This window comes from Ornithorhynchus anatinus, chromosome 1 (assembly GCF_004115215.2).
Source record: "Ornithorhynchus anatinus isolate Pmale09 chromosome 1, mOrnAna1.pri.v4, whole genome shotgun sequence".
NCBI classification, from domain to species: Eukaryota; Metazoa; Chordata; class Mammalia; order Monotremata; family Ornithorhynchidae; genus Ornithorhynchus; species Ornithorhynchus anatinus.
This window is the reverse complement of record NC_041728.1, coordinates 33820301-33927690: the sequence shown is the minus strand read 5'-3', so window position 1 is coordinate 33927690 and position 107390 is coordinate 33820301. Positions and strand designations below refer to the sequence as shown.

Genomic DNA, 107390 nt, shown 5'->3' with positions numbered 1-107390 from the left:
ACCTCATCTATAAAATGGGATTAAGACCGTAAACCCTCTGTGGGACAGGGATCGTGTCCAACTCAATTACTTGTATCTACCTCAGCGCTTAGTACAGTGACTGGCACACAGTAGGTGCTTAACAAAGATCACAATCATCACAATTATAATTTTTTTAAAAAGGAGCAGGAGAAAGAACTGAAGGGAAGGTAGGGAGTCTCTTGGTTTTCACATCTGATGGTTTCAATTACACCAGCAAGGTAGTTGGTGAGATCATCGGGTTTTGTTTTTCTTTTAATGGTACGTGTTATGCACTTACTATGTGCCGGGCACTATGCTAACCACTGGGGTAGATACAAGGTTGGATACAATCCACGTCCCACGTGGGGCTGACAGTCTTAATCTCCCTTTTACTGGTGAGGAAACTGGGGCACAGAAAAGTGAAGTGACTTACCTGAGATCACCCAGCAGATAAGTGGCAGAGCCGGGATTAGAACCCAGGTCCTTCTGACTCCCAGGCCCATGTCCTCTCCACTAGGCAGCACTGCTTTGAATGCCCTCGAGGGAGAGTGAGCTTGTTTAATTCTCATATGTATCTTTCCTAGTACCGAGCCCATACTCTGAACACAGCCAGCCCTTAGTAAGTACTATCGGTTCTACTAATTTTTTCTAAGTGAGCATTCAATAGATGCTATTGATTGATTCAGGGGGAGTTTTTAAAATCATATTTATTTAGTGTGTACTATCATCAATTGGTATTTATTGAGTGCTTACTGCGTAAAGAGCACTGTACTCAGTGCTAGGGAGAATACAATACAACAGAATCAGTAGACACGTCCCTTGCCCGTAACAAGCTCACAGTCAAAGATTAAAGTCAATCTGGTGGGACGCGGTCCCTGTCCAACATGGGGCTCACTGTCCAAGTAGGAGGGAGAACGGCTATTGAACTCCCATTTTACAGATGAGGGAGGGAGCCGAGGCCCAGAGAAGCCAAGCGACTTGCCCGAGGTCACAGAGCAGACAGGTGGTGGGACGGGGCTCAGCACATAGTAAGCACACGATAGCCACCAGTGCGTTGAAGTGGATAGAGGGTGGGCCCGGCAGTCAGAAGGTTGTGGGTTCTAATCCCCGCTCCGCCGCTTGTCTGCCGTATGTGTGACCTTGGAGAAATCACTTCACTTCTCTGGGCCTCCGGGCCCTTGGCTGTCAAATAGGGATGGAGACGGGGAGCGGGGGCTGCGTCCAACCCGATTTGCCGGGATCCGCCCCAGCGCTTAGTACAGTGCCCGGGGCCTAGTAAAAATAAAAATAAATAAATGTTGGTATTTGTTAAGCGCTTAGTATGTGCAGAGCACTGTTCTAAGTGCTGGGGTAGATACAGGGGAATGAAGTTGTCCCACATGAGGCTCACAGTCTTCATCCCCATTTTGCAGTTGAGGTCACTGGGGCACAGAGAAGTGAAGTGACTTGCTCACAGTCACACAGCTGACAAGTGGCAGAGCGGGGATTTGAACCCATGACCACTTAACCAATGCCCCAACTCTGATCGAAGCGGCATGAGCCCAGGGTTGGGAGTCAGAGGGGGTAGGTCTCAGAGGGGGTAGGTTCGATTCCAGCGCTCCGCTGCTGGTGGGCTGGGTGACTTTGGGTGGGTCCCTCCAGTCCTCTGGGCCTCAGCGACCTCATCCGTCGAATGGGGAGGAAGGCCGGGGGCCCCGCATGGGACCGACCGCCCCACGGCCTTGGGTCTCTCCGGGGGCTTAGGGCACGGAGTGAGCGCTGAGCAAATGCCTTTCTCATGCCGACGGCCCGCTGCTGCCGGCCCGGTGCTGTCCCGGCTGGGCCCGCCCCTGCCTGCCTGACAGCCTGACTGACAGCCTGCCTGACAGCCTGACTGCCTGCCTGCCTGACAGCCTGTCTGACTGCCTGCCTGACAGCCTGTCTGACTGCCTGCCTGACTGCCTGCCTGACAGCCTGTCTGACAGACTGACTGACTGACTGACTGACTGTCTGTCTGCCTGACTGACAGACTGACTGACAGACTGACTGACAAGACTGCCTGTCTGACTGCCTGCCTGACTGCCTGATTTCCTGCCTGACTGACAGCCTGTCTGTCTGTCTGTCTGCCTGACAGCCTGTCTGACAGACTGCCTGCCTGCCTGCCTGACAGCCTGCCTGCCTGACTGACAGCCTGTCTGACAGACTGACTGCCTGCCTGACAGACTGACTGACTGACAACCTTACTGACAAGACTGCCTGCCTGACTGCCTGCCTGATTGCCTGCCTGACAGCCTGTCTGTCTGACTGACAGACTGACTGACTGACTGACTGCCTGCCTGCCTGCCTGCCTAACAGCCAGCCAGCCAGCCCACCAGCCCGCCTGGCTGGCTGGCTGGCTGGCTGGCTGGCTGGCTGGCTGGCTGGCAGCTCCGCCCCGTGGCCGCCCCCGCGTCCCGAGCGTGCGCCGCGTCGGAAGGACGTTGCGTCGGGCTCGAGTTGCCGGGCGGGCCGTTTTCGGGGCCGGAGCGGAGCGGAGCGGAGCGACCGAGGCTGGCGGAAGTCCCTCGGGCTCCGCGCCGGGCCGGGCCGGGCCGGGAGGGAGGTGGGAGCAGCGCCATGCCGCCGGCCGGGCTGCTGCGGGCGCTGCGCCGCAACAAGACGCTGCGCTACGGGCTGCCCATGATGGTGAGTGACGGGCACGGCCGGCCGGGGCCACAGCCGGGGGGGCGGACCTACCGCCCTCGGCCTTCGCCGGCTGTCGCACCCGGTACTGAGCGCTGGGCTGGGTACCGGCCGATCGGGTCCGACGCGGTCCTTGTCCCCTATGGGGCTCACAGCTCCAACGCCGTTTTTACAGATAATAATGCTGGTATTCGTTAAGCGCTTACGACTTGCGGAGCCCGTCTAAGCGCAGGGATAGATACAGGGTCATCAGGTGGTCCCACGGGAGGCTCACAGTCTTCATCCCCATTTTTACAGATGAGGGAACTGAGGCCCGGAGAAGTGAAGTGACTTGCCCACGGTCACGCAGCCGACAAGGGAAGGAGGCCCAGAGAAGGGAAGTGACTTGCCCGAGGTCACACAGGGGGCAAGTGGCGGAGCCGGGAGTAGATCCCGGGCTGGGGCGGGGGAGGCAGAAGTTGAAACAAACTGCAGATCACTGAGCGCCTACTATGTGCAAAGCGCTGTTCTGAGCACTTGGGAGAGGACCATGCAAGGGAATTAGGAGACCCGTCCCCGCCCATAAGGAGCTGACCCCCCAGCCGACATCATAATAATAATATTGGTATTTGTTAAGTGCTTACTACGTGCAGAGCACTGTTCTAAGCGCTGGGGCAGATACAGGGTAATCAGGCTGTCCCACGTGAGGCTCCCAGTCTTCAACCCCATTTTACAGATGAGGGAACTGAGGCATGGAAAAGTCACACAGCTGACAAGCGGCAGAGCCGGGATTCAAACCCATGACCTCTGACTCCCAAGCCCGGGCTCTTTCCGCTGAACCACCCGATAATCTTTTTTATGATTCTTTTCATAAGCTTCAGTTACCGGGCTGGAGTCACAGCTGAACTAATGGGGTAATAACGAAGACCCAGGTGTGGAATGCTCGATTTCTTGAACGCCAGCATAATGTGCCCCCTTTCCTTGGCTCCCATTGACTGGCTTATTCCAGCTCCTTCATTTGGACTTTTATGAACTAGTGCCGGAATAGGCCAACAGGGGCTAGTTGTTCTTCCTGTGAGGGGTGTGAAGCTGGCCAGATCAAATCCTGCAGGTAAATTTCCAAGGCACGGGGAGAAAGTTGGGGAATAAAAATAGAAGCCAAAGGCTTTGGCAGAATTCGAGCTCTTGCCTTTGTTTCCTTGAGAAGCCCCTTGGGAGAAATAGGTCTGGTGGAATGTCGTGGTCCCAAGAGAGAGCCCCGGTGTCATGGTGTAGTGGTTAGAACACGGTCCTGGGAGTCAGAAGGACCTGGGTTCTGATCCTTGCCCCCCGACTTGTCTGCTGGTTGACCTTGGGCAAGTCATTTTACTTCTCTGGGCCTCACTCCCCTCATCTGAAAATGGAGATTGAGACAGCGAGCCCTATGTGGGACAGGGACTGTGTCCAACCCAATTTGCTTATTTCCAACCCTGCGCCTGGTACCGTGTCTGGCACATGGTAAACACTTAACAAATACCACAATTACTAAATAATGCCAAACGTGGCCTCGTGGATAGAGCATGGGCCTGGGAGTTAGTCAGAGGGACCTGGGTTCTAACTCCGGTTCCGCCACTTGTCCGCTGGGGACTTTAGGCAAGTTACTTCACTTCTCTGGGCCTCGTTTCTCCACCTAACGCCCGAGAATCTGGGTCCGTGACATGCACCAGAAGGATTCGAAGGACTTCAAAAGGCAAGGTTGGATCAGACCGATTGAAAAGTCTTGTTAATGTTTTTCACCTGTGACTGCTAGTTCACAAGCTGTGTGGCCTGGTGGATAGACCACGGGCCTGGGAGTCACAGGACCTGGGTTGTAATCCCAGCTCTGCCAGTTGCCTTCCGTGTGACCTTGGGCAAGTAATTTCACTTCTCTGGGCCTCAGTTTCCTCATCTCTAAAATGAGGATTCAGTGCCTGTCCTTCTTCTTACTTAGATTGCGAGCTCCATGTGAGACAGGGATTATGTCCAACCTGATTAACTTTGTATCTACCCCTGTGCTTAGAACAGTGCATGCCTCATAGTAAGCACTTAACATATATAATAACAATAACAATAATAATAAAAATTAAAAAGAGCCCTGATTCGTAGAAAGCACTTAACAAATGCCATAATAATAATAATAAAGTGCCCTGATTTGTAATAAGCACTTAACAAATTCCATACTACTAATAATATTGTGCTCTGATTCATAGTAAGCACTTAAATACAATAATAATAATAGTAATAATAATAAAGTGCCCTGCTTTGTAGTAAGCACTTACAAAATACAATAATGATGACGATGATGATAATAATAAATGCCCCCTTTGGCAATCTCTGCTCATGGGCCAAGGCATGATTTCCTGCCTTTTGATTCCAATCACAACCAAGAATGTGGCAAAGTGGCCAAAATGTACTCCACCTAATCTGATAAGTTCATGCAAATAAATCGATGGTGATGTCATGCTCAAAAATTGAAATGTGGGCACAGCGGTGGAGGCTGCTGTGAGTCCCTTGACTGGTAATAGAACCAGGAGACTAAAAAAACCCTTGGAAGGATGTCCGGCCCTAGTCCAGTAGTCTGCCTTCACGGAAGGCAAGTGTTCAAATCGTACAAGCCGGTGTTTTGGGAAAGATCTGGAAGCCTGGAGATTTCCAGACCTCCTTCCTTGCACCACATCAGTGTTTTATCCCCGTTAGAATCAGGAAGTTCTCCCTTTCATCGCACCGTTGGACTTCTTCCTCATAAGAACCTCCTCATGCCTGAAAAAAGTGACTTACCCAAGGTCACACAGGCGACAAGTGGCAGAGGTGGGATTGGAACCCAAGTCTTCTGACTCCTAGGCCTGCGCTTTTTCCATTAGGTCCCACTCCTTTAAAGCCCTCCAGAGAATCCAAGGAGCCAGGATTAGAACCCAGGTCCTTCTGACTCACAGTGTTCTATCCGCTAGGCCATGCTACCTGTTTTCTCTCCTACTTAGACTGTGAGGCCCATGTGGGACAAGGATTGCGTCTGACTTATATTGCTCCAGCGCTTGGAATGTTGTCTGGCACATAGTAAGCACTTAAGAAACACCATTTTAAAAACAAAAGAAGACCAAAAACTCTAAAAAGTTGGAGAGCTGTAGGATTCCTGAAAGGGGAGATGATGGTTTTGAGTACTATCCCTTCTCCGCTTAAATTCCTTCTCTCTCCCAAATTCCCTTGTGCTTCCCTCTATCAGGGTGCCTTCTCTCCTTCTGACTCCCACCTTTTCTCTCTCCCTGGTTATCCCCTCTGAGCAGATGGGAAGTTAGAAGGCTCAAGGAAGACTGAGTTCATTTTTCTCAATCACCCGTGTGTATTTGTTAAGAAGAATCCCTAACTATGACAATGGTATCTAATGGTTCTTGTTAAGCGCTTACTGTGCGCTTAACAAATGTTCTTGGAGAAGCAGCTGTAGCTTAGTAGATCGAGCACAGGTTTGGGAGTCAGTCAGACGGTCGTGGGTTCTAATCCCGGCTCTGCCCCATGTCTGCTGTGTCACCTTGGGCAAGTCACTTCCCTTCTCTGGGCCTGAGTTACCTCATCTGGAAAATGGAGATTAAGAATGTGAGCCCCACGTGGGACAGGGACAGTGTCTAACCTGACCAACTTGTATCTACCCCAGTGCTTAGAACAGGGTGGGCACATAATAAGCCCTTAACAAGTACCATAATTATTATTATTAAGCACCAGGGACAGTACTAAGTGCCGGGGTAGTCGGTCACAGCCCCGTCTCATGTAAGGCTCAGTCATAAATTCCCATTTTACAGCTCAGGGAACTGAGGCCAAATGAAGTGACTTGCCCAAGGTCACACAGCAGGCAAGTGGCATAGCCGAGATTAGAACCTAGGTGCTCTGTCTCACAGGCCCACCTTTCCATTATGGGGTTTCTTTTAGAAACAGAGGTTAATAATTCACCTTTTCACTTTGGGGTTACTTTTAGAAACAGAGGTTAATAATTCACCTTTTCACTTTGGGGTTACTTTTAGAAACAGAGGCTGGTTTGGATGCCTTAGTCGATCTATTCCTTGTGTTCTTAGTCCCTTTTCTTCCTCTTCCTTCCCAGAATCATTTCCCCAGATTCCTTCTGAGTGTAAGTGAATCTGTTAAATATAGACCGCAAGCCCGCTGTGGGCAGAAATGGTCTCTCTTTACTACTGTATTGTACTTTCCAAGTGCTTAGTAGAGTGCTGTGCACCCAATAAGTGCTCAATACATACAACTGAATGAATGAACTCCACAGGTGAATTTGTTGGGGCTCTGAAACGTGCAGAAAGGGAAGAGATGTTTTTGGTTACAAAAGAAAATGCAGCAGAGACTGAGAGATGGAAAAATATAACCCAGCCTAAACCTGGGTTTTCTGGTAGCGAGTTATAAAATGATGTGTACCAAGCAACGCCCCCCTCTCAGAATCACACTTTCCCACGGCTTCTTCCCCTCTGCCTTCAAACATGCCCGCATTTTTCCCATCCTAAAAAAACCCCTCTGTTGACCCCACTCCCCCCTCCGGTTATCGCCCCATCCCCCTCCTACCCTTCCTTTTCAAACTCCTGGAGCGAGTCATCTACACCGCTGTCTCAAATTCCTCTCCTCCGAATCTCTCCCGGACCCCCTCCAATCTAGCTTCTGTCCCCTCCACTCCACAGAAACTGCCCTCTCTAAGGTCACCAGTGACCTCCTTCTTGTGAAATCCAATTGCTCCTACTCTATCCTAATCCTCCTCGGCCTCTCAGCTGCCTTTGACACTGTGGACCATCCCCTTCCCCTCTACACCTTATCTCACCTTGGCTTCACGGCTTCTGTCCTCTCCTGGTTCTCCTCTTATCTTTCTGGCCATTCATTCTCGCTCTCCTTCACGGGCTCCTCCCCCTCCCGTCCACTAACTGTAGGGGTTCCTCAAGGGTCAGTTCTTGGTCCCCTTCTGTCTCCATCTACACTCACTCCTCTGGTGAACTCATTCGCTCCCGTGGCTTCAACGATCTTCTCTACGGGGATGATACCCAAATCGACAACTCCCCTGTTCTCTCTGCCTCCCTCCAGGCTCACATCTCCTCCTGCCTCCAGGACATCTCCATCTGGATGTCCGCCTGCTCCCTAAAACTCAACAGGTCCAAGACTGAGCTCCTTATCTTCCCTCTCAAACTCTGTCCTCTCCCTGACTTTCCCGTCACTGTGGATGGCACGACCAGTCTTTCCATCTCACAAGCCCACAACGTTGGTGTCATCCTTGACTCTGCTCTCTCATTCACCCCACACATCCAATGTGTCCCCAAAACCTGCCGGTCTCCCCTTCACAATGTCGTCAAGATCCGCCCTTTCCTACAAGCTCTCCTAATATCCTGACTGGATTATTGCATCAGTCTCCTCTCTCATCTCCCATCCTCCTGTCTCTCCCTGCTCCAGTCTATACTTCACTCCGCTGCCCTGATTATCTTTCTACAGAAACAGTCTGGGCATGTCACTCCCCTCCTCAAAAACCTCCAGTGGTTGCCTATCCACCTTCGTATGAAGAAAAAACTCCTCACTCTTGGCTTCAAAGTGGGAAGCAGCGTGGCTCAGTGGAAAGAGCTTGGGTTTCGGAGTCAGAGGTCATGGGTTCGACTCCTGGCTCTGCCACTTGTCAGCTCTGTGACTGTGGGCAAGTCACTTAACTTCTCTGTGCCTGTTACCTCATCTGTAAAATGGGGATTAACTGTGAGCCTCACGTGGGACAACCTGATGACCCTGTATCTCCCCCAGCGTTTAGAACAGTGCTCTGCATATAGTAAGCGCTTAACAAATACCAACATTATTATTATTATCATTATTATTATTATTATTCAAAGCTCTCCATCCCCTTGCCTCCTCCTCCAGCCCAGCCCACACACTCTGCTCCTCTGCTGCTCACCTCCTCACTGGGCCTCGTTCGCTCCTGTCCCGCCGTCGACCCCTGGCTCATGTCCTCCTGCTGTCCTGGAATGCCCTACTTCTTCACATCCCCCCAACTAACTCTCTTCCCCTCTTCAAAACCCTCCTGTGAACCTCCCTCCTCCAGGAGGCCTTCCCAGACTGAGCACTCCCTTTCCCTCTGCCCCTTGTCCCCTCCCCATTCCCCCCACTCCCTCCCTTGACTCTACTCCCTTCCCCTCCCCACAGCACTTGTGTCTATTTGGATATATTTGGATTTGTCTGTCTGTCTCCCCCGATTAGACTGGGAGCGTGTCATTGGGCAGGGATTGTCTCTATCTATTGCCGAATTGTACATTCCAAGCACTTAATACGGTGCTCTGCACATAGTAAGCGCTCAATAAATACTATTGAATGAATATTATTTATTACTCTATTTTATTAATGATGTATATATACCTATCATTCTATTTCTCCATTTTGATGGTATTAATGCCTGACTACTTGTTTTGTTTTGTTGTCTGTCTCCCCCTTTTAGATTCTGAGCCCATTGTTGGACAGGGATTTCCTCTATCTGTTGCCGAATTGTACATTTCAAGTGCTTAGTACAGTGCTCTGCACAAGTAAGCACTCAATAAATATGATTGAATGAATGAATGAATAAATAGGAGAGAGAACAGGTATCGAATCTCCATTTAACATTTGAGGTGAAGTGACAGTGTGGCAGAATCAGAATTAGAACTCAGGTCCTCTGACTCCCAGGCATGGTCTCCTTCCACTAGGCCTTGCTACTTGTGAAATCGCAATCACAAGTGAAAAATGTGGACAAGACTTTTAGTTCAGACTCAGACCCACCCTTCTCTTTTCATGTCCTATGAAATCTTCCAGTGCATATCCCGGATGCAGATTCTCAGACATTAGGCAGAGAAATCCCCAGTTGGATTCTGCTATTCCAATGGAATTTTTTTTCTTTTTCCTAAATATTTCAGGTACTCATTGTCGGAGGTTCCTTTGGGCTCCGGGAATTTTCTCAAATCCGATACGATGCCGTGAAATGTAAGGTAAGAGCGGTTTTCTCAGCTGGAAGACAACAGTATTTGAGGAAGAATGGTATTGTCAATCTTATCTGTGTCTGCATGGGTCAAAACAAATACCCGATTCTTTGAAAACAATCCCAGAATCATGTGTTCTTTCACAGTGTCATAGGCAGTAGCCCTGATTCAGTATGATAAAATAATAAGAATAATAAGAAGCAGCAGCAGAGAACATGGGCCTGGGAGTCAGAAGGCTCTAAGTTCTAATTCTGGCTCTGCCACCTGTCTGCTGTGTGACCTTGGACAAGTCATTTCACTACTCTGGTCTTCATTTACCCCATCTGTAATATCGGTATTAAGACTGTGAGTTCCTGCGGGATAGGGACTGTTTCTCACCTGACAAACTTGTATCTCCCCTAGTGCTTCAGTCAGTGCCTGGCACATAGAAAGTGCTGAACAAATACCATTAAAAATAATAATAAAAATAATTGTGGTATTTGCTAAACGCTTACTCTCTGCCAAGCACTGTCCTAAGCCCTGGGATCTATACAAGGCCATCAATTCACACACAGTCCGTGTTTCACAGCCTAAAGGGGAGAAGAACTGATATTGAGTCTCTGTTGCACCGATGAAGAAATAATAATTATGGTACTCATTAGGCCTTTACTATGTGCCAAACACTGTTCTAAGTGCTGGGGTAGATATAAGTTAATCAGGTTGGACACAGTCCACAGAAGAGAATAAATTTCAGGCAGGTTCATAAGTGTTGCGTGGGGCTGGGATCGGGGATGAATAAAGGGAGCAAGTCAGGGTGATGGAGAAGGGAGTGGAAAAATAGGAAAAGGCTAAGTTTTGACATTTAATTCTAGAGATTATTTAATAAAGAGATTCTTCTTTTGAATTGCCTCTTAATAGAATGACCATAATGTCCCCAAGTATTTAATTTGCAGTAAATTCCAAATTCATTCCTAGTTGAATGTGTTATAATTTTGGTTTCATTTACGTTTTTGTTGAGTGGGCTCACAAAAGTGTTTCTGAATTGGCTTTTTAGGAGCCTTTCTTAGACCTGGCCAGAGTTCATTCATTCATTCATTCTTTCAATCATATTTATAGAGTGCTTACTGTGTGCGGAGCACTGTACCAAGCATTTGGGAGAGTACAATAGAACAATAAGCAGACACATTCCCTGTCCACAACGAATTTACAGTCTAGAGAGGGAGACAGGCACTAATAGAAATAAATAAATGACAGATATGGACGGGGTTGGTGGGGGAATGAATGAAGGGAGCAAGTCAGGGCGACACAGAAGGGAATTAAGGGGGAGAGGTAGAAAAGGCAGTGTGGTGGTCAGGGGTCTGTAGAATTAGTTCTCATAATCTGTTGGAAAGCTGAAGCTGATAGAGCAATTCTATTGAGGGATTCTGTTAATTGCACTAGCACCATCAAATCAATCAATCAATGTATTAAGCACCTACTGTGTGCAGAACCCTATATTAAGCACTTGGGAGGGTACAATCAGAGTTGATAGACACTTTCCCTGTCCACTATGAGCTCACAGTCTAGCGGGAAAGACAGACATTAATATAAGTAAATCAATTATGGATATGTGCTGTAGGGCTGAGGGAGGGGTGACTAAAGGGAGCAGATCAGGGCAACGCAGAAGGAAGTTGGAGAAGAGGAAATGAAGGCTTAGGGAAGGCCTCTCAGGAGATGGGCCTTCAATAAGTCTTCAAAGGTGGGGAAAGCGATTGTCTGTCGGAAATGAAGAGGGAGGGCGTTCCAGGCCAGAGGCGGGGCGTGGGTGAGAGGTCGGTGGCGAGATAGAGAAGCAAGCGTGGCTCAGTGGAAAGAGCCCAGGCTTGGGAGTCAGAGGTCATGGGTTTGAATCCCGGCTCCGCCGCTTGTCAGCTGTGTGACTGTGGGCAAGTCACTTCACTTCTCTGTGCCTCAGTTACCTCATCTGTAAAATGGGGATTAAGACTGTGAGCCTGGTGTGGGACAACCTGATTACCCTGTATCTATCCCAGCACTTAGAACAGTGCTCTGCACATAGTAAGCACTTAACAAATACCAACATTATTATTATTATTGTTATAGATGAGATTGAGGCACAGTGAGAAAATTAGCATGAGAGGAGTGAAGCGTGTGGGCTGGATTTGTAGTAGGAGAGTAGTGAGGTGAGGTAGGAGGGGGTAAGGGGATTGAGTGCTTTAAAGCTGATGGTAAGGAGTTTCTTTTTGAAACTGAGATGGATGGGCAACCATTGGAAGTTCTTGACGGGGGTGTCACGAGCCTCTGGTTCGTACCAACCAGGACCTTCCTGGACCAGGGAAGCCTCAGAGACCCCTAGTAAAGTCAAACCACACCTCTGATCACCGAGGTTACTGTAGAAAGTTTTTTTACTTAGTTTTACCAAGGTGCAAGGGAGTGATACATACACACTCTCACTCACTCCACTCCACCAAGGGTTCAATACCAGTCTGCTGGTCAAAGGAGCCCATTCTGCCGATGTTTCTTCTTGCTGCTTCCAAGGCCTGCTGCCTTCCGCTGCTCTTCAGAGCTGCTCTCCTGCTCTAGGTGCTTTCCTCTGCATGCTGTAGTCCTGCTTCATCTTCTTTTTGCGTGCCCTCAACATGTTTCCTGTGCCAGTCTTCTGTGTGTGCTTCTCTGCATGCCTCTTTGCGATTCCAAACAACCGCCTTTTGTCTTTGTTAGGCGTCGCAGCTGTGGCTTTCCATGGCTGTCATTGATTGGTAGAGCATGGAGAGAAAGCCACCCCTCCCTCCGTCCTCCAGTAATCACCTGTCTCAGGTAGAGCCCATCGGTGCCTTCCCCAGTCTCTCCCTTCTTGTCCTTCGCGTGATCTCAAACGGTCACTAATAAAGCAGGTTGTCATGGGCTCACCACAGGGGGAAACATAGACTGAACACTTCTGTGGAAAAATGGTCCAGGAAGCAGAATGAAGTGTGGACTGGAGTGGAGAGAGACAGGAGGATGGGAGGTCAGCAAGGGGACCGATAGAGTGATCCAGGTGGAAGAGGATAAGTGCTTGAATTAACGAGGTAGTCTTTTGTATGGAGACGAAAGGGTGGATTTTATTCATTCATTCAATCAATCATATGTATTCATTCATTCACTCGTATTTATTGAGCACTTACTGTATGGAGAGCACTGTACTAAGAGCTTGGGAAAGTACAATACGGCAATAAACAGTGACACTCGCTGCCCACAACGAGCTCACAGTCTAGAAGGGGATAGACAGGCATCAATACAAATAAACAGACTTCAATACAAATAAATAAAATTACAGATATATACAAAAGTTCTGTGGGGGGGGGGGTGGAGAGCAAAGGGAGCGAGTCAAGGCGATGCAGAAGGGAGTGGGACATGAGGAAAAGTGGGGCTTAGTCTGGGAAGGCCTCTTGGAGGAGATGTGCCTTTAATAAGGCCTAGAAGTCGGGGAGAGTAATTGCCCGGTGGACTTGAGGAGGGAGGGCATTCCAGGTCAGAGGCAGGACGTGGGCCAGGAGTCGGTGGCGAGATAGGCGAAATTGAGGCCCAATGAAGAGGTTAGCAGCGGCAGAGGAACGGAGTGTGTAGGCTGGGCTGTAGAAGGAGAGAAGCGAGGTGAGGTAGGAGGGGGCAAGGTGATGGAGTGTTTTAAAGCCAATGGTGAGAAGTTTTTGTTTGATATGAATGTTGCGAAGGTGGAACCGACAGGATTTAGTGATAGATTGAATATGTGGGTTGAATGAGAGAGATGAGTCAGGGATAAAGCCAAGGATACAGGCTTGTGAGACAGGAAGGATGGTGGTGCTGTCTACAGGGATGGGAAAATCTGGGAGGACAGGGTTTGGGTGGGAAGATAAGGGGTTCTGTTTTGAACATGTTACATCTGGGTGTCGGCAGGATATCCAAGTAGAGATGTCTCGAAGTCAGGAGGAAATGTGAGACTGCAGAGAGGGAGAGAGATCAGGGCTGGATATGGAAGTTTGGGAATCATCCACGTAGAGGTGGGAGTTGAAGCCATGGGAGAGAATGAGTTTTCCAAGGGAGTGGGTATAGATGGAGAATAGAAGGGGACGCAGAACTGAACCTTGAGCGACTCCCACAGCCAGGGAGTCCCTAGCTGCAGAGGTGGAACCTGTGATGCACTTACTATTCCTGATTTCCTACTTCTGGAAACCCAGTTATTGTAAAATCCCACCCATCTCCTCCAAAAGGCCTTCGCTTAGCCCACATTCCCCCTCCCCACCGTTTCCTCTCTGGCTCCTGAGCACTTGTCTGAATACCTCGTAAGCACTTTGATACTCACTTCAGGCTCCAGCACTTATATACTATATATCTTATATAGGTATATGGACCTTATGCCTTATAGGAATACTTTATATAGAGCAGAGAGAGAGGGGAAAAAGAAAGAAAGAGAAAGAAGGGGAGGGAGAGGCCTGCAGGAAGGCAGTATGGCATAGTAGATAGAGCACGGGCCTGGGAGTCCGAAGGTCATGGGTTCTAATTTCGGGTCCTCCACTTGTCTGCTATGTGACCTTGGGCAAGTCACTTCACTTCAAGGTGCTTCGGGTCCCTCAACTGTCAAATGGGGGTTGAGACTGTGAGCCCCACATGGGACAGGGACTGCGTCCAACCCGATTTGCTTGTATCCGCCCCGGCACTTAGTAGATTGCCTAAGCACTTAGTAGATTGCCTAGCATATGATAATAATCATAATGGTGATGATGGTATTTAAGTGCTTACTATGTGCCAAACACTGTTCTAAGTGCTGGATAGTAAGTATTTAACAAATACCACAATTACTATATACTTATATAGGCTCTTTACCTGATACTCTCCTATTTCCCCTCTCTGTAATTGATTTGAATGTCTGTCTTACCCTGAAGTCTTTAAGCTGCCTGTGAGCAGGGATTATGTCTACCAACTCTTTTGTATTGTACTTTCCCAAGTGCTTACTTCAGTGCACACAGTAAACGGTGGATAAATGCCACTGGCTGAAAATTAGCCAGGCGTGTATGTCTCCCCCAGTACAAAGCAAGTGGATAATGAATGTTAGTAGTAATTCATTATTTTAATTTGTTCCCCGAGAACTCTCGTAGAATTTGTGAGTCTGGAGAGTAAAGAAAGGTGCATAACTTACCTTCTCTGGGCCTCGGTTTCTTCATCTGTAAAGTGGGGATTTAATGCCTTTTCTGCCTCCTACTGAAACTGGGAGGTCCATGTAGGCCAGGGACTGTCTGACCTGATTTTCTTGAATGTACCCCTTCGCTTAGTACAGGGCTAAGCATGTAGTAAGCACTCAACAAATATCACAGTTGTTATTATTCTACAACAAAATCAACCAATCGATGGTATTTATTGAGCGCTTACTATGTGCAGAACGGGTAACAGAGTGGGCAGGCACATTCCCTGTCCACAGCGATCTTACAGTCTAGATGAGGAGGCAGACATGAATAGAAATAATTTATAACAAGTGCTTTACAGATAAGTACACAATCGCTGTGGGGTTGGTAATGGGGTGAATACCAAATGTCCGAGGGTCAGAGATCCAAGTGCGTAGGCGATGCCGAAGGGAGAGGGAGCCGGGGAAAAGAGGGTTTAATCCGGGAAGGCCTCTTGGAGGAGATGTGACTTTAGTAATGCTTTGAAAGTTGGGAGGATGATGGTCTGGTGTATATTGAGGGAGAGGGGGTTCCAGGGCGGGGGAAGGACGTGAGAAGAGGGTTGGCGGCGAGATAGAAGTAGCTTCTCACTGTTGGTCTTATTGTTCATTCAGTCGTATTTATCGAGCACTTACTGTGTGCAGAGCACTGTACTAAGCGGTTGGAAAGTACAGTTTGGCAACAAATAAAGATGTAGCGTGGTGTAGTGGATAGAGCAGGGGCCTGGGAATCAGAAGGTCATGGCTTCCGATCCCATCTCTGCCACTTGTCTGCTGTGTGTCCTTGGGCGAGACACTTTACTTCTCTGGGCCACGGTTCCCTCATCTGAAAAATGGGGATTAAGACCGGGAGTCCCACGTGGGACACGGACCGTGGCCAGCCCGATTTGCTTGAATCCATCCCAGTGCCAAAATACAGTGCCTGGCACATAGTAAGTGCTTAACAAATATCGTGATTAATTATTATCATCAAGGCCTTCCTGTAGCACAGCTGAGTGAGAGCGTGTTCCCCACAGGGCCACTAGGGGGCAGTGCAGATGGCAAATAATAATAATAATAATAATGTTGGTATTTGTTAAGCGCTTACTATGTGCAGAACACTGTTCTAAGCGCTGGGGTAGACACAGGGGAATCAGGTTGTCCCACGTGGGGCTCACAGTCTTCATGCTTATTTTACAGATGAGGTAACTGAGGCACAGAGAAGTTAAGTGACTTGCCCATAGTCACACAGCTGACAGGAGGCAGAGCTGGGATTCGAACTCATGAGCTCTGACTCCAAAGCCCAGGCTCTTTCCACTGCAACAATGTTGGTATTTGTTACTGAATGAACTGGGCCCAGTGAGTTTTTGTTTTTTTTTTTTTTTTTTACAATTCCACCTCTGCTCCCAAGTGGGTTTCCCCACAACACATTTTGGATTGAGCACGGGGGTAGGATTGGGAAGTGTTTTCCCAACCCCACGTATCCGGTACAGCGCGTGAGGCTGCTAGAAGGACTGGTCGTGGGCCTGCCCTCTGTGTCGGACCCTGGGCAGGTGACCTCTGGACATTCCAAGCTCTTAGTACAGTGCTCTGCACATAGTAAGCGCTCAATAAATACTACTGAATGAATGAATTCCATATTGGCCCCACCCCCAAACCCCCCAACACTCTTGTAGGCTTTAAATTATATACTGTAAATTATTTATATTAACGTCTGTCTCCCCTCTAGACTGGAAGCTCATTAAGGACAGGGAACGTGTCCGCTAATTCTCTTGTGCTCTCCCAAGTGCTTAGTACAGTGCTCTACACATAAGTAGTACTCAAATACCATTGATTGAAGTTCTTAGTACAGTGCTCTGCACATAGTAAACATTTAATAAATACCATTGATTGATGATGATGATGGTATGTCTTAAGCGCTTACTATGTGCCAAGCACCATTCTAAGCACTGGGATAGTTACACGGTAATCAGGTTGTCCCACATGGTATCGCAGTCTTAATCCCAATTTTACAGATGAGGTAACAGAGGCACAGGGAAGTGAAGTGACTTGCCCAAAGTCACACAGCTGATAAGTGGTAGAACCGGGTTTAGAACCGTGAGATTCCTTGGGACGCAGCCTGGCCTGGTGGAAAGAGCATGGATCGGAAAGACAGAGGACCTGGGTTCTCATCCTGACTCTGCCCCAGCTTCCTGTGTGACCATGGACAAGTTACTGGCCTGGGCCTTGGTGTCCTCATCTGTCAAATGGGGATAAAATGCCTGGTCTCCCTCCTTCTTAGACTGTGAGCCCTGTGTGGGTCGGGGACTGTGTCTGACCTGATTATCTTGTCTCTACCTCTGTGCTTGACATAGTCCTTCACAAATAGTAAGCGTTTACAAATACCATTATTGTTATTACTATTATTATTCTCTGAGAATGCAGTACTGGTGCTATAGGAGAACTGACTCTATTTCCCTCCTAAGAATGGCATGGGGGAAAACATTAAGTACTGTTTATCTTAACACTTTTCTTTGTGAGTACAGGTATAAATGAGTTCTGCTTAATGCAGGCTTTTGCAAGAGCACAACTCCTGGGTATGGGAAACTGTGTGCCTACCCAAAAATCAACAATTAAACTAGTGAATTAAATTACAAATTGAGGACTGTAAGCATGAATTCTAAGACTTTGAATTATAAAAGTGAGCTATATATTCAGAATTCACAATTTACCCCAAAATTTGAATTTGGCTTTGGGAAAATTTGTCTTCCTTGTGATTCTTCACGATTCCCCATCTCCCCCAAATGTCCCACAAGGAATTGGTGAAGCAGAGAGGCCTAGTGGGAAGAACACAGGAGTGGGAGTCAAAAGACTTGGAAGACTTGGGTTCTGATCCTGGCTCTGTCATTTGCCTGACTTAGGACCTTGGGCAGGTTACTTGACTTCTCAGTGCCTTAGTTTCCTCAAATGTAAAATGGAGGTAAAATACCTGTTCTTCTTCCTCTTTAGTGTATAAGCTCTACGTGGGACAGGGACTGTGTCTGACCTAATTGAAGGACATCTCCTCCAAGAGGCCTTCCCTAAGTCCTCCTTTCCTCTTCTCTCATTCCCTTCTGCCGTCACCTTGACTCGCTCCCTTTATTCACCACCCCCTCCCAGCACCACAACACTTATGTCCATATCCTTAATTTATATCTTATAATTAATAGACATTTCTATGAATATCTCTCTCCCCCTCTAGGCTGTAATCTCATTGTGGGAAGATAATGTGTCTGCTGTTATATTGTTATATTGTCCTCTCCCAAGTGCTTAGTACAGTGCTCTGCACACAGTAAGTGCTCAATAAATACGACTAATTCTATTCAAGCAATATCTGGGGGAATCATATATTATCTAGTGAATGTGACATGGGTTTAGAGCTTTAAAAAAAAATCAAAGCAATTTCTAGCCTCCAGTCTTTTTATTTTCTTCTTCATTAGGGCTAAACTCAAACCCTGAGGAAATTTAATTTAAAAAATGTTATATTTCAGATATTTCCATTATTGTATTTTGATGTTTTTCATTCAAATACTCTTAGTGAGAGCATTTTCAACATACAGGTGGCTGTCTTCAGCTCATCCAGTTCTCTGATCTATTGAGATCATTAGGGATTATTTTCAAGCCAGAAACTACCTAGCGATAGTGGATAGAGAAGCAGTGTGGTCTAGTAGATAGAGCCCGGACCTGGGAAAAAGAAGGACTTGGGTTCTAATCCTGGCTCAGCCACTTGTCTGCTGTGTGACCTTGGTCAAGTCACTTCACTTCTCTGTATCTGTTTCCTCATCTATAAATTGGGTATGAAGATTATGAGCCCCACGTGGGACAGGGACCTTGTCCAACCCAGTTTACTTATATCCCACCCCAGTGCTTAGTACAGTGCCTGGCACATGGTAAGTGCTTAACAAATACCATTATTATTGTTATTATCTGTCAGTAAATAACCCTATAGAACATTGTGTAACTTGTCAGAACGAAGGTCCAATAATTGGAAGCTTTTCTGGGGGTAGAATAATAAGCATGGTATTTATTTAGTGACTATTATGTACCAGGCACTGTACTAAACACTGGGGTAGATTCAAGATAGGTCAGACCGGACATGAGTCCCACATGGGGCTTACAGTTTAAATGAGAGAGAGAACAAGTACTGAATCCCCATCTTACAGATGAGGAAACTGAGGCCCAGAGAAGCAGCGTGGCTCAGTGGAAAAGAGCATGGGCTTCGGAGTCAGAGGTCATGAGTTCGACTCCCGGCTCTGCCACTCGTCAGCTGTGTGACTGTGGGCAAGTCACTTAACTTCTCTGTGCCTCAGTTACCTCATCTGTAAAATGGGGATTAACTGTGAGCCTAACGTGGGGCAACCTGATTACCCTGTATCTCCCCCAGCGCTTAGAACAGTGCTCTGCACATAGCGCTTAACAAATACCAACATTATTATTATTATTATTATTAATTTAAGTGACTTGCCCAAGATCACACAGAAGGTAAGTGATTGAGCTGGGATTGGAATCCAGGACCTCTGACTCCCATAACGTTAACTATGGTATTCAACAAGTGCCGACTTTAGCCCTCTCCTATGAATCAGTGTCTTATCGTAGCAAGAGAGTTTGAGTATGCCAGTGAAGCTTAGAGCTTGGACATTGAGAGAGAGAGTCTCTCCAGGGTTACTCCTAATGGAAAAATTAAGCCGAAATGTCAGACAAAGTTGATTCGCCTGAGCTGGGCATCAGTGGTCTGGGAAAGAGTCAAAGGCGGATGATCAAGCGATCAAAATGTTGATCAAAGACCAAGGCAGAAACTTAAGTGTTTTTTACAGCGCTGAAGAAGACAGTGGTAAACCGCTTCCATAATTTTTTTTTTTTACCAAGAAAACTACAGATAATAATACCAAAATGACTACAAGCTAATGGCAGAAGATAGGACGTTCTGGAGAAAATACTCCGTAGAGTCGCTATGGATCGGAAACAATTCAATGGCATTTGATGACGATGATGATGATTACTAGAGCTAAGCACTAGGTTAGATATAAGTTATGTTCATCTCAGGGCACACACTCCATCTTGTCCCCCATTGTTCAGATGAGGACACCGAGGCCCAGAGAGGTTATGTGCCCCACCCGAGAGCATACAGTAGGTTGGCAGTAGAGTCGGGATTTGGATCCAGGCCTCCTGACTCCCAGCCCTTAGGTCAAAACTCATTTTTCTCTCACCCCCTTCACCGAGCCCAAGCTCACCAGGGTCTTCAAGGATCTCCTTTCCTTTCCAAGTCTAATAGACTCCTCTCTCCCTAATCCTTCTCGACTTCGCAGCTGCCTTTCGCGCCGTTGAGCACGTCCTCCCCTCCGGGCACACTCTACCGCCCTGGGACACTCGCGCAGTGCTCTGCTAGCAATGAACACGAGAACTGGATCCAGCCGGCAGCACTGGGAGGGAACGGTCTCAGGGTCCTCCCCGGGTCCAGTAGATTAGGGCTGTGACCTAAACCTCTGGTTCAGGGCTTATCTCTGACCGTGGGGGCCAGAAAGGACTAGGGGGAAGGGGAAGCTCTTCAGCACCAGGAATGGCACCAAAGACCCTCTAGACTGTCAGCTTGTCATGGGCAGGGAATATGTCTGTTCCATTGACTTCTCCTAAGCGCTTAGTACAGCGCTCTGCCCGCAGTGAGCGCTCAATAAATACCACTGACTGACCCGTGAGGGCTGTCGACTGCCGACTCCCTGGCCCGTGCTCTATCCACTAGGCTACGCTTCTACTCATGAATAATAAATCCGTAATAATGCTAATAAATGCTCTTATTACTACTACTAAAAAAATCCTCCAATAATAATAATGTTGGTATTTGTTAAGCGCTTACTATGTGCAGAGCACTGTTCTCAGCACTGGGATAGATACAGGGTAATCAGGTTGTCCCACGTGAGGCTCACAGTCTTAATCCCCATTTTACAGATGAGTTAACTGAGGCCCAGAGAAGTTGTGACTTGCCCACAGTCACACAGCTGACTAGTGGCAGAGCCGGGATTCGAACTCATGACCTCTGACTCCCAAGCCCGGGCTCTTTCCACTGAGCCATGGAACTGATCTCCTCTTCCCCGGCCAGGTCATCCCCCAATCACCCTTTCTGGTGTATTTATTCCACTTCAGTGTTCATGTGTTGATGCTTTTTTTTGGGCTTTCTTTAGTCGTTACCAGTTGTAGCCTTGTTTTCCTGCTTGTTTCTGGGGTTCATCTAGGCATCGTGTCAGCTTGTTTACCCGTAGATTGTAAGCTCCTTGAGGGGAGGGGCTGGATGGCTCAGTGGAAAGAGCGTGGGCTTTGGAGTCAGGGCTCATGAGTTCGAATCCCAGCTCTGCCACTTGTCGGCTGTGTGACTGTGGGCAAGTCACTTAACTTCTCTGGGCCTCAGTTCCCTCATCTGTAAAATGGGGATGAAGACTGTGAGCCCCACGTGGAACAACCTGATTCCCCTATGTCTACCCCAGCGCTTAGAACAGTGCTCGGCACATAGTAAGCGCTTAACAAATACCAACATTATTATTATTATTATTATTCTAGTGTACGTTCCCAGGGGCTAGGAAGGGCTCTGTCTAAAGGAGGTGCTGGGGAAATGCAATGAGGGGTGGGGGGCTAAGGTTCCTCAAAGAAAATAAACAGGCCACTTAGCAGCCCCCCTCCCGCCTGTGACACATAAAGAGCAAATGGCGACCTTTTCAGACACCCTCAAAGAACTAGACCCCCCTCTAAACTGTAAACTCATTGTGGGCAGGGAATGTGTCCATTTATTACTATATTGGACTTTCCCAAGCATTTAGTAAAGTGCTCTGCACACAGTAAGTGCTCAGTAAATACAACTGAATGCATGAATGAATGAAAGGGAATGCCCAGGTCTGGGCCATCTCCCAGAAGATTGCCCCTTTCCTGGATCAGTAATTGGGACCGGGTCCGGACCGGGAAAAGGTCCTAATAATAGTTGTATTTGTTAAACAACTATTCAAGCCCTGTTCCAAGTTAATCAGGTTAGAAAGAGTTCCTGTGGGCAGGCGGGAAAGGTCCTGTGGTCTGGCCAGGGCTATTCTATCTGCCTTCCATCAGTCAATCAATCCGTGGTATTTATTGAGCGCGTACCATGTTCAGAGCATTGGACTCATGGAGGAGTACAGTCCAACAGAGTTAGCAGGCACATTCCCTACCCATAACGAACCAACAGTCTAAGGACCTTGGCTTGGACCAGCTGGAGTGACCAGCCGGGGTCTGAGAGAATGCCTCTGGAGCTGTTCTATCACTCAAAGACTGATCTGCCCCTCCTCCCCACCTGCTTTCGCTGTAGACTAAGTTCGCCCTCCTGCCCAGACTGTAAGCTCGTCGTGGGAAAGGGATATTCATTCATTCATTTAATCATTCAGTTGTTTTTATTAAGCACTTTTGGTGTGCAGAGCACTGTATTAAGCACTTGGGAGAGTACAAAACAACAATAAACAAACCAGGTTCCTGCCCACACAAGCTGAGTCTAGAGGGTCTTTTATATTCTTATACTGTACTCTCTCAAGTGCTTAGTACAGTGCTTTGCACACAGTGCTCAGTAAATACGATTGAATGAACGAATGCTCTGCACACAGCAAGCACTCAATAAATACCATTGGTTGATTGAGTGATTGGATCTTCTGCTGGATGAGGATGGGAGGGAAAGAGACCAAACCGAAAAGCTTTCAGACAGAAGGCTGGGCATTTGAACCTAACTTATTCAAATGTTAGAGGGATAAAAGAACCACTTTGAATAATAATAATTGTGGCATTTTTTAAAGTGATATTTAAGTCCTTACTATGTGTCAGACACTACTAAGCACTGGGGTAGATGTAAGTTATTCAAGTTGGATACAGTCGCTGTCCACACATGCGCTTAATCCCCATTTTACAGATGAAGTACCTGAGGCACAGAGATGTTAAGTGACTTGCCCAAGGTCACCCAACAGGCAAGTGGCAGAGCTGGGTTTAGAACCCAGGTCCTCTGACTTCTGGGCCTTGGGCTCTTTCCACGTAGGCTATGCTGCTTCCCATAGATTCTAAGCTCCTTGAGGGCAGGGAAGGTGTCTTCCAACTCTACTGATTTGTACTCTCCCAAGTGTTTAGCACACAGTAAAGCCTTAATAAATACCATTGATTGATTGATTTGATTCACTGGGGATGGCAGAGAATACCTTGCAATCTCAGGGCATTCTAGCCAGGAAATACTCCTTAGAAGTAGAATTAAAGACTAGAGTGTATGTGTTTCAGAAAGCATCTGATGTGTTTGGGGGGAGAAAGTCCTGGAATATTCAAAGGCAGGGCAGTCCCTAGTCAGGAGAATCCCTCATTCACATCCTGCCTCTGGCTTGGAACTCCCTTCCCCTTCATTTTTTCTACCTTCAGGGCCTTCTTAAAATCCCATCTTCTCCAAGAGGCCTTCCCTGACCAAGCCCTCACTTCCCCATTCACCCTCCCCTCTCTGTTGCCTGTGAATTTGGGTATGTATCCCAGGAGCCCTTTGATACTCACCCTACCCCAAGCCCCTCAGCACTTAGGTGTATATAATAGTAATTGAGGTATTTGTTAAGTGCTTACTCTGTGCCAGGCACTGTACTTAGTGCTGGGATAGATACAAGCCAATCAGCTTGAACACATTCCCTGTCCCACATGGGGCCCCCAGCCTTAATCCTCATTTTACGGGCAAGGGAACCGAGGCCCAGAAAAGTGAAGTGACTTGCCTAAGGTCACACAGCAGACAAGAGGCAGAGCCTGAATTTAGAACCCAGGTCCTTTTGATTCCCAACCCCACACTCTACACAATAGGCCTAGCTGCTTCCCTTTGTATTTGAGTGCTTAGTACCTTCCCACTGGGTTTTGGTTAAACACCTCTCCCTCCACCCCCCTGCCTGTAGCCATCAGCAGCTGGTTCATTTAGTATTTACATTTTGTATTGTCTAAATGTAAAAACTGAGACTAGCTAGCTGTCCTGTGACTTTGATCAGGTTGTTTGGAGAACCAGGAAATTAAAAAAAAAAAATCAAGGTATCTTGATCCTCATTCCAGAATGTGTTCCTTAGGATAGTCAGCATTTTACACTCATTTTAGAAAAACAATTCCTCAAAATGGGAAATCCAGTGTCTTTAATATCACATCTATTTTTCATTTTGCACCCGATTATCTCTAAAAATAGTAATAATGATAATTTTGGTACCTGTTAAGTGCTTACTCTGTGCCAGCCACTGTGCAGACACAAATTAATCAGGTTGGACACAGTCCCTGTCCCACATGGAGCTCACAGTCTGAGTAGGATCTAATCCCCACTTTACAGATGGGGTAACTGAGGCACAGAGAAGTTAAGCGACTTGCCCAAGCTACAAGCTAATCAGGTTAGACAGAGTCCATGTCCCTTGTGGGGCTCACAGTCTTCACCCTCATTTTACAGATGAGGAAACTGAGGTCCAGAGACGTAAAGTGACTTTTGACCACGGTCATACAGTGGACATGTGGTGGACATGTGGCAGAGCCAGGCTTAGAACCCAGGTCCTCTGACTCCCAGGTCTGGGCTCTGTCTGCTAGGAAGCTAGACCACGCTGCTTCTCTTTGAAGGACACCCTGGTCTCCAGTGAAAACAGTTTATGGAAATGCCGTACCCAAATTCACTGCCAAGGACCTGGGGAAGAAGTTTGATATTGTATAAATGTAAGTGCTCTGCACACAGTAAGCGCTCAATAAGTACGATTGAATGAACGAATGAATACTGTAATGTAGCTTCCTCCCAAAGGCCATTCGCAGGAGCAGTACTGGGGTGTATACCTAAAATCTTTGAGCAGAAACTACCCATGTGGTTTTCATAAATTCTCTTTTTTGAGGAAGAAAAGGGAGAAAGTTTTGAAGCTGTGAATTATATAATTATATTATTTTTCTTAGCACTCACTGTAAGGGTAGAGAAGCAGTGTGGCGTAGTTGATAGAGCATGGGCCGGCAGTCAGAAGGAGCTGGGTTCTACTCCTGGACCTGCCACTTGTCTGCTGTGTGAGCTTGGGCAAGTTGCTTCATTCTCTGGGCCTCAGTTACCTCGTCTGTAGAATGGGATTAAGAGTGGGAGCCCCATGTGGAACAGGGAGCATGTCCAACCTGATTAGCTTGAATCTACCCCCGCACTTAGAACAGTGCCTGGCATATAGTAAGCGCCTAACAAATACCATAGAAAAAGGTTTTGGTTTAAATCCTGCTTTTCAGACTATGTAAGAGGTTTGAAAATAGGATAGGGATAGAATATTTAGGAAGTTCTACAAGGGCACCTTAATGAGTACATTTTGTTCTCTCATAACAAGGTGTTTTCATTGTCTTCTCTCCAGGACTGTAGATTTCTGTCTGTAGACTGTAAGCTCATTATGGGCAGGGAATGTGCCTGTTAATTCTTTTGTATTGTACTCTCCCAAGTGCTTAGTACAGTGTTCAATAAATACCATTGATGGATTGATTGATTAAAGAAGGGGGCTCACAAACGTGACCTAATTAATGGTTAGAACACGGGCCTGGGGGTCAGAAGGACCTGGATTCTGATCCCTACACCGCCACTTGTCTGCTCTGAGATCTTGGACAAGTCACTTCACTTTTGTGTGACTTTGGGCAAGTCAGTTCACTTCTCTGTGCCTCAGTTGTCTCAACTGTACAATGGAGATGAAGACTGTGAACCCCATGTGGGACTGTGTCCAACCTAATTAGCTTGTATCTACCCCAGCGCTTAATGCAGGGCCTGGCACATAGAAAGTGCTTAATAAATACCAGTAAATTAAAAAAGTGGCATATTGATTATGGTCTGAATTTTGAACTCAGAGTTTAAGCAAGAAGCTTAAATCCAACACTGGTGGGGTAAACCCCAAATACTTGGCATGCAAAAGGCTTGTGAAGAGAACAGAAAGAGCCCCGTCTTTTCCTTGACACTTTCTGAAGGAGTAAAGCCCCGTCTACTGACTCCTGCCAAGATTTTAGATTGGTAACTGAGAATTTTCTCCTCATAAGTTAATCAGTAGGTGGTATTTATTAAGTGAGCACTTACTACGTGCAGAGCATACTAAGCGCTTGGGAGAGTATAACAGAGTTGATAGACACGTTCCCTGCCTACAACAAGCTTACTTCCAGAGCACTGTACTAAGCGCTTGGGAGAGTATAATACAGCAGAGTTGGTAGACACGTTCCCTGCCCACAACGAGTTTACATTCTAGAGGGGGAGATTCTCTTTGGTGCTTTTATTGCTGAAGCACATTACGTTAGTTATTTTAATTTTCTCCCCATAATACTCCTGCCAGGTCAGGGGCAGGTATTATAGGTAGAAGAATGGATTTCTCCTAGACAGAGAAAGGATTTGAAATTTACTTCCATGCTTTTGTTAATATGCTAAGTCCTTGTACAACGTAACAGTAGTGCAGTTATTACTGTTAACTTAGTTATTTGTCCCAAGGAAATGGTCTGTTGACCTTTCAGGCCTGTGTCTAATCAGGGCTATACATTTATGTTTTTCTTGTATCCTGTCTGAGTTACAGGTTCAGTATCCCGGTGCTTGTCTTCTAAGAACTGAGGAACAAGCGTAGTAAATTTCAACAAAAGGTCCTCGACTTGAATGAAAACAGCATCTGCAGCTAAACGAGGAAGTTTAAAAATTACAGGTCCCCCTAATCCCTTGGCTCAAGGCACATGGGGCAGCTGGCTTTGGTGAGAATTCTCCCATTCTTACTGAGTACATGGCACCATCTAGGCGTGCTTGCCCTGTAATAAGGTATTCCTGGCTGACAGCAATAAGATTCAGTGTATTAATAACACTAACAACAACCGTGGTGTGTGTTAAGTGTGTAATATGAGCCAAGCATGGAACTAAACGTTGGGTTAGATACAGAATAGGCCAGTCACGGTCCCTGTCCCACATGGGGCCAACTATTGAATGCCATCAGGGAAGCGGCATGGCCTAGTGGAAAGATCCCAGGCCTGGGAGTTAGAGGATCTGGGTCCTAATCTCGGTTCTGCCCGTTGTCTGCTGGGTGACCATGGCAGGTTACTTCACCTCTCTGGGCCTTGGTTTCCTCATCTGTAAAGTGGGGATTAAATTCTACTCCCTCCTACTTGGACTGTGAGCCCCATGTGGCAAAAGGGCAGTGTCCAACCTGATTAACTTGAACCTACCTCAGTGCTTAGTACAGTGCTTGGCACAAAGCAAATGTTTAACAAATATGACAGTAGTAATAATGATAGCCACCCCCAATTTGCAGAAGCGAAAAACAGAGGCACAGACAAGTTAATTGACTTGCCCATGGTCACACAGCAGGCAAGGGGCTGAGCTAGGATTAGAAACCAGAACCTCTGACTCCCACACCCCTACTCTTTCCACTAGGCGAAGCTGGAGTTTTTCAACTCTGTTTCGTACTTCCTTTTCTTTTGGTGCATCATTATGGTGTACCAAGGTAACAGAATTCAGAGATAACATTAAGTCCTGTGCAACAGATGAAAATTTTTGTATGTAGGTTTTCTTGAGTGTAAACTGGTAGTCATCTTGATTATTTTCAGGTCCATTTTCGGGCTATAATCTTACAAAGCCTGCAAAATAATTTCTGATAATTAGCTACATGTGTGTATGTACATATATACCCTTAAGGCACAGTCTTCAGCAGGCAGTAATTCTAAAGACTATGGCTTAGGGATTTTCCCAATGCTTAGAATCTATTGAGTTGAAAGAGGTTGGTAAGAATACATACATACATACATACATAGAGAAGCAACGTGGCTAAATGAAAAGAGCCCGGGTTTGGGAATCAGAGGTCGTGGGTTCTAATCCCGGCTCTGCCACTTGTCAGCTGTGTGACTTTGGACAAGTCTCTTAACTTCTCTAAGCCTCAGTTACTTCATCTGTAAAATGGGGACTGAGACTGTGAGCCCCCCGTGGGACAAGAAGAAGGAAGAAGTAGGGTTTAATCCCCATTTTACAAATGAGGGAACTGGGGCATAGAGAAGTGAAGTGACTTGCCCAAGATCACATAGAAGGCAAATGGTGGAGCCGGGTTTAGAACCTAGGTTCCTCTTACTCCCAGGCCCGGGCTCTTTCCACAAGACCACCCTGCTTCTCATGTGACCCCACTGTCGGTGGGTAGTGTATAAATACCAATCAGCTTCGTGGGGCAGCCGAGTTTGCTTGGCCTTTACCAGAGCCAGTGTGGGCTCATGGAATGATAATACTAAAAATGATGGCATTTGTTAAGCTCTTACTATGTGTCCAGCACCGTTCCAAGGTCGGGGGTAGATAGAAGTTAATCATATTGGACACAATCCCTGTCCCACATGGGAATCCCAGTCTACATAGGAGAGAAGCAGAGCATTCAGTGTATCTGTGTCCTGACATAAATCACATCTCCCCGGAGTCTTGCATAGACCCCTACCCACCAGGTGATTTAAGGACTCCTCTGTCGTGCCCATAGCTAGAGGGCAGGGATCCCGCCTTCCCACGCACTCAACCAGTCAATGCTATGTATTGAGCGCTTGCTAGGTGCAGAGCACTCTACTGCGTGGTTGGGAGAATACAATACAGCAGATTTAACAGATGTCTTCCCTGCCCGTAACGGGCTAACATTCTAGAGGGAGGTTACTCCATTGACCTCTCCCCAGGACCCAGTATGATTCCCCCCCCCACACACCCAGCTGGCCCTCAAAGAATATCATCGATTCACTGACTGAGTTCATCTCTGGCCCACATTGTCATCTTTTGGAAAGCATATGACAGGTGAAATCTGGAAATCTGAATGTTAAACTGTGTTTTTTTTTCTCTTTAATAGTTGAGTGTTTACTATTTGCCAGGCACTGTACTAACCGCTGGGGTAGCTACAAGATAATCAGGTTGGACACAGTCCTTGTCCCACATTCATTCAGTCGTATATATTGAGAATTTACCGTGTGCAGAGCACTGTAGTAAACGCTTGGAAGAGTATAGTACAGCAATAGACATATTCCCTGCCCACAATGAGCTTACAATCTAGAGGATGAGCTCTAGCCCCTCATGGAGGCACAACCCCCATTTTACAGATGAGGTAACTGAGGCCCAGAGAACTGAAGTGACTTGCCCAAAGACACACAGCAGGTAAGTGGCGGGGCCGGGATGAGAACCCAGGTCCTTCTGACTCTCAGGCCGACCCTGTATCCACCAGGCCACGCTGCTTCTTTCCAGTCTGTCTTCACTTCTCTCACTGGCCTGGCTCAGACAGTCACCCAACCTCTCTGAGACTTCAGTTTCATCATCTCTCAAATAGGTAGGGTAATACATACCTCTCATATGCTCTGGTGCGTTCTTACAAGTCTGTGCCCCAAATTCCGACTTTCTATCTCCAGTCAGTCAGTTAATGGTGTTTATTGAGCACGTACCGTGTGCAGAACACTGTCCTAAATGCTCGGGAGAGTACAGTATGACATCGTCAGTAGGCACCTTCCCTGCCCTCAACAAGCTGACAGTCCAATTCTCCAACTTCCTGTTGCATGTAGGTAAAAACCCATGTTTTAGTTCTCTAAAAATAATAATTATGATATTTGTTAAGCATCCTTATTGTTCTAAGGGAGGAGGTAGATACTAGTTAATCAGGTTGGACACAGTCCCTGTCCCATGTGGGGCTCATACTCGTAATCTCCATTTTACAGATGAGGTAATTGAGGCCCAGAGATGTTAAGTGACTTGCCCAAGGTCACAAAGCAGACATGTGATGGAGCTGGGATTATTTTCCTGAACTTGGTGCAGTTCAGACATAATTTCCCTTGAAGTATATTTCATTTCTGCCAGGGTTTACTATCCTTTATGCGGATTGTATAACACTGAGGAATAACAGAAACTTTACTCTCTGAGCTGGTAGAGATATTCTGAGCAGGTAGAGTTCTCTATAACCTATATGTGTTTATACACACATATTTATAGAGGGTTTTTAAAAAATTTAAAAATAAAGGTTAACAAGTCCAGCTCTTCATAAGACCAATATTACTGTCTACTCTGCAATCTAAAGACTCTTTCAGCATCAAAGCATCACCGTATTTGAATTACATCTTTGCAGAATTAATGAGTTGATAAGAAGACCCCCATTTTGAAGCTGTATGAGCCGTAGAATTTTCAGGAAAAGAAGTGGGGTGGGAGTTGTTTCTATTTGCCTTGTTAGCAGTTGAAGATTTTCCTCTGGACAAGTCAGGGGAGTCAGGAGATTCAGGGTACTCACATTTTCCACTGGGAATCCCAGGGTGCATAGGTTGCATTTCTGTGGGTGACTAAAGGAGAAAATGGTGTTACTTCAGGTGCTTAATAAATAGCCTTGCTTGATTAATGTGTACTTTAACTCATGGTGTAAACTTTCCCTAAAATAAATCCTGATGCAGTATTTTTGGAAAAAATGGATAACTTTGAGATGAAATAGTGCACTTTTTTTTGCAGTAGAAACTTGCAGATATTTTTGAAAAAAGCTTGAAATTAGGGAAAACTTGGCTGTGAAAAGCAGCTTTCTTCATGTCGCATTTCTGCTCGGTATTTTTCATTTAGATCGTCAGCTGTGAATTTGATTAGTGGGTTTTGGAAAATTAAAAGGGGCTCAAACCTGATCCTGAAGTCAGCATTACAATATCCCTTTCCTTTTTTTAAACGGTATTTGTTAAGCATTTACATGTGCCAGGCACTATGCTAAGAACTGAGGTCCCAGAAGTGAAGTGACTTGCCCAAGGTCATAGAGCAGACAAGTGGCAGAGCAGGATTAGAACCCAGGTCCTTGTGGCTCCCAGGCCCACACTCTCCAGCATGCCAGTTCTCTGTCCACGAGAAGCTATCTAGAGAGACTGGGGGAAATGAGCATGAAAGTATTTACAAATAGACTGGTCATAATAAGGAATTGAATGTACAACTAAGCATGTACATCAAAATACTATGGATAAGCATAAATAAGTATATATATGGCCATCATGAATCGCTCAAGGTTCACCAGAGCAAAGCCCGAATGGTAAAATTGGATGATGAGCCAGTGATTCGTGAAATTAGTAGGTTTCACTTTTAGTCGGTGGCTTTTCTAGCCATCACTCCATAGAGTCTGTGAACTTCGATCAAAGCTAATGAGCTGTTTGTAAATAGAGTAGCCACTGTTCCAATTTTGTGGGCTGCCTTGACTAGGAAAGTTGAGATGGTGTCTGTCATTGAGTTGACGTTCCTTTTTCTTTTGAATGCTGAGCCCATCAGAAAGAAAATTCTTTATCTTGGACTATTTTTTCTTGGCTATCAGCAGGGATGATTTCATTTCGTTGGCTGATATACCGCCACCAACGTGACCCATCTAGAGGTTAGAGCTGATACTTTGTGGCTCGTAGAAAGGGAAAAAGGAATATTTGAGATGGGGTCGAGGGACATTGCTTATGCTTCCCGAGTGAGTCTAAATAAGGAAGGGGATGCCTGTGATGAAGAGAAAGGGAAACTAGGTGATGTTAAGAAGGTCTTAGCCGGGGGCTCTTCCCTGCTTGGCTCATGGACGTGATCTCTCCCCTAAGGTTTTGTTGGCTTATGTAAAGTGAAAAATTGTTGATTCGTTTACGGAAAAAGTGAGTGAAAGGGTGGGTGTTCCTGACGACCGTCCCCGACCTGGCTCTTTCCTCTCACGCCTCAGTCCTCAACTCCACCGACCTCCACCTCCCCGACTCACAGACCTCTGAACTCGCTATCTCTGACTGAAACTTCTCACACCCCCACTTCCTGCAAAACTGTCCTCCCTACCCACAGAGATCTCCAGTTTCCAGGCACCCTCACTTATCCCACTCCATTCAGACCCCCCGTCCAACCTCCCCCCAACTCCATGTTTTCCACTGACCTCCCTCAAACGAAAACTAGATCACCTCCAGAGTGCACTTCCTCCCCCCCGGGCTTGTCATGCAGAGCACTCTTGGCAGAAATCCAGGCAACAGGCCAATTTTGACCACTTCAAATTCACCCCCACCTGCTCGAGCTCGATTCTCACTTCTGCTCAGCAACGGTCCTTCTCTCCTCCCTCATCAACTCCCATGCCCGTTGACTCTACCCAGCCCCAAACCTCACCCCTCTCTCACCCTGATGACTTTGCCAACTACTTTGTTGGCAGAATTGGTGCAGTCAGATGTGGTTTCCCTCAACTCCTCAGATCTCTCCCACACCATCTCGAAAACTCTCTATTCCTTCTTGGTGGTCCCCCTCTAAACTCTAAACTTGTGGACAGGAAATGTGTCTGTTGTATTATTCTATTGGACTCTCCCAAGTGCTAAATAGAGAGTTCTGTTCCCAGTAAGCTCTCAATAAATACTGTCGACTTATTGGTCCCTCATCTTCTTTCAAAAATCTTCCCCTTCCACCTGCACCTCAGACCCCATCCCATCTCTCCTTCTGAAAACACCTGCATCCGCCATTCTTCCCTCTCTGACCACCGTCTTCAACCGTTCACTCACCGTTGGCTCCTTCTCCTCTGCCTTCAAATATGCCCATGTGTCTCATCCTAAAAGAAATCCCAATCTATGCCTTTGTACCATCCATCTCTACATTGCCCCATCACTCTCCACCTCCCAATCCTACGCAAATTCCTCAAACGGCATATAAACTGGCTGCCTCCACTTCCTCTCCTCCAACCCCCTCCTTGAACCCCCACAGTCTGACTTCTGTCCCCTCCACTCCACGGAATTTGCCCTCTCTTAGTTCACCAACAGTTGACGTTCTTTCCAAATACGGTGGTCTCTTGTATCTCTCAGCTGCCTTTGCCACTGTGGACTACCCCCTTCTCCCAGAAAAATGCTCCTAAGCCTGTCTTCGCAGATATTGTCCTCTCCTTGTTCTCCTTCTATACCTCCCTGGCCACCCCTCAACTTCTTTGATAGGCTCCTCCTCTGCCTCCCATCCCCTCACTATTCGTGGCTCTCAAGGTTTAATTCTCAGTCCCCTTCTCTTTTCCATCTACACTCCCTCATGCAGCTTATCTGCTCCCATCACTTTGCCAGTTTTATGCCGATGACTCCCAAACCGACCTGCTTCCTTCCCCTTAATCACACATTGTCTCCTTTCTCGAATGATCGAGTGATTGATTGGTTTCTGCCCCATTGACACAAGCCAGGTAGGGAGTGAGGTCCCAGGATGACATGGCCCCATCTCCATTCTACATAACTCGCTCTGCTGCCCCAATCATTTTTCTGAAATGCTCTGCACACGCCTCCCTGCTTCCTCAGAACCTCCAGGGTTCTCCCTGGACAAGGACACACAGCAGACAAGTGGTAGAGTCGGGAGTAGAACCCATGACTTTCTGATTCCCAGGCCCATGCTTCATCCACTTCGCCATGCTGCTTCTCGCTTATCTAAGGCCCATGTCCTCCGAGAGGCCTTCCCTGACTAGGCCATCATTTCCTCTTCTCCCACTCTCTCCTGCATCGCCCTTGCACTTGGATTTGCCCCCTTTATTCACCCCTCCCTCAGCCCCACATTATTGAGATTAACACCTGTCTCCCCCTCCAGACTGTAAGCTTGTGTTGGGCAGGGAACGTGTCTACTAACTCTTATATTGTACTGTTCCAAGTGCTTAGTACACTCCTCTGCACCCAGTAAGTGCTCAATAAATATGAGTGATTGATTGACGCCTTCCTAGACTAATCTCCCATCTCCCCAATGTAGATGCCTTGCACCTCTCCCCGGCCCCAACTGCAACTTCAGCACTTCCGCTTAAGGTTCTCATGCCTTCTCATATTCAGTCTATTACTTTTGCCCACCTGTAATTTATTGTAATCAACAAATCAGTGGTATTATTGAGTGCTTACTGCATGCAGAGCACTGTAGTAAGTGCTTTGGACAATATAATACAGCAAAGTTGGTAGACACTCCCTGCCCACAGTTTAGAAGGACCTTCTGTCTGTCCTAGTATCTGTCTCCCCCACGGGATCTCCTCAAGGACAGGGATTGTGTCTACTAATTCCACTCTAGGGAGAAGTAGCGAAGCTTAGTGGAAAGACCATGGGCTTGGGAGTCCGAGAATGTGGGTTCTTATCCCTGCTCCACCACTTGTCTGCTGTGTGATCTTGGGCAGGCCACTTATCTTCTCTGAGCTTCAGTTACCTCATCTGTAAAAATGGGGATTAAGACTGTGAGCCCCACGTGGGACAACTTGATTAGTCTGTATCTACCCCAGCCTTTAGAACAGTGCTTGACACAGAATAAGCGCTTAACAAATACCATCATTATTATTTTTATTACTTCTATATTCTCCCAAGTGCTTATCAGTACAGTGCTCTGCATGCAGTAAGCACTCAATAAATACCATGGATTGATTAACTGAGATTGTCGGCAGTGGACTGGACAAAGCAGTCTTTGGTTCTACTTCTTTGTAAGCTGCCTGGACTTTTAAAATGTTTAAAGTGTGAAAAGCAAACATGCCATCGCTGTGTCACTTAGATCATAGTTTTTAATCTGTTGTTCCAGGAGAAGCCTGATTCTTTGAAATCATTTTTGTCTTGTTGCTGAGAAAAGTGTTTTCTTGAAAATCTATCAGGCTTATTTCATTCATTAGTATTTATTGAGCACTTACTATGTGCAGAGCACTGTACTAAGTGCTTGGATAGAGAAAATCCCTGCCCAGTAACTGGCTCACAATCTAAACAGGGGAGACAGACAGCAAAACCAAACAGAACAAAACGAAACAAGCAGTCTAGCGCAAACATCATCAAGATAAATAGAATCATAGAGGTATACCCATCATTAACAAAATAAATAGGGTAATAAATAATATATACAAATATGCACAGTGCTGAGGGGAGGGGAAGGGGGAAGAGCAGAGGGCGGAGCTGGGGGGAGGGGAAGGGAGAAAGAGCAGAGGGAAAGGGGGGATTCCATCTGGGAAGGCCTCCTGGAGGAGTTGAGCTCTCAGGTTTTGAAGAAGGGAAGAGAGTTAGTTTGGTGGATGTGAGGAGGGAGGGCATTCCAGGACAGCGGTAGGACATGGGCCAGAGGTCGACAGTGGGACAGGTGTGAATGGGGGACCATGAAGAGGTGAGTGGCAGAGGAGTGGAGTGTACGGAGTGGGCAGTAGAAAGAGAGAAGGGAGGTGAGGTAGGAGGGGGCAAGGTTTTGGAGAGCTTTGAACCCAAGAATGAGGAGTTTTTGTTTCGTGTGGAGGTTGATAGGCAACCACTGGAGGTTTTTGAGGAGGGGAGTGACATGCCCAGAGCATTTCTGTAGGAAGATGATCCAGGCAGTGGGATGAAGAATATTCTGGAGGGGGAGGGACAGGAGGAAGGGAGATCAGAGAGGAGGCTAACACAATAATCCAGTCGGGATATTTTGAGAGCTTGTACCAGCGCATTTATTGTGCTCATCCTGGTTGCAGAGCCATGTACTCAGTGTTTGGGAAATTATAATGCAACAGAGTTGGTAAATGTGATCCCTGCCCACGAGGAGTTTGCAGTCTACTGGGAAGCAGTGTGACCTAGTGAAAAGAGCTCAGGCCTGGGAGTCAGAGGACCTGGGTTCTAATCCTGAGCTCTGCCACTTGCTTGCTGTGTGACCTAGGGCAAGTTACTTCACTTCTCTGAGGCTCAGTTTCCTCAACTGTAAAAATGGGGATTCAATACCTGCTCTCCCTCTTACTTAGACTATGAGCCCCATGTGGGGCAGGGACTGTGTCCCACCCGATTAACCTGTATCTTCCCCAGTGCTTAGTACAGTGCTTGACACAGAGTAAGTGCTTAAATACCATAAAAACAACAGCAACAATCCAAATACAGGGGGAAAGCAATATAGAGGCCCATCCTCTATGTTGGGGGCTGAATGGTCAGTCATTGGTATTCATTGAGCGCGTACTGGGTGCAGAACACTGTACTAAGTGCTTGGGAGAGTTCAGTATAACAATATTACAGACACATTCCCTCCCACAACAATCTCATAGTCTCGAAGGAGAGATAGGCATTAATCTAGAAAAATAAATTACAGACATGTACATAAGTGCTGTGGGGCTGGGATGGGGAACAAATAAAGGGAGCAAGCCAGAGTGACACAGAAAAGAGTTGAAGAAAAGGAAAAGAAAGCTTAGTCAGAGAAGGCCTCTTTGAGAAGATGTGCCTTCAAAAAGGCTTTGAAGCAGGGGAGAGTAATTGTGTGTCAGATATGAGGAGGGAGGACATTCCAGGTCAGAGGCTGGACATGGGTGAGGGGTTGGTGGCGAGATAGATGATCGAGGCTCAGTGAGAAGATTGGCGTTAGAGAACTGAAGTTATAGAGGAGAGTAGTGAGGTGAGATAGAAGGGGGCAAGGTGGTAGAGTGCTTCAGAGTCAATGGTGAGGAGTTTCTGTTTGAAGTAGAGGTGGATGGACATCCACTGGAGGTTCTTGAAGAGTCAGGAAACATGTCCTGAATGTTTTTGTAGAAAATTGATCCGGGCAGCAGAGTAAAGTGGTGAGTGGAATGGTGAGAATCAGGAGACTGGGAGGTCAGCAAGAAGGCTGATACAGTAATCAAGGTGGGATAGGATAAGTCATTGGGTAAACGTGGAAGCAGTTTGGATGGAGAGGAAGGAGTGAACTTTAGCGATGTTGTGAAGGTGGAACCGAAAGAATTTAGTGATAGATTGAATATGGTGGTTGAATGAGAGAGGGGTCAAAGATAACACCAGGGTTATGGGTTCTTCTTCCCTGGGTGATTTTCGAGTAAGGCAGGAGACCCAGAAATGATTATTCTTTAGGAAAACAGACTGTAGAATCATTGTGGGCAGGGAATGTGTCTACCAATTTTGTTGAATTGTATTCTCCCAGGTGGTTAGTACAGTGCTGTTCACACAGTAAGCGCTCAGAAATTACAATTGATTGCTTGATTGAAAATGGAGGTGTTTCTTTCACATCAAGCTAGAGAAGCAGCATGGCCTAGTAGAAAGAGGACGGGCCTGGGAGTCAGAGGGCTTGGGTTCATTCATTCATTCAGTCATATTTATTGAGGACTTACTCTGTGCAGGCCACTGTACTAAGCATTTGGGAGAGTATAATAGAGAAGCAGCATGGCTCAGTGAAAAGAACACGGGCTTGGGAGTCAGAGGTCATGAGTTCGAATCCTGACTCTGCCACGTGTCTGCTGTGTGACTGTGGGCACGTCACTTAACTTCTCTGTGCCTCAGTGACCTCATCTGTAAAATGGGGTGGGACAACCTGATCACCCTTGTATCTACCCCAGCGCTTAGACCAGTGCTCTGCACATAGTAAGGGCTTAACAAATACCAACATTATTATTATTATAATACAACAATAAACAGTCACATTCCCTGCCCACGACGAGTTTACAGTCCAGAGGAGGGGGAGGCAGACATTAATTTAAATAAATAAATTACAGATATGTACATAAGTGTTGTGAGGCTGGCAGGGAAGAAGAACAAAGGGAACAAGTCAGGGTGACAGAGAAGTGAGTGGGAAAAGAGGAAAGGAGGGCTTAGGGAAGACCTCTTGGAGGAGATGTGCCTTCAGTCAGTCTTTGGGAGGCAGTGGGGAGAGTAATCGTCTGTCAGATTTGAGGAAGGAGGGGGTTCCAGACCAAAGGCTGGATGTGGGCGAAGGGTCGACGGCGAGGTAGATGAGATCGAGGCACAGTGAGAAGGTTGGCATTATAGGAGTGGGTTGGGTTGTAGTAGGAGAGTACCGAGGTGAAGTAGGAGGGGGCAAGGTGATTGAGTGCTTTAAAACCAATGTTTTTGTTTGATGCAGAGATGGATGGGCAACCAATGGAGTTTCTTGAAGAGTGTGGGAATATGTCCTGAACTTTTTGTAGAAAAATGATGCGGGCCGCAGAGTGAAGTGTGGACTGGAGTGGGGAGAGACAGGAGGCTGGGAGGTCGGAGAGGAGGCTGACGCAGTAATCCTGGAGGGATAGGATGAGTGATTGCATTAACGTGGTAGCAGTTTGGATGGAGAGGAAGGGGCAGATTTTAGCGATGTTGTGAAAGTGGGGCCTACAGGATTTACTGATGGATTGAATATGTGGATTGAATGAGAGAGAGGAGTCAAGGATAACGCCAAGGTTATGGGCTTGTGAGACCGAAAGGATGGTGGTACCATCTACAGTGATGGGAAAGTCAGAGGGAGGGTAGGGTTTAGGTGGGAAGATAAGGAGCTCTGTTTTGGACATGGTAAGCTTGAGGTGACGGGAGGACATCCAAGTAGCATTGAAAGGAAGTAGGAAGCGCGAGATTGCTGAGAGGGAGAGAGATCAGAGGTGGAGATGTAAATTTGGGTATCATCCGTATAGAGGTGGTAGCTGAAGTCATGGGAGCGACATGTCTAAAACTGAGCTACATGTGTAAAACTGAGCTCCTTATCTTCCCTCCCAAACCCTGTCCTCTCCCAGACTTCCCCATCACTGTGGAAGACACTACCATCCTTCCTGTCTCACAGGCCCGCAACCTTGTTGTCATCCTTGACTCTGCTCTCTCATTCACCCCACACATCCAATCCGTCACCAAAACCTGACGGTCTCCCCTTCACAACATCACCAAGATCTGCCCTTTCCTCTCCATCCAAACTGCTGTCGTGCTGGTACAAGCTCTCATAATATCCTGACTGGATTAATGTGTCAGCCTTCTCTCTGATCTCCCTTCCTTCTGTCTCTCCACACTCCAGTCTATTCTCCGGATCATCTTCCTACAGAAACGCTGTGGGCATGTCACTCCCCTCCTCAAAAACCTCCAGTGGTTGCCTGTCAACCTTTGCACGAAACAAAAACTCCTCACTCTTGGCTTCAAAGGTCTCTATCCCCTTGCCCCCTCCTACCTCTCCTCCCTTCTCTTTTTCTACTGCCCACTCCGTACACTCCGCTCCTCTGCCGCTCACTTCCTCACGGTCCCCCTGGTGCCTGTCCCGCCGTCGGCCCCTGGCCCATGTCCTACCGCTGTCCTGGAATGCCCTCTCTCCTCACCTCCGCCAAACTACCTCTCTTCCCCTCTTCAAAGCCCTACTGAGAGCTCACCTCCTCCAGGAAGCCTTCCCAGACCGATTCCCCCCTTTTCCTCTGTTCCTCCTCTCCTCCCCTTCCCTCCCTCTCTGCGCTCTGCTCTTCTCCCTTCCCCTCCCTTCAGCACTCTGCTTATTTGTATATATTATTTATTACCCTACTTATTTTGTTAATGAGGTGTATATCTCAATGATTCTATTTATCTTGATGATGTGGTCTTGTTTTGTTCTGTTTTGCTTTGCTGTCTGTCTCCCCCATTTAGACTGTGAGCCCGTCATTGGGCAGGGATTGTCTCTATCTGTTGCTGAATTGTACATTCCAAGCACGTAGTACAGTGCTCTGCACATAGTAAGTGCTCAATAAATACTATTGAATGAATGAGGGAGTTTTCCAAGGGATGATGGAGATGGAGATGGAGTGAAGATGGAGAATAGAAGGGGACCTAGAACTGAAGCTTGAAGGACCCCCTCAGTTGGGGCTGGGAGGAAGAGGAGGAGCCTGCAAAGGAGACTGAGAATGAGTGGTCAGAAAGCTAACCCTCTCCCCTCTCCCCTCACCAACCCTCTCCCCTACTTTTCCATCCTTCCCTGCAGTATCCTCAGAGGTGATCTCCTCCCTCCTCGCAAGTGCCACCCCCTCCACCTGCGCCTCGGACCCCATTCCCTCTCACCTTATTAAAACCATTGCCCCTGCCCTCCTACCTTCCTTAACTTCTATTTTTAACCACTCAATCTCCAAGGGCTCCTTCCCCGCTGCCTTCAAACATGCCCACGTCTCCCCCATCCTAAAAAAACCCGCTCTTGACCCCACTTCCCCCTCCAGTTATCGCCCTATCTCCCTACTACCCTTCCTTTCCAAAATCCTAGAACGAGTCGTCTACAATCGATGCTTAGAATTCCTTAACTCCCATTCTCTCTTAGACCCCCTCCAATCTGGCTTCCATCCCCTCCACTCTACCGAGACTGCTCTCTCTAAGGTCACCCATGACCTCCTTCTTGCCAAATCCAATGGCTCCTACTCCATTCTAATCCTCCTTGACCTCTCTGCTGCCTTTGACACTGTCGACCATCCCCTCCTCCTCCATACCTTATCTCACCTTGGCTTCACGGACTCCGTCCTCTCCTGGTTCTCCTCTTACCTCTCTGGCCGGTCATTCTCGGTCTCCTCACTCTAGGCTTCAAGGCTCTCCATCACCTTGCCCCTTCCTACCTCTCCTCCCTTCTCTCTTTCTACCTCCCACCCCGCACGCTCCGCTCCTCTGCCGCCCACCTCCTCACTGTCCCTCGGTCTTGCCTATCCCGCCGTCGACCTCCCGCTGTCCTGGAATGCCCTCCCTCCTCACCTCCGCCAAACTGATTCTCTTCCCCTCTTCAAAACCCTACTTAAAACTCACCTTCTCCAAGAGGCCTTCCCAGACTGAGCTCCCTTCTCCCTCTACTCCCTCTACCACCCCCCCTTCACCTCTCCGCAGCTAAACCCTCTTTTCCCCCTTTCCATCTGCTCCTCCCCCTCTCCCTTCCCCTCCCCACAGCACCGTACTCGTCCGCTCAACTGTATATATTTCCATTACCCTATTTATTTTGTTAATGAATTGTACATCGCCTTGATTCTATTTAGTTGCCATTGTTTTTACGAGATGTTCTTCCCCTCGACTCTATTTATTGCAATTGTTCTTGTCTGTCCATCTCCCCCGATTAGACTGTAAGCCCGTCAAACGGCAGGGACTGTCTCTATCTGTTGCCGACCTGTTCATCCCAAGCGCTTAATACAGTGCTCTGCCCATAGTAAGCGCTCAATAAATACTATTGAATGAATGAATGAATGAATAAGAGGAAAACCAAGAGAGGACAGGGTCAGTGAAGCCAAGGTTGGATAATGTTTCCAGGAGAGGGGGATGGTCGACAGTGTTGAAGGCTGCTGAGAGGTCGAGGAGGATTAGAATGGGGTAGAGACCGTTGGATTTGGCAAGGATCATTGGTGACCTTTGAGAGCGCCGTTTCTGTGGAGTGAAGGGGATGGAAGCCAGATTGGAGGGGGTCAGGGAGAGAATTGGAGGAGAGCAATTTGAGATAATGGGTGTAGAAGAGGAATTTGGAGAAGAATGGTAGGCGGGACATGGGGTGGTAACTGGAGGAAGCCGTGGAGTCAAGGGAGAGGTTTTTTAGGATAGGGGAGACATGGGGAAGAAGCCATTGGTGAGGGTTCTAATCCCGACTCTGCCAAATGCTTGCTGGGTGACCTTGGGCAAGTCACTTCACTTCTCTGTACCTCAGGTCTCCTGTTCTCCCTCCTACTTAGACTGTGAGCCCCTTGAGGCTTAGACTTAAACCTAAGTCACTTGTACCTCTCTCAGTGCTTGGAACAAATGCTTGACACTTAATAAGTACTCAACAAATACAGTAAAAAAGGCTTCGGGAGAATTTCCACCAAAGTGGCAAAAATGGAGAGATCTGCCTTAAGGAAGTCTGTTACATAACCATTATTCTGAATGGCTGCAGGCTGTGTATTCGTTTATTGGCAGGTAATAATGAAAAAACTTGGAAAAGGTTGGGCGGTGGTGGTATTTGTAGTGTCCTATATCCACACTTTACAAAGTCAAATGAGAACTTGCAGGGATAAATCATTTATGTGGCTCTTCCTCCGTTTGCTTCCAGATTGACCCAGAGTTGGAAGAAAAGCTGAAAAGAAATAAGGTGTCTTTGGAATCCGAATATGAGGTACAGTCTGCTTTTTATTCAACAAGACAGCTTGTCTGGTTCCTAACCATTCTGGCAAATGGCAGGGTGGGTTTAGCCTTTAGCTAAACTTAGACCATCCTCCTCCCTCTGCCTCTGCTCATTTTTCTTCCAAACCAAACCTTTTATTTTGGGGTTACAGCTTTTTGAACAAGCGGGACTTCTTTTTAGAAAGAGCTTCTTTGAGATCTGTTGAGCAAATGCCGAGTAACCAATATATTTTACTCATCTGGTGGTTCCCCAAGCCTATTAAAGAAGAATTAATTCAAGTCTGAGATTCTGCCTCTGTGTGTGTGTGTTTATATAACTGTATATATATAGCTCTGTTCAAAATCTCATCCAAATCTCCCCGGTGTGGGAAAGGAAAAAGCAAATAAAGCAGTTGAATTGAACTAATTGGAAGCAAGTTTTTCACATTCAATATTCCCTCTCTCCCCCTGCTTGTATCCTTAAATGATTTTGCTCTGAGTTATTTCAGACTGTGCTTCGATGTCTTGAGCATGAATGGAAAAACCCAGCCCGAAATCTACAGTGTTCTTACAGTGTGCAAGGCTGTCGACCTTTTGGGAGTCATTTATCCAGGGTGGTTCCCCCCAAAACCCATATCTTTGCTCTGATGTATTCGGTGAGCAGGACCCACAATAAAATGAAAAGGGCATCCTTCTCCTTCTTTAAATCACAAGTGTAAACGCACCCTGAGAATAGCAGCCCTGGTGTGCTCCCAGGAAAGGCAGGGTTTTGTGAGCCCCTGGAATTCGAATGAGCAGGACTTGGGTTCTAATCCTGGTTAGGGAACTTTTCTGCTGTGTGACTTTGGACAAGTCACTTTACTTCTCTGTGCCTCAGTTACCTCATCTGTAAAATGGGGATTAAGACTGTAACCTCTGCCCCCATGTGGGACAGGGACTATATGCAACCTGATGACCTTGTATCTACCCCAGTGCTTAGAACAGTGCTTGGCACGTAGTAAGCGCTTAAGAAATACCATAATAATAATAACTTTGAAGGAACTGTGGGTAGTTACTGCTGCCATCCAATAGAAGCAACATGGCTTGGTGGAAAGAGCCCGGGCTTGGGAGTCAGGTCTTGGGTTCTGATCCTTGCTCCTCCACTTGTCAGCTGTGTGACTTTGGGCAAGTCACTTTACTTTTCTGTGCCTCAGTTACCTCATCTGTAAAATGAGGATTATTCATTCATTCATTCAATAGTATTTATTGAGTGCTTACTATGTGCAGAGCACTGTACTAAGCGCTTGGAATGAACAAGTCGGCAACAGATAGAGACAGTCCCTGCCGTTTGACGGGCTTACAGTCTAATCGGGGGAGACGGACAGACAGGAACAATGGCAATAAATAGAGTCAAGGGGAAGAACATCTCATTGAAGCAATAGCAAATAAATAGAATCAGGGTGATGTACATCTCACCCTGGGGGGATTAAGACTGTGAGCCCCACGTAGGACAACCTAATAACCTTGTATCTACCCCCACCGCTTAGAACAGTGCTGGGCACATAGCACTTAACAAATGCCATCATTATTATTATTATTATTGATGGTCAAGAAGGAATCATCGTCATCATCATCCCATCACAAAGTAATACATTCAAGATTTTTTCTTAATGGTATTTGTTAAGCATTTGTGGTAGATACATGCTAATCAGGTTGGACACAGTCCATGTCCCACGTGCACTCACAGTCTTAATTCTCCTTTCCCAATATCCCAGTGTTATTAATATTGAAAGCCTGTTCAGCACATTTTTAAGAGGAAACACCCCTCCCCTCCCCACCAAAAGATTCCAAAAGGATTTTGGAGGTTACATGTTCAAACCTTGGAGCCATCGAGTCTTAACTTGGAGGAATTTCCATTTCCCCTTTCTGTTATTTATCTTAACATCTCCCTCCTCGCCTAGGGCTGTAGGCGCCTCGTGGGTAGGGATCCTGCCTATCTACTCTATGGGTATTCTACCAAGTGTCGAATACAGTGCTCGGCACACAGTAAGCATCCAATAAAGACTGTAAGCTCCTTGGGAGCACATAACATATCTACCAACTCTGTCGTATTGTAACTCTCCCCAGTACTTAGTACAGTGGGATAGAGCACGGGCCTGGGAATCAGAAGGTAATGGGTTCTAATCATTGCTCCACCACTTGTCTGCTTTGTGGCCTAGGGCAAGTCACTTCACTTCTCTGGGCCTCAGTTCCCTCATCTGTAAAATGGGGATTAAGACTACGAGCCCCAGGCGGGACAGGGACTGTGTCCAACCCGATTTGCTTGTATCCACCCCAGCGTTTAATACAGTGCCCGGCACCTAATAAGCGCTGAACAAATACTACGGCCACAGTTATTGTTCTGTAGATACCGTTGATTGACTGAACAATCGGGTCTGCCTCAGCTTCCCTCTAAATCTGCTGCTGGTATCCACCCCTTGTCAGCGACAAAGAAGAGGAAGCCCTGAAAGCCGATGATCAACAATTATCCTGTGGTCCTAAGTCCATTTTTTTCCCACTGAATCCCTTCCTCTCCCCAGGCCAACCTCCTGGCAGCCATTTGCAGAGACCTGAAGTTGGTATTTGGGAAAGACCAGTAAAAGCCATAAATAGGACTTCTTCCTTGAGGAGGTTATGACCTAAAAATGGAGCTCCCCACACTGAGATGGGTGAACTGGGAAACCACTGAATCCCTTGGAGTCACTGACATGCAACCCCAGGAACCAGTAACATTGCAATTAATTCCCAGGTTCCATCCTTTATTAATGATAATAGTAACAGCAATTATCAGTATTAGTATTATTTCTTTCCTGTGCCTATTTACTTGTTTTGATGTCTACCTACCCCCTTTAAGACTGTAAGCCTCATGTGGGCAGGGATTCTCTCTCTTTATTGCTGAATTGAACTTTCCAAGCACTTAGTACAGTGTTCTGCACACAGTAAGCTTTCAATAAATATGATTGAATGAATGAATGAAAAGCAACATGGGTCTAGTGGCTAGAACCTGGGCCTGAGAGTCAATAGGATCCAGGTTCTAATCTCAGACCTGCCACTTGTCTGCTGGGTGACCTTGGGCAAACCATTTCACTTCTCTGGGTCTCAGTTACCTCATTTTGTAAAATGAGGATTAAAATTTGGAGCCCCGTGTAGAACAGGGACTGTGTCCAACCTGATTAATCTATATCTACCCCAGTGCTTAGAACAGTGCCTGGGACATAGAACAAATACCATTAAAAAAAAACAAAACAACAAGCAAAGTTCTAAGCTCTGAGGTAGATACAACTTAATCTGCTCAAACACAGTTCCTGTCCCACATGAGGCTCACAGTGTAATTAGTAGGAAGACCAGGTATTGAATCCCCATTCTACAGTTGAGGAAACTGAGTCCCAGCAAAGCTAAGTGACTTGCCCAGGGTCACACCAGTAGACGAGTGGCAGAGCAGGGATGATAACCCAGGTGCTCTGACTCCCAGGCCCAGGCTCGTTCCACTAAGCCAGGCTTTTTCCCTTTCCTCCTGTGCTCCTGCCATCTCTTTTCCAGCCCAGGGTGTGCAAGGAATATCCCTTCCAGCTTGGAAGGTTCCCAGTTATCCATGTTGTCCCCAGATGACCTGGACATATGTCTCCACCAGTTGCCTCCAGAGGGACTACTACTATATTTTCTTTCGGTCCACTTTTAAAAGAAACCGAGCCATACTGAATTTTTTAATACTTATTAAAGAATAAAAAATAAAAATCTCATCTATTAACCTACCCAAGTCACCATGAGAGTATTCGCTTTCCTTTAGTTTTGTGAGTATTGTCTGGCTGGCTGTCTGGCTTTGTCTTCCTGTAGGTTTACATATCTATAAAGTGTATATTATGAATTTTTTCTATTAATATCTGTCGCCCCTTCTAGACTGTAAGCCCCTTGTGGGCAGGGAACATATCTGCCAACTCTTGTTGGCCTGTACTCTCCCGAGTGCTTAGTACAGTGCTCTGCACATAGTACACACTTGATGAATAACATTGATAACGACTGATCAGGAACTGCAATTGCCATCTAGTTCCTAGTGTATTGGAGAAGCAGTGTAGTGTAGTGGCAAGAGCACGGGCTTGGGAGTCAGAGGATACGGGTTTTAATCCTAGTTCTGCCACTTGTCTACTGTGTGACCTTGGGCAAGTCACTTAACATCTCTGTGCCTCAGTTACCTCATCTGTAAAATGGGGATTAAAACTATGAGCCCAACGTGGGACAACCTGATTACTTTGTATCTACCCCGGCGTTTAGAACAGTGCTTGGCCCATAGTAAGTACTTAAGAAATACCATTATTATTATTATTATTGCTGATGGTCAGGAAGGAATCATCATCATCATCCCATCACTGTCAGGATTTTTTTTAAATTGGTATTTGTTAAGCACTTGTTCTGTGCCAGGCACTGTACTAAGTGCTGTGGTAGATACATGCTAATCAGGTTGGACACAGTCCATGTCCCACGTGGCACTCACAGTCTTAATCTACCTTTCCCAATATCCCGCAAGCCCTGCCAGCTGTAATAGGCCCTGTGTGAAAATCACCCCAGAAAGGCTCCATCTGGCTAAACAAATCTCAGTGCAACACTCCTGAAGGCCCCCGCAACAGAGGCTGGATAATATGGGTAATGAGCATTTGCTTCTGTCCTCAAATTGGAAAGAATCTGGGCCACACTGGCTTCAGAAAGTGTCTGGAGGAAACAAAATCGTCAGCTTGAGTCACCGTCAGTGGAATGATGGAAGCAACGCGGTCTAGAGCCCGGGCCTGGGAAGCAGAGGACCTGGGTTCTAATCCTGGCTCGGGCACTTTGTGCCGTATGACCGTAGGTAAGTCATTTCACTTCTCTGGGCCTCGGTAACCTCATCCGGAAAATGGGGACTAAGATTGTGAGCCCCACGTGGGACAGGGACTGTGTCCAACCTGATTAGTTTGCATCTACCACAGGTTTAGTTCAGTGCCTGGCACAGTACTAAAAAACAGAAATGTTAAAGGAGAGCCTGTGAACATAAGATGGGTGGCCAGGCCTCTTGGAGAGTCCACGATTACCGGTGGTGGTGTAGCTGCCTGTTCGTGGTTTCAGTGTATTGAATGCTTACTGTGTGCAGGACACTGTACTAAGCGCTCAGGAGAGCACATACAACAGAGTAGGTAGACACATTCCCTACCCAAATCAAGCTTACAATCTAGAGAGAGCTACGGTCTATAGTCTAGAGTTTCCTCCCAACATTTGCTTTTGAAAATGTCAATTGTATTTTTCAATCTGGTATTTATTGAGCACTTAGTGGGGGCAGAGCACTGTGCTCTAGGGAGAGCACAATGCAATGGAGTTGGTAGACACGTTCCCTGCCCACAACAAGCTTACAGTCTAGAGGGCCAGAGAAGCAGCAGAGCTGGCTAGGTGCCAAATCTACTTTAGTGGTTGGATTCCAGGAGGAGCAGAGAATAGCTTCCAAGACAGGATGATGCAAAGAATTTGTGTTCCCTCTTTTTTTCCCTCTCTTAAGATTGACAGTTTTTCCCCCATTTCACTTAAATTCAGCAAGCAGCACAGATTCGGCAGTCTTATTCCTCTCTCCAACTACACTGTGGAATCTCCGTTGGGTAGGTTATTAAAATAAATGATCCCACATCTCCATTTCTCAACAAATTGGGATATTCTGGGATGCTACTTCTCAGCCAGAAAGAGACACTTCTGTATTTGTAGATCCTTGGTGAAAGGTGTCACATGAATGCACAATATTATGAAATAGTAGCCAATTAAGAACCCAAGAAGCGGTCAGCAGTCCCCGGTTTTCAGAAACTCTGGTGTTTCAGAAGGAATGACACCAAATGAAGGAGAGTTCGATCAATCAGTCCATCAGTGAGCGCTTACCATGTGTAGAGCACTGTACTAGGTGCTTGGGAGAGTCCAGTACAACAGAGTTGGCAAACATGCTCCTTGCCCACAAGGAGCTCACAGGGGAAAAAGTGGCAATTGTTCAAAATGATGACCGAAGGTTGCTGGTTTGATTGGTGCTGAGTCTCTGTTCATTCATTCTTTTATTCACTCATATATATTGAGCGCTTACTGTGTGCAGAGCACTGTACTAAGCGCTTGGGAGAGTCCGCTATAGCAGAGTTGGTAGACACATACCCTCCCCATAACAAGCTCTTTTGAATGTCTTCTGAGAATTTTCCTGTCTCTTTGTGTCCTGAGTTGTGCCCTGGGAGGAACCGAATATCAATGTTTCCCACATTTTTCAAGGTCACCCATTCATTTTTTTTTTAATGGTAGTGGTTATGTGCTTACTATGTGCCAGGTTATGTGCTTACTATGTGCCAAGTACTCTTCTAAGCACTGAGGTGGATACAAAGTCGTCAGGTTGGACACAGTCCATGTCCCACATGGGACTCACCATTTTCAATCCCATTTTACAGATGAGGTGATTGAGGCACAGATCAGTGAAGCGACTTGTCCAAGGTGACACAGCAGATAAGCGTCAGAGATGGGATTAGAACTCAGGTCCTTCTGGCTCCCAGGCCCGGGCTCTATCCAGTGTCTTCGTAGACAACCAGAGGGTTTGAACGTCTGTTATTCCGGGTTGATTCATGCACCCCATTTCTCTAATTGATGCTGGATTCACATTAACCTAACTGGGCCTTATCCTTCTTAATACATTCAATGTCCAGAATAAATCAGATAGAATAGGTCTTGAATTTTTTTTTAAAAACATGGGGTTAAAAAAAAAAAGCTATCCAATGTCCTGTTTAAGGGGAAAGTTATTTCAGAGGCACCAATGTGCCGTGATTTCTTTGCTTAGTATAAGTGATCCTACTGCTAAGAGATCTTGATGATGATGGTATTTGTTAAGTGCTTATTATATGTCAAGCACTGTTCTAAGCGCTGGGGTAGATACAAGCTAATCAGGTTGGACACAGTCCCTGTCCCACATGGGGCTCACAGTCTGAATCCCCATTTTACAGATGAGGTAACAGGCCCAGAGAAATGAAGTGACTTGCCCAAGGTCACACAGTAGGCAAGAGGCGGAGCCGGGATTAGAACGCAAGTCCTTCTGACTCTCGGGCCCAGGCTCTATCCATTAATCCATGCTGCTTCTCTAGAACTTAGAACTCTTTAGACCGACTGTAGGGGTACCCCCTGAACCAAGTATGGATTTTATCTCCTCGCACTGAGCAGCCTAAAGTAACCCTGAGCCAAAGAGTTTTTCAAGAAAGCTGATTGTACGGGACAGATCTCTGATCCTTTAGTGTAACATCCTTCCCCTCCCCAAAATACAATTGTGTGGTGTTCGTTGACCAAAAGGAACGTAGATTCCACATGGGGTGTGTGTCCCCATTCTCCAGACCTTTCTGCCACCCAGAATTCCCAGTTCCATTCCAGTTCCATACCAGGACAGGGCTTTGGATTGGCCCTGCCTCCTTTGCTTTACATAAAACTTTAAGTCTTTTGAAGAAATCTCTTTTTCTGCCTTACTCTTTCCTGCTCTGTGAGATGGTTAATAGTAAAGACTCATAGGTGCCTCTTTGGGAATTGGATCAAAGCCTGAAATTCCCTAGATGCCAGGATTGTTATTCCTTGGCATCTGAAAATCCAGTCATTCACTGACTGAGACTGTAAGCTCATTGAGGGACGTGCCTGTCCGCTAACTCTGTTTTATTGTACTCTCCCAAGCGCTTATTACAGTCCTCTGCACACAATAAGTGCTCAATAAATACCAATGATGCTGATAATGAGAGCCAAGACACCTGTTCAGAGTCACACTAACAGTGGAATTCTCAAGAAGGAAGCCTGTGCTCTGTCAGGTAACCCGGTTTGCATCTCACTTTTTCTTTCCAGGTCAGCAGAGAAGGTAAGGAAGAAAGTACAACAACAATAATAATAATGGTATTTAAGTGCTCACTATGTCCTAAGCATTGTTCTAAGCGCCGGGGTAGATCAGTGGAAAGAGCATGGGCTTTGGAGTCAGGGCTCATGATTTCGAATCCCAGCTCTGCCACTTGTCGGCTGTGTGACTGTGGGCAAGTCACTTAACTTCTCTGTGCCTCAGTTCCCTCATCTGTAAAATGGGAGTAAGACTGTGAGCCCCATGTGGGACAACCTGATTCCCCTATGTCTACCCCAGCGCTTAGAACAGTGCTCGGCACATAGTAAGCCCTTAACAAATACCAACATTATTATTATTATTATTATTATTACGAGGTTCTCAGGTTGTCCCATGAGGGGTTCACAGTCTTAATCCCCATTTTCCAGATGAGGTAACTGAGGCCCAGAGAAGTGAAGTGACTTGCCCAAAGTCCCACAGCAGACAAGTGGTGGAGCCAGGATTAGAACCCACGACCTCTGACTCCCATGCCCATGCTCTTTCCGCAAAGCCATGCTGCTTTGTACAACCATATGAAAAATAAAGTCCAAATTAGACAGGTAGGAGCCATCTAGAGAGGGCAGTGTGTTGGACCAGGGAGTGGGTAGGGTGGAATTTTCTCAAGTGACTTGCCCAGGATCTCACACAGGGATTAATAGAGAAGTGTCTCCTTGGGAAGTCTGTTGTGAAGAACCAGCGAGGCTGTCTGGAGAAGTGAGATTCTACCCTTGCCTGTAAAAGATTGCATAATATGTATTTGCCATTGCTAGGTATCCATACCTGATTCTTTTAGGAGCTTATAGTCTATGTTTTTGGCTTTTTGTAATGGTATTTGTTAAGCGCTTACTCTGTGCTGGGCACTGTACTAAGCGCTGGAGTAGATACAAATTAATCAGGTTGGCCACAATCCATGTCCCACATGGGGCTCACATTCTTTATCCCCGTTTTACAGATAAAGTAATGGGCAAGTGAAGTGACTTGCCCAAGGTCACACAGCAACAAAGCTTTTGGGGCCAAAAATGCATTCTTTCTGCTTTCAGTGGTGCCTCTCCTGAAAATGTTTGGGAGAGAGGATGTGAAGGGGTGTGGACTGGTGGAGGGAGGAGGGCATTGTGACACATACTACCTAGGAAAGTAGACTTTAAGCGCATTATGGCAGGGAAGGTGTCTACTAACTCTGTTGTACTGGACTCTCCCAAGTGCTTAGTACAGTACTCTGCACACAGTAAGCGCTCAATAAATACCATTGGTGATTATGCTGGACTGTAAGACTCTGGACTTATTGTGGGCAAGGAATGTCACTGTTTATTTTTGTATTGTACGGTCCCAAGCAGTGCTCTGCACACAGTAAGCACTCAGTAAATACAAATGAATGAATGACGGTGGTGGGTGTCTGAAATATTGAGAAGACAAGAGGAAAAGCTTTGTGAGCCAAACACTTCGAATGTAATCCTCAAAAAGTTGGCTTTTACATTTTCCAGAATTTTCACACACACCAAACGCTGCATTTGGAGGTGTTTCGAGGCCTCTAATGTGTAGATCAACTCAGATTAAATCTGCTCGGTGATACGGAGTAGACATTTCTGCCTTCCCCATTTCTCCTTCACCCTGACATTCTTGTCAGCCTCGACAAAATTGCCGGAGGTTTATGATGCAGTTTTCCCATTCAAGGCATCAGTACTGGTTCTAAGAGAGTTAAAAGTTACAAATTAAAGCGCTGTTTTAAACCCCGGGCCTTTTTCAACATTTTCTTTAGAGATCTTGTTTGAATTCAGCAAGTTTTCATTTTCATCTGAATTAAATCTCCCTGAGGGCTTAATAGCTTAACAGGATTAAAGGAAAATTTAAAACACACGTGTTGAGCCGACAATGTGGCTTATTCAGATATTTTTTAAGAGGCATGTTGAAAACGTTAACAGACACCCTTTAAATCAATCCGTCCTATGTATCAGGCTTACCGTGGGCAGAGCAATGTACTGAGCGCTTGGAAGAGTACAACACAACAGTATAACAGGCACATTCCCCAACCACAATGAGGTTATAGTCTAGAGGAATTGGACATTGTAAAGAATCATAGAGGCTGGCAGGAGATTTGAGATTCTAATCTTGCCTGAAAGGGACTGCATATTTGGAACTGTTGAGGGTCCCTTTGCTCACCGTCCCCACCCAGCCCCGAAATGCTCATGTACGTAGCTGTAATTTATTTATTTATATTAATATGTCTCCCCCTCTAGACTTTAAATTCATTGTGGGTGGAAAATTCATCTATTTAGTATACTTTCCCAAGCGCTTAGTACAGTGCTCTTCACACAGTAAGTGCTCAATAAATGCAATTGATTGATTGATTACAAGGAGGTTGCATAGTTGGAATTGCTCTAAAAATCAGCTGGGGCACAGCTGTGTCACGGAATCATTGCAGATGGCTTAATGCATATCTTATTCATGTATCAATCCTTTGGACTGTAAACTCTTTGGGGGCAGGGATTGTACTCTCCCAAGTGCTTAGTACAGTGCTCTGCATATGGTAAGCGCTCAGTGAGTCCGAGAGATTGATCAACCTAGTAAGCTCTAAATAAATCCCACACAAAGGTCCAGAATGAATCACTTTCCCATTTTTGACCATCTTTTGCCATATTTAACATCATGGAGAAAGTCGGCAGCCAGAAATAAAGTTTAAGTGGAGCAAGAATCCTCACCAGGTTACCTAGTGCTGCCTGCTGTGTGATCTTGGGTGAGTCACTTAACTTTGCTCTGCCTCAGTTTCTCCATCTGTAAAATGGGGATTCTCTCCTACCTAGATCTGTGTGGGACATGGACTGTTCCCGATCTGATTATCTTGTATCTTCTCCAGTGCTTAGCACAGTGCTTAGCATAGAGTCAGTGCTTAACAAATAATCCAATGTTTTGATCATTACCATCATTATTATTTCACATTCTGCCCCTGTAATAGCGATAAACAGACCTTCAGGCTGCTGACCTTTCACCTTTCCCAATCGTCCCTTCTCTCTAGAAGAAATAAGGAACAGGCCAGCCTAGAGACTCCACGTAGTATCAGGTATACAGCCTTGAGCAGGAATCCCCGGGCTTAAGTTTAAGTTCATCTCTAGTCCTGATCCATTTTATGACCTTCAACAGAATGCTTTGCCTGTCCTCCCAAATGTCTCATGAGATGAGGTCTCAGCCATTTCATTCATAAAGGGCATCAGCATTCCTCAGAGAAAAAAGCAAACCCTCCATAAAAACGATCAATTTTTAAGAATTTTCTATAGTACTTTACCTAATTATCTGAGTGGGGTGATCAGGTCCTCACAAACCCACTTATGAGTTTGATGCAGATATGAAGTGAACTTGTCCTCTAGACTGTAAACTTGTTATGGGTAGGGAATGTGTCTGCTAATTCATTTGTAGTGTACTCTCCCAAGTACAGTACTCTGCATATAGCATGCACTCAATAAATTCCATTGATTGATTGATTGGTTGATTGATGAAACGGGTAATGAAATGGGTAATGAAACAACACTGGGAATCTTGGGTTTTCTGGGAGAATGCATAGATTTTCTTTGATTTCCTTTTCAATATTTGAATTGACGTCCCAGTGTCTCCCACTTTTTCATTTTGGGTTTTTTTAATGGTATTAGTTAAGTGCTTACTATGTATCAATCATCATTTTAAGCTCTGGTGTTGATGCAAGGTAATCCAGTGGGACACAGTCCCTGTCCAAGTAGGAGGGAGGACAGGGATTCAATCCCCTTTTACAGATGAGGGAACCGAGGCCTAGAGAAGTGAAATGACTTGCCCAAGTTCTCACGAGAGACAAGCGGCAGAGTCAGGATTAGAACCCAGGTCCTCTGACTCCCAGGCCCGCGCTCTAACCACTAGACCTGATTGACTGCGGGCCATGGTCATGCAAAAGAAAATCCATGTATATGTCCTCTCCAAAGTGAAACCTTTCTGTGTTCTGATCTGTTGGGGAGTTTTTGGTTTTTTTAATGGCATTTCTTAAGCGCTTACTGTGAGCCAGGCACTGTCCTAAGTGCTGGGGTGGATACAAGCTAATCAGGTTGGACATAGATTGAGAGAGTCTCTTACCTCCCCTGTGCAGTCACGGGGAGTGGAAGTGGTCTGAAACGCAATAGTCAGCCGTAGCTGATGACATGGGGAGGGACAGACAAAAGCATGTAAACACGTGGGTGTTGTATGCTTTAGCGTGTGGAGGACTGCCCCTTCTGGTCCAGGTGAGCCAGAAGGCACTGCTGCTTTGGGAGTGCTTACTGTTTTTTTTTTAAAAATTTAATGGTATTTGTTAAGCCCTTATTATGTGCCAGGCACTGTACTAAGCTCTGGGGTAGATACAAACTAATCAGGTGGGACACAGTTCAAGACCCACGTGGGGCTCACAGTCATAATCCCATTTTGCAGGGGAGTTAACTGAGGGCCAGAGAAGTGCCGTGACTAGGCCTAGGTCCCATAGCAGATGAGGGGCGGAGCTGGGATTAGAACCCAGGTCCTTTGGAAGGTCCTGACTCCCAGGCTCGTACCCTAACCACTAGGTCATGCTGCCTACCCAAATGGAAGAATGATAACAGGCTTCACCCCCATTTTATAGATGAGGTAACTGAGACACAGAGAAGCTATATGATTTGCCCATTGGGCTATTACTTTGTGCAGAACACTGAACTAAGCTCTTGGGTGAGTCCAGAACAAGAGAGTTGAGAGGTAGCATGGTCTCGTGGATAGAGCTCAGGCCTAGGAGTCAAAGGACCTGTGTTCTGATTCCTTGCTCTGTGACCTCGGGTGAGTCACCTAACTTTTCTGTGCCTCAACTGTAAAATGGGGTTTAAATCCCTGTTCTCCCTCCTACTTAGACGGTGACCCCAAGAGGGACAGGGATTGTGCCCGGCCTAATTAATTGGCTACCCAGTGGTTGCGCATCCACTTTCTCATTAAGCAGGAACTCCTCACCATTGGCTTTAAAGCACTCCATCAACTTGCCCCCTCCTACCTCACCTCACTGATCTCCTACTACAACCTAGCCTATACACTTTGCTCCTTTTTAAATGGCATTTGTTAATTACTTGTGATGTGCCAGGCACTATTCTAAGTGCTGGGGTAGATACAAGCTAATCAGGTTGGACACAGTCCCTGTCCCACATGGGGCTCACAATCTTAGTCCCTGTTTTGCAGATGAGGTAACTAAGGCCCAGAGAAGTGAAGTGACTAGTCCGTCACGCAGCAGATAAGTGGTGGATCTGGGATTAGAACCTAGGACCTTCTGACTACTATACCTGTGCTCTATTCAGTAGGTCATGCTGCTCTTCTAGTGCCAACTTAGATCTCGTCTATCTTGCCGCCAACCCCTTTCCCTCATCCTCCCCCGAGCCTGGAACTCCCTCCCCCTCCATGTATATGCCAGATAACCACTCTCCAAACCTTCAAAACCTAGTTAAGGTCACATCTCCTCCAAGATGGTCTTCCTTGATTCAACCCTTTCCCCGGCTCCCTCTCCCTTCTGCATCATTTTTGCACTTTGATCTTTGACCTTTGGACATTTGACATTTGCCCTAACCCCACAGCACTTATGTATATATCTTTAAATTATATATTTTAAATTACTTATTCGTATTAGCCTCCGTCTCCCCTGCTAGGCTGTAAGCTCATTATGGGCAGGGAACATGTCCGCTAATTTGTGGCATTGTACTCTCCCAAGCCTTAGTACAGTTCTCTGTGCATAGTAGGCACTCAATAAATACCATTGATTAACTTGTACCTTCCCCAGTGCTTAGAATGATGTTTGACATAGAGTAAGTCCTTAACAAATACCATTAAAAAATGGTATTTTTTGAGTACTTATTGTTCACAGAGCACTGTACTAAGCACTTGGGAAAGTGCAGTGCAGAAGAGTCATTAAGTTCCCTGCCCTCACCGCACCTGGTTTTCCAGAGAAAGCTGCTGTCAAGTGGCCCAGTGAATTGGGGGTGTTTCACCCCAACAGTGTTGTGCTTTTTCTTTTAATGGCATGTAAGTGCTTATTTTGTGCCAGACACTGTCCTAAGTGCTAGAGTAGATACAAGCTAATTAGGCTGGACACAGTCCCTGACCCCCATGGGGCTCACAATCTCCATTTCACAGATGAGGTGACTGAGGCCCAGACTGTGTCTATCCCAATTTGCTTGTATCCACCCCAGCACTTAGTACAGTACCTGGCATTTAGTAAGCACTTAATAAATACCGTAGTTATTATTATTATTATTATTATGTGAAGCCTGCCCAAGGACACACAGCAAACAAGCGACAGAGCTGGGATTAGAACCCAGGTCCTTCTGACTCCCAGACCCAGGCTCTAGCCACCAGGCCACACTGCTTGTGTGGCAGGGAATGTGTCTATCGTTATATCATCCTTTCCCAAAGTGTTTCGAATGGTGCTGTGCACAAAGTCAGTGCTCAATAAATACGATTGGATGAATGAGTCCTGCTGTAGCGAGCCTGGTCCCGACCATTCTGGGCTGGTTGGTTTCAGGGTGCGTCTGTGGGTTGGGGGGCTCAGAGGGGAAGCAGATGGAAAGGTCGGTCTGCCTGAGGGCTGGAGAATGCAGTCGCCTACGTCTTCATTCACCCTCTCTACCAAGTGAAGAGAGCACAGTATAAGGAACGCCAACAGGGTCTGCTTTCTGGGCTCTGCGGCTATGAGGAGAAGCAGCATGGCCCAGTGGATAGATCACGGGCCTGGGAGTCAGAAGGTCATGGGTTCTAATCCCAGCTCTGCCACTTGTGTGCTGTGTGACCTGGGACAAGTCACTTCACTTCTCTGGGCTTCGGTGACCTCATCTGTACAATGGGGATCGAGACTATGAGCCCCACGTGGGAGAGGGACTCTGTCCAGCTCGATTTGCTCGTATCCACCCCAGCTCTTAGTACAGTGCCCGGCATATAGTAAGCGCCTAACAAACACCACAGTTGTTATTATAATTGCTGGAATGGTGCTCGGGATTCACAGGAACCATACCATTTCTGCTCTCTGCTCTGCTGTTCTTCTTTGAAAGGACCAAAGCGATAAGCAGATCTGCCCTTACAAATGCCTGGCTCTGTTGGCAGTCACCCCGATGAACTTCAGATTTGGGGAACTGTGCTCACCAGAGTCAAAATCTTACCATTTCCTCTTTTTTATTCTTTTTTTGAAATATTTGTTAGGCACTTATACATGTCCATTGGAGACAGGTGGATTTGGCCTACCTTGTCACACTGTCAGCAGTCCATTCCTGAAAAATGAACACCAGTGCTGTGTGTGTGTTGTTGTTGTTATGGTATTTGTTAAACACTATGTGCCAGGCACTGGCCTAAGCATCAGGGTAGATACAACTAAATCAGATTGGACACAGTGTCTGTCCCATTGGGGCTCACAGTCTACATCCCCATTTTACAGATGAGGGAACTGAGGCCCAGGGAAGTGAAGTGACCTGACCAAGTTCATGCTGCAGGCAGATTTACCTTCCAAGCTCTTAGTACAGTGCTCTGCACACATTAAGCGCTCAATAAATACGATTGAAAGAATGAATGAAGTGGCAGAACCAGGATTAGAACCTGGGTCTTTCCAACTCCCAGACCCTTGCTCTCTCCTAGGCCACACTGCTTCTCTTAATAAGCGCTTACTGTGTGCCAAGCACTGTTCTAAGTACTGGAATAGATACAAGTTTATCAGATTGGACATAGTCCTTGACCCACATGGGGCTCCCAGTCTTAATCCCCATTTTATGGATGAGGGAACTGAGGCCCAGAGAAGTGAGGTGACTTACCCAAGGTCACACAGCAGACAAATGGCAAAGGCAGGATTAGAACCCAGGTCCTTCCGACTCCCAGGCCCGGGCTCTCTCCACTAGACCATCCTGCACTCCTTCCTGACTCATCTCAGCTTTAGGTCGTCAGTTTCCTTTGACCCTCAAGTCACCCCGAGTCCCATTCTACCCAGGCTCAAAACTGGGCCCAGGACTGGTTGGCTTTGGCATTCTACCTTTCCCTGTGGCAATGAAGTTGGGTGACATCTTGGTTGGTGTAAAGCGCTTTGATTTTCCGAGTGCTCTCACATTACACACCTCACTTTGACTCTACCAACAACCCCGTGAGGTAGGTCATTTAACAGAGGAGGAAACCGAGGTTCAGAGAGGCTAAGTGATTTGCCTGCCGTCACAGAGCAGGCCGGTGGCGGAACTGAGACTTGAACCTGGGTTCTCCGACTTCCAGACGGTTGCCTCCTGCTCCATCGCACTGCCTCTGCTCCACGCAGTATTCACCTCGTGGTACCAAGACTCGTTATGAGAAAGCAGCAGGGCCCTGCTGACAGCCCTGGCACCCTGCTCAGCCAGTGGCCGCGGTGCCGGGAAACAGGTGCCAACGGCTTCAGGTTTGACGCTGATCTGGGAAGACAGTGGGGCAAAAAGAGGACAGGGCCCAGGGCTGGCACGAGGCCGGCTGGGCTGCTGCATTCCCCCCGGCCATCTCTCTCCCTCCTGTGTGGAGGAACGGGGCCCAAACGGCTGCCTCAAAGTCACCATCGGCCTGCCTCCACCTCCGTTTGGCCCAGACCACTGATCTACCGGGATACTGTGGCTGGGGATCTATTGAGCGATCCATCGATCGTATTTATCGAGTGCTTGCTGTTTACAGAGCGCTGTGCTAATCACTTGGAAGAGTACAGTGTAACAGAGTTGGTGGACACGTTCCCTGCCCACAACGAGTCTAAAGGGGGAGAACGGCACTGATAGAAATTTTAAAATGACGGATATGGATGTAAGTGCTGTGGGGCTGAGGGCGGGTGGAAAAAGGGTGTGAATCCAAGAGCAAGGGTGATGCAGAAGTGGAAGAAGAGGAAATGAGGCCATAGTCAGAAAGGCCTCTTGGAGGAGGTGTACTTCTGGTAAGGCTTTGAAGGAGGGGAGAGCGATTGTCTGTCGGCTGGCCCTCCTTCTAGATGTGAGCCCATTTTGGGCAGGGATTGTCTCTGTTGCTGAACTGTTGCTGAATTAGTACAGTGCTTGGCATATAGTAAGCACTCAATAAATACGATTGAATGAGTGAAGAGGGAGGCTGTCTATGGCCAGCGGCAGAAGAGTCCCACTTATAGAAGTGTGGCACACTGATCCTATGCCTCTGTTTTGGTTTCCTCCAGAAAATCAAAGACTCCAGCTTTGACGACTGGAAGAACATCCGAGGCCCCCGGCCGTGGGAAGACCCCAATCTCCTCCAGGGCCGGACTGCAGAAAGTCTGAGGGCCAAGCCAGCCTGACCGTGCTCGCCCGGGCCATCCGCCCTGCCGTCTGAATGCCGCCGATCTCATCTCCCTCTGCCTCATCCCGCGTTGACGGCAGAGGAAAGCCAACCCAAGAGGGACCATCCGGCCGGCCTGACCGAGGGGAATTGTCCCGAAGCCAAGCAGCTTCTAACCCTCTACCAACCAGAAACGGCTTTTTGAGCAAGCAGATTATGCACCTTAATTTTCAATTAAAATCTCTGGGACAGTGATAACAAGGTTTGGTCTCTCTCTTCATTTTCTTTGACCACCACTGGTGCTGCGAAGTGGCGTTGCCTCGTGGAGTCAGAGGTCCTGGGTTGTAGTCTCGGCTCCGCCACTTGTCTACTGGGTGACCTTGGGCAAGTCACTTCATGTCCCTGCGCCTCAGTTTCCTCATCTGGAAAATGGGGATTTAATCCTTGTACCTTCTCCTACTTTGACCATGACCTGATGATCTGATATCTGCCCCAGAGCTTCGTGCAGTGCTTGGCACAGAGTATGGGCCTAACAAATATCACAATAATTTTGATATCGATATTTGTATAGGGTTTTAGAGTAGAGGTGAAACCTGGGTGGTCCCAATCTAATAATAACAATAATATTAATAATGATCATAATGGTAATAATAATACTTAAGCGCTTACTGTGGGCCAAACACTGTTCTAAGCCCTGGAAAAGATACAAGTTAATTAAATTGGACTCAGTCCCTGTCCCACATAGGGTTCACAGTCTTTTTCCTCATTTTCCAGATAAGGTAACTGAGGCCCAGAGAAGGGAAATGACATCCCCAAGGTCACAATGCAGATAAGTGGCAGAGCCAGAATTAGAACCCAGGTCCTTCTGACTCCCAGGCCCATATAATCTGCTTCCCGAAGAGGTGAGCGGGGTTCCAGTTCTGAATAACTGCAGAAAGCAGTGAGGAACAAACCAGGTCTAGGGATGCTGCTTGAAAGAGTTCGCTGGTGGTTCATTCCTCCGGTCTCACTCTATATATGCTAATTGTTCATTTGATCATATTTATCGAGCACCTACTGTGTGCTGAGTACTGTACTAAGTGCGTGGGAAAGTACAGTGCAACAATAAACAGTGACATTTCCTGCCCAAAACAAACTTAGTTGGATGGGGGATACGTTACCAGCATTCTCAAGGTTGTCGGCCGAATTGTAGAATTCATCGATAGGCTGGAATTGTGTCTGCAGATCATTTCTGATATTAGAAATAGATCACAGACACATGAGCCTTCTATGCATCGAGAAGCAGCGTGACCCTAGCGGAAAGAGCACGGGCCTGGGTTCTAATAATAATAATAATGTTGGTATTTGTTAAGCGCTTACTATGTGCCGAGCACTGTTCTAAGCGCTGGGGTAGACACAGGGGAACCAGGTTGTCCCACGTGGGGCTCACAGTCTTAATCCCCATTTTACAGATGAGGGAACTGAGGCACAGAGAAGTTAAGTGACTTGCCCACAGTCACACAGCCGACAAGTGGCAGAGCTGGGATTCGAACTCATGAGCCCTGACTCCAAAGCCCATGCTCTTTCCACTGAGCCACGCTGCTTCTCTTCTAGTCCCAGCTCCGCCACTTGCCTGCCCTGTGACATCGGGATAGTCACTTATCTTGTCTGTGCTTTGGTTTCCTCATCTATATAATAACAGTAATAATAATAATTATGGTATTTGTTGAGCACTTACGATGTTCCGGGCACTGTACTAAGCCCTGGAGAGGATACAGATAAATTGGGTTCAACATAGTCCCTGTCCCATGTGGGGCTCAGACTCAATCCTCATTTTACAGATGAGGTCACTGAGACCCAGAGAAGTGAAGCGACTTGCCCAAGGTCATACAGAAGACAAATGGCAGATGTGGGATTAGAACCCATGATCGTCTGACTCCCAGGCCTGGGCTCTATCCACTAGGCCATACTGCTTTTCTTCTCGGTACTGAGACAGTGATCCCCATGTGGGACAGGGACGGTGTCCAACCTGATGACTTTTTCTATCCCAGCGCTTAATACAGTGCCCGGCACATAGTAAGCACTTAGTATCAGCAGCAGCAGCACCATCATCACCATCATTGTGGTCTTTTTCCCATTTGTAATACAGTTGAGGTTCCCCCCAAATACATTTTTGTTTGAAAAAATGTGGATTTACCTTACACTATCATGGATAATAATATTAATAATTATATTTCTTAAATGCCCACTTGGCTCCAATAATTGTGCTAATGTTACAAATCAGGAAGCTGAGGAACAGAAAAGTTATTCACTCCACCCTCAGCCCCACAGCATTTATGTCTATAACCTGTAATTTATTTATATTAATGTCTGTCTCCCCCTTTAGACTGTAAGCTCCTTGTGGGCAGGGAATATGTCTACCGACTCTGATGTACTCTCCCAAGGGCTTAGTAGAGTGCTCGGCACACAGTAAACACTTGATAAATACCATTGATTGATTGACTGGTTTGTTGAAGTAAGATGCCCAGGCCTACCTAGCAGGCAAGTGGCAAATCTGGGATTTGAACAGTGCTCTCCATACAGTAAGCAACAGTGCTCTCCACACAGTAAGCACTCAATAAATACAATTGAATGAATGAACTCAGGTCTCCTGACTTTCCAGGCCCATGCTCTTTCCATTGGGCCAGAATATGATTGATTAATAAATTAACTGAACAGACAAATATTTTCCAAGGCACTAGTTCCTGTTGCTCCTGTCAGGATCGCACCTGGAGAGTTTCCAGTATTCTACCAGTCTCGACTATGGGAGGGAGAGTCCGGCAGAGGCCTCCCCATTCCATTCCTCGCTTGGCCAGTGGCTAGCGAGTAGAAGGCAATCTGCTACAAGTCAAAACTCCTTCATGCTGGGCAGCAGTGGCATGGGAGAGAGTCAAGGATGGAGACTCAAGTTGACTGCACGGAAGAAGGCAATGGTAAAGCACTGCCATATTTTTCCCAAGAAAACTGTGGATACACTACCTGATTGAATGCCAATGGAGGTGGGACGTTCTGGGACAGATGTGTCCGTGGAGTCGCTATGGGTCAGAGACGACTCAACGGCATAAGACGAGACAAGTCCCTGTTACTGGAATTGCCCACAGGCAGGATCGGGGTCTTGGAGACGTAGAACGATGACCAGAGCGGACTGTATCGTGCATCTGGTGTTGGGGCTCTTGGTGCAGGAGTTGAGGAGGGTGAGGGGAAGGGGGCCAGTGAACAGTGAATAAAGGGGGCGAGTCAGGGTGATGGGGAAGGGAGTGGGAGAAAAGGAAGTGGGCTGGAAAAGTGTGCTTCCAGAGCAGATGCTTATTTTGGACAACTTGTGTTACAAGGAAATTCCCTTTGTCAAATATATTCACCCACACATTCCCTGTTCCTCCCACCTTCCTTTAAAGGAGTTCTGGTACAAAACTTAAAGGGAAGCAGGATGGCCTAGTGGATAGGGCACAGAGCTGGGAGGCAGGAGGAGCTGGGTTGTAATCCCGGCCCTGCCACTCATCTGCTGGGTGACTTTGGGAAGGTCACTTTAAGTCTCTGGGCCTCACTGACCTCACCTGTAAAATGGGGATGAAGACTGCGAGCTCCATCTTGGACATGAACTGTGTCCAACCTCATTATCTTGTGTCTTCCCCAGTGGTAAGTACAGAACTTGGCACGCAGTAAGCGCTCAACAGATACCATTCCAGCGCTTAGTACAGTGCATGGCACCTAGTAAGCACTTAATAAATACCATAATTATAAATTATTATATTGAACAAACTAAAGCACTCAAGCCTTTAACAATAAAATGAAGCACTTCTTCATGCAGTGCTTTCAGACACACCTAATGCCCTAAGCCACCCAGCCTTTAATTTCTTTTTAAATTATGAATGGTTTTAATCAGCGGAGAGCCAACTAGAGATTGCTCCCTGAGAAAAGCAGGAAGAACTGAGAGTTTTAAATGAGAAAAGTCTCCGGGGGTGTTCCTTCTGATGAAAAATAAGTCGAGCATGTATTAGAGAGACGGACAGGGAAAATCCTTGATTTCCTTCCCTAGTGGCGTGGGCATAAAGGCTGTTCCTTTTCTCCAGGCATACATAGGGATCTGGAAAGGGATTATCAATGACAAATTGATGCTAAGCAAGTGCCGGGGGGGCTGAGAGGGCTGCTTTTCCCGCTGTGCAGAGGATTATGGCCTCAAGGCCAGATTTTCAGAGAAATTAGGCTGATGTAGTGGAAAAGAGAGAAGCAGCATGGCCTAGTAGGCAGGGCACAGGCCTGAGAATCAGTGGACCTGTTCATAAACCTGGCTTCGCCCCTAATCTGCTGTGTGACCTTGGGCAAGTCACGTCACTGCTCTGGGCCTCAGTTTTCTCATCTGCAAAATGAGGATCAAGACTGTGAGCCCCACATGGGACAGGGACTGTGTTCAATCTGATGATCTTGTGCCTACCTCAGCGCTTAGAACTGTGCTTGGTACATTCATTCATTCATTCAATCCTATTTATTGAGCGCTTACTATGTGCAGAGCACTGTACTAAGCGCTTGGAAAGTACAATTCGGCAACAGATAGAGACAATCCCTACCCAACAATGGGCTCACAGTCTAAGCACTACTTAACCAATACCACAATAATTGTAATTATCATCATTATTATTATCATTATTATTACTAAGGATTGAACGCTTGTTGTGGGCAGGGACCGTGTCTGCTGATTCTGTTGTATTGGACTCTTCTAAGGACTTAGTACAGTGCTCTGCACATAGTAAGCACTCAATAAATACCATTGGTGGGTGGATTAAAAATGAAAGTGCCTCAGATGCTCATCATTTCTGCTAACAAGAACAGGGCAGTAGGGTCCGGCTAAAAATGATTTGGACCGGTGGCCCAGCTTTTTAAGTATTTGTGAATATTTGTTGGGAGGCTCTGAACCCAGTTTGCAGCTGAGCGTGATGTGGCATGGGAAGAATGTGACTGGATCTTGGACACAGAACTAAAATCTCAGAGGCTCCAGTTTAGAATCTCAGTTCTTAATTTCACTTAAATTCCTGTAACTGCCCACAGGATTTCCGTACATATCTTCTTACGTAAACTCAGGGGTATAGTCCCTTTGCCTTACGGTCCTGTAAACTGTAAGCTCCTTGTGTGCTCAGGGATCGCATCTACTGACTTTGATGTATTAGACTTTCTTAAGTGTACAGTGCTCTGCACACAGTAAGTGCTCAATAAATGCCATTGATGAATCCATCGACTTTTCCTCATCTGTAATTTTAGTGTCCGTTGACCGGTCTAATGAGGATGATAATGATGACGGTAGTATTTGTTAAATGTTGACTATGTGTCACTGCTCTAAAGCGCTGGGGTAGATCCAAGCTAATCAGGATAGACACAGTCCTTGTCCCTCATGGGGCTCACAGTGTTAATCCCCATTTTACAGATGAGGGAACCGAGGCCTAGAGAAGTGAGGTGACCTGTCCCAAGTTACACAGCAGACCAGTGGCAGAGTCGAGATTAGAACCCAGGTTCTTCTGACTCCCAGGCCTGTGCTTTAGCTGCTAGGCCGGGTCTAGATTCTACACTCGTCTCTCGACTCTATTAGGATGATGCCTACCAACTCCGTTGAATCTTGCTGCACCGTAAGTGGTCAGACAGTACCATTGATTGATTGGTTGATTGAAGGCTGGAAGGACACACGCAGAATAATAAGGTATTTGTTAAACCCTTCCTACGTGAAAGCACGGTCTTATTTATTCATTTTGATTATTTTTTATGGCATTTGATAAGAACTCACTGTGTGTCAAGCACTGTTCTAAGCACTGGGGCAGATACAAGTTAACCAGGTGGGACACAGTCTCTATCCCACATGGGGCTCCCAGCCTAAGTAGGAGGGAGAACGGGGATTGAATTCCCATTTTAGTTGAGAAAGAGAGGCCTGGAGAAGTGAAGTGACTTCCCCAAGGTCACACAGAAGACCAGTGGTGGAGTCTGGATTAGAACCCAAGTCCTTCTCACTCCCCGGGCCCATGCTCTATCCACTAGGCCCTCTTGCTTCCCTCGTCCTTGTCATCACCGTGAACCGGTCTTCTCTGAGGGTCCTCGGGGTGTACCTTGGTCCATACAGTTCTTGTCCCACGGAAGGCTCACAGTCCAAGTGGGAGGGAGAACAAGTATTTAATCCCCACTGTACAGATGTGGAAACTGATACCCAGAAAAGCAAACTGACCAGTGTGAAAAGCATCAGTGAGGCAGAGCCAGGATTAGGATCCAGGTCTCCTGATGCCCAGGCTCGTGCTCTTTCCATGAGGCCATGCTGCTTCTCAAAAGGAGCCAAGAGTTGGCGGGTTGTGGGCGCGCAGAGCAGCCATTCCCACTAGAGCAAGGTCTGGGGGGTGCTCACTCCCCACTCCGGTGGGGCTGTGGCCGGGCCGGGAAGGAATGCTCTCTCCACGCTGAGGCATGATGGGGAGAAAGCTGAGGCCCCTCTCCCACCTCCAGCACCCCTCTGGCTTTCAAGAGGACAACTGGGGTCGCAGCCTAAAAGCTGTCTAGGAGAAGCTGCCGGCCTGGCCGCAAGGTGTCCGTCCCCCCAGTTCCTTTGGGTTGATGGCCCTTGCCCCCCCAGTCACTCCCACCATCCCCAGAGTCAGTGCGGGTGTATCTCTTGTTGTAGGCAGGGCATGTCACTGTTTATTGTTGTACTGTATTTTCCCAAGTGCTTAGTACGGTGCTCGACACGCGGTAAGCGCTCAATGAATATGATTTGAATGAATGAATCTCTGCTTTTTTGTGTTTTTTTTAAAATAAATTGTATTCATTAAGCACTTACTATGTGCCAGACACTGTACTAAGTGCTGGAGTGGATACAAGCAAATCAGGTTGGACATAATCCCTATCCCACATATTGCTCACCGTCTTAATCCTCATTTTGCAGATGCAGGAACTGAAGCCCAGAGAAGTGAAGCGACATGTCCAAGGCCCCACAGTAGATCGGTGGTGGAGCCAGGATTAGAACCTGGATCCTTCTGACTCCCAGCCCTGGGCTCTATCCATTAAGTCACGCTGCTTCTCTGCTGCCCAACAAGCTTTCAGTGTCTCAGGGGCAACCTGGCAGCCAAGGCCGGTGGACCCCAACATCGCTTCAGCTCCTGTTCCAAGGTTTCACCGGCCGCCACTGTGAACCAGATTTCTCTGAGGCCTCTGGATACAGCCAACAGCACCTGTGACCACCGGCTCACTTGGCTGGCTGCAGGAACCAGGCTTGGCGAGCGGCGGGTTCTCAGCAGGAGCATGGGAGAGTAATTCCTCTGTGGTCAGGCTGTGAAGTGGGGGAAATAATAATAATTGTGCTCTTCGTTAAGCACTTTGTACGTGCCAGACACTGTACTAAGCACTGGGGTAGGTACAAGCAAATCAGGTTGAACACTGTCCCTGCCCCTTGTGGAGTTCACAGTCTTCATCCCCATTTGTTCTTTCCCCTAGGCCTTCCCCAGAAGCAGCATGGCTTAGTGGAAAGAGCACAGGCTTGGGAGTGAGAGGTCATGGGTTCTAATCCCAGCTCCGCCACTTGTCAGCTGTGTGACTTTGGGCAAGTCACTTAACTTCTCTGTGCCTCATTTACCTCATCTGTAAAAGGAGGATAAGACAATGAGCCCCACATGGGACAACCTGATAAGCTTGTATCTACCCCAATGCTTAGAACAGTGCTTGGACCATAGTAAGAGTTTAGCAAATGCCATCATTATTATTATTATTATTACTTCCCTAAAAAGCACTTACCCTGTGCCAAGTGCTGGGGAAGATACAAGATACAATCAGATTGGAAACAGTTCCTGTTCTAAATAATAATAATAATAATAGTAGTAATAATTGTGGTATTTGTCAAGCGCTTACTATGGGCCAGGCACTCTTCTAAGCGCTGGGGTAGATACAAGATATTCAGCTGGACCCAATCCTTGTCCCACATTGGGCTAACAGCCTTAATCCCCATTATACAGTTGAGGGAGCTGAGGCACAGAGATGTGAAGTGACTTGCCTAAATTCACACAGCAGACAGTGGCAGAGCTGGGATTAGAACCCAGGTCCTTCTGACTCCTAGACTGGTGGTCTATCTGCTGGACCACACTGCTTTTCAGGGGAGCTCACAGTCTAAGGAGGAGGGGCAACAGGCATTGAATCTCCATTTTACAGATGAGGAAACCAAGGCCAACACTTGGGGCTCATAATCTAAGGAGGAGGGAGAACAGGTACTGAATCCCCATTTTGCGGATGAGGAAACCAAGGCCCAGAGAAAGTACGTGACTTGCTCAGGGTTGCGAACCACGCAAATTCATTCATTCATTCATTCACATTTATTGAGTGCTTACTGTGTGCAGAGCAATGTACTAAGTACTTGGGAGAGTACAATATAACAATTAACAGACATGTTCCCTGCCCACAATGAGCTTATTGTCTAGAGGGGGACACAGACATTAATATAAATAAGTAAATGGCAGATATAAGTGTCGTGGGGCTGGGAGGGGGGAAGAGCCAAGGGAGCAAGTCAGGGTAACACAGAAGGGATGGGAGTAAAGGAAAGGGGGAGGGAGCATTAATCAGGGAAGTTCTCTTGGAGGAGATGTGCTTTCAATAAGGCTTTGAATAGGGGGAAGAGTAATTGTGTGTCAGATTTGAGAAGGGAGAGGTTCCAGGCCAGAGGGAGGATGTGGGCAAGGGGTCGGCAGTGAGATAGACAAGATTGAGGTATATGAGAATGTTAGCATTAGAGGAGTAAAGGGTTTGGGCTGGGTTGTAGTAGGAGAGAAGCGAGATGAATTAGGAGGGGGCAAGGCGATTGACTGCTTTAAAGCCAATAGAGAGGAGTTTTTATTTGACGTAGAGGTGGATGGGCAAGCACTGGAGATTTTTCAGGAGGGGGCTGACATGTCCTGAACATTTCTATAGAAAAATGACCTGGACAGCAGAGTGAAGTATGGACTGGAATGGGGAGAAACAGGAGGCTGGGAGGGCAACAAAGAGGCTGATTAGGGTAATCCAGGTGGGATAGGATAAGTGATTGGATAAATGTGGTAGCAGTTTGGATGGAGAGGAAAGGGCAGATTTTAGCGATGTTGTGAAAGTGGAACTGACAGGATTTAGTGATGGATTGAATATGTGGGTTGAATCAGAGAGAGAGGAGCCCCTTCTGTTCTCCATCTACACTCACTTCCTTGGTGAATTCATTCGCTCCCACGGCTTCAACTATCATCTCTACGCGGATGACACCCAAATCTCCATCTCCTCCTCTCTTCTCTCTCCCTCCCTCCAGACTCGCATCTCCTCCTGACTTCAGGACATCTTCACCTGGATGTCCTCCCACCACCTAAAACTCGAAATGTCTAAGACGGAGCTCCTCATCTTTCCTCCCAAACCCTGTCCTCTCTCTGACTTTCCCATCACTGTGGACGGCAGTACCATTCTTCCCATCTCACAATCCCACAATTTTGGTGTCATCTTTGACTGTGCTCTCTCATTCACCCCACATATCCAAGCCGTCACCAAAGCCTGCCTGTCTCACCTTCACAACATCGCCAAGATCCACCCTTTCCTCTCCATCCAAACGCTACCACGATAGTACAGTCACTCATCGTATCCTGACTGGATTACTGCATCAGCATCCTTTCTGATCTCCCAACCTCCTGTCTCTCCCCACTTCAGTCTGTACTTCACTCTGCTGCCCAGAGAAAGACTCTGGGCATGCCACCCACCTCCTCAGAAATCTCCAGTGGTTGCCTATCAACTTTTGTATAAAGCAAAAACTCTCACTATTGGCTTCAAAGTTCTCTATCACCTTGCCCCCTCTTACCTCACCTCCCTCTCTCCTTCTACATCCCAGCCCACACACTCCGCTTCTCTGCTGCTATACCTCTCACTGTGCTTCCTTCTCGCCTGTCCCACCATCGACCCCTGGCCCACGTCCTACCTCTGGCCTGGAACGTCCTCTCTCCACACATCCACCAAACTAGCACACTTCCCCCCTTCAAAGCCCTACTGAAAGCTCACCTCCTCCAGGAGGCCTTCCCAAACTGAGCCCCCCTTTTCCTCTGTTCCTCCTCCCCTCCCCATCGCCCCGACTCCGTCTCTCTGGTCTACCCTTCTCCCTGCCCCACAGCACTTGTTTATATATGTACATACTTACTATTCTATTTATATTATTAATGATGTGTATATATCTATAATTCCATTTATTTATATTTGTGTTATTAATGCTTGTCTACTTGTTTTGTTTTGTTATCTGTCTCCCCACTTCTAGACTGCGAGCCCATTGTTGGGTAGGGATTGTCTCTATCTGTTGCCAAATTGTACTGTCCATGCGCTTAGTACAGTGCTTTGCACACAGTAAGTGCTCAATAAATATGGTTGAATGAATGAATGAGCCAAGGTTACATCTTGTGAGACAGGAAGGTTGGTGGTGTCGTCTGCAGTGTTAGGAAAGTCAGGGGGAGGGTTTGGGTGGGAAGGTAAGAAGCTCTGTTTGGTACATGTTAAGCTTGAGGTGACTGGAGGACAATCAAGTAGAGATGTCTTGAAGGCAGGAGGAGATGCGAGACCGGAGAGAGGGAGAGAGATCAGGGCTGGAGAGGTAGATTTGCGTATCATCCTCTTAGAGATGGTAGTTGAAGCCATGGGAGAGAATGAGTTCTCCAAGGCAGTTGGTGTAGATGGAGAATAGAAGGGGATCCCGAGTGACAGCAAGGGGATTAAAACCCACCTCTCCTCTACCCCAGTCCTTTGTCAGGAAGTAAAAAGGGAAGGACCGGAATAATTCCCTGGGATAAGGAGGGATCTGTCTCAGTTGTGGGCATGGTGCATCTGTCTTCCTCAGGAAGGAAGAGAAGTAACGTGGCCTAATGGATCGAGCACAGGCCTGGAAGTCAGAAGGAACTGGGTTCTAATCCCAGCTCTGCCTCTTGTCTGCTGTGTGATCTTGGGCTAGTCACTTCACTTCTCTGGGCCTCCGTTACATCATCCGTAAAATGGGGATTAAGATTGTGAACTCCACAGGTGAACGTTGGACACAGTCTATGATTAGCTTGTATCTGCCCTAGGGCTTACTACAGTGGCCGGCACATAGTAAGCGCTCAACAAATATCAAGAAAATGAAATAATCATGGACTATCCAGGTACATCAGTGGGTTGTTGTACAGGGAATGTGCTCTGGTCAGGTTTCCAACTGCCAGCCACTGAGGCCAAAGCTATTTCCCTTTGGCCAAGAGCAGCAGCACTCAGACGTTTACAAAAATGTTTCTTTTCCCCTCTCTGGATGTCTTTACTTTGTAGGAAGAGCCACGGCCAGGCAGCCCAGCTCTGTCTGTAAATGCTGAAGTGAAGCAGCTGCCTTTCAGCCTGAGAACAAGCAGCTCCTTCTTGTGAGGGGAATGAACTCTTTCAGGACACTGGGGTAATCTGAATCAAACCTCTGGTCCAGAAACTGATCATCTCTCTGCGATTCAGAGGTAGAAGCAGCGAGGCCTAGTGGGAAAGACTCAGGCCTGGCTTTAATCCCGTTTCTTCCACTTCAATCAATGGTATTTGTTGAGCACTTCCTATATGCACAGCACTGTATTAAGCACTTGGGAGAGTACAACAGAGTTTGTAGGCACATTCCCTACCCACAAGGAGATTAGTATAGTAATAGTTATATAATTAATAATAATAATTTTGGTATTTGTTAAGTACTTACTGTGTGCCAGGCACTGTACTAAGTGCTGGGGTGAATATTATTGCTGTTGTGGTACTTGGTAAGTGCGTATTATGCATCAAGCTAAGGTGCTGGGAAAGATAGCAGCGTGGCTCAGTGGAAAGAGCACGGGCTGGAGACTCAGAGGTCATGGGTTCTAATCCCAGCCAGCTCTGCTGCTTGTCAGCTGTGTGACTTTGGACAAGTCACTTAACTTCTCTGTGCCTCAGTTCCCTTAACTGTAAAATGGGGATTAAGACTGTGAGCCCCACGTGGGACAACCTGATTACCTTGTATTCTCCCCAGCACTTAGAACAGTGCTCTGCACATAGTAAGCACTTAACAAATGCCATTATTATTATTATTATACAAACTAATCAGGTCCCAATGGGGCTCACAATCTAAGTAGGAGGGAGAGCAGGTATTAAATCTCCATTTTGCAGATGAGGAAAATGAGGGACAGAGAAATCAAATGACTTGCCCAAGGTCACATAGCAGGTAACTGGGAGGGCCTGAATTAAAAACACAGGTCCTCTTACTTCCAGGCCTGTGTTTTTTCCACTAGGACATGCCGCTTCTCCAAAGTTTAGCTTACCCTTGCCTACTGTATCACCTTGGGCCAGTCACTAAACTTCTCTGTGCCTCGGTTTCCTCATCTATAAATTGGGGATTCGGTGCCTCTTCTCCTTCCCCCTTAGACGGTGAGCCCAGAGTGGGACAGGGGCTGTGTCATCTGCTTGTGTTTTATCTGCATCTGTGCTTGGGACAGAATAAACTTTAACCGATATCACAGTTATTATTATCCAAACCCCACACGCACCCTCTTCTCTGGTGCCATCAGCTTAGGGGTTGTCTGGGAACTTAAGCAAAAGTCCTAAGGGAGTCAGGGGCTCAGCTGCTTTCCATCAGTAGTATTTACTGAGTGTTTACCATAGACTAAGCACTTGCTAAAGTACAATATGGCTGAGTTGGTAGACATGTTCCCTGCCACAAGGAGCTGCAGTCTGGAAGGGGAGATGGACTTGAGTAGAAATAAATGAAGGACAGCTCTGGACATAAGTGTACTTGGGGCTGACTGAGAGAAGGGTGGACAGGAATAGTACTGAAAGGCGTTGTCTGGAAGCACCAGAGGGAGTCTGAGAGACCTTATTTTTTTGTTATTTTATGGTATTTGTTAAGTGCTTACTATGTGCCAGGCATTGTACTAACTGCTGGGATAGAGACAAGGTGTTCAGATTGGATGCAAGTTGGATGCAACGTGGGGCTCATGTCTTCATCCCCGTTTTCCAGATGAGTTAACTGAGGCCCAGAGAAGTGAAATGACTTGCCTAAGGTCACACAGCAGATAAGTGGCAGATTGGGGATCAGAACCCAAGTCCTTCTGACTCCCAAGCCCGGACTCTTTTCACTAGGCCATGCCCGTCTCCCACCCCGGCAGCTCCCGCCCCAGGCCACAGAGCCCAGCGGTCCCGGCCCTGCTCCGGCTGCTGTGGGTGCCGCGAGGGTTCCGGGGTTGGGCTGGCTGGGTGCTCGGCAGGAATTGCTGCCCCTTGGAAACCGGGATCAACAGCATCAGTGGCGGTGGTGGTGGCAGAAGCGGTGGCAGCAGCCGGTTCAGCAACCCGTGGCTCTCATTGATGTCAGAGGGAAAAAAGTGTCTGCTGAAATTCTCTATGGGTGAATGAGGGGTAAAGGCTGCCTCTCTCCCTCTCCCTCCTTCTCTTTCTCCACTCTCACTCTTTCTCTTCTCACACTCCCCCGTCCGTCCTCTCTTTCTCCATTCTCTCCCCCCTCACTCTTTCTCTCCCCTCTCTCCCTCTCTCCACTCTCTCCCCATCTCATTCTCTCACCCCACTCTCCAGTCTCTACCCCTCTCACACCTTGTTTCTCACCCCCTCTCTCCCACTGCCGCTTCTTCTCTCCACTCTCTCCCCCTCTCTGTTTCTCTCCCCACTCTTTCCCTCCTTTCTCTATTCACTCCCTCCTCCTCTCACACCTTCTCGCCCCTCTCTCCCCTCTCACTCTTTCTTCTCCTCACTCTCTCCCTCCTCTCTTTCTCCACTCTCTAGTCCTCTTGTTCTTTCTTTCTCGCCCCACTCTCTCCCTCTCCCTTCTTTCTTTCTCCACTCTCTCCCCTACTTGCTATTTCTTTCTCTCCCTGCTCACTCCTTCTTTATCCACTATCTCCCCCTCTTTTTCTCTCCCCACTCTCTCCCTCCACTCTACCCCCTCACTCTTTCTCTCCTCACTCTCTCCCTTTCCCCCTTCTCTTTCTCTCCCCACTTTCTCCCCCTCTTCCCTTTTTAAATAATGTTTGTTAAGTCCTTACCATGCATCAAACACTGTTCTAAGTGCTGGGGTAGATAGATACTTATATATCGCCAATGTCGTCTCTCTTTCCCTGCTCTTTTCTTCTTTCTTCTCTCTCCCTCTTTCTCCTCTCTCCCTCTCTCCCTCTCTCTCTGTTGTTGTCTCTCAACACCACACACCAAATCTATCTACAAGAAAATAAAAGAGGCAATTCTAGTCAACAATTTCATTTCCTGTGGTTCTATTTAAAGCTATTACAGCAGGCTGCTAACAATTTAAACAAGAATTCACTATGCATCTGCCATGTTTTAATAAGCGCATCCCCTCCTTGCAACAGCCCAAGCAGTTGGTCCAGAGGAGCGTGTTGGACTTGGCCCATCCAAGTGGATTCAGATGGGCAGTAACCCTGTTCAATCCGCTCTTCCCTGGGGATGGTTTTGGGTAAGGTGGTCAGTGAAATTAAACGTGGAGAAAAATCATTGCGCAGATCACCTTCTTCTATTCAGGAAAACCAAGCCTGGAACCAACACAAGGTTTCAATTATAGACTTAGAGAAAGGTATGTGGGATATGTCCAAGATGAAGCACAGACACCTTGTGGGTTATATCATAATCAGACAGAGAGACTGAAGGATGTTCACACTGATGTTCACTATGCCCCGATCTTGTCTATCTCACTGCCGGCCCCTTTCCCACCTCCTCCCTCTGGCCTGGAACTCCCTTCCCATCCATATACACCAGACAACCACTCTCTCTACCTTCAAAGCCTTACTAAGATCACAACTCCTCCAAGAGGCTTTCCCTGATTACACCCTCTTTTCCCGGCTCCCTCTCCCTCTGCACTTGGATCTGGACCCTTTAGACATTTGGTATTCAACCCACCTTCAGCCCCATAGCACTTAAGGACATACATACAGGTTTCTTATTTATATTAATACCTATCTCTTCCTCTAGACTGTAAGATCATTGTGGGCAAGGAATGAGTCTACCAACTCTGTTGGGTTGAACTCTCCCAAGCACTTAGTACAGTGCTCTGCGACCAATCAATTGTTTTTACTGAGTGCTTATTGTGTGTAAAACACTGTGTTAAGCACTTGGGAGAGTACAATACAGCAGAGTTGGTGGCCACGCCCCCTGCCCACAGTGAGCTTACATTTTAGAAGGGGGAATAGACATTAATATAAATAAATTATGGTTAGGTACATAAGTGCTTGGGGATGAGGGAAGGGTAAATAAAAGTGCAAATTCAAGTGCAAGGGTGATGTAGAAGGGAGTGGGAGAAGGGAAAATGATGGCATAGGTAAAGCCTCTTGGAGGAGATGTGCCTTCAGTAAGGCTTCCAAGGTGGAGAGAGTGATCCTCTGTTGGATATGAAGAATGAGCGTGTTCCGGGCCAGAGGCAGGATGTGGGCTAGAGGTTGGATGTGAGATAGTCGAGATCAAGATCCAGTGAGTAGATTGGCATCAGAGAAGGGAAATGTGCGGGCTGAGTTGGAGTAGGAGAGCAGTGAGTTGAGGTGGGAGAGATCAAGGTGAATGATTACGTGCTTTAAAACTGGTGGTAAGGAGTTTCTGTCTGATGTGGAGGTAGATGGGCAACCACTGGAGGTTCTTGAGGAGTAGGGAAAAATGTCCCAAATGTTTTTGTAGAAAAATGATCTGGTCAGCAGAGTGATGTATGGACTGGAGTGGGGAGAGAAGGAGGCTGGGAGATCAGCAAGGAGGCTGATAGGGTAGCCAGGATAGGATGAGTGCTTGGATTAATGTGGTAGCAGTTTGGATGGTGAGGAAAGCACACTGTAAGTGCTCAATAAACACCATTGTTTGATTGATCACTTGATTGAGAAGCAGCCTGGCCTAGTGGATAGAGCCCAGGCCTGGGAATCAGAGGGATCTGGGTTCTAATCCCAGCTTTGGCACTTGTCTGCTGAGTGACCATGGTCAAGTCACTTCACTTCTCTGGGCCTCAGTTACCTCATCTGTAAAATGGGGATTAAGGCTGTGACCCCCATGTGGGACATGGACTGTGTCCAACCTGATTAGCTTGTATCCACCCCAGCATTTAGAACAGTGCCTGGCACTTAGTAAGTACTGAATATCACAGCTGTTATTATTGATTATTATTGCTCTCCTTTTGGATGAGGTCAGTGCGTTCTATTCTTCCAAAATCCACACTCTCCACTTGGCAACCTCTGACACTTTAAACTATTATTCTTATTTCTATTATTATGGTATTAGTTATGTGCTTACTATGTGCCAAGCACTGTTTTAAACACTGGGGTAGATACAAGTTAACTAGGTTGGACACCGTCCCTGTCCTACTTGGGGCTCATAGTCTGAGACCCAAGGAAACTATTCCCTCCATCAAAAAACTCTTGGCTTCACTATCATGGAATCCAGCTCAATCTGCTTTGTTGGAATTTTTTATGGTATTTGTTAAGCATTTACTATGTGTCAAATGCTGTTCTAAGCACTGTGGTAGGTACAAGTTACTTAATTTGGACACAATCCCAGTCCCTCACGGGGCTCACAGTCTAAGTAGGAGAGAGAAGAGGTATTTAATCCCCATTTTTCAGATGAGGAAACTGAAGCACAGAGAAGTGAAGTGACTTGCCTGAGGTCAAACAGAAGACAAGTGATGGAGCCAGGATTAGAACCCAGGTTCTCTGACTCCCTGGCCCGTGTTCTTTCCTTTAGGCAACACTGCTTCTCTTGGTCCTTATGAGTGCCTAGAAAGGCTTTGTTAATAGAATTAATATTTGTGGCACTTGTTCAGTGCTTACTATATGCCAAACACTGTGCTAAACTAATTCAATCCAGTCAGAAAGTCCATATCTCACATGGGACTCACATTCTAAGGAGGAGGGAGAACAGTCATTTAATCTCTGTTTTCCAGCTGAAGGAACTGAGATAGTGAGAGTAATAATTATAACTGTGGTATTTGTTAAGTGCTTATTATATGCCAAGTCCTATACTAAGCCCTGCGGTAGATAGAAGATCAGTGTATAGAAGTCACATAGGGATCAGAGTCTAAGTAGGAGGAGGACAGGTATTGAATTCTCCGTGGCTTAGTGGAAAGAACACAGGCTTGGGAGTCAGAGGACATAGGTTCTAATCCCGGCTCCTCCACTTGTCTGCTGTATGACCTTAAGCAAGTCACTTAACTTCTCTGTGCCTCACTTCTCTCATCTGTAAAATGGGGATTAAAAGTGTGAGCCCCACATGGGACAATGTGATTACCCTGCATCTACCCCAGTGCTTAGAACGGTGGTTGTCACATGGTAAGCATTTAACAAATACCATAATTATTATTATTATTATTTTACAGATGAGGAAACTGAGGCCCAAGAGATGAGAAGTGACTTGTCCATAGTCACACTGCAGGCAAGTGGCAGAGCCGGGAATAGAACCCAGGTTCTATGATTCCCAGGTCCATGCTCTTTCCATTTGGCCACACTGCTGGGATTTGCCCAAGGTCACAAAGCAGACAAGTGACTGAGCTGGGATTAGAACCCAGGCCCTCTGGCTCCCCAGTTGTCACTAGGCCATGTTGCTGGTTCTTGTCCAAGGTCACACAGCAGGCAAGTAGCAGAGCTGGGATTGGAACCCAGGTTTTCTGACTCTCACGCCCAGGGTCTTTCCAGTAGACCTAAGATTGCTTCTACTCCTGTTCCATGCTCATTCTTTTGGGGAGTGCTGAGTTTTCTCATGGCTTCAGCTACAGCTTCTATGTGACAAGTCCCAAATTTACATCTGCAATCCCAACCTCTTCTCTGCATTATAACTTCATAGCTCCTCCTGCCTCCAAGACATTTCCACTTGGATGATCCACAATATGTCAAAAGCTGAACTCTTCATCGTCCCTCCTTAAACCGACTCTTCCTCAAAACTTTTCCATCATGGTTGACAGCCCCATTATCCTCCCCATTCCAAAAACTAATAATCTTGGCGTCATCATTGATTTCCGCTCTGTCATCGATCACCTACCTTCAGGCTGCCACTAAATCTTGCCTGCTTTTCCTGGACAATATTTCCTGGGTCTCCCTCTTTTTCTCCACCCTTGCGGCCACCTCTGCAGGCCAGGTTTTGAGGAAAACAGCCTGGCCTAGTGGATAGAGCCCAGGCCTAGGAGTCAGAAGGTCATGGGTTCTAATCCCGACTCCACAACTTGTTTGTTGTGTGACCTTGGGGAAGTCACTTCTCTGTGTCTCAGTTGCCTTATCTCGGGGGGATTGAGACTGTGAGCCCCAAGTGGGAGAGGGACTGTGTCCAACCCGAATTGCTTGGATTCCCCCCCCAGCACTTAGTACAGTGCCTGGCACATAGTAAGCACTTAACAAATACCACAAGTATTATTATTATTATTATTGAGTTTTCATCACTTAGACACGATGAAGTAAAACTTCCAATGCCACAGTCTAGCTCTAGACATCTGAAGAAATAGCAGAATGGTCAGCCTAGTTTACCAGAAGCAGAAAAGGGGGTTACTGTCTTGAAGGCTTTGAGAAGATTAAGAAACCAAGCAGAAGTAAAGAAGACGGCACCAGGCACTGTGGGGAACAAATGCAACAGTGAGACAAGGGCAACGATGTGGAAAGGTTTTCCAGTCACTCGATCTCATCGACCACACATACTACCCCCAATAAAAATCTGTGCATTTGCAGGATGGGAACACATCCATTTATTCACGGTGATCTCTGTCCTTTATTTAATAAACAGGAGTCATGCACCTGAGATTGTTAATTCTCAGGGACAGGGACTGGGTTGCACTGATCTTGTCTAGCACACTGTGGTAAATACAGTCTCCTGGGGAGGGAGAAGGCTAATATTCAGAATTCCCTGATGTGGGGGTGGGGGAGGGATTGTCTCTAGGGGAATCTACTCCTCCAAATAACAGTAGGATTATGCGTTATGAGATAGGGAGCTACCTTGAGACAAGACCAAAACAGGCTAGGAGGTGCTGATGGGAAATTGACCAGAAGCCCGTCTTTGAACAGGAAGAATTGTCCGCCTATGAGCTGTCCTGGGCCCTACATAGCAACTGGTCAGGTGCAGTGCCAAAGATGGTGATTTTTACATAGGGAGAAACTCATTCAAATGGTCTGCTAAGCCCCAAGTGGAACAGGGACTGTGTCTGACCCAGTGATCTTGAATTTGCCTAATATTTAGTACATTAGCATTTAGCCAACACCGCAATTATCATTATTATTATTTGTAATACTGGCTCCACTACTTTTCTGCTGTTTGCCCTTGGACAAGTCACTTCACTTCTCCAGGCCGCAGTTGCCTCATCAGCAAATCAATCAATCATTGAGCGCTTACTGTGTGCAGAACATTGTTCTAAGTGCTTGGGAGAGTACAATGCAGCGTGGCTTAGTGGAAAGAGCAATGGCTTGGGAGTCAGAGGTCGAGGGTTCTAATCTCGGCTCTGCCATCTGTCAGCTGTGTGACTTTGGGCAAGTCACTTCTCTGTGCCTCAGTAACCTCATCTGTAAAATGGGGATTAAAACTGTGAGCCCCACCTGGGACAAGCTGATAACCATGTATCTTCTCCAGCAGTGTTTGGCACATAGTAAGCGCTTAACAAATACCATTATTATTATTATTATTATTATTGCAATAGAACAATATAACAGCGTCAGTAGTCACGTTCCCTTCCCACGATGACCTTACAGTCTAAAGGATTGTAAACTGGGGATGAAGATTGTGAGGCCCACGTGGGACATGGACTGAGTCCAACCGGAGTACCTTGAATCTATCTCAGTGCTTAGTACAGTGCTTGGCACATAGTAAATGCTTAACAAATACCATTTTTAAAAATGTATGAGTAGACAAGGAAGTGACCAACATGGCTTCTCCCTCTAAGTGAAGGTAAAGGTAAAATGTGAACCCAAGTGTGGGACAAAAACCCTGGTCTCTCATGTCCAGGGGGTCTTTTTTTTTAGTGGTATTCGTTAACCACTTACTAGGTTCCAGGCACTGTACCAACTACTGGGGTGGATAACAATAATAATAATAATTCTGGCCTGTGTGCTATCCATTAGACAATGTGGCTTCTTCTTGTTTTATTGGGCTCAGAGTCTGGATTGCTATGCGGTCTGGGCTCTGGAGTTAGGGGGGCAAGGTCCTGGGACTCTTGGACTTTGGATCTGTAAGCAGAGAGGGGTGCATCTCTAGGGGTCAAAGATCTCTGGGGAAGTAGTATAACCTAATGGAAAGAACATGGGCCTGGGAGTCTGAGGACTTGGATGCTAATCCCAACTCTGCCATCTGCCATCACACACTTTCATTCAATTCATTCAATAGTATTTATTGAGCGCTTACTATGTGCAGAGCACTGTACTAAGCGCTTGGGATGAACAAGTCGGCAACAGATAGAGACGGTCCCTGCCATTTGACGGCCTTACAGTCTAATCGGGGGAGATGGACAGAGAAGAACAATGGCAATAAACAGAGTCAAGGGGAAGAACATCTCGTAAAAACAATGGCAACTAAATAGAATCAAGGCGATGTACAATTCATTAACAAAATAAATAGGGTAACGAAAATATATACAGTTGAGCGGACGAGTACAGTGCTGTGGGGATGGGAAGGGAGAGGTGGAGGAGCAGAGGAAAAAGGGGAAAATGAGGCTTTAGCTGCGGAGAGGTAAAGGGGGGATGGCAGAGGGAGTAGAGGGGGAAGAGGAGCTCAGTCTGGGAACGCCTCTTGGAGGAGGTGATTTTTAAGTAGGGTTTTGAAGAGGGAAAGAGAATCAGTTTGGCGGAGGTGAGGAGGGAGGGCGTTCCAGGACCGCGGGAGGACGTGACCCAGGGGTCGACGGCGGGATAGGCAAGACCGAGGGACGGTGAGGAGGTGGGCGGCAGAGGAGCGGAGCGTGCGGGGTGGGCAGTAGAAAGAGAGAAGGGAGGAGAAGTAGGAAGGGGCAAGGTGATGGAGAGCCTTGAAGCCTAGAGTGAGGAGTTTTTGTTTGGAGTGGAGGTCGATAGGCAACCACTGGAGTTGTTTAAGAAGGGGAGTGACATGCCCAGATCGTTTCTGCAGGAAGATGAGCCGGGCAGCGGAGTGAAGAATAGACCGGAGCGGGGCGAGAGAGGAGGAAGGGAGGTCAGAGAGAAGGCTGACACAGTAGTCTAGCCGGGATATAACGAGAGCCCGTAACAGTAAGGTAGCCGTTTGGGTGGAGAGGAAAGGGCGGATCTTGGCGATATTGTAGAGGTGAAACCGGCAGGTCTCGGTAACGGATAGGATGTGTGGGGTGAACGAGAGGGACGAGTCAAGGATGACACCGAGATCGCGGGCCTGAAAGACGGGAAGGATGGTCGTGCCATCCACGGTGATAGAGAAGTCTGGGAGAGGACCGGGTTTGGGAGGGAAGATGAGGAGCTCAGTCTTGCTCATGTTGAGTTTTAGGTGGCGGGCCGACATCCAGGTGGAGACGTCCTGGAGGCAGGAGGAGATGCGAGCCCGAAGGGAGGGGGAGAGGACAGGGGCGGAGATGTAGATCTGCGTGTCATCTGCGTAGAGATGGTAGTCAAAGCCGTGAGAGCGAATGAGTTCACTGAGGGAGTGAGTGTAAATGGAGAACAGAAGAGGGCCAAGAACTGACCCTTGAGGAACTCCAACAGTTAAAGGATGGGAGGGGGAGGAGGCTCCAGCGTAGGAGACCGAGAATGATCGGCCAGAGAGGTAAGAGGAGAACCAGGAGAGGACAGAGTCCGTGAAGCCAAGGTGAGATAAGGTATGGAGGAGGAGGGGATGGTCGACAGTGTCAAAGGCAGCAGAGAGGTCAAGGAGGATTCGAATGGAGTAGGAGCCATTGGATTTGGCAAGAAGGAGGTCATGGGTGACCTTAGAGAGAGCAGTCTCGGTAGAGTGGAGGGGACGGAAGCCAGATTGGAGGGGGTCTAGGAGAGAATGGGAGTTAAGGAATTCTAAGCATCGATTGTAGACGACTGGTTCTAGGATTTTGGAAAGGAAGGGTAGTAGGGAGATAGGACGATAACTGGAGGGGGAAGTGGGGTCAAGAGCGGGTTTTTTTTAGGATGGGGGAGACATGGGCATGTTTGAAGGCAGAGGGGAAGGAGCCCTTGGAGACTGAGTGGTTAAAAATAGAAGTTAAGGAAGGTAGGAGGGCAGGGGTGATGGTTTTAATAAGGTGAGATGGAATGGGGTCCGAGGCGCAGGTGGAGGGGGTGGCACTTGCGAGGAGGGAGGAGATCTCCTCTGAGGATACTGCAGGGAAGGATGGGAAAGTAGGGGAGGGGGTTGGTGGGGGAGGAGGGGAGAGGAGAAGGGGTGACTTTGGGGAGCTCAGACCTGATCGTGTTGATTTTCGTGAGGAAATAGGTGGCCAGATCATTGGGGGTGAGAGATGGGGGAGGGGGAGGAACAGGGGGCCTAAGGAGAGAGTTAAAGGTCCGGAACAATCGGTGGGGTGACGGGCATGGGTGTCGATGAGGGAGGAGAAGAAGCTTTGCCTGGCGGAGGAGAGGGCAGAGTTAAGGCAGGAAAGGAGAAATTTGAAGTGTGTGAGGTCGGCTTGGTGCTTGGACCTTCGCCAGCAGCGCTCTGCGGCTCGAGCATAGGAGCGTAGGAGGCGGACAGAGGAGGTGATCCAGGGCTGTGGGTTAGTGGAGCGAGAGCGGCGGAGGGAAAGGGGGGGCGAGAGAGTCGAGATGAGTAGAGAGGGTGGAGTTGAGAGCGGAGACCTGATCATCGAGAGTGGGAAGAGAGGACAGGGTGGCAAGGTGAGGAGAGATGCTATTGGAAAGACGGATGGGATCGAGAGAGCGGAGGTCTCTGTGGGGCAGTAGCGAAGATTTGCAGGGGGAGGGAGTGTGAGAGATGAGGCAGGTGAGAAGGTTATGGTCAGAGAGAGGGATTTCAGAGTTGGTGAGGGAGGAGATAGTGCAGCGGTAGGAGATGACGAGATCGAGGGTGGACACTTGCTGTGTGACCTTGGGCAAGTCACTTAGCTTCTTCAAATCTCAGTTCTCCTTTTCTCACTCCTATTTAGACTGTGAGCCCCTTGTGGGGCAAGGTCTGTGTCCAACCTAATTCACTTGTATCTACCCCAGTGCTTAGAACAGCTTTTGACACATTGTAGGCACTTAACAAATATGGTTAAAAATAAATTTGGGCAAATAAACTCAGCCCTGTTCACATAACAGGCGTCTCTTGCTGTCACATCACTGCTTGGACAGGGAGAAGCTTCATGTGGAGGCCTTGGGAAACATACTCTTTAAGGGCCAAAACAAGAAAGTTCCCTAAATGATTCCCTCTCACCCTAGAAACGTCAGTTGACCTCCCTTGTCATATATGTTCATTGCCTGTATGAACTCGGTTCCTGGAGCACTTAATGTCTCTAGAGCAGTTTAATGCTCAGCGATTATTTTCAGGTCAAATTGTTCATCTTTGCAAAGAGCTTTTTGAAGCAGCATGGCATAGTGGATAGAGCACGGGCCTGGGAATCAGAAGGTCATGGGTTCTAATCCCTGTTCCCTCACTTGTCTGCTGTGTGACCTTGGGCAAGTCACTTCTCTTCTCTGTGTCTCGGTAACCTCATCTGTAAAATGAGGATTGAGACTATGAGGCCCATGCAGGACAGGGACCGTGTCCAACTCCATTTGCTTGTATCCTCCCCAGGGTTTAATACAGTACCTTGCACATAGTAAGCGTTTAACAAGTATCATTACCATTATCACTATCACTATTATTATTATTGTTGGATATTGTATTGTCCAAAATTGTACAATTGTAAGTCATTCCACTGTTCTGATGTAGCTGAGCTTCATTGTCCCCATTTTACAGATATGGCAACTGAGGAAGGAAAGGGTTTTAATGAAAACCTATTGATTTTCATTCCCTATTACTGCTGCTAAATTGAGGATGTGCAGAGTTTATACTGTAATAATAATAATAATAATGATGGTATTTGTTAAGTGCTTACTATGTGCCAAGCACTGTTCTAAGCACTAAGTGGGGAGATACAAGGTAATCAGGTTGTCCCACATGGGGCTCACAGTCTTCATCCCCATTTTACAGATGAGGTAACTGAGGCACAGAGAAGTTAAGTGACTTGCCCAAAGTTATTTAGGTGACAAGGGTCAGAGCTGGGATTTGAACCCATGACCTCTGACTCCCAAGCCCAGGCTCTTTCCACTGAGCCATGCTGCTTCTCTGTAATAGTGGCTTAACCTCAGGGCTGCTTTCTGCAGTGAGAGGGGGGCAAGTGGATCCTTGGGCTGTTAATCCTCATGGCTCTGCAGTGAGCAGAGAACATGTCAACCCACTCGTATTCTCTGAAGCGCTTAGTATAGTGCTCTGCACAAGGTAAGCGCTCAATAAATATCATTGATTGATTGGTAGTAAACTGAGGTGGCCCATAGTCACTCCCCCGCCCACTTCATCAGTAACCCTCTCCTTTCCCAACAGACTATATGGGTAAGACTAAGTTGGTAAAGGATGATTTCTGCTTTCTTTTTGTTCGAATTTGAAAAAGACCCTTCCCACTCTCAACCTGTGAAAGTGCTACATAAAATGGCCTGTGAATTTGCAGCAGTTATCAGCACCTCAGCTTTCTCCAGCAGAGTGGAATGCCAGATTGTCTCATCATTTCTGCCCCTGTCCCTTTTTTAAAAAATGCTTTTGTTAAGTGCTTACTATGTGCCGATCACTGTACTATGCAGTGAGGTAGATACAAGACAATCATGTTGGACATAGTTCATGTCCCATATGGACTTCGTCCCCAATTTTACAGAGGAGATAACTGAGGCACAGAGAAAGGAAGTGACTTGCCCAAGGTCACACCCAGCAGAGAAGGGGCAGAAGGGGCGGAGCTGGGATTAGAACTCAGGTCCTCTGACTCCCAGCTTTATGCTCTTTCTACTAGGCTATATGGCTTCTCTAGGCCATGCTACTTTTCTACAATCAATCAATCAGTTGTATTTATTGAGCACCTACTGTGTACAGAGCACTGTACTAAGCACTTGGGAGAGTTCAATATAACAGAGTTGGTAGACACATTCCCTGGGCACAATAAGCTTCCATTCCAGTCTGCACATCTGTCTTTCTTTCGACTGTTCTCTTTTAAGAACACTCATGTTTCATTCATTCATTCAATAGAATTTATTGAGCTCTTCCTATGTGCAAAGCACTGTACAAAGCATTTGGGAGACTAGAATATAACAATAAACAGACACATCCGTGCACTGTTTTGGATCCCTATTATGTATAGAGCACTGTACTGAGCAGCTTCAGTGAGCAGGGCATGGTCCTTGATCCCTGTTACATGCAGTTATTTCAGTCTCTGCTTTGGTGTCTTGAGCATGAATGGAAAAATCCCGGCCCCAAATCCACAGAGTTCTTACAAATGCATTAACGTGCAAGACCGTAGACCTTTAGGGGGTCATTTATCTTGGGAGGTCCCCGACAAACCCCGTAGCCTTGCTCCGATGTATCCGGAATGCAGGACCCAAAACAAAAGGAAATGGATAACCTTCCCCTTCTTTAAATTGCAACTGCAAATGCACCCTGAGACTAGCAGTACCAGTGTGTGCTCCTGGGAAAGGCAGAGTTTTGTGACCCCTGTAATTCAAATGGCCTCGAGGCAAGAGCACAATATTGAGAGTCAGAGGGTGTGGGTTCTAATCCCGTCTCCGTCGCTTGTTTCTTTGTGACCTTGGGCTAGTCACTTTACTTCTCTGGGCCTCAGTTACCTCATCTGTAAAATGGGGAAGAAGACTGTGAGCCCCATGTGGGACAGGGACTATATCCAACCTGATTACCTTATATCTACCCTAGTGGTTAGTACAGTGCTTGGCACATAACAAAACACTTAACCAATGTAGTAATAATAATAACTGTGAAGGAATCATGAGTTGTTACTGCGATGATCCAATACCAAAAGTCTGTTTAAGACATTTTTAAGAGGTAAACCTCCCTCTGAAAGATTCCAAAGGAATTTTGCAGATGTCACTTCTTGGAGCTTTGGAGGAATTTCCATTTCTTCTCTTGGCTATTCATCTCTCCGTCTTCCTCCTCGATTAGGCTAGAAGCTCCTCGTGGGCAGGGATCATGCCTACCGACTCTACTGGTACTATCCCAACTGCCTAGTACAGTGCTCGGCAGAAAGTAAGCATCCAATAAATACCACTGATCGACTGACTGTAGTTGCTCCTTCTAGACTGTAAGCTCCTTGTGAGCAGTTAATGTATCAACCAACTCTCTTGTATTGTTCTCTTCCAAATGCTTAGTATAGTGCTTGGCACACAGCATGGCATAGTGGACAGAGCATGGGCCTGGGAGTCAGAAGGTCATGGGTTCTAATCTTCACTCCGTCACTTGTCTGCTGTTTGGCTTATGGCAAGTCACTTCACTTCACTTGACCTCAGTTACTCCATATGTCAAATGGGGATTAAGACTGTGAGCTCCATATGGGACAGGGACTGTGTCAAACCCTATTTGCTTGTAGCTACCCCAACGCTTAGTACAGTGCCTGGCACATAGTAAGCCCTTAACAAATACCACTACTACCACCAGAGCACCATTCTAAGCACTTGTGGTTTGCAGAGCAAAGTAGTGGCTGTGTGGCAGAGTTCAAGAAATTAAAAAACCCAATTTCTGCCCTCCGGGAGCTTCCAGGCTAAGAGTTTGGTGGCACTGTAGATGATCTGAAGTTTACTGAACACCTCTCAGGAAAATGGGCAATATCACTAATGAGGATGTCAACATTTCCTTCCAGGGCTGGAATGCAAGTGCTCTCAGGCTTATTCTCAAGCCACAGTGCTCCTTAAGCCGGCGGAGTGGGCAGACTTTACCTCAGACTAGCAGATGCCCATCGTGCCCCTCTTTCTTTGCTGGCGACCAAACCAGACATGGGAGATCTTGGCCAAGTCAATTGATCCATCGATAAGTGGGACTTACTGATTGCTCACTGTGTGCAGAGCAATGTACTAAGCACTTCGGAGAGTACATTGAAGAAGATAGGCATGATCCCCTACTAAGAGGGACTGGTTGGGTAGGAAGCCACTGTGCTCAGAGCCCTGGGAGAGGCCTGAGATTTCTTCCAAGGAAGCCTGGGGCTCCTGCCCCCATATTAATCTGACAGACCACTGCTCTCCCTATCTTCATAGCCCTGTGAAAAGTTCACCTCCTCCAGGAAGCCTTCCATAGGTACTTAACCCCCCCACACTACCCCATTTTCCCTGTAGACTGTCAGCTCCCTTTGCCCAGGGATTGTGTCTACCAACTCTATTTTATTTTACTTTCCTAAGCATTTAGTGCAGTGATCTGCACATAGTAAGCCCTCAGTAATAATAATAATAATTGCGGTACTTGTTAAGCACTTATTATGTACCAGGCTCTGTCTGAAGGTCTGGGGTAGATCCAAGATAATGTGGTTGGACACAGTCCTTGTCCCACATGGGGCTCACAGTCTTAATCCACATTTTACAGAAACTGAGGCAAAGAGAAGTGAAGTGACTTGCCCAAGGTCACACAAGTGGCGGAGCCGGGCTTAGAACCCAAGTCCTCTGATTCCCAGGCCAAAGCTCTTTCCACTAAGTCAAGCAATAAATACCATTGATTGATTTATGCATCACCTAGTAACTATCGTCCCAGCCTCCATGCATTCAGATAATTCTCCCCATCGCCACCCCTGCAGACTTATGCAAACATCTTTATACTCGGCTGCTTCCCTTTACCTGAAATTTATTGTAATGTGTCTCTCCCATTTGACTGTAAGCTCACTCAGGACAAGGATCTTGTCTCCCAGCTGTACTGCTCTCTTCCAAGGACTTAGTACTGTGCTTTGCACAGAGTGAGTGCTCAATATGCATTACCATAAGTTCACTGTGGGCAGGGAAAATGTCTACCAACTCTGTCACACTGGACTCTTCCAAGTGCTTAGTTCAGTGCTCTGCACACAGTCAGTGCCCGGTAAATACCATTGCTCGATGAGCATTGGTTGACCGAGTTGCTTGAGCCCTTGAACCTAAGTATCGATGACAACACATGGCAATGAGATTTGATGTTGACAGTGTAGTGGATAGGCTGTGGGCCTGGAAGTCAGAAAGCCATGGGTTTTAATCCTGGCACTGCCCCTTAATCTTCTGTGTGACCTTGGGTAAGTCACTTCACTTCTCTGGGCCTCAGTGACCTCATCTGTAAAATGGAGATGGAGACTGTGAACCCCATGTGGGACAGGGACTGTGTCCAACTTGATTTGCTTGTATCCACCCCAATGTTTAGTACAGTGCCTGGCATATAGTGTTTAACAAATACTATAATTATTATTATTATTAACTCTCTCCCCAGTCCCCACATTCCATGAGAGAGGACTATTCTGCTGGCAAATAGGAGGGGTTGGGGAGGCCAACCTGGATCAGAATTGGGGGGACCCGCAGCCCTGCAAGCCTTAGAAACTTGGACAAGTCACTTCTTTTCTCTGTGCCTCAGTGACCTCATCTGTAAAATGGGGATTAAGGCTGCACGCCCCATGTGGGACAGGGATAGTGTCTAAACTGATGAACTTGTATCTACCCTCACACTTAGAACAGTGCTTGACACATAGTAAGTGCCTAACAATAAAAAAAGAAAGTTCCCAAGCCCAGAAGTCATTGCAAAAATCAGAAACGGAGACCTGAACTGGTTGAGTTGTGCCACGCTTCAAGGCGGGATTCTTGGAAGGCCACACAAGGAGTGGGACAGGGACCTCATTCCCTGACGGATGAAACTCTTCATTCCGTGGTTTCGGCCGCTCTACACGGTGGCTGCCTTGTCTGGGTGTGTTGGGAATGCAGTGGTTTAGCCCAAGGTCCCGGAAGCTTCAGAGCTGGCTCTCACATCTCTCCTCCTGACCTGTGTGGAGACAGAAAGCCCCACTGTACCCAACTCTTACTCCCTGTTTGGCCTCCAGAGGTTATTGAGCTATTTTCATCCTCCACATAAGGAACGATCATTTATTCAGCTCTCACACTGGCTGTACTGTACAGTACTAGTTTCTACAAGCCTGCTGTTGTTCCCAAAGAGCTGAAAGTCTAGAGGGGAAGTGGAGTCAGACAGGTATACTAAAAGCACCCCAACAGTACACATGTGGAGACTTTACTATTATTATTATTATTAATAAGTACTTACTGTGTGCCAGGCACTGTACTAAATGCTGGGGTGGGTACAAAAAAATCAGGTTGGACACAAGCTCCCAATCTCAATCCCCATTTTACAGATAAGATAACTTAGACACAGAGAACTGAAGTGACTTGCCCAAGGTCACACAGCAGACAAGTGGCAGAGCCAGGATTAGAACCCCTGACCTTCTCACTCTCAGGCCCAGGCTCTATCCATTATGCCATAATTCAAAGAAACATATGCATATATGAGTGAAAGATGGGCAGACAATTAATCATTAGTATTTACTTAGTGCTTAACAAGTGCAGAGGACTGTACTAAGCGCTTAGGAGAATATGGTGCAACAGAGTTGGAAGCCATTTTCCCTGTCCACAAGGAGCTTAAAGTCTAGTGGGCGAGACAGACATTAGAATACATTAAGGATGTGTACATAAGTGCTGTGGGGCTGAGCGTAGGGTGAATTAAGGATACATATCCAAGTGCAAGGGTGAGACAGGAGGGGGATAAGGTGGTCTGTAGGATATAAAAGGGTGGCAGAGAGTTCCAGACCAGAGAGAAGATGCGGGCAAAGGGTCTGTGGTGAGATAGATGAGATTGAGGTACAGTGAGAGGAACCAAATGAGCAAGCTGGGGGTTATGGTCTCTCTGATCACGAAACCGAGAAGAGAAAGGAAGGCAACAGTAGGTACTGTGAGGAATAAATACAACAGGAAGACCAAGGGCACAATGTGGGCAGGGCGGTCAGTCACTCATTGATCTTACCTGCCACACTTCCGCACACCAATAAAAACCTCACCCTCAGTAGAATTCAAACAATCAATGATAGTTATTGAAACTGTCAGGAGTGCTCTTCCTAAAATCTCCCCTGTTCCTTTCAGTCCCTCCCCACACCTGCCCCTTCTTCAACTCTCCCATCTTTCCCAGCACTTATCTCTAGAGGTCTTCTGCCTTCTCTCAAAATCCACCCCCTCCACCTGCACATCTGACCCCATTCTTTCACACCTTACAAAAACAATGCCCTCTCTCTTCTTCCCTCCCTAACTGCCATCTTCAACTCTTCGCTGTCCAACGGCTTCTACCTCACTGCTTTCAAACATGTACATGGATTTCCTATCCTAAAAAACCCCTCCCTTGACTCCACAGCTCCATTCCAGTGAAAACCCCGACTCCCTCTTACTATTCCTCTCCAAACTCCTTGAGCGGGTCATCTACACCTGCTGTCTCAAATTCCCCTCATCCAATTCTCTCCTTGACCTGCTCCAATCTGGCTTCCGTTCCCTTCACTCCAGAACCCACCCTCTCAAAGGTCACAAACGATCTCCGTCTTGCCAAATCCAAAAGCTTCTACTCCATGTTAATCCTCCTCGACCTCTCAGCTGCCTTCAACACTGTCGACTGCCCCTTTCTCCTGGAAACATTATCCAACCTCATCTTCACTGACACTGTCCTCTCTCAGTTCACCTCTCTGGCTGCTCATTCTCAGTTATTTCATGGGCTCCTCCTCTGCCTCCCACCCCCTAAATGTGGGGGTCCCTCAAGGTTCAGTTCTAGATCCCCTTCTACTTTATATCTACACCCACTCCCTTGGAGAACTCATTCACTCCCATGGCTTCCACTATCACCTCTATGCAGATGATCCCCAAATCTACATCTCTAACCCTGATCTCTCTTCCTCTCTTCAGTCTCACATTTCCTCCTGCCTTCAAGGCGTCATTACTCGGATGTCCTGCCGTCACCTCAAACTTATCATGTCTAAAACAGAACTCTTTATCTTCCCAACCAAACCCTGTTCTCCCTCTGACTTTCCCATCACTGTAGTGGGCACCACCATCCTTGCTGTCTCACAAGCCTGTAACCTCAGTGTTATCCTTGACTCCTCTCTCACATTCAACCCACATGTTCAATATATCATTAAATCCCGTTGGTTCAACCTTCACATCACTAAAATCTGCCCTTTCCTCTCCATCCAAATGGCTACCACTTTAATCCAAGCACTTAACTTATTCAGCTTCCTTGCTCACCTCCCTGCCTCCTGTCTCTCTCCATTTCAAACCGCTACCCAGGTCATTTTTCTAAAAAAATGTTCAGTCCATGTTTCCCTGCGCCTCAACAACTTCCAGTGGTTGCCCATCCCCCTCCGCATCCAACAGAAACTCCTTACCATTAGCTTTAAAGCACTCAATCACCTTGCCCCCTTCTGCCTCACCTCGCTGCTCTTCTACTAAATAGCCTGCACACTTCACATTAGTCAACCTACTCACTGTATGTCAATCTATTTCGCTGCCAACCTCTCACCCATTTCCTGCCTCCCTCTGGAATACCCTACCTCTTTGACGAAGCCCTCATTTCCTCTTTTCCTTCTCCCTTCTCTGTCGCCCTGACTTTCTCCCTTTATTCACCTTCACAGCACTTATGTACATATCCATAATTTATTTATTTATATTAATGTCTGTCCCCCCCCTTTAGACTAGAAGTTCATTGTGGGCAGGGCCTGTGTCTGTTATATTGTTGTGTATATTATCTCAAGTGCTTAGTACAGTGCTCTGCACACAGTAAGCACTCAATAAATATGATCGATTGATTGAAAGCTTATTGTGTTTAGAACAGTGCTCAGCGCTTAGAACGGTGCTCAGTGCTTTGCACATAGTAAGCACTTAACAAATACCATTATTATTATTATTATTGTTATGTGCAGAGCACTGTACTAAGTGCTTGGGAGAGTAGACTGTAGTTGCCCACAATCCCTGCCCACAACCTAGTGAACTTGAACAGGCCTAGGGGTAGTCTTATTGAAGCTTTCAGTGCTAAATTTGGGGTGTGGCTCCAGGTCACCATACAAATACACTCTGTCCATGTAGTATTTCCATTTCTTTTTTGTAATGTGGACTGACCTTTGACTTTCATTCATTCACTGTATTTATTGAATGTTTACTGTGTGCAAAGCAGACTTTGAAAACCAGAGCCACGTTCTTACCTCTGGTTCAGCCTACCTGGCCTGCTGACCATCCTTGAATGAGGTATTTATTTCGATTGGCAAAAAAGATCTCTTAAAAACATTCCATGAAAGCCACAATAATTGTGTTTTTTTCTTAAGCACTTCCTATGTGTTAAATCCTGGAGTGGATGCAATATAATTGGATCAGACACCAATTTCTATCATCTAGAAAGGAAGCGGAGGAAATCAGATACTTAATTCCCAATTTACAGATGAAGAAGCTGAGGCACAGAGACATAAACACCTGGCATTTAACTGGCAGAGAGGGGAATAGAATCCAGTTCTCCTGCTCCCAGCTCTGTGTTCTTTCCACTAGGCCCTGCTGCTTTTAACTATTGGCTAAAATATCAACAGCTTTAACCTTATTTCTGATACATATTCTCTGCCACTGACTTTTTCATAACCACAGAATCCCTTCACAATGTTACATTCCTGTTTTTTCTTAGAGCATTAAAAAGCAGACCAAATTTTCACTGTAATTTAACTGTAATTCATAGTTCTTGCTTTGGAAAACACACTATAGTCTTTCACTATATTCTATTCTTTCACTCATCTCCCAATAAACCACACCCTGTGTTTGCTCAGATCTTAAACACTTACAGCTGTAATTCCAATTTATAACCCAAATTACATCCTTTTCAGGCATTTCTGTCCCTCCCTTCACTTCCTTTGATTTCTTCCTCTCTCTCTTCAGTTTCTTTCCAATCTCCTTCCCTCCCTTGCCTTCCTGTTAGGCTCCAGGACTCCTTTACCAGTGGCTTCAATTCTTTGCTTTTCCTCTAGATCATAAGCTCACCATGGGGAGGGAACATGTCTCCAACTCTATTACATGGGACTCTCCCTAGCGCTTAGTACAGAGCTTAGTCAGCACTCAATTGGTTGATTCCATTTCCTCCCATCCTGTTCTCCATTATCTTTGTCAACCTCACCTTTTGTTGCTTTCACCCTTGATTTTCCTCTAATAATACTTCATGTTATTAATAATAGTAATAGTAAATCATGGTACTTGTTAAGTGCTTCTCTGTGCCAGGCCCTGCACTAAGCTCTGGGCTAGATGCCAGATAATCAGGTTGGACACAATCCCTGTCCCAAAGGGGCTCATATTCTAAGTAGTAGGGAGAAGAGGAATTGAGTCCCCATTTTACAGATGGCAAACATTTTACAGAGAAGATAAGTGACTCACCCAAAGTCATACAGTGGGAAACTAGTCTCCTGATTCCAATGGGCCCAGGCTCTTTACACTATAATAATTGTAATAATGTAATAATGATGGTATTTGTAAAGCACTTACTATGTGCCAAGCACTGTACTAAGTGCTGGGGTAGTTACAAGGTAATTGGGTTGGACACAGTCCCTTTCCCACGTGGAGCTCACAGTCTCAATCCTCATTTTACAGATGAGCTAATTGAGGCACAGAGAAGTTAAGTGATGTGCCCAAGGTCCCACAGCAGACAAGTGGCAGAGCTAGGATTAGAACCCATGACCTCTGACTCCCAAGCTAGTGCTCTTGCCACTAGGCCATGCTGCTTCTCTTCTAGACCACATTCTTAAAGAGCACACTGCTTCTCTCCCCACATCCAAAACATATTGATCCAACCTATGTTTGTAAATATCTGTCTGTTCGTCCCTGCTCTGCCACTTGGCAGCTGTGTGACTGTGAGCAAGTCACTTAACTTCTCTGTGTCTCAGTTACCTCATCTGTAAAATGGGGATTAACTGTGAGCCCCACGTGGGACAACCTGATTACCTTGTATCTACCCCAAAGTTTAGAACATTGGTTGGCACATAGTAAGCGCTTAACAAATACCATAATTATTATTATTACTAAGTAGGGCCAGAAAAGGATCCCAGGTCTAAATCTACAATCAAGATTTCAGAGAGAGAAAATGATGTGATCAGTCAGTCATAGTTATTGAGCACTTACTGTGGGCAGAACATGCTACTAAGCACTCAGGAGAATGCTTAGTTGAGACCCTGGGCCTCAATTACCTCATTTGTAAAATGGGAATTGAGACTATGAGCCCCACGTGGGACAGGGACTGTCACCAACCTGATTTGCTCGTATCCACCCCAGCGCTTAGTACAGTGCTTGGTACATAGTAGGTGCTTAACAAATGTCATTATTAATAATAATAATAATAATAATAATGAGGATTAATGTTAGGTTTATTCAACTTCCAACTCCAAGGAGCTCAAAGTACCTTGAAGACATTATTTAAATCTTCAGAAGTCTTTTTGAGGCATGTACAAACCTGAGAAACAGAATACTTGAAAGTTTCCCTGGGTTTCTCAGCTACAAAACAGAGGCAGGGCTAGAAAAGGATCCCAGGTTTAAATGCACAATCCAGGTTTCAGAGATGAAAAAATGATGCAATCAATCAATGGTACTTATTGAGCACTTACTGTGTGCAGAGCACTGTACTAAGCACTTGAGAGAGTATACTATTAACAAAGTTAAGAGACACATTCCCTGCCCAAAAAGAGTCTACAGACTAGATGTGTCATCGTTGATGCATTTTTGGAAAAACATTTGCTGGTAGTGAGGGTTCATGATTTTGGTTGAGTATATTGAATCGTACAAGATATTTCATCTGGGCACGAAGAAGTACTTTCTGGCAGAAAGCAGTGTGGCCTAGTGGAAAGAGCATGAGCCTGGGAGTCAGAGGACCTGGGTTTTAATTCTGGCTCCACTGCTTGCCAGCTGTGTAACTTTGGGCAAGTCTCTGTGCTTCAGATACCCCATCTGCAAAATTGGGATTAAGACTGTGAGCCTCAGTGGGGGACAGGGACTGTGTCCAATCTGATTATTTTATATGTACCCCAGTGCTTAGAACAGTGCCTGGCAACTAGTAAGCGCTTAACAAATACCATTAAAAAACAAAAAAAGCAAGACTCCAGGACTGAAATTTTCCTTGGGCAGGTGGGAAAGTGCTCAATAAATTCTACTGATTGATTCAATCATCATGGGTGGTATATATGGAGTGCTTGCTGTGTGCAGAACACCGTATTAAAGCTCCTGAAAAAGGACAATACAACAGAGTTAGTAGATATGAATGGGTGCTGTGTGCAGAAGGCCTCTGAGAGCATTTCAGAGTGCTGCATCGCTGCCTGTCTTCATCCTTGTTGCGTTCTGTACTCCAGCTGACATGGAGACACAGCCAGAACAATTGTGTGAAATCACCATTCTTCAAGAACTGAAGAACTCTTCAGTGAAGATACCAAGCCTTCCCCCCGGACCCCCCATTTGCAGTGGGAGAGCCACTGTTATTATCATCATCAAGTTTAGGAACCACCTAGTCTACCCATTTTTTTTCCAGCCTGACTGCTGGATGACGGTGGGCAAGTCACTTCACTTGTCAGTTTCCTCATCTGTAAAAGTGGGCATAAAATACCTGTTCTCCCTCCTATTTAGACTGGGAACCCTGTGAGGAATAGGAACTATGTCTGACCTGATTATCTTTTATCTACCCAGTACTTAGTACACTACTTGGCACATAGAAAGTACATACTGACTACCACAGGCATTATTATGTATTATTATGGATTAATGGATTAAGATCTATGCCTGGAAGGAGACTCAAATGTATGTTGTACAATTATATATGATTCCTGGAAGCAATTCCTACATTTTTAGTGTCTCTGAGAACTTTCTCTTTTTTTTATGGTATTTGTTAAGCATATTATTATTATTATCACATTCATTAAGCACTTAGTATGTGTCAAGCACTGTTCTAAGCACTGGGCTAGATACAGATTTATAAGGTTGGACACATGGGACTCAAAGTCCAAACACTTAGCCTCACGCGTCTTCCACTATACCTCAGCTTGTACACTTCATTCCTTTCAAGCCACCCTATTCCCTGTGCCTTTTTTATGGTCTTCCTAAGAGCTTACTATGTTTCAAAGCACAGTATTAAACACTGCAGTATATAATAATGTCGGTATTTGTTAAGCGCTTACTATGTGCCGAGCACTGTTCTAAGCACTGGGGTAGATACAGGGTAATCAGGTTGTCCCATGTGAGGCTCACAGTCTTAATCCCCATTTTATAGATGAGGTAACTGAGGCATAAGATAATCAGGTTAGATACAGTCCCTGTCCCACATGGGGCTCATATTACTTTACCAGTGAGGCAACTGAGGAACCAGAGAAAATATGTAACTTGTCCAAGGTTACCCATATCAGACAAGTGGCAGAGTGGGGATAAGATCCCGGGTCCTTTGACTCCCAAGCTAGTGCTCTATCCAGTAGGCCAGGCTGCTTCTGAATTCTCAATTCTGTTTTCAGTTTCATCACTAGAAATTCAAATAGAAATTAATTACAGAAAAGAACTGGGAAACATAAAAGGTCGATGTCAAGTTTGACGATATATGTTTCCTAGGGACAGCCATGGGGGAATCTGCCTCTTTCATGAAGTCCTGTGGAAACAACAGGGGGATGGAATTATCATAGTCTTTGTCGATGTCAAGTTTGACGATATATGTTTCCTAGGGACAGCCATGGGGGAATCTGCCTCTTTCATGAAGTCCTGTGGAAACAACAGGGGGATGGAATTATCATAGTCTTTGTTAAGCACTTACTATGGGAAGCAGGGTGGTTCTAGTGGAAAGAGTACCAGCCTTGAGGTCACAGGAACTAGGTTCTTATCCCTGCTCTGCCACTTGTCTGCTGTGTGATCTCTGGCAAGTCACTTAACTGCTCTGTGCCTCACTTACCTCATCTGGAAAATATATGTTCAATTCCTGTTCTCCCTCCTACTTAGACTGTGAGCCCCATGTGGAAACTGATGATCTTGTATCTACTCAGTGCTTAGTGGAGTGTTTGGCACATAGCAAGCGCTTAACAAGTACTATGTGTCAAGCAACGTCATAAGAACTGGAATAAAAACAAATTAATCAGGTATTCTGCCCAAGCCTGGGGATCAACAGCAGAAGAGAAAGTGTTAACTCTCTCATATAACTCTGGATTTTGCTCCTACAACTGGGCCTCATATAGTCAGATTTATTCTGAAATTGAGACTCTAAACCTTCAGACTACTTTCCAGACTCTTCCCTGCTTTCAGCCAAGATATTTTCACTGACATTCTGAAGGAGATCCACCAGGAATTTCCAGCGCAGGGAAGAGCTCGCTCATCCGAAAGCAACTTGCATGCAGCTACGATGTTTGCCTAGCGGGTAGAGCCTGGGCATGGGGGTCAGAAAGGCCTGGGTTCTAATCCCAGCTCCCCAATTTGCCTGCCGTGTGACCTTGGGCAAGTCATTTCACTTCTCTGGGCCTCAGTTCTCTTATATGTCAAATGGTGATTAAGACTGTGAGCCCCATAATAATAAATAATTATGGTACTTGTTAAGCGCTTTCTACATGCCAAGCACTATTCTATGCCCTGGGATAGATGAAAGGTAATCAGGTTGTCCCATGTGGCTCACAGTCTTAATCCCCATTTTACAGATGAGGTAACTGAGGCATAGAGAAGTTAAATGGCTTGTCCAAGGTCATACAGCAGACAAGTGGCAGATCTGGGATTAGAACCCACGTCCTCTGACTCCACAGCCTCTTTCCACTAAACCACACTGCATAGCGACTGTGCCTAACCTGATTAGCATGACTCTACCCCAGCGCTTAAAATAGTGTTCGACACATAATAAGTGCTTAACAAATACCATCATCATCATCATCTTGCTGGTGGTAAAAACAGGCTGAGGAGGTGGTCTATGTCTCTGACATAATCCACCCCTGTGCTTAGAACAGTGCTTGGCACATAGTAAGCACTTAACGAGTACCATAGTTAATTAATTAATAACTCTCCCCATCTGTCCTGCTATCAGAATCATGAGCTTTGTGTCATCAGAGACAATCTTCAAATAGCTCTAGGCCATGTTTGCCCCAACTTTGTATAAGCACAGCCTGTAGTCAGGGAAAGGAAGCTGGAATTTCTCACAGTCCCTCTGAAGAATTTCCTTGCAGCGCTTCCCAACTACCTTTTTTTAATGGTATTTGTTTAGTGCTTACTCTGTGCCAGACACTGTTCTAAGTGCTGGGGTAGATACAAGCTAATCAGTTTATGTTCTACGTGGGACTCACAGTCTTAATCCCCCTTTGACAGGTGATTGAACTGAGGCACAGAGAAGGGAAGTGACTTGCCCAAAGTCACCCAGCAACAGACAAGTGGTGGTGTCGGGAGTAGAATCCAGATTCTCTCCCAGGCCTGGATTCTATCCACTAGGCCACGTGCTTCCCTACAGCCTCGTATGTATTCTGGCTGTCTAAGGCCCATGGTTTGAAGGTCTTGGGTCCTGGGTGAAGATTGCAGGCACCTACAGGCCTCTGGAGGTGGAGTTCTGGGATCGAGTGGGGTGGCGCATCAACAGTCGCTGAGACTAGACTCAGAAGACCTGATTCCTACTCTCAGCTATGCCACTGGCCTGTTTTGTTATCATCATCAATAGTATTTATTAAGCCTTTAGTGTGTGTCAAGCACTATTCTAAGTGCTGGGGTAGAAAGAAGTTGGACACAGTCCCGGTCCCACATGGGGCTTGCAGTCAGTCGTATTTATTGAACACTACTGTGTGCAGAGAACTGTACTAAGTGCTTGGGAGAGTACAGTATAACAATATAACAGACACATTCCCTGCCCACAGAAGAGGTGACAGACATGAATATAAATAAATAAATTACACTGATGTACATAAGTGTTGTGGGGCTGGGAGGGGGAATGAATAAAAGGAGCAAGTCAGGCCAACGCAGAAGGAAGTGGGAAAAGAGGAAAGGCTTTGAAGGGGTGAGAGTAGAGGGAGGGCATCCAGGCCAGAGGCAGAGGTCAGAGGTGAAATAGACGAGATTGAGTTACAATGAGAAGGTTAGCATTAGAGGAGTGAAGTGTGCGGGCTGGGTTGTAGTAGGAGAGACGTGAGATGAGGTAAGAGGGGCAAGGGGATTGAGAGCTCTGAAGCCACTGGTGATGAACTTCTGTGAGGTAGAAGGGAGAACAGGAGAACTGAGGCACAGAGAAGTGAAGTGATTTGTCCAAGGTCACTCAGCAAGCATTGCCAAGATTAGAATCCAGACCTGTGCATTTTCCATTAGGCCATGCTGCTGATGATTTGTCAAGATCCTCCATGGTATTTATTGAGTACTTTCTGTGTGCAGAACATGACTAAGCTCTTGGGAGAGTATAGTGTAACAGAGTTGTTAAGTACCACCCCGCCCACAACAAATTTACAGTCTAGCAGACGAGCTTATGGTTTAGACGACCTTGTTCGAGGACCTTGAGCAGCAGCAGTAGTGAAGTGGATAGAGCATGGGTCTAGGAGTCAGAAGGTCACGGATTCTAATCCTGCCTCCGCCACTTGTCTGCTTTGTGACCTTGGAAAAGTCACTTCACTTCCTCTGGGCCTCAGTTATCTCATCTGTAAAATGGGGATTGAGACAGAGCCCCATGTGGGACAGGGACTATATTCAACCCTATTTGCTTGTAACCACCCCAGAGCTTAGTATTGTGCCTGGCACGTAGTAAGCGCATAAATACCGTAATTATTATTATCACCTTGTTATGTGACCTTGAGCAAGTCACTTAAACTTTTGGATCCAGTTCTGACTTGCTTCTCAGGTGATAAACTCCCTGGGTATGTTTAGTAATTTAATAATGTTAAATAGATCTTCTCATTGATCTTTTGATTTTGCAAAAGGTCACTTAGATTATCCTTGAAAATTACTGGTACATTCCTTTAATCATCCATCACTAGAATGTAGTCTTTCTTTAGCCTAATTTGTGACTTGCCCAGTACCTTCAAATGTCTCTTGATACGTATTTTGAATATTTACATCACTTTCTTGTGGCAAGCATTATGTTTTCTTCATTAGTCTAAGTACTAAGTGTTTGCTATGCTATTCTCCTTAACAACAGTTGTTTCATCTGTAAAATAAGGATTAAGACTGGATCTGGACTGTATCTCTGGCCTGTTTGTCATGTGTGTGCCCCAGTGTTTAGAACAGTACCTGGTACATAGTAAGCACTTGACAAATATTATTAGGGAAAAAACCCAACGAAACTTTCCCAGTAAATTGCAGAATTTCCTCTTTGTCATCAGTGTACTGAACCCATAAAACTCATGGTCAGAATATGATTTTTGGTGTACGATCTTAGTTTTACCACCAAACATTCACATATATTTCTAATTATACTATTAATTCATGGCATAGAATTTACATTGGCAACTGTGCATGTTGAAAATGACTTCATTCCATTCAATATTAGCTCTTTCTCCATTCAGATCTATTTCCCATCATCACTTCTGTCTTTACAAAGCAACAGCTTCTCCTTTATTTTCCCCTATAAATTGTCCAAGTAAATCATTGCCAGTTTTAATCCAGTGTGCACACAGCTTGTTTTATGTTTTCTGTATTCTTTTCCCATTAATTTCATCCATTTTCACCTGAAATATATTTTTCCAAGTCCAAGACATTTTGGGGGAAAATGATACCTACCACAATTTTGACAGTTCGACTTTTATTTGCAGTATCGTTTTTTTTTCATCTGAATCATTTTCAACCACATTCCAGTTATTCTCTGCCAAGTAATGTTTTCTGTTGATCAATCTTATCCCTAAAGATGTAGCTTTAGCCGGATACATTTTAATGAATTTGTTTGAATACACTTTCTTCACTTCTGGTAGTTTTTTCAGGTTTGTATCTCTGATTTGAAACACTTCTTGATTTCTAATCAAGGGATCTACTAGAGCTCTGAAATTTCAGCAATTACCACAGGCTTTAGTTCTGTTAGGCTGCAAAATGTTCATTTTCTGCTTGAGATGATACCTGAAATTTGATTTTTTTTTTTACCTGTCTCAAAGTGGCTTAGTGGTAAGAGTGTGGGCATGGGAGTCAGAGAACTGATTGTCACTTTTGTCAAGTCCTTTTGCTTCTGGGTACCTTGGTTTCCTCATCTGTAAAATGGGGATTAAATACCTTTTCTTCCCCTCCCTCAGACTGTGAGTTCCTAGAGGGATGAGGTCTGTGTCTGATCTGATTATAGTGTATCTACCCCAGTGCTCGCCCCACAGTCCTTTCCTCTCCATCCAACTGCTTCCACGTTAATCCAAAAAATTATATACTGTCCCGGTTTGATTACTATATCAGTCTCCTTGCTAACCTCCCTGCCTCCTGCCTCTCCCCACTCCAGTTCATATTTCACTCTGCTGCCCGGATCATTTTTCTATGAAATCATTCAAGCCACATCTCCCTGCTCCTCAAGAACCTTCAGGGGTTGCCCATCCACCTCCGCATCAAATAGAAACTACTTACCGTCAGCTTCAAAGCATCTATCACCTCACCCCCTTCTAACCTCACTGGACTACACAGCTACTACAGCCCAGCCCCCACACTTCACTCCTCTAATGCTAACCTTGCTGTATCTTGATCCTGTCTATCTCATCGCTGACCCGTAGCCCACATCCTCCCTCTGGCCTGGAACGCACTCCCTCCTCAAATCCGACAGACCATCACTCTCCCTCACTTCAAAGCTTTACTGAAGGCACATCTCATCCAAGAGGCCTTCCCAGACTAAGCCCTCCTTTCCTCTTCTCCCACTCCCTTCTGTGTCACCTTGACTTGCTCCCTTTAATCACCCCCTCCCAGCCCCTGAGCACTTATGTACATATCTGTAGTTTTATTTATTTGTATTATTGTCTGTCTCCCCCTCTAGACTGTAAGCTCATTGTTGGCAGGACATGTGTCTGTTATATTCTTATATTGTTTTCTCCCAGATGCTCAGTACAGTGCTCAGCACACATTAAGCACTCAATAAATATGATTGACAACAGATTCCACAATTATTATTATTTCATTGTCCCTTGGTGACAGCAGTTCTGAAAATCTCTTGAATTCCAGATGAGAATTCCTCTTTCCAGACTCTGAGAGATTAAAGCTGTTAAACAAGACAGCTCCTCCTCCTGCCAGATTTAAAAATGTTGTCACCTTTTGTGGATTGTCTTTTAAATTTAGCTCCCTCGCTCACAGGAACAAGTCATACCCCTAGATTAAAAAAAAAAAAAACCCTTCCCATCCTGATCGACATTTACAGTCGGTTCCGTAACCTTAAGAACCTTTGGCTGTTCTGTATCTAAATAAGAATATTTTCTCACTCATCAGCTTGTATATTTGGTTTTCATTCCACTCCCAGCACCTGTTGTGTAGCTTCATTCATAATCAAGGCAGTCATTGCATCTTCAACTAAGTACTCCATGACCTTAGCTCTCATAAATGGTTCCATGGGAAAAAAAAGGGTGAAGCCAAGAATAGTCTTCTAAAGGAGTTCATTAATGCATTTCTAAAATCCACAAAATTAGAAGAGTGGCCTAATGGATAGAGCACAGGTCTGGGAGTCAGAAGGACCTGGGTTCTAGTTCTGAGTCTGCCACTTGTCGACTGTGTGACCTAGGACAAGTCATTTACCTTCTCTGGGCCTCAGTTCCCTCATCTGTAAAAACGGAGATTAAGCTGTGAGCCCCAAGGGGGACAAGGACTGTGTCTGACCTTATTGCTCATATCTACCCCTGAACTTAGTACAGCGCCTGGTGCATAGTAACACTTAGCAAATGCCATTAAAAAAAAATAAATCTACCCTGGCACTTAGAACAGTGCCTGGCGCAGAAAGTGCCTAACATAGACCATAAAAATACTACCATAAAAAATGGACTCAAACAATAGAATTATATTAAAAAGCAGTGTGAAAATCACTGACTTGTTCTTGTCTCTGCCACCAATGACCTCTTGCTCAATCACGCAATCAGTTGTATTTTTTGAGTGCTTATCATGTGCAGAACACTGTGCTAAGCACTTGGAAGGGTCCCGTCAAAGGAAAAGAAACCTCCTTCCCCCATTTCTGGAGCTCTCTCCCCACCACCTTCACTTTCAGAAAGCTTCTGCTCTCCCTATCTTCAAATTCCTTCTGAAGTCACATCTCCCCCAGGTGACCTTCCCTGATTATTCTCATTTCTCCGCCCCACATCCTTTCCCAAATGCTACTTCAGTACTTCCACATCACCTAGGTACTTGGCTAAATTAATGATGGCATTAGTTAAGCACTTACTATGTGTCAAGCTCTGTTCTAAGCACTGGGATAGAAACAAGGTAATCAGGTTGTTCCACATGGGGTTCACAGTCTTAATCCCCATTTTATGGATGAGGTAACTGAGGCCCAGAGAAGTTAGTGACTAGCCCAAAGTCACACAGCTGATAAGTGGTGGAGGCAGAATTAGAACCCACAACCTCTGACACTCAAGCCCGAGCTCTGTTCTCCCTCTTACCTAGACTGTGAATCCCATGTGGGACAGGAACTGTGTCCAACCTGATTAACTTGTAGCTATACCAGTGTTTAGAACAGTGTTTGACACATAGTGAGCACTTAATAAATATTATAGTAACAGGGAACGTGCCTGCTTATTGTTATATTGTACTCTCCTATGTGCTTAGTATATGTCTTTGCACAAAGTAAACTCTCAATAAATACGATTTGAATGAATGAATAATAACAGTAATAATAATATCACAGCAATAACCCAATTGGGCCAAGATGATAAAAGTCATAGCAGTAGTGATAATGTTGGTATTTTTTTTACTACAGTTTTTTCACAATAGTGATAATGGTGGCATGTGCCAAGCACTGTATAGATAATCAGGTTACAAACAAGCTCCTGTCCCATATGGGATTCACAGTCTGGAAAGTGGTAGAACAGCTATTAAATCCACATTTTTACACATGAGAAAACTGAGATACAGAGGAGTGAAGCCACTTGTCCTAGGTCACACAGTAGGCAAATGTCAGAAGCACGATTAAAACCCAGGTCTCCTGACTCCCAGAACCATGCTTTTTTTACAGTTACCCTGCTTGTGCTGTCATCACTTTGGCTGACAAGATCCCCAAATCAGGATTCATGTTTGATCTTACCTTCATATCCAAAAGTCTCTCTATGCTTTTCATTTAAGCTCGTTATGGACAGGGAATGTGTCTGGTAATTCTGTTGAATCATACTCTCCTAAACACTTAGTACAGTGCTCTGCACATAGTAAGCGCTCAATAAATAACAATTGTTCATTCATTCATTCTATCATTTTTATTGTTTACTGTGTAAAGAGCACTCTACTAAGCGCTTGGGAGAGTACAATATAATAATAAACAGACACATTCTAGCTTACAGTCTAGAGGGAAAATTGATAAATCGATTGATGAAAACTGTGAGCGATGAGGCTATCATTGCAGGCAGCAAAATCCAGTAGAAAACTCATGAATCAGGGAGTCTGGGGATCCGGGTTCTAATTCTGATTTCCCCTAGTCTGTTGTGTGACCACAGGAAAATCACTTACCTTCTCTGCACCTCAGTTTCTGCATTTGTAAAATGGGATGGGGAGTAAATTCCCATTCTCCTCCCTTTCTAACCTGTAAGGCCCATATTGGACGGGGTTTGTGACTGAGCTACCCTAATGCTTAGCTCTGTGTGAGGTACAAAGTCAGAGACTGACAAATACAGCCATTATTAATTGATTTTTTTCCTCAACTGTAATTTGGGGGTCATTATTCCTGCCTCTCCCCAACTCACAGGGAGGTTGTGAAGACAAATGAAATGAATAATGTAAATGCACATGGCAAATTCAAGGGATTATATTGGTACAGTTAAATCCAAAGCCAGGTAGTCCAGATCTGAAGATGAGAAAAGTCTGTGGAGGCTCAAGCATGGGAAAGGGATAATAAATATAATAATTATGATACTTGGTAAGTCTTTACTGTGTGATACGCACTGTTCTAAGCGCTGCTGTAGATTCAAGTTCTTCAGGCTGGACAGAATCCCTGTCCCACAAGGGACTCACATTCTTAATCTCCATTTTGCAGATGAGGTAACTGAGGAACAGAGAAGTTAAGTGACTTACCCAAGATCATACAGCAGACATGTGCCAGGGCTGGGATTAGAACATGTCTGCTAATTCAATCAATTAATCGATAATCAATCGTATTTATTGAGCATTTACTGTTTAAAGAGCACTGTCTAAGCACTTGAGAAAATACAGACCTCCCCCAACTAAGCCCTCATTTTCTCTTCTCCCATTTCCTTCTCCACCACCCTGATTTGCTCCCTTTAGTCACCACCCACCCTCAGCCCCACAGTACTTACATTCATATCTGTCATTTATTTATATTATTACTTTCATCCCCTTCTAGACTGTAAGCTCGTTGTGGGCAGGGAATGTGTCTACCAACTCTGTTATACTGTTCTCTCCCAAGCACTTAGTACAGCACTCTTTACATAGTAAGCACACCATAAACATCATCAACTGATCGACTGATAGATTGGGGGGTCTAGATTCATATAGGAAGCTGATGGATGAGAAACTTAAAATACAAGAAGAAGAGCCACGGGCTGGCTGATGGTTCCATTCAATTTACCACTGATGTCTTCCAAGGAGGTAATGACCCCATTGCGGAGAGCCGCAAGGACCCATCAGCTCATAGTACCCTCCGAAAATAGGACCGAAAGACGGTTGCTCAGCCAAAAGCTCGAGTAAAGCAAAGAATCAAATTTACGCCCTCTGACATCTAGCTTTTCTGTGGGTGAAGTGTTTTCAAAAGTTTTTGCTCCCTTTCTTATTCACCCCTCCCTCAGCCCCACAGCACTTATGTCCATTTCTATTAATGCCTGTCTCTCCCTCTAGACCGTAAGCTTGCTGTGGGCAGGGGATGTGTCTGTTTACTGTTGTGTTGTACTCCCCCAAGCGCTTAGTACAGTGTTCTGCATGCAATAAGGGCTCAGTAAATATGATTGATTGATTGGTTTTGATGACGTGGTCCCTTTCCGGACTTCCCGCCGTCAGTTCAAATTGTTCGATGGAGGTGTCCGTCTACCCAACGGTCTGCTGGGCTCCAGGACCTCCCAGCCCAGGGTGACTGGCCAATCCGGAGGCAGCCAGTGTCGTGGAGAATGGTACCCTTCCTCACCGGGAAGGGAGGACTTGAGAGGCCTTTGGAACACCAAGCATGCTGTGGGCTCAGTTCATTGTAGGCAGGGCACTGGTCTGCTAATTCTGTTGCGTTGTACTCTCCCAAGAGCTCAATACAGTGCTCTGCATACAGTAAGCGCTCAATAAATGTGATGGATTGATTGACTGAGTGTGCACTGTCGTTACTGATGAATGGACACAAATCATCTTTGAGAGCACAGGCCTAGGAGTCAGAGGAACTGGGTTCTAATACCAACTCCATTACTTCCCTGCTTGGGCGTATCCCTTAGCTCCTCAGTGCCGCAGTTACCTCATCTGTAAAATGGGGATTCAGGGGGTAAAAAAATCAGCCAAAAGCCAGATCGCAATTTCAACGTTGAGTTTCTCATTCTCCTCGGGAGGGGCACCAAGGGTGGGGAGGAGCAGCAGCCTGTTCAGGTAGAATGCAGGCTTTTCCTGGACTCCCCAGCTACAGCGTTGTTGGGGGTATTAGGGGACGTCGGACCCTATGGTCGTGCCCGTTGACTTCATAATAATAGTAATAATGATGATAATAATAACAATTATGGTATTTGTTAAGCGCTTACTATGTCCCAGGCACTATACTAAGTGCTGGGTGGATACAAGCAAATCGGGTTGGACACAGTTCCTGTTCCACATGGGCTTCACAGTCTCAGTCCCCATTTTACAGATGAGGTAACTGAAGCCCAGAGAAGGCAAGTGACTTGCCCAAGGTCACACAACAGACAAGTGGCAGAGTCAGGATTAGAACCCATGAACTTCTGACTCGTAGGTCTATGCTCTATCAACTACGCCATGCTGCTTCCATGAGATCGAGACACAGCAAGAGCAGCGGCTTGGATTCCTGTCAGGTGGGAGCCTGGTCGGTCCAAGAACTGAGTAGGTGACATGGCCTAGTGGATAGAGCACGGGCCTGGGAGTCAGAAGGACTTGGGTTCTAGGCCCAGCTCCTCCACTTGTCTGCTGGGTGACCCAGGGCAAGTCACTTCACTTCTCTGGGCCTCAATGACCTCATTTGTAAAATGGGGTTTAAGACTGAGCCCCATATGGGACAGGGACTGTGTCCAACCTGATTAGCTTGTTTCTACCCCAGTGCTTAGAACGGTGCTTGGCACATAGTAAGCGCTTAACAAGTACCATTATTATTATTATTATTAGTAATAATAATAATACCTGTTCTCCCTCTCACTTAGACTGTGTATCCCATGTGGGACAGGGACTGTGTCCAACCTGGTTATCAAGTACAGTGATTGATACTTCATAAACACTTAACAAATACCACAATTATTAGACTGTAAACTCATCTCTAGACTGAAAGCTCATTAAGGGCAGAAAAGGTGTCTGCTAATTCTGTTGTGTTGCACTCTCCCAATCACTCAGTACAATGCTCTGCATATAGTAAGCTCTCAATCAATACCATTGATTGACTATTATTATTGGGGGCACAGAAAAATGGACTGACTCTCCAGGGAATGTGCACTGAGTCTGAATGAAGTAGGGTGTACACTAAGTGCTTACCGTGTGCCAAGCACTATGCTAAACACTGGTGTGGGCACAATTTTATCGGAGCAATGGATCTCCATGAGCTCTGAGGGAGGGAAAGCACATATTTTATCTCCATTATACAGATATGGTAACTAAGGAAGTGAGGAGTTAAGTGACTCATCCAAGGTTACACCAGAGGCAGAGGTGGGATTAGAGCCTGGGTCTCCTGGCTCGCGATTCCATGCCCTTTCCACTCAGTCACACTACACATTATCCCCTTTCCCTGATGAATAAGCAGGGACATCGAGGGGTTGGTTACGTGGTCATGAGTTCCAATTTGAGCTCCACCACTTGTCTGCTGTGTGACCTTGGAGAGTTGCTTTCCATCTCTGTGTCTCAGTTCCCTCATCTGTAAAATGGGGATTGAGACTGTGACCCCCACGTGGGACAGGGACTGGGTCCTACTAATTAACTTGAATCAACCCCAGGGTTTAGTACAGTGCCTGGCACATAGTAACCACTTAACAAATACCATTATTATTATTATCATTATTATGTGACTTTCCCAAGACCACACCACAGACCTGTGATAGGGCTGGCACTAGAAATCAGAGCCCCTGAATCCTCACATTGTTCTCTTTCCCCCGGACCACACTGCCCCTGTGATTCCCAGAAAGGATCACCATCCAGGTGTTTCTAGGGGAAGTGGTGTGGTCTAGTGGATAAAGCACAAGCCTGGGAGTTAAGAGATCTGGGTTCTAATCCCGGTGCTGACACTTAAGTACTTTGGTCCAGACACTTAACTTCTCTGAGCCTCAGTTATCTCATCTGTAAAATGGGGATTAATAATAATAATAATAATAATAATGATGGTATTTGTTAAGTGCTTACTATGAGCCAAGTAGTGTTCAAAGCACAAGGTAATCAGATTGTCCCACATGGGGCTCACAGTCTTAATCCCCATTTTACAGATGAAGCAGCTGAGGCCAAAGAAGTTAAGTGACTTGCCCAAAGTCATATAATGGCAAGGGGCGAAGCTGGGATTAGAACCCCTGACCTCTGACTCCCAAGCCCGGGCTCCTTCCACTAAGCAACACTGCTTCTCTTAAGACTGTGAGCCCTGTGTGGGCAAGGATTGTGCCCAATCTGATGAG

The 107390-nt window shown here is 46.3% G+C and overlaps 1 protein-coding gene and 1 non-coding gene across 2 annotated transcripts; both read left to right on the top strand.

The window, feature by feature from the left end:
* The first annotated feature begins 2481 nt into the window (after nt 1–2481).
* Nucleotides 2482–58858, top strand: LOC100090298 (cytochrome c oxidase assembly protein COX16 homolog, mitochondrial). Its single transcript, XM_001519418.6, has 4 exons — nt 2482–2664; nt 9555–9626; nt 41396–41458; nt 58500–58858. Exons 1-4 carry the CDS (start codon nt 2596–2598, stop codon nt 58614–58616), a joined length of 321 nt encoding a protein of 106 aa, XP_001519468.2. The 5' UTR covers nt 2482–2595; the 3' UTR covers nt 58617–58858.
* A 2468-nt stretch (nt 58859–61326) lies between these two features.
* On the top strand, nt 61327–61464 carry LOC114817765. Its single transcript, XR_003765619.1, has one exon. It is a non-coding gene; the product is annotated as a small nucleolar RNA SNORA7 (small nucleolar RNA).
* The last annotated feature ends 45926 nt before the right edge of the window (nt 61465–107390 follow it).

Bases quoted from the DNA above. Each gene is read 5' to 3' on its own strand.
- LOC100090298 (XM_001519418.6), top strand. From the start codon at position 2,596: ATGCCGCCGGCCGGGCTGCTGCGGGCGCTGCGCCGCAACAAGACGCTG. The intron at 2,665-9,554 runs GTGAGTGACGGG...TAAATATTTCAG, and splicing joins GCTACGGGCTGCCCATGATG to GTACTCATTGTCGGAGGTTC. The intron at 41,459-58,499 runs GTACAGTCTGCT...GGTTTCCTCCAG, and splicing joins CTTTGGAATCCGAATATGAG to AAAATCAAAGACTCCAGCTT.